Source organism: Copadichromis virginalis, linkage group LG11 (assembly GCF_057382275.1).
Source record: "Copadichromis virginalis isolate Kocher_CV1m ecotype Utaka linkage group LG11, C_Virginalis_male_GT1.1, whole genome shotgun sequence".
NCBI classification, from domain to species: Eukaryota; Metazoa; Chordata; class Actinopteri; order Cichliformes; family Cichlidae; genus Copadichromis; species Copadichromis virginalis.
The window spans coordinates 28,606,069-28,749,545 of record NC_140628.1 but is presented as its reverse complement, the minus strand read 5'-3'; the positions used below and the strand labels follow the sequence as shown (position 1 = coordinate 28,749,545).

The 143,477-nt window shown below is 40.0% G+C and overlaps 8 protein-coding genes across 10 annotated transcripts; 6 read left to right on the top strand and 2 right to left on the bottom strand.

The window, feature by feature from the left end:
* The first annotated feature begins 54,741 nt into the window (after positions 1–54,741).
* Positions 54,742–66,827, top strand: zc3h12aa (zinc finger CCCH-type containing 12Aa). The gene is made up of 6 exons (XM_085471876.1): positions 54,742–55,109; positions 56,071–56,504; positions 56,964–57,103; positions 60,470–60,704; positions 62,140–62,246; positions 63,845–66,827. Exons 2-6 carry the CDS (start codon positions 56,131–56,133, stop codon positions 64,885–64,887), a joined length of 1,899 nt encoding a protein of 632 aa, XP_085328002.1. The 5' UTR covers positions 54,742–55,109; positions 56,071–56,130; the 3' UTR covers positions 64,888–66,827.
* A 2,374-nt stretch (positions 66,828–69,201) lies between these two features.
* Positions 69,202–72,821, bottom strand: LOC146698972 (uncharacterized). Of its 2 annotated transcripts, XM_085472715.1 has the most exons (8): positions 72,694–72,821; positions 72,342–72,442; positions 72,142–72,226; positions 71,762–71,946; positions 71,599–71,689; positions 71,361–71,496; positions 70,794–71,033; positions 69,202–69,719 (listed from the first exon to the last, which is right to left on the bottom strand). In XM_085472715.1, exons 2-8 carry the CDS (start codon positions 72,408–72,410, stop codon positions 69,662–69,664), a joined length of 864 nt encoding a protein of 287 aa, XP_085328841.1. In that variant the 5' UTR covers positions 72,411–72,442; positions 72,694–72,821; the 3' UTR covers positions 69,202–69,661. The 2 variants fall into 2 exon arrangements, with proteins under 2 accessions (XP_085328841.1, XP_085328842.1); XM_085472716.1 differs by lacking the exon at positions 72,694–72,821 and having other exon boundaries at positions 72,342–72,485.
* Positions 72,822–76,979: 4,158 nt separating this feature from the next.
* LOC146698971 (uncharacterized) lies at positions 76,980–81,976 on the top strand. Its single transcript, XM_085472712.1, has 3 exons — positions 76,980–76,997; positions 78,415–78,484; positions 80,595–81,976. Exons 1-3 carry the CDS (start codon positions 76,980–76,982, stop codon positions 81,974–81,976), a joined length of 1,470 nt encoding a protein of 489 aa, XP_085328838.1.
* A 728-nt stretch (positions 81,977–82,704) lies between these two features.
* Positions 82,705–84,612, top strand: LOC146698970 (uncharacterized). The gene is made up of 5 exons (XM_085472713.1): positions 82,705–82,796; positions 83,014–83,173; positions 83,511–83,584; positions 83,933–84,028; positions 84,345–84,612. Exons 1-5 carry the CDS (start codon positions 82,746–82,748, stop codon positions 84,591–84,593), a joined length of 630 nt encoding a protein of 209 aa, XP_085328839.1. The 5' UTR covers positions 82,705–82,745; the 3' UTR covers positions 84,594–84,612.
* Positions 84,613–88,181: 3,569 nt separating this feature from the next.
* On the top strand, positions 88,182–108,337 carry inpp5b (inositol polyphosphate-5-phosphatase B). Of its 2 annotated transcripts, XM_085471874.1 has the most exons (23): positions 88,182–88,561; positions 90,285–90,364; positions 90,649–90,746; positions 90,881–90,910; positions 91,023–91,133; positions 92,126–92,269; positions 95,753–95,843; positions 96,372–96,542; positions 99,603–99,704; positions 99,997–100,111; positions 100,977–101,093; positions 103,003–103,190; positions 103,298–103,409; positions 103,496–103,605; positions 104,959–105,094; positions 105,209–105,319; positions 105,527–105,692; positions 105,953–106,188; positions 106,325–106,432; positions 106,707–106,791; positions 107,228–107,355; positions 107,449–107,560; positions 107,907–108,337. In XM_085471874.1, the coding sequence occupies exons 1-23, from the start codon at positions 88,505–88,507 to the stop codon at positions 108,014–108,016; spliced, it is 2,718 nt and encodes a 905-aa protein (XP_085328000.1). In that variant the 5' UTR covers positions 88,182–88,504; the 3' UTR covers positions 108,017–108,337. The 2 variants fall into 2 exon arrangements, with proteins under 2 accessions (XP_085328000.1, XP_085327999.1); XM_085471873.1 differs by lacking the exons at positions 88,182–88,561; positions 90,285–90,364; positions 90,649–90,746; ... (1 more) ...; positions 91,023–91,133; positions 92,126–92,269 and adding an exon at positions 92,291–93,238.
* Positions 108,338–108,523: 186 nt separating this feature from the next.
* mtf1 (metal-regulatory transcription factor 1) lies at positions 108,524–123,183 on the top strand. The gene is made up of 11 exons (XM_085471872.1): positions 108,524–108,598; positions 109,818–110,345; positions 113,439–113,677; positions 115,040–115,171; positions 115,427–115,500; positions 117,018–117,151; positions 117,638–117,715; positions 117,915–118,017; positions 118,102–118,733; positions 118,980–119,049; positions 119,715–123,183. Exons 2-11 carry the CDS (start codon positions 109,881–109,883, stop codon positions 120,206–120,208), a joined length of 2,421 nt encoding a protein of 806 aa, XP_085327998.1. The 5' UTR covers positions 108,524–108,598; positions 109,818–109,880; the 3' UTR covers positions 120,209–123,183.
* Positions 123,184–124,377: 1,194 nt separating this feature from the next.
* yrdc (yrdC N(6)-threonylcarbamoyltransferase domain containing) lies at positions 124,378–130,800 on the top strand. The gene is made up of 6 exons (XM_085471871.1): positions 124,378–124,648; positions 128,058–128,253; positions 128,918–129,032; positions 129,125–129,244; positions 129,964–130,094; positions 130,721–130,800. The coding sequence occupies exons 1-6, from the start codon at positions 124,477–124,479 to the stop codon at positions 130,788–130,790; spliced, it is 804 nt and encodes a 267-aa protein (XP_085327997.1). The 5' UTR covers positions 124,378–124,476; the 3' UTR covers positions 130,791–130,800.
* Positions 130,801–131,822: 1,022 nt separating this feature from the next.
* On the bottom strand, positions 131,823–142,063 carry LOC146698966 (glycoprotein endo-alpha-1,2-mannosidase-like protein). Its single transcript, XM_085471870.1, has 4 exons — positions 141,175–142,063; positions 139,812–139,921; positions 134,119–134,195; positions 131,823–133,753 (listed from the first exon to the last, which is right to left on the bottom strand). Exons 1-4 carry the CDS (start codon positions 141,683–141,685, stop codon positions 133,117–133,119), a joined length of 1,335 nt encoding a protein of 444 aa, XP_085327996.1. The 5' UTR covers positions 141,686–142,063; the 3' UTR covers positions 131,823–133,116.
* Between the last annotated feature and the right edge of the window lie 1,414 nt (positions 142,064–143,477).

The window sequence follows — 143,477 nt, the reverse complement described above, 5'->3', positions numbered from 1 at the left end:
AATAGAGACGACTCTGGCCCTTCCTGTAAAGTGCTGTGGTGTTTTTAGCCCAGTCCAGTTTATTGTCAATGTGTACTCCAAGGTATTTATAGTCCTCCACAATGTCAACACTGACCCCCTGGATTGAAACAGGGGTCAAGTGTTTCCTGGTCTTCCTGAAGTCCACGATCAGTTCCTTGGTCTTTGCCACGTTGAGCTGCAGATGATTCTGCTCACACCACGTGACAAAGGAGTCGACCACAGCCCGGTACTCTGTCTCATCATCCCTGCTGATGCATCCAACCACCGCAGAGTCATCAGAAAACTTCTGAAGATGGCAGGTCTCTGTGCAGTGGCTGAAGTCTGTGGTGTAGAGGGTGAAGAGGAAGGGGGAGAGGACAGTCCCCTGTGGTGCCCCTGTGTTGCTAATCACCTTGTCAGACACACACTGTGGGAGACGTACATATTGTGGTCTTCCTGTCAGGTAATCAACAATCCAGGACACCAGAGAAGCATCCACCTGCATCGCTGCTAACTTATCACCCAGGAGGGTCGGCCTGATGGTGTTGAAAGCACAATGTACTTGATACCATTTATCATGAATAGATAAACATTGGGAAATACATTCAGATACTTTACTTTATGCTGTTCTGAGTGCAACCTCCTGTTGTTAAAATGATGTGTTGCTCCATGTCAGCGTGTCATTGGTGCTCCTATATATTAAGCAAGTTGCTGTTCACTAGTGGGAGCTTTTACAGGTGCCCAAGTCTACATTATGCTCTACTTTAGTCGCAGCGTGAAAGACAGGAAAATTATCACACTAGAGCCGAAAGTTCAGTGACAAAAGCCATGCAGTCATTCATAAATCCCAAGGGACACAGACAGAGTGAGAAATGCGACAAAGGATCAAAGTCATGAATATTTAAAGTGGGGATAACAGATATAAAATCTAAAGGAATAGGGGGTAAAATCAAAGTTAGATGAGCAAAGTTTGCATTATGCCCGAGACAATCTTCTGTATATCTCATTCAGTTTTGTACAATTCAGTCCTTTTATAATACAAATCAGTGCATCTAGGATGTTAAGCTGTTGCAGTGAGATTTAACATAATATGGTAGATCAAAGTGAAATGACCAGGGGCATTGTCATCTGTCACCTTTATAGCACCTCAGTTTGACTTTAGAATGAGCTGATGGACAAATACACAAACAAAAATTTAGACAGGATCAGGCCCCCAGCTCACTGAACCCACAATAGGTAAAGCTTTAGAGAGGTTTCCTATGAGATTTCAGTTCTTGTTGTCATTTCCTTGTTTGTAGTGGATGTTGAGGAAACATGAAAGATGACAGCTTTTAACCTAATTAACATTACACTCAGTACTGCACCTCCTGGGGTCCCCAACAATTATGGCTTAGTCACACTAGAGTAGAAATAAGATGGCAACCCCCTTGCCCCAAGGAAAAATTTAATAAAAAATTAGTCAACTCTCAAGCTCTGGGCAACCAAACAATTGTTGTCCAACTCGGACTGAATATAAAAATGCAGATAGATTGCCAACACATTCCAAAGAACTGGAGACATCATCTGCGACATGTCTCTTTGCATTAGTGGACTTGACCCAGCTGAATGCCAGCAAGCTATATTCCTATATAAAAGCAATGTTGCCTATGTCACTTAGCAACTTGCAGTTAAATCACCATCCTTGAGCAACTACATAACTATTTGTGGAGGGCTTGGGGTTCTGGCAGTGATGAAGTTCTTTTAAGCTTTAGTGCTCCCGAGAAGGTAGGTAGCAAGCAAAAGGTAAGACGGGGTGGATTTGTGAGGAAAAGGCTTCAGTTCAAATCCCAGGGCTGATGGTGGAAACAAAGTTTGTAACACACTTAGATTTTGAGATAAACTCCCAAGCACTAATGTATTCAGTTAGAAACAGTACAGTATAAATGAAAAGCGGGACCACTCTAAAAAAAACAGCTTATAATGAACTGACATTACCTTTAATTAGAGTTTTTCTATCAATTGAAGTAGGAACTGTTCTCGGGTTTAAATTCGACCCTTTGGGAAACAAATGGCTTGAAAGCAGAATGTCTTATTTGGAAGCTCCACTTATCATGCAAAACTCTCAAACACGATCTAATGAGAATACTTATTAATTTAGGTCTGTGAGTCATTTTGCGATACCCCATCCAAGTACCACGTTTGAGCTTCCTCTCCCTTTTCCTCAATCTCATTCCTTTTGACCAAGTCTTTCCTCCTCTGTGACTGTCATCTACAATGCAACCAAAAGCAGCTGGAGAGAATAAGGATTAAATATTGATAGTGTGGCAGTAATGAAGTCTTAACAAGAGGAATCTAGTCCAAACAATGAAAGAGAGGGTCACACGGGGAGGAGGAAGGTGTGACGTCCATTGTGGCACATCAGAGCCATCCGTCTTGTTATTTTAAAAGGTCAACTCAATTATATGGCTACCACAGGTAATTTATTCAATTGGCAAACTTAATAAACACTGGAAGGCATGCATCTGCCAACTCGGAGTCTAGACTCTGAGTGTGTCACTTAATTACACGTGCACCTTACTGAAAATCAACAAAAGGTAATGATCTATTGGTTAATAGAGGTTGCCAAAGTGAAAGAGAAAGATAGACAAAGTTTTTAGGGGAATTGGGGAAATGGGAGGGGCCTTATTTAGCAACTTCTATTTCCACATTCACGCAAAAAACAAAGGGCAGAACAAAAGAAAAGTACCTCTTGAATTACTGGGGGAGCTGGCACACTTGTTTTCTGTGCTCCGTGTTGGAATAAAAGATTTGTCTGCGAATAATTTATTCCAGTACTCCCTTTGCCATTTCTCGCTCCTTCCCCCAGTGATACACAGAGGCTTTTGTGGTAGAATTCCAAATGATAAATGCTGCACATTTATAAAAAGTTGAGAGGGGGTATTTAGAACACAGGAAGATACTGCACAAGGCCTTCTGCGTTATTCAAGTCCCAGTGGGAGCCACAGTATCTGGGGATACGTTATGTAAAACTGGTCAAAGCCATGCTAATGTGATTTTGAATGCATGACTTCATCATCTGTGTACCACAGGTATTGCATTGTAGGACATGTTGCTTAGGCTCATATGTCACCCAGAGGCAAAGGCCCATGTCTGAAATCAATAAATAATTCCAGAATTACAGCCTACAGTGCAGCACGAACATTAATCACTTTATATAAAAACGTGTCTTTATTTTAAAGACTCGAGCTGGCTGTGTGGGACCGAGATACAAAGAAGGAAAAAGATGGTTTTGTAAATGTAATCAAGTAGATATGATGGTGGGCAATTAAAATTTCTTCTCTTGCATTTTTACATTAGTCTATCCTTCCTCTAACAGCCTTGCGATTATGGAGTGAATTATGGAGTGTAATATTATGTTAGATAATGCTTGTGGGACCGGACTTGTCCCCAAAAAGGGATGCTGTTGAAATGATGCATGTGGGTGTGCATTTGGTGTATTGCTGTCTTTGCCTGAAGCGAGAGATGAGAATATCGGAATAAAGAGTCAACTCTTTATTCAAGTCAACTATTTTGGTTGAACGCTGATACATGCAGCACCAGAAAAAGAAATAACAAAACATCCAAAGACAGAGAAACCTAACTCACATGCAATATATGTGTTGGTGCTCTTGACGGGGGAAATCATAGCTACTCAACATGATCCCATCATTTTTTTCTTTCTTTTTCTTTGATTTTTTTCTTTTTTAAATGTCATTCTTGGATAAACTGTTGCACCTGTGACACGGTTTAAATCAGCCAAAGTCCTTGAAAAGCTCTGATCTGGTGAAGAACCTGGATGGGAAACCTAATTGACTCATTGGAGTTTTATGAAGCGTCCTGCACCCATACAAATGGCAAACCAAGTATCCTGCCTAACCGAGAAGTCACTCAATAAGATAAAGGAGGGCCTGGGCACTGGGAGTCTCAAATGTTAAAAACATAATAGTCTGTAAAGCAGGAGTGAAAATAAATGGATGGAGGACGGCATTAGATTAGATGTCAGACACCGGGAAGAGATTTGTGTAACGTTTCGTGTGACTCCATTGTCCTCTAGTGAAATATGCAACGGAGAAATGAGGATCTATTTATGAATTGGGGTGACAAAATGAAAATACAGTTTTTCACAGCACATCATGTTACAACATTAAATTGAGTGCTTGTAGATGTCATCAATTTTTTGGCACAGTGACTGCCTAGTGGCTATAGAAGGAAGCATTTGACAAGGTCACTGGTAGAATTTTGGCTGTTAAAAAAATTGGTCAGGGAATAATAATAGGAAATGATCTCAGTTTCCTCCTCAGCTCCCTCTTAGCTGTCCTTGATATAGGAAACAGCTTCAGTTGCTTCAGTTAAGTTACTGAAGCATAGAATAGAATAGAAGATTGTAGCAGGAGAGGCTGTTCTCAGGTGGAAGTTTAAATTTGATCAAAACCTACCCGTGGTCTTTCAGTTCTGTAAATCATGCTAATAAATGAAGGAATCTCTGTATGCATCTGTGTCCTTGTTGGTTCTGAACAGCTATTCAGCTAATGCTACAGTTACACTAAAGCAGTAACCAGTAACCAAAACTATTGTGATTGTATGCAATGAAGTTGTCATCTTGTTATCTTGGAAATGTTTTTTTCAAAACTAGGGACCAGGCCTGCGGCCACTAGCAGTCAGTTGCTATCTTCAAAGCGACTTTGAGTCAAGCTAGCGGTAAAAAGGTGGCATCAATTTGTTATCAGTTTGCAATGAATGGGATTAAATTGGCAATGACATGCAATATGATTATGATAACAGGGCAAGTAACTGTACTTGTAAGTAACTACTTAGATTCAGTATGCATCAGAATCCGTCTTGTTATTTGCATTATTATGCGTCTAAATTGAGTATTCTCATTAGATCGTGTTTGAGAGTTTTGCATGATAAGTGGAGCTTCCAAATAAGACATTCTGCTTTCAAGCCATTTGTTTCCCAAAGGGTCGAATTTAAACCCGAGAACAGTTCCTACTTCAATTGATAGAAAAACTCTAATTAAAGGTAATGTCAGTTCATTATAAGCTGTTTTTTTTAGAGTGCCGCTTTTCATTTATACTGTACTGTTTCTAACTGGATACATTAGTGCTTGGGAGTTTATCTCAAAATCTAAGTGTGTTACAAACTTTGTTTCCACCATCAGCCCTGGGATTTGAACTGAAGCCTTTTCCTCACAAATCCACCCCGTCTTACCTTTAGCTTGCTACCTACCTTCTCGGGAGCACTAAAGCTTAAAAGAACTTCATCACTGCATTAGCCAAGGACTGCACTCAGAGCTGCTACTGGATAAAACTCTCCAAGTCTTAGAATAACATTCTGTTGTGTTCACTCTGCCAGCACAGTCTCTTGATCATGTCGAATGTTGCGTTGCAGTTTCTTCAGGAATGTTTCAAGGCCTGCCTTGTTGTTACACCTGGGGTTCAAGTGTGTGCTTGAATTATTGATGCCTACAGGTGCATATAGTACAGTAAATGATGCATAACCCTCATCTATTCCAACCAAGGTCTGTATTTAGAAAGTGATTTTCGCTGCTACAAGATTTGATTCACTCTAAATGATCGCTGAACGTTATACATGACCACATGACCGCTGACATAATATTTAGAAGTGAGATTATCGCCTACCTATGGTGCAAAAAAGGGAGGAATTGCATCATCTGTGCACTTCCACAGCAAAAGTGCCGCAGTGATGCAGATGTTTTGTACAACATCAAAATGTGTTTGCTGAGTATATGTATATGTGTATGTGTGTGCCCCATGTTTTAGTGCTTGTGAGGCGTGCGTATTTGTTGTACTTGCTTGTATGTACTGAATACACATGTGTAATTGTGGGTGTGCATATGTGCGTGTGAGAGAGAGAGAGAGACAGCGAGAGAGAGAGAGAGCGATCTTGAGATACCTGTTTGTTTAGCTCCAGGCTTTCAGACTGTCAGTGCGAGGGCTGTGTAGTGAAACATAACATGCTGTCATCTCCGTAACAAGTCTAGCCGCCGGGACTCAACACACACCTCGGTGAGACAAGATGATATGGCACAGCATCTAACTCTCCACATTCTGGATCAGCAGTTGACACTTAGGACAACAGCTGCTCAGGGGATAATGCAAAGGAATGAAACACAATACTGTTGGTGCATTTCTTTTTTCTGGTTCGTTAAGCTTTATGGAGCTCACTCATTTTTTATAAGTGCATTATATGAGGCAAATTTGACAAGATGTTAATCTACCAGCTTCGGTTTGAGAGATAAGGCATCACACAGGCTTATACCTGAAGATAAATGTGATCATCTAAAAGGAGGTGAAAAAGGCCTTCGCTCTTTGAAGAGTTTTTTTTTTTTACCCTGCAATTCTGAGCCAGCCTTCATGTTGTTTGTCTTTGCCCATCTGTTGTCTAAACACCATGCTCCTAGAGGCACATCAGGCCTGGTCTGTAAGCTGTTACAGACGGGAAGTCAAGCGCCTCTTTCAATTACTCTCTTATTGGCTTAGACCTCCCTCTGGACAGGCCAGGGCCAGTGTCAATCCTGCTCGTAATGAGAGGAGATCTCTCCCCTCGGAGGAAGTGTCTCTTTGGGTTTATGTTACATGTTCTCCTAACCCGGCAAATAGGAAGTGCATGGGTTGAGCATTGTGTATTTGACCATATGTTTGTACAGGACTTGTGAGTATGTGTGTTCGTAGTCCCCCTCTACATTTTACCTCTCTACTTTCACGTTTTCTCTTGTCATAATCACTTCACATAGATGCAATCCTTTCCCAATCTCAGTCATCTGTTCAAACATAATCTACGACCAACTAAGCATCAATTTTGGAGCCACATTTGACATTTTGCTCGACAGAGGACACTGCCCTTTTGCTTGCCAGCTAGTTGTCTGGTGTAGCTGGCCAGTACAAAACACCCAAACCTCTCTCCCAGCTAAATCTAAACTTTTTGTTCTACCCCAGGGATTGACTGCGTGTTGTGTGTATGCGAGTGTGTGTTTGTATTTCCCAGCCAGACAGCTGTATGCCAGCCCAGTGTGAAGGTCAGGGTACAGCCCGACTACCAGCAGGATATGTCACACCAGGACAGGCCATGGCAGCCATGCACAAAATTGCCTCAACAGATCACAGACCTCCACCCATCTGCTGTGACGCCAGATTGGGGGTTGCAGAAGGTTGAATTCAGTGGTCGAGCTAATAGCTCTCAGTGAGATTCACCACAGTAGTGTAGACCAATTTGTAAATTGAGCGTTTGTTCCCTCAGAGATTTGTGAATTAATGAGATACTACTCAAATGCTCCGGGATTGCTATTAAGGTTCCACTACTGGCACATAGGGACCATATGTCGGTGTGCGTTTTAGTAACAACCATGGCCTTCAACTTTTGCTTTATAATTTAATTTACAGCAATAAGAGTTTTGGCATTTCAGTGACAGTCCCTCCTCTTAAATGTTACAAGTAGGTTACATTTGATATCAAGTGACAAGGTGTATTAAACCTGTCTTTGTGGATGTGACAAGACAGCATTTTTAAAGCAGCAGGCATAGTTGGTAGACACACTTTGCTGTCCAGTCAATGTGACAAAAAAAGGTAATGTCTCGATAACTTTGGCAGCACATAAATATAAGTCATACCTCCACCTGTGACTGTGGTAGAACAACATCCCAGCTGTCAAAGCAAACAAACATATTGCCATCTTGTCAATAGGAAAAACACACAGAGGCAAAAAAAGAGAGGATTCTATGTTTCCTAAGCCTGCTGAAGTGCGCAAACATACTTCCACAGCAACTAGTACTGTAGTCACAAAGTGATGCAATAGAAGTGGAATGAAACTATAATTTAGTAGCATACCATCCCCTTTCTAGAAATCTGTCAGTCAGACATGTAAACACCAGCATCATCATGCAAGTGCATCATAAAAACGAATTGGCTCGACCGAAGAGCAGAATAAACTGACAACTTTAGAGTAGCGACCAAGTTTCTGTGTCAAAGTTTAATTACATTCTCCCACTGTGGAAATTATAAAACTGCTGACCTGTGGGAGAATTTGATGGCTTGCAGTCACACTGCATAGAATATGTATTATTATTATATACAGCTTCGAGATTGGTTGCGGGGCTGAACAGAAAGTCTGCGAGAAAGTGCCTTTCTGTCTGCAGTTTCTATTTCTGTTTCCGTTCCTTGTGGCTGATGTGTCCCATCTTGGAGGAGTCAATCTTCCTCACAAAGGAGGAGCCTGCCTTCCCTCGGGACATCGTTTATTCATGTATCAGATTTATTTTTTGCTGCCATGGCCTCCCTGGATTCACACCGCATTTATTACGGGGGTGTGGGGTGTGGTGGTGGGGGTGTAATGAAAATTGAATTCATATGGCAAAGCCCCACATGCATTGTGTGACTTGGGTGCAGTGCGAAGGTCTCCTCCCTCCACTACAGCTGACTGTAATATCAGATTCAAAGCTGAGATAGAAATTTGCAGTTATTAAAAAGTTTTCAAGGAGAGAAATAGTCTCAATTTGAAGTTAATAAAAAAAGAGTATTTAAGGATGGAAAGTTCATTTTTGTTTCTTTTTTTCTTTTGCGGTTGAGTTTTGCCAGGGGAGGAATTGAGCTGCTGGTAGAAACAAAGTCTCAGCAGCTCTTTGGAAAAGCACAGAACAACAACAACATGAAATAACTGATTGCATAGATGCATCCATCAGCTTATATTTATTTTATTTCAAGCAACACAACTCTGAGAACTTCAAGTATCTGTAAAGAGCAAAATGCTCAGAAGCTATAATTGGCTGCAATTCTCCAAACAGAACAATCTTCACACCTTAGCTGTGTCCCAGATCTATACTTCATACTAATTCTTAAAGGCTATTTTTTTTTCTTTTGTCTGCACAGCGCTCACAGTCGGAAATGACAAAATTAAGTGCACTCACAGATGTCAGTTCAAAATGAGCTTGACTTCCAAGTGTGCAATTGATGGACACTATTTTCTCTTAACACAGTGCACAAAGGAAAAAAGAGGAGCTGTTCATAGTTTAAAAAAATAAATAAGTAAATAAAACAATTTGTCGAACTCAGTACGACAGCTCAAGGAACATCTCTGAAAGCCGAGCTAAAATATTACATCTGAGGAAACACAATGTTCTTTGCCTTTGTTCAGTTTAATTGGCAGTCTCCTTTTAGTACCAGATTTATTGATGCCTGTCTCTGTGTGTGTCCTTTTATTTATTTTGGGAGGAAATCATGAACTACATGGATTTCATGTAAAGTGGGTAAAAAATGATAATAATTAAAAAAAACATTCTTAGAACAGTTATTACATAGTATATACTGAGCAGTACTGTTGTCTACTTGTGGCTGGCCTGATGTGTTTTCCTGCTGTCGCTGTTGACCACGTCTGCTCAGGAAAGAAAACATTTCAGTTCAATTCATTAGAACAATAAAAAGAAAAGTGGGCAGGATGCATCTTGAATTACGTCCGTATTTCCTCACTCACTTCTCCCTGTATAGGCTAACTGACTCTTTATTTTATAATTAACATTTAGACACATTTCAGATGCAGTGCCTGCAACGGTCGGACCTTTAATCTATTGATACTTGTTTCTGGGCATTCATTTATATTTTTTATTGTTTCTCAAAAAGAATTTTCCAATATTTTCAACATTTTTTTCTTGTCCCTGAACATGACTTTTCATCAGTCCACTCTCATATGTACTGATTCTTGTCCATGTAAACGAATTCAATATTTTCCACTTTTAGGGGGGAAAAGGTCCACATTTGGAGGAAGCAAGGCGTTTTGACACTCATACCAGGGTTCCAAGTGTACAGATGTGCATACATAATTTTTGTCATTTATGTTATTAATAAAAAATCTGCTGCTTGGCTGAGTAACAATAACTGAGGCAAGATTGGGAAATAAAAACTACTGAGTTGGAAAAAGATCATAGGTTTTGGTTAAAACACAGCAATTAAGCTTTCGTTTTCATGGTTGGCATGGTGACAACTCAGCCAGGATGACACCTGTTCGAAATATTATGAAGCAAAATTCACTTTATACATATTGCTTTAAAATCTATACACATTAACACAAAAAAAAACCCGTAAATAGTTCACATCGATGGAAGCGTGATTGTTTCACTCGTTGTTATGAGATTAGGCTGACAATCCAGACACTTATGCATCATTTGTGATGTATGTATATATGTATACAGTGTTATGGTTTTGTTATAGATCCAAACATTGTGCAAAGGAAAAAGTAGTGTTGTGGCAAATACACAGTTTTTTGTGAACAATCCCCCAGATAGTGTACATTTTATATGTAATAACTAAAGCTGTGGCAATACAAAATGATGTTCATAGTAAGATATGACAGAGTGCTGAATGAGCAAATAAGGGAGAGATTTCATATCCAGTTAGCATAATGTTTTGATTTGTTAGAATTCAAACTGATAACTTTTATTAATAAAATCATCAGATCAAAGCCAGAAGACCACTCACAGGATTAAAATGTCTTTAAACATTCCCTTGGTGACAGATTATACAAAACGGCAGGGGAATGAAATTGCTGCATCCAAAATGCTTGTCATTGACGACTACCTCTACGCATTAATTGGGTAACTCAATAGAGAAGAATGTATTGTAGACATACTATCTTTTTGTGTCATCACTGACGAGTGTTGAGTCACAGAGTTGAATCAATAAAATACAAGGGTATGTTACTGTGTCAGAGTGTGGTGGCTTTGTTGAAGTGCAGAGGACCCAAACTGCTGGATGCAGGAGACACAAATAATCCAACAAACAGTAGGCTTTAATTTCAGCAATCCAAGTCCACAAATTAACAAAGGCCAAAGAAAACCAAAGTCTGAAATCCACAAAGATCAACAACAGAAGAACATACAGAAAACACATCAGACGACACTGGAAAGACACCACTACATATGCATGCAGTGGAGGAAGCTGGAGCAGACTAAGTGCAGACTAATAGGACAGACAGGTGAGATCAATCAGGAAAAAATCAGAAAAGTAAAACAAAGACAGAGACAAGGAAACACTGAAGTTTAATGGCACAGATAAGGAAACAATGAGGGAACTAATCATGCAAGAAATAAAACTCAATATTCAAACTGAAATAAATAGAGACCAACAATCCCCAGCAATGTGGTGCATACAGACCTTCACATCAGGACCTTCAGTTAATGTTTATATGAGACATGTGGCATGGGACTCTGTCCTGTTGTCGGTGCCAGGCGCGTTAGTTTGAGCATTTTCAAACTATTTGCCTTGTGTCAACAGTCCAAGCTAATAGTGGTGTAATGGTGCTGGGACTGATTTCTTGGCACTGTGCGTGCCTCCTAATCCCAGTCAATCATGGCTTGAATATTGCTATTGACCTGTGCATCCCTTTATGGTCATCATTTACACACCTTCCAATCACTATTTCCAGCACCACAAGACACCACAAGACAAAGTTTGTCTCTAACAGTTAGTCTAGTGTGCTTCATTAGAAGAGAGCATCCTGTAGAAACTGGATTATATAAAAGTGAGGTTTGCGGCACAAATGTAAAGCTGAAGCAATCATATTAACATGGACAAGAATTTCAAAGAAATTATTCCAGCAGCTAAAAAATGAAACGAATATATTTAATAAACTGTTCAACTCAAACATTAACAAAAGACTTCAGATTGTGCTTTCTATAATGAAAGGTTGTGTACTGCTTTCTCAGTTACTGAAAACACAGTTTTACATTGCTTTGCCCGACTGTACCTTAGTATTATCATTTTGTATTTTTACCCTACATCCGATTGCATGAATGGTTATTGAGTTTTATGATTTTATATGAGCTTACATTAACATTGAAATGATTATTTACAGGGATATTTAAGAAGCATCAGATTCAGAGAAGACCACTGTGCTCATCTTATCCACTGCTTAAAGTGGACACATGCAGACTCCCTGATAGGTAGTCAGTGAGTCTGCATAGAACAAACTGACGGAAAATACAGAGAGACTTCACACCACGACAGGGAGTCGAGAACTATCAATCTGTTTCCTCCAAAGAGTCTTCATCTCCTCCCCCTTCATCTTCATCCCTTCCCGCTCAACTCACCCTTATCGTTTGTCCCCTTTACCTTGAGTACATTTTTCCTTCATCCGTCTCTGCAATTCCTTCTGCTGTGCCTGACAGGTTGGCCTTTTTAAATGACCGTTTGTCATTGAGGGAGGCGTCAAGTTACTTTGGAGAGCTGTTTGTCCTCAAGTATGAGGCAAAAGGAACACGGGGAGGAAGCGGTGAAGTAGGGGGAGTGGGAGATTGAAAAGTGAGGAGGAGATGACGGGAGGAAGGAAGGGGGTGAGGTTCTGGTTGATTTACAGCCCCACTGCTGTCTCAAAAGACTAGATCTCTTTTCGTCTGAAAACATCCATTTGTAACAGGGAAAAGTGAATTTGTTTTGTTATTTACTCATCTAGTAGAAATAATGCCAAGTGAATTTTCCTTTTGAACCACCTCCAGTCCTGGAGTTGTCACGTGATTGCTTGTTTGAGATAACCTTTAGTTGTTGTTGTTGTAACCTCTTTTTTTATCACTGTCTATCTTGGCCTTCTCTGCTTTTCTTTGTGACAGGGTTTTCTTTTCTTTTTTCTTTTTGCAGGAATAGTTGCCTCCAGATTTTCCACTTTCGACCACATAACCTATAAGGTAAAAGCTATAGCTGCCTGATTCTAGTGGCAGAATCAATCTCTACTTTTCCTGGGAGATGACCCAGTGGCATATAAAGAAAAATAGGCTTTTTTGGAACCTCCCTGACCTATCCAACAAAATCAGCATTTACTTTATCATGATGAGTTAAAGCAAAAACCTATAAAATAAATCCTGCCTCACAACTGACAGTGAGAGGGAATGTTTTAAATGCCTAATGTAAAACTAAAACTACTGGACTGAGATCCTGTAACTTTAAACCAAAAGTAAAGCCAGTTGATCTTTTCAGACATGGCTGATGAGACCTTTTTTCCTGTCTCTCAGTGCGTTCCCTCCTCCATCTTATTCTCTCATTTCTGTCTTACAAGCTCACTCTGCCTACCCTGCTGACATGCTTCACCACAAGCACTAAGCACATCCCCACTGTTGGGTCTAGAGTTCACACTGCTGACAGTGCCAATTCATTAGTGTCCACTGACGCACAGCCAAACTCTAAGTTAAAATGCCACAAGGCGTTACAATTTCCTTTTTTCCCACAAAGATTTTTTTTTTGTTTTTATGGAGGAAGTGATTAAAAACTATGCTCTCCCTTCCTTCATCCTTAAAACCTAAATCAATTAGATGGAGAAAGAATCAGAACGATAGTAAATGCAGCCGAGCATCAGAGGCCACAACCAGGAAGAAAGACACACACACAGCTTTATGTGTGGCTGGCTTCCTCTGAGCCTTTAACACTTTAATTAAATTGGATCTGCTTCGTAATTATTCTAATTGATAAATTATGACTTGATTATGTCACATTACGCCTCAGTAAATTTAAAATGCGCATTTGCTTGACAAATACAAAAATGACTACCACACATTTGAAGTTAACGTGGGATGGCCTTGGCCGTACCAAGGGGAATCCACAGAGCACTGAAGATTCCCATTCATTTTCTGTTGCTGTGCAGGGTTGGGCAGTAATTTGTCTCCTTTAATCACCAGGAGCCCAGTCAATTAGAGGGCTTTTCATTTTATTTCAATAACTAATCTGGGAATTGGGGTTACCGACTTTATAATGCACATGCTGTAATTATATCCACAATATATTACCACACTTTGTCTTTGTGTTTACCTCTGACTGGGAAATGACAGAACCCATGGGCTATATTGCCAGAATGGTTCCCCAATGATCACATTAGCTAAAGCTTGTGTCAGATTTGCTGAATTAAAACAGAGAGGGATTTGCTTGATGTGATGAAAATATCAGTACATGTAAATGGCAGTCTGTAAAGTCAGGAGTTTCACTGCTAACGCACTTTACAAACAGGAGTAAATGGGATGATGAGCAGTTCAGTCATGACTCAATCAGCAAAAGACAGCAGGTACTGGTGTACTGCTGTTCTCTGCTGCAAACATCATTTTAAAATGAGCAATGCATGAACAATAAGCTTTCCCAAGATGCCTGTTCATCTTGCAGCTACCTTTGACCCACAACATGACCCACTCCATGAACTTTGACGCCTCCAGTCATCAGTAGTATACACAGAAAAAAATGTGTGGGTAGTAAGACAATATGTGTGGAAGAGAGAAGTAGAGATGAGCAGTCTGGAGCTTACGAACCCTCTGAGACCTCGTTAACTAGGGAGCTTTCACCACTTGATGTCATCTGATAGGATCTGCTGACTGATGCTCGTAGCACAAGTGGGTGGCCACACTCCAAACTTAGTTGTTTTTAGTTTAGTTCACTGAAAAACATTTGACAGTGGCTGCTGTTTGCAAAGTGACCGTATATTTGGCATTCTGCAAGTCAAAAGGTGTTTGATGACGTAGACACATGCGAGAGATGGATGTGGCTTCCACGGGTGAAGCCTTTTGTGAAGGTACAGTGTAGAAAATCTCACCGCTAGATGTCAATAGATTGCAAGTGTATGTCAAGTCTATAACTCTACAGGACACTATAGGACAAAGAAGTAAAAAAAAACCTCACCTTTTTTTTCCAGACTCCATGTGTCAAATTGTTAGATTATATTACCTGTCAAGTATAAAGCAGGCGTCCTTGGCATCGCTAATCCTTGTCTGTCTGCAACTCCCTCTATCTGGGAAAGGCTGCTATACCAATATTTACTCTCATTTTATCACAAGGCTACTTGTATTGTCTCTTTCCTTCTCATCTTCACTTCTTAGGTAAAGGGGAACCCTTTTTAGATTAGAAAATATAGGAATGATCCTTAATGTCTTAAGTCTGAAGGTGAAGTTCGCCTCTTCGGCATGTGAACACCTGTGAGTACGCCTTTGGTGCCTACATATGTGGTCAGTGTCTAGGCACATATATAAAATGTGATTAATTTAAAGTATATGAGTGCCATATTCTTTTTTTTCTTATTGAATAACTTTCAAAAAATGACTGTCTGGGCCTTATTTAATGGCCAAAAGGAGGGGGTGACTCCTTTTATTGCAGAAAAACCCAAAATGTATGTAAGTTTTATGAAACAACTAAACATCTCCCTTGTTTTATTACCTCTGCAGATATTTTCTTAATTCGTTTATGGATTCAAATCTTCTTTAATATGGAAGGATGTTCGTTTTGTAAACTAGGGTCCTGCTTAGAATGAATGAGATGATAAACTAGGATGTACTACAATGTAGCTGGCAGCAAAATCAGGTTTTTAGTCAGTCACATCTTCTCTGAAATATAAATAAATAAAAGACTACAACAGCCAGTCATCTAACTGAGTGTTTCAAAATGCGAGCGCACACAACAATGGATGATGTCACAGTGGCTACACCAATATTTTATATTCAGCCTATGGTTGTTGATGGCTAGAGGATTGAACTGAATTGGAAGCTTTATTAGCGAGTACCATTTAGTATCAGCACTAACAGATGGTGCAGTACAGGATGCTTTATCTTAGGAATGAGTATGCAATTGGCACATAGTAAGATCAGCTGATGACCATCTTAGACAGATGACACAAATTACTTAATGTTCTTGCCCAGACTGAGCTCCATTAGCACAGGCATTTATAGTCAGATACAGCTGCACTTACAATTGATATGTTGTGAAGAATTCACAAAAAGAGATCCAGGCGCTGGTTTTGATTGTTAGCTTTGTGTGATGAGATGGGATTTCTGCAGTACTAGATAAATGTATTGGCTACAGTCTGGGCCTATCATGCTGTAATTATATTTCTAGTACTAATTATGTTTGTACTAACCACTAATGGTGGTATAGGCTCCACGTTGTCCTGCTCTTTATCTTTGAATTTATTTGTGTATTTATGTTGCCTCTGCTGAGTGTGACAAAGAGTATTGATCATAGTCAGCAGTTTTGTTCAGCAAAGAAAAGGCTGTTTTTGAAAAATAGCAAATTTCAAACCTAAGCTGAGCAGTCACACTTCTGTAACTTCAACTTCTAGATGCATTTTTCAGAATAAACTCTTAGCAGTTATTTGTATTAGTCTGAAGCTATGCCCCTGTCCCCCCACTAAAAGACTAAAAAATACATTTGAAGTCTACCAGAGCAATTGTCTGTTTCAAAAAGCATGTTGTATTTAATCGTTATTACATTTTACAATGAAAATTGTGAAAAAAAATGTTTTAAAAACTATAAATAAGTTAACTATAAATGTACTCAATGTATAATTAACATTAAATATTAATATTAGCATTAAAATGTCAATATGTTGTGTTTCAGTGATAGTGACTGCTAATCACCAAACGCCTGTGTGATTGCTCTGGTGGGTTTGATAAGGACTTTGGTTTTTAAACCAACAATGCAAGAAAAATGTCTCTATGATGTTCAAGAGTTTGAAATTTCTTAAATCAACTTCCCTCTGTTTTGAAATCAGTCGCTTTTCTTCAGAAAAATCAGCATCAAGTCAGGTTTATTTCTAACGTGCTCCTGAATTAAACAAAGAAGCCAAGTTGTCCAGTGCTGAGCGCTCACACGGGGTGAAATGAATGTAGTGTATGCTCTCCTCTTCCGGCACAATGAAAACTCAGAGCAGCTCCTAAGGAAGCAATCAGGGGTGTATGTCCCCCATCAAGGACAATCCCCAATCAAAGGGCGTTTCCACGGAATCTCAAAAATCCAGCCTGTATGAAACAGGGATGTTACTGCATCTAATCAAGACCATTATTCAATATAAATATAATCAATATAAAATATCTGAGCCGTCATTTCTATAAATATACTTCGAAATAATTTGCTGAACACTTACTAAATAAACATGCTTTAAACCAATAACAGCTCCTACTTTATTAGCAATTATACTGTTTATAAAACATAAAAACACACTGTCATTAAATGTGTGAATATGTAGGCATTATAAATGATTTATAAAGAACAACAATTGTATTTGTATTTATAAATTACATACTTATATGTACAAGCAATGCTTTATTTACTAACACTTTACTAATGCTTAATGGGTTGTGTTGTGTTACTGAAGTGCTTCTTGCAGTAACAGACTTTCTGCATTGCATTTATAACATCTGGTTTTGTTGTCATGCTTATTATTGTAGGATTGTTGTCTTACAATATAAAGCACCTTGAGGTGACTGTTGTTGTGCTTTGGTGCTATATAAATAATACTGAATTGAATTGACTTTAACTAGCATTTGAGTGTGAGCACGCTTATGCTATTTAGCTATGTTCATAATAAGTGAGTCACATAACTGATTGCCATTCCTTTCATTTTTATCTTTCTATCTCCTTGTCGCTGTGGATTATCTTCCACAATTCCAGCAATAATGACACTTCTGATTTAATAAAACACAATCCAGCTTAGCGTTATCCTGCAGAGGGTCACTATGGACTAGACCCTATTCCAGCTCTCAGTGGCACCCTGAATAGACTGCCATGGTTTACATTCACATCCATCACCACTGAGAATCAGGTGCTAAGTTAATACATTGGAAGTAAGTCAACACACGCAGAGAAAAACAAAGAGGTCCTAATTTCCAAGTAAATTTTGGTTTGAGGCAACAATGCTTACCACTGCACTGCAATGCAACCTGGAATGTATGAATGAATAAATGTCATTTTAAAAATAAATCTAATATGACTTCAAGCATGAGTGAAAACCAGTCCTGGTGCTAATTTCAGGTGAACTGGAGTGAATGTGAGCACGAATGGTTGTCTGTCTCTGTATGTTAGCCTTGTGACAGACAGGCGACCTGTCCAGGGTCAGTGTTGGGGAGTAACGGAATACATGTACCGCCGTTACGTATTTAAAATACAAAATATGAGTAACTGTATTCCGTTACAGTTACCATTTGAAAAGGTGGTATTTAGAATACAGTTACTTTGTTGAAATAAATGGATTACACTGCGATATTTTCCTGTTTCATATTGTGGCGGGTCAGGATTGTTTGGGTTTTGTTTGACAGCTACGTGCTGTTGTTCCAGGCGGCAGCGTTATGGTTGCCATGGTTACAGGGGACTACGCTCTCTCTCTCTCTGCAACTGTGTGTTTCCTGGGTGAGAGAGCACCTTTTTGTTGTTGTTGTTGGTCTTGTGCTAAGCTAATAGGCAGAATGCTACAGGCATAGCTCTAAAGAATGTAGCATCATTACCGAAAAGCACCACTGAACGACACAGGAAATCATTCCTGCCTGTGGCCATCTCCCTGTACAACGCATCCACTTAACACACTGTTTGCTGCTACAACTACACATGTTTCTTTTCCAACTATTTATTTATGAGTGACTTATGTATGTATGTATGTATGTATATGTATATATTGTACTATTCTTAGTTAGTGTATTGTCTGTCTTGTCTTAATGTTGGTTTAAAATGGAGCACTGTAACAAAAAATAATTTCCCCCAGGGATCAATAAAGTATTCTGATTCTGATTCTGATTCTGATCATGGGCAGTGTAGTCCGTGTTGCAGGGAGAATGGACTGCCATACACGTTATGTGTCTGTGAGCAAGAGGAGGGAGAAAAAGGAAGTGGAAAAGTACAAGCTGTCACCGAGCATAAACGGGAGCTGGAAGCATGTAAATATAATAATAACCACTGCAGCCAAGAAGAGTGCCTGACGAGCCCAGTTGTAAGTACGTTATTAAGACTCGACTGTACACCGTGTTCGTGTTTTCCTCCGAAACAATAAGTTCCGTTGGAGCAGCCTTTCAACGCCTCTCTCTGTCTCTCGCAAGCAAAGTTGACCCAGACAACAAAGTAAAGCTATTTTTCGGCTACAAGCCCGACACGGAACCCGATGTATTAGTCAGAGGTCCCTTTACTACAGTTCGGAGCAGCGGACATTCAGTAATAGTAATAAATCACACAGCAATAGTACATTCACGTAGTTGTAAAAAGCATGATAATATATTAAGTAATCCAAAGTATTCAGAATACGTTACTCTCATTGAGTAACGTAACGGAATACATTACAGAATACATTTTGGGGCATGTATTCTGTATTCTGTAATGGAATACTTTTTTTTTTTTTTTGGCCTGTCCCATTTGGTTCTTTAGCCGTCAGAATTGTTGTCTGAAGACCAACAAGGATACCCAATGGATTTATTTTGCCAAATGGATCATCGTGGCATTGCCGTATTGGTCCATTTGATCGACCTTTGTTTTTATTATTTATTTTTATTTTATTTTCAGTTGTTACAGACGGGACACACATGAGTGAGGGATAGGAAAAGGAGAAAGAAAGAGGAAGGAAAAGAAAAACAGAAGGGGAGAGGGGCAGTGAGAAAGGGGAAAAAAATAATAATAATAAAATCTCCTGGATCACCTGTTGAGAGAGAAAGAATAGAAAACAAGCAAAAAAAACCAAAGCAACATACTAAACACAACACCATCGCATTAATCTAGCTAAGTGTAAACAGCAGTAAATACCAGAGGTGGGACCAAGTCATTGTTTTGCAAGTCTCAAGTAAGTCTCAAGTCTTTATCCTCAAGTCTCAAGTCAAGTCTCAAGTAATGTCAGGCAAGTCAGAGTCGAGTCTCAAGTCACTGGTGTAAAAGTTCGAGTCAAGTCACAAGTCTGAAACTTTGAATTTCAAGTCCTTTCGAGTCTTTAAAAAAAAAAAAATGAAAAAATAATGTTGCAGTTATATGCTAAATGTAAATATTAGACCATGTAATTTTAAAATCTGTGTTTTTCTCAACACATGACAAAATAGTGAATTTAGAAAATATACACAAATTGTGAAATTGCACCTCTTTAAAATGCAGCTCAATTAAACCTAGCTCCAATAATAATTTTCACCGACAGTTCTGAGATAAGCTGCATGTTATTCTTGGATGCGGTTGTAGGACCAGCTTTAAAATCGCATGACAAAAATATCATACACATTAAAAAAAACTGTATCACCAACGTAGCCTGGACAACATTTGCTAGTTGGATGAAGTCAGCTATCTCATCTTAGCATATTTATATGCATATTTATAATTATACGGTTCTTGGAGTGAGTGCATACACTCATGAAGTTTAGTAACTTCAGGTCACTGCAACAAGTCCAGGTACAGTTTACCGACGGATGGGTACAGGACCTTGAAATGCACCGTGTAGAACGAAAGACCATCGTACGTATCATAAGTTTACCAGTCTCACAAATTGTCGTCATAAATACACATTCCTTAACCGTTTATTAATAGGACCTTTGAGCTCAACGGTAATTAATTAGTAGTGGAAATAATTTCTGGTACCCATCACAGAAATGTAGCAGTGACAATAATACTGTATGCTGTAATCGTACTGGACAATTGGTGATACAAAAAACCTGTTTTATCCTGTGAATAAAAGTATATGTTTTTATCAGTGTACCATAATAACAGAAGCGAAACACAATATTGTGTCAGGATAATTTACTATTTATGCACAATAAACAAAGAAGCATAGCGCGACAATTTCTGTTCAGCGCCAGACTTGCTTGTAACCTATATCACCAATTATGTTATGAAAAATGACGTATTAACTACTAAAAAACACTGACCTTCGTGTAAATGCTTGGAGCAGACTAACCTGTGAGCTGGAGGGTTCTGGGACGTTATATTTGATCTTTGAATGGCTGCAATCCAGTCGCGTCTTTGTTACTTCGGAAACATGGCTCGAACAATTTCTCTTCAACGACGTAATCCGATAACAACCGATCTCTTTACCCGTCGGCTTCCCGTGGCTGTCATGCGACCGGCTATTGCAGTTAATAATACAACAGCTTCTTGACATTTTTGTGTTTCTTTTTATCGCTGTATAACTGATTTTAATTGAAAGCCTGCGTGCGCTAGTACCGCTTGCCACGAGTTCCCAGAATCCTTTGCGGTTCTACCCGTGAATGACGTCACATTTTCAATCTCTATATAATATGCATGTTAAATTTTATATTTGGGGTAAAATATCAAGTCTTTTCAAGTAAACCGGTTCAAGTCCAATTCAAGTCCCAAGTCATTGGTGTAAAAGTCCAAGTCAAGTCACAAGTCTTAGAACATTTTTTCAAGTCAAGTCTAAAGTCATAAAATTAATGACTCGAGTCTGACTCGAGTCCAAGTCATGTGACTCGAGTCCACACCTCTGGTAAATACTAAATATTCAATGTTGTTGTGCAGCACGCAGGACAGACAGCGCACAATGTGCTTTGAAGTAGCAGCCAAGAAAGGTGTAATTTAAGTCTACGAACAGTGAACACCTGTGTGCATACCTGTGTGGATCAGCGCGCTTGTATTCAAATGGTTTCCACATGTAATGGTCTGCAAGAGGATGTAGAGAGCCATAGCCCTGTCCCCCAGGGCATGAAGCAGGCATGGAGGAGATCCAGGCCCCAGACATCCAGAGGCCCCAGAGTGCGAGAGCCCAAGGAGGACCACCGGAGGGGCATCCGTGCCACCCTCATGGGAAGGGCTGAGGATCCCCAGATGAGGCGTCACCCAGTAGCCACCGAGCAGAAGCTAGAGGGGGAATACATTTTAAAAGTAACCTTCCCAACACTGTCCAGGGTGTACCCCACCTCTCACCCTATGACAGCTAGGATAGGCTCCTGCACCCCCCGCCACCATGAAAACGATAAGCAGATTACTCAATTAACTGGTCAAAATCTACAGTCCTACCGATTAATTGCTCCCTCCATAATTCCTCTTCTACACCACTGAAATCGGGAAATATAAAATATTTAGGTATTAATGTTTCTCCCAAGCTTGCAGATCTAACTAAATTAAACCATATCCCACTTTTAAAGAAGGTAGAAGATGATCTGGCTAGGTGGAAATGTCTACCCATATCACTCATGGGAAGGGTTGCCGCTATAAAAATGATGGTCTTACCAAAAATAAATAATTTATTCTCAATGATCCCAACTAAACCGCCACAAGATTGGTTCAGATCTCTAGATTCATGTATGTCCAAATTCCTTTGGAAAAATAAACCCCCACGTTTAAGCTTAAAAACACTACAAAAGACCAAGGATAAAGGAGGACTAGAACTGCCTAACTTTCAGCACTACTTCTTAGCCAACAGGCTTCAGTTTATCTCAGGATGGCTAAAACATACCCTCTTAGACAAACCATGGCTAGATGTAGAACAAGCACTTTGCAATAATCTAGAGATCTCAGACCTACCATTTATCAACTCAAACATCCAACGACATGAATGCTTTAAAAGCATTAACATCAGCTCTTCTCTGACAGCATGGTGGGAGTTTCTAAAATTGACGGCGTCTTCATTAATCCCATGCAAACGTACACCTATCTGGAACAACCCTGACACACTTTTAAAGTTCTTTTATTGGTTTTTAAATGTCTTAATGGTCTTGGGCCTTCTTATCTCTCAGATCTGCTTTTACCATACGAACCCTCGCGGACCCTGAGGTCCTCTGGTACTGGCCTTTTGATTGTCCCTAAAGTCAGGACACATACTCACGGAGAGGCAGCGTTTCAGTGGTATGGTCCTCGTCTGTGGAACAGCCTGCCGGAGGAGCTCAGGGCCGCAGAGAACGTACATGTTTTTAAGAACAGGCTCAAGACCCACCTTTTTAATTTAGCTTTTACTTAGCGTTTATTTATTTTATGCTTATTTATTCTATCCTGTTATTCTATTATTAATTTAGGATTTACCTAATATTTGTTTGATTTTATTCTTATTCGTTTTTTAATCTTCTTATTCTATTTATATTTATATTGTATCCTGTTCTTATTTATTTTATCATTTTACCCTATATATATTGTATTGCGTCATATCTCCAGTGTTTCCTCGGAGGGCGCTCTCTGCACCGGGGCTGTTATTGACCGTGGCTGCTGGGTCTCTGGGGTCCTCTCAGCCTGGCTGGGGGGCTCCTTTGCCTCCCTCCTGCTGTGTGCCCAGCCTGGAGGCTGCGGTCTGTGACCGGCTCCCGGTGCAGACGGCTCCCTGTTATAGTGTTTCCTCACTTGGCTCATGCGAGCCCAGCCCAATTTTTACTCTTTAAGTGTGCGCGTGTGTGTATGTGTGTGTGGGTGGGGGGATATATGTGTATTGAGAGTGTGGGGAGTGAGTTGGAGGGTGGGGTGGGCTGCTTTTAACTATGTAAAGCACTTTGTGCTACATTTTCTCTGTATGAAAAGTGCTTTATAAATAAAGATTGATTGATTGATTGATATTACAAAACAATAATATGATAAACTTTTCAGATTGGAGTGGTAAAGGAATCAAATATTTAGAACATATACTAGAAGGAACAGAATTTATTTCATTTGACGGACTAGTTACACAATATGGGATCAACAAGAAAAGATTTTTAGAATATCAACAAATTAAATCCATAGTAAAAAAAGAAATTTAAACCGGGTCAAGTTGAACTACAAACACCACCAAGTGTGGTTCAATTTCTTACTCTTAAAACCCCCAAATTACTATCCAAAATATACAGAATGCTTTCTAAAACAGATGAATCAATATCACTTCCTATTGCAAAATGGGAAGCGGATTTATCAGTTAACTTAGACCTAAACTTCTGGTCTCAGATTTGCTTAAAAACCTTTCATCTAATTAGAAATCCCAGTCTTCAATTAATTCAATACAAAATATTACATAGAGTGCACTATACAGGTCATCAGATGTTCAAGATGGGCTTTACGTCTACCAACAACTGCTCACACTGCCAAACCAATTCACCGGACAATTATATCCACGCTCTTTGGTTCTGTCCACCAGTTCAGAAGTTTTGGCGCAAGATATGTGAAGACTTATCGAAGTGTCTGAAATGTAACATTCCAACTTCCCCCTTAGTGTGTTTGTTGGGCAGCTTAGATAATGTCACTTCAGAAAAGAATATAGCCCATATGGTTTTCACTGCCCTATGCATAACCAAGAAAACTGTCCTCATGAAATGGAAAAATAAAACTAATCTTAATTCTAACCAATATAGAAATTATCTATTAGATTACATTAGTCTTGATACAGCCTCTGCCACCACATCAGATCAATTGCTCTGGGCTCCTTTGATCAGCTCCATCACCTAGTGGGGGTGGGGGGGTCATAGTTTGGTCCCGCCTTCACTGTTGTGATTGGTGTGGGGGTAGGGACAGGCTTAGGGCGTCGGGGGGTTCCCCGGAGGCATCTTCCTTGGGGGGCTCAATCCGGGGTAGCGGTCATGTCCGGTTAGGGGCTCTGTTGGCTCTCAGGTGACTGTTTCCTGCGTGCAGCGGGGCTAGGGGAGGGTCTGTGCTGACGGACGTGGGTTACTGACCTGGTAGCCTGGCTGCCCCTGGGTGGGTCCGGGATGGGCGTGAGGTTCTGGGGGCGCTCCGTCTCTGGGCTGGGGCCCTGGCCGGGCCTCGGGGGCTTGGGTCCTGGTTGGTGTGTTGCCGGGGTTGTGGCGGGTGGGTGCATGGGGGCCCAGTCCTGGCGCAGGCTGCCGCCGGTGCGTCGAGCCACCTGGGGGGCTCTTCAACTGGTGGGGGAGATTGTCACATCTTGCAGGAGTTTTCCGCTCTTCAGGAACTCTCTCTGCAGGAGGGGGAGATACAGGAGAGGTGGAGGAAGATCTCAGCCTGGGTGTTTATTGTCTTATGTAGTCTGGAAGATGAGTGGATGGTGGGGTGGGTGCAGTTTTCTCTGTGGTGGGGTTGGGTGGACTGTCCCGGGCTCTGTGGGGCCGGGAGGCGCTGCTGCACTGGGCCCCGGTCTGGATGGGCCTGGGCTCCCTTTCCCTGGCGGGTCGCGGAGTATGGGGGTGCCTACTGGGGTCAGCAGGGGAGCTGGCCCCAGGGAGGGGTCACTTGCCCCTCCCTTCCTTCCCTCCCCATCTCCTGCTGCCTCCGTCTTCCCGCTCCACCACAACCACCCACACATGCAGGGCCTTGGAGTAGGGGTATGTCACCAGGGTGCAGAGGAGGCTACCCCCCCCCCCGGTCCCCTTCTGGCTGCCTCTGCCTCAATTTTATCCCACAACTTAGACATTCACATTACTCAAAGGAATCCAAATTACCATCAGGGTGTACACCTCACCCCTGGCGTTGCTGCCCACCTCTCAATTTTAAATACACGTAGACATTGAGGGCTAGCAGGAGGGACTATGCGCTTACCTGCTGCTCTCTGGCAGGTAGCTCCATGCCCTCCTGGGTTTTAATTGCACCTTAGAACACACATGCATCAACACTACAATGAGCGGGTGGAGGGAGGTTTGGAGTCTTCTCTCACCCCCATTCTCTGCGACCTGCTGGAGCGGGGGGGCTAGGAGGAGGAGTTGGCCATCCGACTGCGGTCTGGAGTGTGGGGCCTCCCTGCTGCTGCGGAGTCGGGGCGGTCTGCCTCTCCCCACCACAGGGAAAAGGGTAACACCACCTGGGTCTGGGTGCAGTTCCCCCCTCCAGGGGCAAGGGTACCTAGACCCGGTTTGTAGAGTACGCTTGGGGAGTGTGATCGTGTGTACAGCGTCTCTTTATGTCTGTCTCCACGTTGGTTGAGTGTGGAGTAAGTGCATATGAGAGCATGAGGGTGGGAATGGATGTTTGTATCTGTGTGTGCCTGTATGTCTGTGTCTATATGTCAGGTTGGGTATCAGGCGCCACCTCTCTGGGGACATTTCAGGCCCTCCAAGGTTTGGAGGCCTATCTCCCCCCACCACCACTTCCCCTGCCAGTGGCGGACTCCCTCAGACATCGGTGCGTTGGTGGTTCTTTGTGTCTGGGGATGGGCGTCCAGGTACACACCGGCTCACTCCTTGGCGGCCGCTTATCGGGGCCTAGAGCCTGGGGCTCGCTTGGGCCACTTCGGAGGTGGGGTGCCCCCGGCCTCTCGGCCTGGGGCTCGGTCACTCAGGCACAGCTGGCTGCCGGCGGAGCTCACGGGCGCGTCACTGCGACTCCCCCTGGCTTCTGCTCCGTGGCTGCTGAGTGAGCCCTCATCTGGGACTCTCCTCAGCTCTTTCTGGGACAGTGGCGCGGCTGCCCCTCTGTTGGTCTTCCTTGGTCTCTTGTGTTCTGGGGGCCTCTGGATGTCTGGAGTTTTGATCTCCTCCATACCTGCTTCATGCCCTGGAGGACGGGGCTGTGGCCCCCCCACACCCTCTAGCAGATCATTACATGAAGGAACCTTTAAAAAAAAAAAAACAAGTGCGTCCATGCTCACAGGTGTACACACGGGTGATCACACCCACAAACTACACCCTTTTTGGCTCCTACCTCAAAGCACACTGTGTTCTGTTGATCTTATGTGCTGCACAATAATGTTTAATATTTAGTATTTACTGTCATATTCCCATATATCATTGTGATGTTGTTTATTCTATTACTCTTGTTCTCTTCTGCTTGTTTTCTTTTTTCTTTCTCAGCAGGTGATCCAGGTGATTGATATATGCATTTTTTATTTCTTTTTTTTTTCTGCTCATTCTGTTGGTTTTTGTTTTTTGCCCTTCTCCCCCGTCCCTCTTCTCAGCTGTTTCTCTTTCCCTCTTTCTTTCTCCCCTTCTTTCCCCCAGTCAAGTCTGTCCCGTATTCAGTAAGTGAAAATAAAATAAACAATAAAAGGTGAATCAAATGGACCATTACGGCAAGGCTGGGATGGTCAATTTGGTAAAGTAAATCCGTTGGGCATCTTTCTTTGCCTTTAGACAATAATTCTGATGGCAAAAGAGCCAAACGGGACAGGCAAAAAAAAAAAGAAAAAGGAAAAAGAAAAAAAAAGAAAACGATAAGCAGAGACGGATGGATGGATTGATGGATGCAACAGATAACCATGCCCGTGTGCAAGTGTGCAGTTACAAAGTTTTATCGTTACCAAGATATGCACAAAAAGAAAAGCTTCACAGGATTATGGTATTTACTAAAAAAAAAAAAAAAAAGCAGAATTTATTTATGCTACACATTTAAAACTTAACATTTTAGTTTAATATGCATAAGTGTGTCATTTCGGTTGTTTTCTAGCAATATGTAAAGTTGTTCCCATTTGATCTTCTGGCTATTCCTCAAAAAACATTCAATTTTAACTTACCTTTTATACATTTTACTAAATTGTAGTTTTTGAATTACTACCCCAAGCTTCCACAAGTGGGCCAATTTATTTACCACATAGATTATTTCAAACAGCAAGAACTATCAGGCAGTATTTATTCAGCATTCAGGCAGCAATTAATCCCCAGTGATTGTGTCACTGTAGACAAACAGCTTGAACCTACAAACAGGGGTAGGTTCAAATTTCTACAGCACAAGACGGTCAAGTATGGCCTAAACATCTTCTGGGTTTGTGATGCATGCATCCTCTATGCAATATCTGGGATTATTTTCACAGGGAGATAAATGGGGGGGAAATGTTCAGAAGAACCTGGGGGAAAATATTGCCCAGCAGTTGTGCAGTTGTTCAATAGGACAACGTAGACATCCTTCTTCTGATGAAAGCGACGAGTCATGTGAGGTTTACTGCACAGAGTTTGCATTCAATGTGTTATGGATTCAAATAATGGCAGCCTTACCACAGTCAGCTATGCCAGCAAGAAACCAATGGCTGCTGTACTCCTGAGCATGATGTATCACAACAAAATGTTGGATGGAAATAGAAAGAAAGGGGAAAAAACACAATTAATCACATTCTACAACAAGACCAAAGGAGGTGTAGATACTAAGGACCAGATGGTTGGCACCGCCACCTGCAAGTGTAAAACATAAAGGTAGCCCATGGTATTGTGGCATAATTTGACATTGCCACCCTGAATGCCTAAACCTTTTTCACAGCTCAGCACCCTGAACTCAAGAATGGCATCATCAATGCATGAAGGGTCTTTCTCACTGAGCTCTCAAAAGAGCTTGACACACGACATCTGAGAAGTCGACTGGAAGGTTGCCCCCAACAGGAAAAAACAGAAAGGGCCTAAACAGAGATAACACGCTTTCAGACCCATGTAACGAAGATCGGAAAGTCAGCAGTTGGTGTGGGAAATGCAATGTATCTGTGCGCAGGGATTACCTGCACACAGATGGACCAAATTATAGCTTAAAATATAATGCAAATGATTATTCTTTATATATTTATATATATTATTTTTTGGCCTTTTTCAGGGCTTTATGTCAAAGGGTACAGTGAAGTGTGACAGGAAGCAGAGGGAGAGAAAGAGAGGGGGGAAGACATGGGGTTAGCCGGCTCGGATTAGAACCCGGGCCGCTCTCAGCCATGCGGCATATGGTCGCCTGCTCATCCCACTGAGCTGAATGGGGGCCCCAAATGATTATTCTTAATCAAAATGACAAATGTGGGACAAAAAAGCACATTCATTTTAACACCAGTCACACATAATTTATCCCCAAATTCATGTATTTAACATTTGATCAATAAGGACATGTGATTTTTCTTGTTCCCGTAAAGAAAAATTTGTTTAAATTTAAGTTAACCGGGTTATTTATTTCAGCTTTAGCGCACTGCATAGAAGTAATAACAGTCAACAAAGGGATTGTACAGCATTTCCATATTATGGTGTGGTTATTATAATTTGTGTTAGTTTGTACATCAAGCTCTTCCTAACAAAATTGTAAAACAAAAAGACGCCTGGATTCAGTTTCCATCAGTGAAGAGATCATTTCCAAATCAGCAAAATCAAATGCCTCCACACTATTTTGAGCCTGTGATTTGGAGCTTGCAAGCTCAAGTATGACAGCATAAATCTCACTTCGTGAAGTTTGAGGCCAAGGACAATATTGAATAACCAGCCGCGGCACAGTGACAGATTGATATAGCGTGAACATGATACAGATGTAACCACGCTATTCATCTTATTCCTCTGTCAGTGCATTAAGATGCAAGGTGTGTTTGCCATGCCCCTATAAGCTTTTATTGTGTCAAAGCCTCAGGGACTCATCTGAATATTTAAAATCTTTGGAGGAATACACTGGTTTAGTAGATTCGAACATCCGCCTCAGGGTGCCGATGTGAATTTATGAAAGTCAGCCTCAGTTGATCATCATTAATCTTTCAAATGACAGAAGAGAGATGTTGGAGGTGAGGCGAAATGAAAAATGTCCATCTATTCAGAATGAATTACTAATTGATACGTAGAAATGAAAAATTATCATGTGCTAATGGAGAAAAGTGGGTTTAAATTTTAATGGAATCATCCCAAAATCACAGCAGTTTCTAGAAACTGTTCATTTCACATTTATATTTTAAAAGCAAAGTTGATTTTATAAACTCAATGTTCTGCACACTGGCAAAATATCAAAAATAAATTTTCCAGGGATGGTGGGTTCAAAGCAATATCAAAACCTCAATCCATCATCAGTACCTTATATCTCTGAAAAACCCACATGAACTCAGGTGGATATTGATCATGATACCAGCACACAGCAAAAATCTGTGTGAGGTCATGGAAAAAAAGCCTCCAAGGGACCTCCAATTCCCACAATCCCCTGTTAACCCGAACATCAGCACAAAGTGAAGCAGCTCTCAAGGTCAGAGGAGACGTCTATACCTACATAAATCATGAGAGGAGTCATCACAAGAAAAACTCGAATGCCCATAAGCGTCACTCAGCCTCAGTGTGTAAGCATTTTTACTTCTCTCTGCCTCACCGAGGCATCTATCAGATTTTTCTTCTCGGACTTCTCGCTGTGTATTTTTCATGATTCACCTCATGTTTGAATCCACAGGCCAGCTGTTTCTGCTTTCTCTTTACTGTGTATTTGTCTTTCTTCTCTATTAAACCCCTCTGAAAGATTAGTCCCCTTGCTCGGAGGAGCAAGACACTGACATAGGCGCTATCTTTAAAAGAGAAAGCAGGCGAGAAAGTGCCAAAATGCCTGTATTTACTAAAGAAAAGGTTTATTGTGAAGCATATTTTGTGATTTTAAACTCCTAAATGCCAGTTTGTGATATCAGTGTTTACTAGCTATCATTTAGCATTTAATTTAAATGTGACCTTATCAGTACCAGAAGCTACTCTGAAGGAAAGAATCACATCTTTAAAGTTAATATTTACATTGATTAGGAGCATCACTGTGTTGTAGCGGTTGGGACTCTTCCTAGCAGCCAAAAAAGGGAGTCGGTTTGAACCTGCGGACCAGCTGGAGCTTTACGTTGTACGTTTGTTACTGACAAACAACATAAACAGACACTTGTTGGTGGGATCTGTTCATTGTTAGTTTCTTTTTAAGGAATCTGTAAGACAGGAAAAAAAATAAGAATAAATTATTTATTGTACCATGTTCGAGAATACAAAATGAACACATTTACAACATGTGCATTAAACGGGCTCATTCCTTATCTCGAGGCTTGAATAAGGCTGCAGATGACAGCTGACTTTCATAATCCATTCATGGCTTCTGTCTTTGTCCTGCAATTCATCTGCACATTGTAGTCTTCTCACAAAGGCCCATTAGCGTTTCTTTATCATGAGTCTTTGATGCACCTTTTGAGAAAAATGGCTAATTAAATAGTCGATACCTCTTGCAATTCCTGGAAATTTGCTTATTATTGATCCACTCTCCATCTCTCCTGCTGTGAACCAGATGCATTTCTGCATTGATCCCACATCAGACTGTGCAGTGTACCGGCACAGTATTTTTAAATCTCAGGCTATTATGTATTGATCTCGAAAAAAACTTTTTATTTTTGCTTCAAAATACGTACAAGTTTAGTCTGAAGACTTTCAGCTGAAAAGCAATATCGAAACCACTGGGGTATTAATTGCGCTGCTCTTAATGAAAAAAAGAGCATTTGTTTTCATTAATTTATCTGAGGTACTACCAAATGTTCCTGTGCTCCATTAGTACAAAGGACATTTTTGGATAGCTTGACTCCTTTATATAAAAAAAAGGAAAGAAAAATCCTTTCCTCTGTCATTGCCAGCATCATCATTTTTCTGAAGGTGTTTGAAATGTTCCGCCACCTCAGTGTTAATTCATGCCTGATTTACATGATTTCTATATATGGCTCCTACTTCAAGGTACACCCATTGCGGTTTTGATACAGAGGTGCTTTGTTGTGAGGAAAGGGAGAAAAAAAAGAGACCAAAAAACAAAAACAAAAGTCTATTTCTGTCGAACGACAACCCTCCACAGTGTTGCGGATGTCAGAAGTTGAATTTACAAGACAAAGGCGGTGAGTGCACTGCCGACATGCTGCAGCTTTCTCCTGACAGAAGGATGAGAAATAAACGGCAGCAGTTCAAAGGAAAACACGTTCCCTGTGTGCTGAAGTAAGACGTTTGGCAACATGTCCACTGTTTCTAAATGACAGCTGCAGGTCTGTCACTTTATTTGTTCTCTACTACGTATTAGCCATGTGTTGATTGTAGCTTTGGTCCCTCTTTTGCTTTTCCCTTTTTTTTTTAATGCTTAACTCAGACTATCTACATTACACTGGGCAGCATTTGTTTCACACTTCATTTCCAGGCATCATCAGCCAAGCAAACAACAGCAGCACTTGCTAAGCTTGTAGTAATAAGGTGCAATGAGCTACTGCAGGATTTACATGTTAAATCTGAGCATGCTTGTGTCTCACATACATTTAGATGAATTTACTTGGAGTGTTTTAATTGTAATTAGCCATTAATCTTTAAATACGGTGGTTTGAAGATGCAGTGACCCCTAACCAGAACAGAAATCCTTGTTTCTGCATATTGACTTCCTGTAATCCCTGTTAATTCTGTATGCTGCTGAACTTTTAGAGTTTACAAGTACTTTAAGTTGTATATGTGGGAAAAGTCCCAGTGGATGAATATGTAATGAAGTTTTACAGAGCCTCAGCCATGATTATGGTTTATGAATATGCATACTTTAAATGTGGGAGACTTTCACACTGTTTGGGAATTTTTCCAGGCAAAAAAGGGTGTCAAGCATCGCACTGTTGCTGCACCAGAGTAACTGATGGAGAGAAATTCTTGATGTATTCAGAAGAAAACAAGGAAGATGTTGTCCGTAACACAGAGTTCCTGCCTTTAATGCTGTCAGTTTCAGCAGGTGGTTGCACGATGAGGTGAAAACTGCAACTACAACAGTTACGGAGCTGATTACAGATCTGCGGTTTGTTTGATTGCTCATGGTGGTCACTGTAATATTAAGATGTTGTTATAGGTTTGATTTTTGCCCCCATATTGTAGCTGCATGGCTTTGCACTCTGTTTTTCAAGCCTATGTGAATAAACAGAGTGAAGCAAGAAAATCTTAGATGTGGAATGAGAGCATCATTTTGGTAAATATAGCAACCTTGGATTGTGCTGCTGTCTTCACATGTTTTCTTCAGCTTTATAGCCCTCAGTCATTCTGTGTCTGCGATGTGTTGACCTATATCATAATGATTGCAGTCCCAGACGTTTCATATGATTATGATTTAACCAAACTATGAGCTTCACATATATTTTTCCCACTCACAACTTCAGTTTATGCACGAAAGGTTTTGAGAGATGCATATCTAGTATTTCTGTCAGTTTTGATAAAGAGTTTCTTTTTAATGCTCCCATCACATTAAAAAAAATTATAAAAATCAGCATGTTGTTCCAGAAACTAAGGAGAATCCCCAAACTTTACTGCGAACACTTTTCATTGGAACTACTTTCTGTCGCAGAAATAGCACCTGTAAAAGTTGTTCACTGAAATCTCTCCCTCGTTCACTCAGTCACCTATATAACAGATTCTCAATCAATAAAAGTGTCATGAAGGGTTGTGATACTTCCACCAAAACTGCACCAATCATCTGTGACTCGTTAGATTAGCTTGTCCTCACACCACAAAGATACCTGCCTGCATCTGCTTTCTCTCTCTCTCTCTCTCTGCATATGTCAGTGAGGGGCTGAGACTGCGCCCAGGTGATGAATGACCAATGGTGGATAAAGTACACAGCAATAACCTCCAGGCAATCCAGAGCACATTCGGGTACAGGCCAGCAAATTTATCATTCAATTGTCAGAGGATTTTTATCAAGTGTGTTTTCTCTTGTGTCTTTTGATTTATTTTGCAATTTATAAAAGTCACTCTGAGTCAGCATTCGACAAGTGTCACGAGGGCCGTTTCACAATAAGCTTAAACAAGACAGAGAAATATAAAGATTTGAATAATGCCCCCCAAAGAACAAGGATGAAACCAGCCATTTTTTTATTTGGAAAAAAAAACATTTTTGTCGACAACAGAGCAACACGAGTGGTGCTGAGGCCAACAGTACGCTACAACCTAAACAGGCGACCTCGCTCTCTTTCCTCTCTCTGCTCAGACGAGTGGAGTGCGTGGGTTTGGGCAGCATGGTGTAGGAGGCACAAACCCTGCTAAGCCCCGTGGGCTATGAACACTCATCAGCACATGGAGTGCACTTCACTATCTTGCACAAAATATACATGCACCCCCATTACGCAAATGGGTCTACAGCAGTGGAAAAGTTGTCTCAGCAAACCGCTTGTTTATTTCTGTCTAGCAGGCTAATTGTTAATCATTTTCTTTTTAATTGTGGTGGAGGAGCTGGCCTTTCAATCTGCAGTGGCAGGCCTCCCAAAGCTTGCCACAGCGTTAATGTGATGCTCAGGCTCATGCGTTTTGTCTTGCAGCAGCAGCCTGTCCCCCGGCAGCCACTGAGCGCAGCATGAAGGCAGCCCTTGAGGGACATTACCAGGCCAGCCTCTCGGAGGCGTAATATCTAAGCTGTTTCTCTCTGGAGGCAGGGAGCCTGGTTCTCTGTCTTGCCCAGCTCTTGCATCTCTCTCTGGGGGCTTGGCAGTGCCTATGTGGGGGTGGCAGTGATTGATGATGCCCACTCCGTTTAACACACTGTGAAAACCTAGCAGCAGATGGGCATCTACAGATGTGTGCTTCATTGAAAAGCTATACAAGCCGAGATCTTAAGGAAGTTAGCTTTGCCACATCATGTTAGTGTGCCTTTTTACATTTGTTGTATATCATGTTTCTGTTTTTTTGCATTTGGATCACCCCATTGAACATGTATCATTCAATATGGCACTTGTCAGGAGAAGGGTAAGCAATGATTCAATGGGTTGCTTCACTCTGAGAGCATAAAGCCTGTTTAAACATTATAGCACAATGGGAGGGTTTTTTAGACACGTTGGAATGCATTAAGTTGCAAATTTATTGCATGACTACATGCATGAATTTTCTTATTGTGCAGTTTGGAACCATCTGTAGAGAAATAGCATATGTGCTGCAGGTTAGCACTTACTCATTTTGAAGAAAATTGACCCCCTCACCCACTGATTTCCTCCACCAGTCTGATTTGACGTAATAATCTTATCAACTTTACAAGACTGCAGATGTGAATAACTTAAACATTCTAAAGTTATTTCCATGCAAAGGGGAAAAGAGGGTAGGAGGAAGTTATTTGTCGGTCTGGTGAAGTGGGAGGAAGTCCCATTTAATTGGATTTTGACGTGCCCTGTTGTCATGGCACCCAGATCCCAACTCTACACGTGTGTGTGTGTGTGTGTGTGTGTGTGTGTGTGTGTGTGTGTGTGTGTGTGTGTGTGTGTGTAAAAGACAGAATAGGAGCAAGCGAGAGACAAGTTGGAGGAGAAATGAAGACAGAGAGACAGACAGATGGGGAACAAAAGGCCGACGATTTATCTGATACAGGAAATGAGGTTCTGTAAGGACCGTTTAGTGATGAAGGTACAGACAGTAATAGCAATTGAGAGAAATAAACGCGTTTGACCATTTCTCCCAACCGGCCCGGACTACAGCTGGTTAAGTAGCCACGAATCCCTTCACCAGTAGCAAGTGAAATCACAGCCAAGAGGTTTAGTGCATGTGTAATGAAGGGACACAAAGTCCATCTGCATCTCAGTCTGCTTTGATGCTTTGATGTGGCATGTGCTCTATCTCTTTTTATCTCCAAAGGCGACTCTATCAAAACTCAGATTAGCAAAACACACATATCATTTGTCTGTGCTGGATATGAAGTTCAAACAACGATCCTCAACATCTTTTTTAACCCTTGACTAACTAGTAGACAAACAGTATGGGGAAACAGCTACTTATACAGTACTTGCTGCTGTCTAGGGGGTCTTTTATAATTCCAGTGGAAAGCGCTTTAGTTAAAGGTGGGTTACTGACACGCTGAGTTCAATTTAATTGTCTGAATACATTTTTTTTAAAAAGTAAATCAATAAAAGAAATCTGACTTGAAAAATAAATGTTAAGGATATTAAAAGAGCAACATAAGGGCAGATTAGGCTTCTATCCTCAGGAGTAACAAACTGAGTCCCATTTCAGTGTGAATGTAAACACTAATATTGACATGGAGAGCTCCTGTAGCTTAACTGTGAACAAGGAGGCTCTAGCCAATCCACTCTAACACTTAAACACACATAAAGACACTTCTTTTGAAGATGCTTTACGTCACAGACAAAAAGACACTTCTGTGAGTGTGAGGCGTTTGATTTTGAGGAGTTCCCAAAGCGGAGAGCAGATTTTCTTAAAATAATTTTCAGGATGCATAATTTCAAGAAATTCTGAGACATTAGGGAAAATCTCTGTGTGGAGGAGGTACAGTAAAAGTTTTAAAGAGGCACATTGAGCCTCTTCGCATTCAAAGAAATGGACTGAGACAGTGCTTCTGACAGCAGCTTACGATTTTCATAGCATAGCGTTTCATTTTGTCATTTCCTTTGGTTGACAGAAATCCAAATACCTAAGGCAACACCTTACTGGAGCATTCAAATCTGGACAAGCACAATCGAGTGTTAATCACCCAGGATGCACTGCAGACACTCAAATATTAGACAAGGCGCAGCACGAAAATTCATTTTCTCCTCAAATAAATGAGGGAAATTACTTTGATCTCTGAGTGGAGAAGAAATATTAATAATCTTTTTAAAGATGCACAAAGGTGTCCACGTAGCTTGTTTTCATTGCAATTTGTCAAATAGTGGTGAATCTGGAGTTGGTGTTTTTTTGTTGGTGTTTTTCACGTTTGTCTTAGAATCTGTGTTTGGAGACATGGAACATCTTCTAAAACACTATATTTAACTCAAACTAGTATCTTTTCCTTTACCCTACTAAGTGAACGTAAACAGCAGGTGAAGGAATCTGAAGGAAAGAGCAATGATACCAAAGTTTTGTGAGAGTTGAAGTGCAGTCCCTAAACTGAAAGTCATTTGACTTTTATGCTACCTTCAGCCTGTTCCCATCAGAGGGTGAGGTTTGTGCCATTTTGTCAAAGAACAACAGTTTGCTTGCTGACAAACTTTCAAAATATTAAACCGCACTAATCTAACTTTCAATTAAAAAATCAAAAGTAGATCTTTTGATTTTCTAAAACAGAGCTCTCATCCCTCTGATGTATAAATCAGGTAGCATCTGAAAAAAGGGCATTTATTTTACACCATGGCATAATAACTTGTTGCAGCACCATGAGATGGTGTTGGTCCACGAGTGTGCCTCCCTTTAAGCAGCCAAGGGTGGTAACCTATTAGACTGTTCAATTAATCCATTTTTATGAACTGTTAACAGTGACACTATGTCATGGGCAGTATGGTGATCAGCAGTTCCTCTTTTTGAATCCAAAATCTTACCAGAGTTTGCATGTTCTCCCTTTGCTGACCTCCTCTCACGAGGCTATTCTAAATTGCTCATAAATGTGAGTGGCCTGTTTGTCAGCCCTGCCACTTGTCTTATGGCTCCAGCCCCCCGCGACCCAGAATTGGATAAGCGGAAAAAACTGGATGGATGGTTTTTATTAAAAAGCTTAACTCTAATTAACACTGAACAAAATCCAGTTTGAATAGGTAGTCACCTGAGTACACAAAGGTTTGGCAAGGCTAAATTAAGCTAAGCTTTGCAAATGTTGTGGATATTAACCCACATCAAGTGAAGGATTATTTCTGGCCAAGTGAGCATGAATCATTTCTAAAAATCTAAAATATTTGAGCTTCAGATTTTTAAATCTTAGGCACAAAAGACTGTAGTGTTTTGTTTTGTGTATTTTTTTCCCCCTTATAACAAGGCCACAGCTCTGCAGCTAACCTTGCACTAACCTAACCCCAGTAGAAAGCTTTGGTCGGTCTCTAGAGGGCTGAAGGTTTCTATCCTCTAAAGCTTAGACTCCATTTATTCTATTCTAGGATAGCTGGGGTGTATGTATTATTACTATTATTATTTGTTAACAGTTTCCTGAAAGTGCAACTCTCTAATGAGGAGTTTCCCTGACTGTTAAATTGTGAGTACAATCTTTTGGCTGGATGCCTGTTAAGCTCTTGCTAATTGTCGGGGAGGAGGGTTACCTTGAAAACACTCTTCAACTCTCACTTCACATTAAGGATTACCAATATAGGGGAGTGAAAGGAGAATAGAACAGACTTCAATCCACAAAAACTTAAGATGGGATCCTATGGGAAGATCCCTGCCCATTCATCTTTAATGTATCTCAACTTGTGCTCCGAGGCTCAGAGGACTGACAATGGAGAACAGACAGAACGAAAGAAGAATGGGGAAAGAGAGAATTTGGAAGGAGAAAAAGGAGGACGAGGGGGCAGCTTACTGGGGAATAGGAGTATACTGTGAATGATTGATGAGAAGGCAGGGCTGTTGGGTGCATTCGCCAAGCAATAAAAATGGACTAATCCATCCTTTTCACTCCCTGAGGATCATATCACCATAGCTGTCACTGAGGGTCTGATTTTGAGAACTTTTCAGTCTGTTCACTGACCAGTTTTCGAGAAGCAGAACTAGGGGATGGTTTTTTTTGCCAAATGATATCCATCCCAGCGGAGACCCTGCATCACTTCCTTTTTTCAATCACTTTTTTTTTTCATTTCCATCATGCTTTCACTCGCCCCGGCTGTCTGTCTGTCCATCTGTCGTTTGTCTTTCTGTGTACCTGTCCATCTGACTGTTGTTTGGTTAATTTGCTTGGATCAATCTGGTCTCCCCTCAAATGTCCACACTCATCTCCTGTGTCATTTCCCCCTTGACCACCCACTCTCACCAATGTAATTTTCCCTCCACATTCACCTTCATTCACGCTGCATCCCGATTACCCTTTTCTCCCTCTTGTTACTATTTTCCCATCAGCTGTCGGCCGTTTTTGCTAAACACAGAGTGACCCCTATTGGTGGAAAATATGCTTACAGGCAGTAATGGCACATCTTTCTCTTCTCTGGGGGACCTCGACCGTGAAATCAGGCTGGCATTGGCTACACTGTGACAGACCCTCTGTCTTGGGGCCATATTTGCCCCCTGCTCTCTCTCTCCACTTGGGAAGTAGCACCAGTCAGCAGGTGGGTTTAGTTTCCTTGCTTCATAGTGTTTCCTCTTTCTTTAAAAGCAACTCTGCAGCTGGCCCTAATCGTAAGTCATTAAAATGACCAAAATCTTATAGCAAGTATTTAGTTCTCAGTCTAAAATAAACAATAAGACAAAAACAGCGTGCATGTGAAAGCAGCGAAAGGTCCTGTTTATTTTTTTGACATCTAAATAGCACACAGAATGCAATTTAATACTGTGTTTTTCAGTTAAATGTCTTAGATATTTTTAACAATACATCGCATTTTTAGCACTTCCCACTTCTAGTAATAATTCCTCTTTGCATAATACATTTGAAAAAGCAAAAAGATGTCTGTTTGTATGAAGACCCTGACATATACAGTATAGCAAAATATTGGATTATTATTGTTGTTGCTATTATTACACATCATGTGGGCAACATTATTAGCTACTTACATAACAGGGTGTCTAAAATGATCATTTTAATAAATGGCAAGACTAAAAGGTCCTCAAAATTGTGTTTGCGATGTTATTTTCATATTAAGGAAGAAAAGATGTCGGGTTCTCTGCTCTCCCAAGTGCTTCTCCATCCATCTGATTCAATTAGATCAGAAAAAGTAACCAGAAAAGTCAAAATATCTTAAAAAAAAATGAGATGTGACCAAATGAGATGAAATCATGTGTATCATGTTGCATCAGTGCTTAAATTATGACTTAAATATTAAATTAAAAGACTATTATTCTTCTTAAATGCAAAAATGCTGCAAATACAAATGTACATGTTGGTCTTTTATTTGAGGTTTAAACAAAGCCTCCTCCTCATGCTTTCATAGCACCTGAAAATACACATGTTAATATTCATTGCATCTATTCTAGAGACTTGATTAAAATTTGTGTTTAAACCTGAGCAGTGTGTCATGACAAGCTGAAAAGCCATGACAAATAACAGGAGGCGACAGCATTAGTCAAGAAAAAGAACAAAAGCTTTTATTTGAAATTAATGACACTAAATAAACGTATTAGAGTAAATGCCATGAGGCATGTAAGTCAGTAAATCATTAGTGCTGGCATGTTTGCATGGAGCTCAGTATTGATTTTTACTGAGTGCACCTTTATATTGGGGAACCCCGGGCCCAGACCAGACCTGAGCACACCTATGGGGCACCTGCAACACGTAACACACAGACAAAGACTGCCAGCTCTGAGTTATCACAAGATAAATATATATGACAACCCTTTGTATGTGTGTATAAACATTTTACTTTTAGATACATGTCAGTAAATTGTGTTTATTTATTCCATTTGTATTTATATTTATAAGTATATTATATAAATATTACCTTAATTTCATTGTGCTTGCATAATGACAGTAAAGAGTCTTCAATCTCAGGATGTAGTGAGACATTATTTTTCAAAATAAATGCTAGTCTTGCTCTGCAGTTGCTTGATGTGTAACTAATCCAGTGTACAGGGAGTGCAGAATTATTAGGCAAATTGTATTTTTGAGGAATAATTTTATTATTGAACAACAACCATGTTCTCAATGAACCCAAAAAACTCATTAATATCAAAGCTGAATGTTCTTGGAAGTAGTTTTTAGTTTGTTTTTAGTTTTAGCTATTTTAGGGGGATATCTGTGTGTGCAGGTGACTATTACTGTGCATAATTATTAGGCAACTTAACAAAAAACAAATATATACCCATTTCAATTATTTATTTTTACCAGTGAAACCAATATAACATCTCCACATTCACAAATATACATTTCTGACATTCAAAAACAAATCAGCGACCAATATAGCCACCTTTCTTTGCAAGGACACTCAAAAGCCTGCCATCCATGGATTCTGTCAGTGTTTTGATCTGTTCACCATCAACATTGCGTGCAGCAGCAACCACAGCCTCCCAGACACTGTTCAGAGAGGTGTACTGTTTTCCCTCCTTGTAAATCTCACATTTGATGATGGACCACAGGTTCTCAATGGGGTTCAGATCAGGTGAACAAGGAGGCCGTGTCATTAGTTTTTTTTTTCTTTTATACCCTTTCTTGCCAGCCACGCTGTGGAGTACTTGGACGCGTGTGATGGAGCATTGTCCTGCATGAAAATCATGTTTTTCTTGAAGGATGCAGACTTCTTCCTGTACCACTGCTTGAAGAAGGTGTCTTCCAGGAACTGGCAGTAGGACTGGGAGTTGAGCTTGACTCCATCCTCAACCCGAAAAGGCCCCACAAGCTCATCTTTGATGATACCAGCCCAAACCAGTACTCCACCTCCACCTTGCTGGTGTCTGAGTCGGACTGGAGCTCTCTGCCCCTTACCAATCCAGCCACGGGCCCATCCATCTGGCCCATCAAGACTCACTCTCATTTCATCAGTCCATAAAACCTTAGAAAAATCAGTTGTGAGATATTTCTTGGTCCAGTCTTGACGTTTCAGCTTGTGTGTCTTGTTCAGTGGTGGTCGTCTTTCAGCCTTTCTTACCTTGGCCATGTCTCTGAGTATTGCACACCTTGTGCTTTTGGGCACTCCAGTGATGTTGCAGCTCTGAAATATGGCCAAACTGGTGGCAAGTGGCATCTTGGCAGCTGCACGCTTGACTTTTCTCAGTTCATGGGCAGTTATTTTGCACCTTGGTTTTTCCACACGCTTCTTGCGACCCTGTTGACTATTTTGAATGAAACGCTTGATTGTTCGATGATCATGCTTCAGAAGCTTTGCAATTTTGAGACTGCTGCATCCCTCTGCAAGATGTCTCACTATTTTTGACTTTTCTGAGCCTGTCAAGTCCGTCTTTTGACCCATTTTGCCAAAGGAAAGGACGTTGCCTAATAATTATGCACACCTGATATAGGGTGTTGATGTCATTAGACCACACCCCTTCTCATTACAGAGATGCACATGACCTAATATGCTTAATTGGTAGTAGGCTTTCGAGCCTATACAGCTTGGAGTAAGACAACATGCATGAAGAGGATGATGTGGACAAAATACTCATTTGCCTAATAATTCTGCACTCCCTGTATGCTAACAAGCTAACTTGTGTTCACAGCATGTTTCAGTACTTTAGTAATTATAGGAACTGTGCACGCCAGAGCACAATTAAACTTACATCCAGGTTGAAAAAGCACGCATAAACAACAAACCACACTATTTTTAAGAACTGCTGGCTATGATTTTAGTTTACGCACTAAGAAAGCCAATGTTCCTCCACATTCACTTAGTAATTGCATGGCCTGTGTCCAGAACATGGTCTTTCCCTAAATAAATTTAATGCAATTACTCTGATTTTAGTCACGTAAATATTTGAGAATGTTATTATGTATGTATCTTTTTTTTTATTACTTTTGGAAGTCAAAACTGAGAGAAGTGAATCGTCTTAAGCGAAAGCTCTTAAGTTATGACAAAGACAGCCGAGATTTCCTTTGAATGTGGAGTGCAGTGTGCCAGGCTGTCTACAGTAAGTGGAGTGTAATTGGGTTTCAGTGCAGAAAAATGTCCTGAGTTCGACTTCAAGTTTAATTTGTTTAGGAGAGGAAAGAACGAATAAGATATATGCAAATATGACTAGATCACTAGAGGCGTCGTGACAATGTGGATTTTTTTAAAGGATATTCAAGTGGAGAAGAGAAACAAAAAGAGATGACGAGATCCTTCGTTGGAATCATCTTGTGTTTTTAAGAAATCGTCCTCAAAAGACCAATTAGGGAAAGTATCACTGACAAAAGTTACACAGGGAAATTGTGGCCAGTTACACCTGACTTCCCTGCAGCCAATCACATTCTGCTAATACAGCCTACTTGGTCTCTGGATGTGACTGGACCCTCCTTCATACTTTCAATTACCTCACATGATTTACTTCAAATTTCATTTGATGAGGCTGACCCTTTGCCCCAGCCACACAGACAAACCCATAAACGTCATCCGTGAGATTTTCATTTAGAGAGATCCAAGTGATTAAAAGGTAATTGTTGAAATGTGTCAAGGTGGCTTGTTTAATTATAGCGAACGAGGCATTCATTTGGACTCGACTTAAAATAGCTAGAAGGGTAACTAACACTGCGAGGCTTGTCTGTGTGAATGCAGCACTGCCTTATTTACTTTGCAGAAGTCACAGCAATGACCCCTGGGGAACATAATTAAGGTGGAATCAACATTTCATTCTGTACGTGATGAGCATATCAAAACAATTATGCTCTCCAGAAAAGGGATTGGAAGCTTGAAGCAGGAAAAAAAAATGCTGATAAGCACGGCCACGCCATTTTAAATCGTGAGGTTTAACAGACAGTTTTGAGTATTTAGACTGGCTTATCCGCAGGCTGCTGCTTACATGGGATAATTAGGTCCACTGTAGTAACTGGAAGAGGTAGCTGGTGGAGTGGGAGTTCATGGATTCAATCAGGCTGTGTATTTTACTGTACTGTTAAGCACTTGAGCTATTCGCCCAGTCTTGTCACTGGGGAACCTACAGAATGCTTTAACCATCTCTTTTAGATTTGTCAGGCACATTTTCATTGCCACTGATTTACATGTCAGGTCATAGTCCTCCACTGGCGTTAATGTATTCCATCATTTTCACTGTGTGAGAGAAGAAGAGAGGCTATGAAGAGCTTTCTTGCCTCCCGCAAAGTTTGAACTGGGTCACGGTAGAGACCTTGCAGGCCATTTCTCTTTGGATAAGTATTCCTTTCATGTCAGGCCAGTTACACAGCAGACACTTAAGCAAAGTTCATTTTTCATGTAAACTAGATGCCCTTTTCTTTCCATTTCAAGTGAAAGTGTGCATTTGACTATTAACCAACAAGGACATCACACTTAACTATTAATATTTACTTGGAAAGTTGTACGGTGTTCACATAGCACATTTGCAGGGGCCACTATGTCTTTTTTGTTTGTTTTGCATTCAATATTTAGATTTTTCATACAAATTAGAAAGGCTATTAAAAACCACTATTTAAAAATAAAAGTTTCCTATCTTGCAGCAGCTTGATCAAATGCCTTGCTCAAACAAAGCTATTCAAATATATTCAGATAATAAATGTACCAAACAGAAAGAGACGAAACATCTGGTATCCTTAAGAAGCTGGAAGGAGATGAAGATAGTGTGTTTGCACTTTTTTTATCTTGTTGTTGTTGTTGTTTTATGAAATCAATTATTAATGTTTTGTAAAATTCATTAATTGCCTGATAAAGTTCTATAAAATAGCTGAATGTTGCAAAGAGACTATTCCCTTTATCATGTCTACTGTATTTACTGTTCCTGCAGGTCTTTTCACCAACACTGCACATCATAAATCACATAAAAAATAGGATCCAGCATAAACATATTATTTTGCATGTTTCACTGGCATTAAAACACAAACACACACACATATACACACCCAGTATAATTGCAAAACTAAATTATGGCAGCCATGGGGAAATATGAATTATTTTATGTGTGCTGTACTCATTTCACGCCTGATGGACTCTCACCTTTAACCAGGAGGTGCATGTCTTTCAGTGCCGTTTCGGGCACGGGTATTCTAATAGAAGAATAATGGAAGCATTTTTTCTTTTTAATTGGACATTGTTAGAATGACATATCAACCCCGCTGCAGGAATGGCCTTTCCATGTATACTGTAATTGAAACAGTCCCTATTTTCCCCTCATAGTCCTCTATACAGGAGACTGAAACGGGCAATGTTTGGTGAATCTGGACCCCTTGCACAGTTGTGTATTGTTGATGCTGCTTTGCTGAGCATCATTTCATCATATCAGGGGATTTTTTTTTTCCATATTTTCCTATTAAAATCTTGATGTTTATGTAATTTACCATTTATCTTCTGGGTAATACATTTTTTGTGTGCATAAACGCATTATCACACAATTCCCTTTGTATTCTCATTATTGATATTAGCAGTGCTATCACTACTGGTGATTCATCCGCCTTCATAGTATTTGTTTTCAGCAATTTTACATTCCAAAGGCTTTGATTTCCATTAGCATTTTTGCAATTATCCAGAAATTCCATTAAAGTTCTTGGCAATGAAATGACAAGAAATGATCACCCTATTAAACCCCTGAGCTAAAAACATCATAATGCGCATGGTATTGTGTGGTAATCGTTTTTATTCAGGAAAAAACAGTGAATTACTACCTGTGTTTAACCACTCAAAATTCCATTTTAGGTATTCATCGCATGAGGCTGACAAGCAGACTGAAGCCGAGTAAATAAAAACTGGCAGCCGCTGGATGAATGACTGCATGTTTGGGTCATGATAAGGAAGAATTACATTTTTACACATCACTGAGGAGAGGAAAACAAAGACTGGTGTGAGGTTAAAAGCTCTATAAACTGCTGGAGAATAACCAAGTAAAAAAAAAACAATGAAGTATGGTTCTCTCTTAGCAGTTTAAGCCTTTTCCTCAGTGGAAGATGTAAGTGATTTAGAGCTCATCAAAAGCACACAGTATGGCCCCCAAAGCACACATAGTAAAAAAGCATGATAGTTGTCCACAGAGCGGGTAAGGTACTGTCTTAGGCTTCAGGGGGCACTCCTAATGGAGCCATTACGAAGTCAGTTGTCATATCCGAAGGACTTCATTAATCATTACAAGTGGGATAATGCGTCCTCATTTAACAGGACAACTTCCATATTCTCCAAATTCTGTATGAGCAATCCAACACTTAAAGCTCGATTATGGTTCCCATCCATCCAGGTCTGTCTTCATATGCTTAGCACTAAAATAGCTTTGCAGCCATAAAAACATATGCATCTGGGAATCAAATAACAAGAATACTACTTTATTTGTGCAGCACCGTGACAAGCCACGGTGGTTCACCAAAGAGGATGAAAAAGTAAGTTATGATGTTTTGTCTTTTTTTCAATCTAAATAAGATAATAATGTTCATGTTGTGTGTTGTCATTGGATCCTTTGTTTAATTTATTTTATTAAAACAACTGCTGTCATAAGCCAAGGCACACAGCCATGATAACATGGGAGCTGCACACACAAATGGCAATTAAGATATTTATTTAAAATAAAGAAGTATCAGGAAATAATTGTAGAATAACAATGGCAGGTGAAGTCAGTGGTCTCAGCGCTCAGGAGTGAAGAGTTGGGAAATTGAGTTTTGTGTAGTGTAAGGAAAACAAACCAAACATCAACCAAAATCCAGAATGGTGTCTTATGGTGGGCTTTTGTAGAGCACTGGCTCAATGGGCCCAGGTGTTATCGATGCTGACGTCTATGGCCAAGGCAACCCTTCTCTCCAGTACCTGCAGAAAACAGCTGCCACCCACACAGACAGAAAGGGAAGGTGTGGTGAAGAGGGCCATGACACTACTACTACTAATTACCGTGCCCATCTATGTGCATGAGATGCAAAATAAAATTTTGGCTTGTTTTTTTCCTTTTTACACCTAAAAAAGCGAGCATAATTAACTGATTCCATCCATTTGTTTTATTGCCGGCTCCTGGAGCTTATCCCAGCTGTCACATGGTGAAAGGATGGGTAGACACCTGGACAGGTTGCCAGGGGCTGACACAGAAAATCATACACTCTTAGATCCACACCGAAGCCTATTTAAATTTGCCAGTTAACACAGTAGCCATCTCCATGGAGGGTGGAAGGATGCTGGAGAGCACAGAGAGAACCTGTGGAGGCACAGTGAGAACATGCAAACTTCACAAGGCCCCAGACAGCCAGCAGATTCAAACCCAGAATCTTCTGGCTGTGAGGCAACAGTTCTAAACGCTGCACCAGTGAGACATTCAGTTAACTTATTAGTGAAACTTTAATAATAATAAAAAGAATGAATGACAAGCTATTTTAATAGTTAGTTTAAATTGTGGAGATCTGACAGATTTATGCAGATTTGTGTTTGCCTTTTCTGAGTCTGAAGTTTTAGATTTAAATTTCAGTTAAAGGGTAAAATAATATTTTGGTGTAAAAAGGAGAAATCCATATTCAGTTCAATTAGAGAAGACAAAGCAGGGGCACCAGGCCTACTGTACGTTATCCCAGCCAATTGGCAGCTTGGCTCCTGAGAGCCCACTCCCACTGGGTGCGAATCAGAAATCTAACAGCTAATGACAACAGTCACCCCATGGTACCAGTACTGACAGCAAACTAATGCCCACACGTACGGAGTAGAGCACAAGAGCTGTCAACACCCTGGTATGATCCTGTGGGTATATAATGACCAAAAAAAGAAAATAAAGAGGAGGAAAAGAATCACTCCCAGTTTAATCTGATGACTGTTATTTCTTTTTCTCACACCTCTTAAGGATACTTTAGCCATTTGCTATTAAGAGCAGATTTTCCTCTTCAGTGTTTCTCTTGCAATAATAAAATGTTGAATCACATTTAGAATAGGAGACTGTTGAATGGGTTGGAAAAGTAATATGTTCATTGCAAATGTAATTCCAGCTTTCATTTGAAACATTTAAAGCCAGGGCGGTCTTGCAATATGGTTTACAGCATAGACAGATGAAAAACAAACAACAAGAAACTAGAATTGGTGTACTAAAGTCATCACACACAATTTTAATTAATCTGTAAAAATCTAATAAGCCTATGAATTCTATGTATTTTAGCAATGAACAACTCGACTGACTCAAACATTTTCTCTCATTTCTGTTCTTAATAAAATACCTCGAAATCAAGTCAAACACTGACCAAATCTCCAGTAAATACTGAAATTGCTTAACATTTGGTGATTTCAAGGGTCAGAAACATTGATATTATTGTTATACTACCATTAGAGCCTGTTTGTGCTACTGTTTGTTTTTTTTCTCCTGATTAAACTGAATTTGTGTGTATAAGCAGAGCAGACCTGTATTACAAGTTATTCATTTTACAATGGCATTGCTAATTAAAAATGAATTATATATTATTTGGGTTTGTATTGATTCCACTTACATGTTTTAAGAGGACTTCCTCTGAATTTACATATAAATGACAGGCTCTTGGCGCAGTAGTGTGTATTTTTTGTGGCTCTGCTCTGCTGGACAGCAGTGTTTCTAAAACATGACCCATTTGACTAGTGTTAAGAAACCCAATCTTCTGCTTATTTGACTGTAATCTTTATTTTTTTTAATGAGTCGTTTGCCATCCCTGCAGCTGGAGTCCTTTAATTATTATTTATTAATTTGCTTCTGTCGTAAAGCTACAAAAGCCTCTATCAACAAATCCCGCAGGTTGTTATGAGTCAAGCACTGAATATAGTGATGGAATCACTGAAGAGCTGTGCACACTGAGACGAGCACTATCTCCAGCGTTCAGCCCCTCCACCAAGCCAAATCAAGTTTGTGTTATCAGTATACAGCTTATACCACAGTTCTGAGCAACGTCAGCAAGAACAGGAGCCCCGAGGTGAACAGACATCAAAGTAATCAAGCAGTGAATGCAAGAACTGAGAGTAGCTGTCACACCATGAAACTGTGTTACCTCTTTTATGCAGCACAAAGGAATAACTCCCTAATAAAATCCCAACAAACACTATTAGGCTATTTATTTTCCTTCTACTACCATCATACGCAAACACAATCATGCACTGTGACTGTTTTATGCTTAGCTCCTTCTGGCCATAACTTGCTTGATTGATAAACACTTGTTCAAGTTTGAAAAAAAGCAAAGCCGAGACTGAAGAAACAGCAGTACATTCGAGACAATCCTCTGAGTAAACAGGCATCAGCCTAATTCATCTTGAGCAGCACAGCAGCAGAGACGTGGCAGAATGCAGGACCGTTACCATTTTCAATTTTGATGCAGTTATTTTTTTTTTAGGATTGCTCCACAGTGAAGATTTTGTATGACTGAATCACCACAATATGAGCGAAGCGCTTCAGCTGAAACTCGAGGTTCTTTTCCCGAGATCCTGGCAGTGAGTGCATTAATCACCACAGTCTCCCTTCCTAACTGAAGACAGAGAGCAACAGCTGGGGGAGAGGAGTTCGGCTTTAAACAGTACAGACTGCAGGAGGTTCAGCCATCACTTCTTGTTGTGAATTCTGACATCAATAGTAATGAATACCTTGGAGCGTTGCCTGACTGCCTGAGCCTGAATTGCTATAACACATGAGGCCAGGAATTGGAAGTGGTTTTTGTTTGTGTGTCTTTCTGTGTGCTGGTGTCTGTGGGTCTGTGTGTAACCATATGTACTGTATCCACCTCTGTTTACCTGTGCAAGCACATGCGTTCCTGCCAGTGTGTGCCTTTTTTTAGTGTGGATATGAGTAATATGCAGAATAACCGGTAGGGCTAAATGACCCGGGCTGACAGGAACAATTAATCAGAACATTGTTGGAGCTCTTGGATGAGGCTCCATGCCGAGGTTACACCTGCAAGGGCTTGAGCTGCACTGGGATCCAGCACACCTACACACAGTGATCTTTAAATGATCTATGGCTGGCTGGACAACATTTATTTCAAGTACAGAGTATTTGCATGGTTGTTGGACAGTTAAAGGCTCACTCATGAATTATTATACATTTTCATGAGACACCAAAAGCACAAAAATCTCCTTGTTTTATTGCCCCAAATTCTAAATAAATTGGGGAAATGTGTACAAAGCAGGGGCGTAATTTTTCCTTCCCACTGTTACCAAGTGCTTGCTCTGAGCCATATTGTCGGGTCTGTAGGGACTGTTGCTGTAAATTGGTGTTATATAAATAAAATTGAACTGAAGTGAACTGAACCAAATTGAGGGCCAATTTTGATTTTCTGCCTTGTCCCTTGCACATAGATGTATTTCTAGATTCTCTGGTGTTATTTTTGTGATGATGTTATGCACTGTAGATAATGAGGTTTTTCCTTTTTTTAAATTTTGAAATTATTCCACAATTTGTGAACAGCTTTTTTGCAGATTGCTGAAACTCTTCCTCTGTAAGATTCTCTTTTTATAGTCAGTCATGATAGTGACCTGCCGCCAATTAACCACATTAGGTGCAAAATGTTCCTCCAGCTGTTTTTTTAGTACCACTTACTTTTCCATCCTTTTGTTGTGCCTGTCCAAACTTTTTTGAGAAACAGTGCTACCTCCAAATTCAAAACGAGGCAATAATTTTCACGATTAAACGTGGGTTTATGAGATCTGCTAGTTGTTGTATTTGTTTATACTGCCATTTTACACAATATTTAGAAATTATGGTTATAATTTAGAGTATGTGTTCTGCCAACAGAGTAAACATAAGTCCAGTATTCTCCTTCTAGCTCTCTTTTGGTGAAAGATCTCAAGGCATGAATGTTTTAGAGATTGCAATGAATGCATGTTTGTCTGGAATTTTTTGTTTTCAGTGTTGCCCTCATGACGTTTAAAAGTTTTAAAGACTATCTGGAATCCAAGATCTTGGTCTTCGACTTTGGTATGCAACAAATTTTGACGAAGCAGTATCTCAGAGAAGTAAAACCAGTTAGGACTGGACAAACTGGTTTTCAGAGGAAATAAGTTGTGACAATAAAACCAAACTGTCAAGTCGCACGTAGTAAAACAAAAATACTGAAACTCTTAACAGAGCTAAGATGTACTGCTGAGTTCGGTGACCCATATTTCACAGATTAATTGCATCATTAAAACAAAAATTATGATTTAAACATCTCTCATTAAGCTATCTTTTAACATTCTCCAATTTTGTATTAAATACAACACAGGAAGGTTAATATTTTTTTTAATTAAAGAGGCCCTAAATACACTTTAATAACTGCTGGCCTAAAGGTTGACAAATGACCCTAATTAAGAGAAAACAAAACAAATTAGAGTGCATGATATTTAGATAGATACATGTGCTTCCAGTGCACATCTACATGAACAGGTGTGCCTGCGCAGCATGCTCAGGTAGCTGATACATTACGGTTTTCTGCTCACATCTTTCTCTGGGAATTCAGTTGTCACTTATCAAAGTAAATCTAATTAAACACAGGCTTAAAACGTGCACCCTCTCCATTCTGCTGATCTTTTGTCCAATTTTCTATCAATAGTGTTGCTACTGATCCAGTGGTAATGCGTTGCCTCCTCTGCACTCACACACAATGCCAGGAGGTCTTTGCTTGATGTTCTATGTAGGACAAGTCGTAGTGTGTCTGAGGTAATAAATGAACAAGATGAATGTGGGGGATATGTTCATTTGAAAGCTCTTGTCACTGAGGGTTTGTCGTCCGGCTGCACAAAGGGTAGAACCTTCCTGCCTGATTTACTTTAGATTCAAACCATGGCTAAATTGGAAATCGTGAATCACTCTGACACCATTGGCATAAGATGGATTAGTTCAGTTAAAGGCTGCCTTTTCTTTACTTTGGATCTTTTTAAAGAAATCATACAAAAATTAATTTTTCTGACAGACGGCTGACCCGGGCAGCCAGTGAAAGGAATAGCAAAGGGAGGCCGGCACTGAGGCACTACAAAGCTGGTTTTATCAGCACGGCACTATCCCAACCACATCCAAAAGCTCTCAGCAGCACAATGAGCCTGGCTGAATATTTGATCAACTGTCTCAGGTTTAACAAGCCTTGCCAAACTACACCTGCCTGGAGGAAAAAGATATGCCTTTGAGCAGGGCAATGCCTCCCCCAAGATGTTAAGGAAATAAGCGTTTGATGTTCACAACAACCGAGCACTAAGCTCATCCATTCTTGAGCACTTGGATTCTCAGCAAGGTTCAAGATTTGCATTTACTGAACAATAGTTTTCTGAATGCCAACAATGTCTTCCATTGTAGCCTAGCCATAAATTACAAAACAATGCACTCAACGAGGAACTACTGTACCCGTAATGTTGCTTTTACAGCTTGGAGTCAGTAAAACACTGTATAACTTTGCTTCTTGCCAAGTGTCATACAACAGATGTTTCTTGCTTATGCCTCTGGAATCTCTCCCACAAATAAAATCAGAGATAATCCTCTTGTAAGAAAGTGTAAATTTATGTGCTTTTGCTATATCTCTGAATAAGCATGTGTGTGTACTCAGTCACATCGTGGGGACTGTTGGTGACAAAAAGCAGATGCCCAGTGTTAAAGTAGATGTACCTGTAAATAAGGTTATGGTGTGTCTGTGTGAAAAAGAATTAAAGTCAGCGTAATTATCTCTGTGTGTGTGTGTGTGTGTGTGTGTGTGTGTGTGTGTGTGTGTGTGTGTGTGTGTGTGTGTGTTTCTGTACGTGTGTATCCCCAAACTTATAGTTGCTGGTTGCAGCTCATTGCCCTGCAGTAATATCAGGCCTTACAGACACCTGGGACCAGTGGTGTGGTCCCTCAGAAGAGGCTGCCGTCTGGCAACTGGCCCTGATTACTTTCTCCACTCTCTGGAACTCAACTCTGTGTATGCCATTAACAAGCTCCACGTGGTATGATCCCAACTCGACCATGCCATTAAACCTCTACACAAAAGCTAGTTTACAAACAGGCACACACACACACACACAAACTGCACAACTTAACCATCAGTCCACTGAAACCTCTACCACCTGCAGACCAACGTTTTCCATAACCTCTCCTTTGAGAGCAGAGCCTGCACAGCGGAAACTGTGAAGCAACGGTGACATCTAGTGGCCAAATTACTGTGTAAAACAAAAAGTTGTAGATTTGTTTTTGCTGCACTGCCCAAAGACCGAGTAGAATTATTTGACTGTTAGTTGCTTTCCCTTCCTTTCATAAACACGTTATATTTTTATTTCATTGCTTGTGTTATTCATATTTATCATTTGCGTGTACACAACTAGATGCTAAAAGTTTCATAGCTCAGTTAGGGACAAGCTTTTTCAGGATACTTTTTATTATCTTCTTGTGTTCAATTCTGCATGTTTACACTATTCAAATTATATAATTTATACAATCTAGTATTTTATTAATTTGCTTTTTAATAGTGCATTTAATAACCTGTAAATAACTAATGTAAAGTGTAACATTCTACTGTTCAAGTCTACACGTTTACATATGTCAAAAACACAGAAGTATTCATAGACATATGTGTGCATATATGAATAAGCATATGTATGTAGATATGTGTGCGTGCATATAAAGAGTTCTGTGAATAAGTATTTGCCCCCTTCCTGATTTTGTTTCAGTTTCATTGACCACACTGCTAGACCTGCTGAATCAAGAAATCGCTTAAACAGAATCTGTCTGACACAGTGAATTAAACTAAAAGATGTCTGCATGCAACAAGTCATGACATCATATAAAGAAACTCAGAAAGAACAGAGGAATAAAGTCAGTGACATTTATCAGTCTGGAAAGGGTTACAAAGCCATACAAAGGCTTTGGACCCCATAAAACCATGATGAGAGTCGTTATCCACAAATGGAGAAAACTTGGGACAGTAGTGAAGCTCCACGTGCGTATGCTGGTCACTTCCCAGGAGTTACCAGTATACCAAAATTACTCCAAGAGTAATTTAAGACTCATCCAGGAGCTCACAGAGCCAGAACAACATCTAATAAACTTCAGGCCACACTGAGAAGGAGACTGAGCAAAAAATAGTTTCACATTTGCCAAAAAAAACCCCTCCAAAACATCTTGATGATCCCCATGACTTTTGGGAAAATATTTTGTAGATTGATGAGACAAAGGTTGAACTTTTGTCTCATCATGGCCTTCCAATTGGGGTCTGGGATGCGGGGCGTCCCTGCTACTGCGAGGCCGGGGGCAGTCTGCTTGTCTTCAGCCCAGGGAAAAGGGTGGCATCTCCTGGGTCTGGTTTCTCCTCAGGTCCAGGTGGTGCCTGGACCTGGGAGTTAGAGTATGTCCGCGGGCACATCACTGCAGCCCCCTCTGGCTTCTGCTCCGTGGCTGCTGGGTGACCCGTCGTCTGGGGCTCTCCTCAGCTCCTCCCAGGAGGGTGGCCCAGTTGCCCCTCCGATGGTCCTTCTTGGGCTCTCACACTCTGGGGCCTCTGGATGTCTGGGGCCTGGATCTCCTCCATGCCTGTGCCCTGGGGAACGGGGCTATGGCTCCCCACATCCTCTAGCAGATTGTTACATGGAGAAACCTTTTGAATACAAGCGTGCTCATGCTCACAGGTGTACACACGGGTGTTCACAGACACAAACTACACCTTTCTTGGCTGCAAAGGACATTGTGCGCTATCGATCTTGCGTGCTGCGCAATAACATTCAATATTTAGTATCTACTGTTATTTACTGTTAGCTAGATTATTGCGATTGTGTTGTGTTTATTATGTTGCTCTCTTTTTTGCTTCTTTTCTCTTCTGTTTTTTCTTCTCTCAACGGGTGATCCAGGTGATTTTTTAAGTGCCTTTTCTTACTGTCCCTCTTCCCCTCTGTTTTTCTTTCTTACTTTCTTTCTTTCTTTCTTTCTATCTCCCTTTCCTATCCCCCAGTCATGTCTGTCCGATCTGTAACAATTGAAAATAAAATAAAATAAATACATAACAATAATAAAGGTCAATCAAATGGACCAATATGGCAAGGCCATGATGATCCACTTGGTAAAGTAAATCCGTTGGGCATCTTTCGTGGCCTTCAGACAATAATTCTGATGGCTAAAGAACCAAATGGGATAGGCAACAAAAAAAAAGTTGCATTTTTTGGAAGGCTTGAGTCCTGTTACGTCTGGTAACTAACACAGCATTTCATGAACAGAGCATCATGGCAATAGTCAAATATAGTAGTAGTGGTAGGCTGCTTTTCTGCTTCAGGACCTGAATGACTTGCTGTAATTGATGGAACCATGAACTCTGCCTACTAGAAACTGCTGAAGGAAAATGTCCTGGGTTTGGGTTTTGAAGGATAATGAGCCAAAACACACAGAGTCCACCTCTAAATAGCTCAAAACAAAATGTAGGTTTTGGAGTGATCTAGTCAAATTTAGGGGTTATATCTGACTGAGATGCTCTGGCATGACCTTAAACTGAACATTCATTCTGGAAAATCCTCTAGTGTGAAGAAAAAAAATCAGTGATTTGAGCACATTACGTTTAGGGTCGATTGCTTTTTTTCCACATGTTCAACTGTAATTTCGTCATGCTTGCATAATGACAATATAGAGTATTTAATCTTGACTCCCAATACTATTCCGGGTCCACGAGGGGGCGCCGTGTCCTATTTATTTAATTTGTCCTATCAACAATCATCCCATTGCCTACAACCATTAAAAAACGTATATATGGATCATGACAATATATTTCTGTTTTGTAATTAAAAAAAAAAAAACTATGGCGAGACATTGTTTCTGTACAATATTAAACTATTAAAAATACACACGCATATATTGAATAAAGTGAATAACCATATAAACGTAAAATACTCAGAAAAAAAGGAAATTAACTAAAATGTGGAGACAAAATATTTCATAGATCAGTTTTACCTGTAATCACAGTTTCATAACATATAATCGTACTGACTTTGGTTTGGTGTCATTTTCCGATTTTGGCTCTAGACTGACTGGAAAAACAAATAAGCTCTATTTTTAGACGATATACAGTAAGAGTGCTGTGAGGTCGGGCTTATTGCGCATTGCCTAAAGGGGACACAGCAACTAGAAACGTGAGCTATTTGATACTCTTTGTGATATTTCAGACTTTCTTTCTTCTTGCTGCTGACAAATGGAAAAAAGAAAAAAAAACTTGAATACTACAGTGAGTGAGTGACAGCCAGCGGAAACAGGCACACCTTATCGTATCTCTCTTATATTCAAATGTTTTCATGGCTGTGCATGCATGCGCCTGGAGGAAGAGGAGAAGAAATCATTTCCAAGAGGGCGGTGCTACTGTATGAAGTAGGAACAGCGTCAAAGTTAAGAGTGCTTCCAAACATTAACTCGAACTTTAAGTGGCCTCTGCTGTTAAATAGAACAGAAGGAAACCGAGCAGGTAAGACGACGGCTCGCCTCTGCCGTGAGATTTGTTGACTGTAATGTGATCTGTCGATCGGGCTTAGCGGGGGAAATGTCCCGTTAGTAGCACGGCTAACTGAGCTCTTACCTGTGCCAGGTAAAGTCGGCGTATACAGTACAGGTAGAGGTACACTTTTCTGCCTTGTTTGTTTATTTGTGTGTAACATGGGCTATCGAAGAGTAGCCTACGTTACACAGAGCAGGGCAGGACTACTTTCTGATCTGCTGACTTGCGTAAAAAGAAAATGAGTAAGCGATCTAACTTTACAGTAGGATATGTTGCAACAGGCCTCTTACAGCCTGTAAGAACTAACTTGACACGTCTATCAAGAAGATATTAAAAATAAAAGTAATATTACTTGCTTAAAGTGCTTAATCTGGAAGCTGTCACCGTAATTTGCTATATGCAGCTGGAGACTGTCCATTGGGCGTCAGATATGTCTTGTTTCTTTGTTTCTTTTTTTACACTATAGTTCAAAAGACTACGAGAAGAGAGGAAGGAAGCGCATTTTCAATTAAAGCAGCAGGGTGTGCCAAAATATTGGCGTTATCCTTAAGAAATGACAGGTTGAAGAAGATTAATTCAGTTGAACTTGTCTAAATGTTTAATCCATTAATCACCATACTCCACTACTTTAGTAGCCTGTATAAATCTTTAACGATTACTTAATCTCACAAGGCGAAGTTGGTGGAATTGGTTTTGAGGTGTCAGTTCAGGGCTAAAAATCTTGTTGGGACACCAGAGTTTTTACAAACTTCAAATATGTAAGGCTGAATTTTGTTGAAGCATACATAAAACAAATTACAGAATATTGAGGTATGTAATGGCCACTGAAATGTGTATTATCATGTTTTATTTTACTCTTTGTAAAATTTCAGACTATATGAGCTACAACTCCTTTAGTAACTAATGGAATATCATATTTTTTTTAACCCAGGCCAAGTTGATGTAATTCACCTTCTATGCTCCTGAAAAAAAGAGGCTCAGATGCTTCAGGATGGACGAGGCTCTTCCCAGCCTGAGCTCAGTTTCAGACTCTCTGGAAGCAGACAGTGAGGAGTTCCAGCTCAGAGTAGACTTCTTCAGGAAGTTGGGTTACACCCCATCAGAGGTCATGGCTGCTTTGAGGAAACAGGGCTTAAGCACAGACACTAATGCGGTGCTAGGAGAGCTCGTTAGGAACAGAACCAGCAGTGTACCTTGCATTTCCAGCTCTGACAGTGACGAGAGGAGCACACGCCAAAACGACTCCCTGCAGCCTCCCAGTTGGGGCCTTGGGTCCTGCAAAAACACAACGCAGCTGTGGGACCAAAACAAACCGGACGAAGAATTGAGGCCTGTTGTTATTGACGGCAGCAATGTTGCCATGAGGTAATCCTGATGATACTTCCTGCTCTGTAGATTATCAGATTAAATCATAATCCATGAATGTCACAGCTGCTATGAACACTTTCTGAATAAGGACAGTTATTTTTCAAAGTCTTATTTAACTCTCTATTTTCCTACTATGTCGTGTGACTTGACTTTTTAAAGGAGGTGTTGACTGCACTGCCCGTGCATGTTTTAGCATGGACCGCTGAGACATTATGCAAATTCTAGATCCTCTACTCAGAATCCCCACCTTTTACCAGAAATTATGTGCAATATGTGACTTTAGGACTGGGTAATAGCCAGAGGGAAGATTCCTTTTAAGCAGCATTTGAAGACGTGGTGTTTACTCAGATCAGTGTCATTTGTTAAGCCTCCTTTTGACTATGAATTAGATTAGATTATTTTCGGTCAGATTAACTGAACCCATGTTATCTCTTATGCTTCTTTTTTTTTTCACAGTCATGGCAACAAGGAAGTATTCTCATGCCAAGGGATTCAGCTGGCGGTGAACTTCTTCCTTGACAGAGGTCATACTAGCATTACTGTGTTCGTTCCCAGCTGGCGCAAAGAGCTGCCCAGAGCTGATGCTCCCCTGACAGGTGAGGATGGCAGAAATAAAGCAAAGCAGACAGATGTTTCTCATCAAGTAGACGGGACAAATTTCAGCCTAACATCCCTGTGAGGCGAAGTTAAATGAGGTTAATACTGGTGACACAAAAAGCAGTTTTCACACGGGGTGTGAATGACAAATAAGGTTTGATTCAAACAGAAATGAATCTGATATTATTTTCATGCTGGATGTTAGCACGACCATAAAGATGGTATTAGACCCTTAAGACTCACTAATTGCTGGAGGGGAAAAAACAAATGTGATGTGTGCATTGCTGACAAAATATTTTGATGTGCTTGTGTTCTCTTTGGGTCCAGGCCAATAAAGAACAGGTTTTGTATGTGTAAAAAGGCGTCCATTGTAAGCTGTCAATGAAAGAAATTCTTAGAATTGAAAATTCGTTGACTGCTTTTAGCAGTCAGTCTGGTTCTACCATCTGCTAATTTTCTCATTATTGGTTAGTTTAATGTTAGAGAAGACTAAAAGTTTATATTTTAGTCTCCTGGCAGCAGGCAAGACCAGTGAATCCAGGAGACTGAGAACCACACCTTCTGAACTGTCAGATAAGACAAAAGATACAAAAAATTCCCCTCCGGGCTCAGTGTGTGGCACATGCAATGGTTACAACATAAGCTGATCACTTCTGTTAAAGTGCCGACTATGTTAGCCTCTTAAAGTTTCAGTTTCTGTACAATGAGATAATATCTGCAGGGCATATCCTGCCGTAACCACACTGTAATCAGAATGTTTACCCATAGATTTAGAACGAAAAGTAGCTAAAATGGATATAAATCACTAAAGATGTTCTTAAATGGTAGCCTGATTGTTTTACTCAGAAGGTAACAAATTCTTACTGATAAGGAACTGAAACAAATGAAATAAGCCCACACAACTATTGTAACAGAGAGGTTGCCATTTATTCTAGTTTTTGCGTACAAGTCGTGCTAAGATGATATTTTTTTTCTTCCCCCACTCACGCTTTTTTCTTTGTTAATACAGAAACAAATACTGTATTATACAGTGAGTTTTAGAGGTGATTTTTTTTAAGCAAGAAATGAAAAACTTAGAAATTCTATCACATAATTCTGTATTCATGAATAATTCCCACATGAGCCAGGAGATATTACAGAAAAACTAATACATCTATGCAAAAAAAGTTAAGGTTGTGAAACAGGGTATTATTTAGTTGGCCAGCATAAAATATTTCCATACCAGGCCATGGCAAGAAAAAGTGGAAATACACTTAAATGAGTCACTCTGACTGTTTTTGGGTGGTTACAATATTGTAATCACAGACAGTCGTGTATAATAGAGTTCTAAATTTATCCCAACTGATTCACTTATGTCCGTGTATTTATAAAGCCCAGATGAATATAATGTCAGTGTATCTTTGTGTAAATATTACCACCTGCAGCACAACAACTAAATAAAAAGGATGGCACATCCTGGAGCATAAGCCCCTTGTTGCTCTCAAGAATTAATAGCTGTGCAGCCTGGGTGGAGCAATCCAAAGGTTCTTTTTTTCAATCTTTGAACAAGGAAGTAAAAATCACCATGTAGTTACTCGTGGGAAAGTCCCATCGGGAAGTAGAGATGGGGATTTTTTTTGTTTTTTTGTTTTTTTTGTGTGTTGTTTTTTTTTCCACACCTACCGTACTTGATGTTGTAGTTAACTACTGGTATCTATTTACAGTAAGTTGTTAAGTTTTGACAGAAGTTAGAAAAGTGCTTTTCTATCACATAAGGTTTTCTATCTTTTGTTCATCACACAGAGTTCAAGGTTCATTTCACTTACCCTTAACTTGTTTTGAAGCACTATCAATGTGTGTGTGTGTGTGTGTGTGTGCGCGTGTGTCTTTGTCGTGCATTTATTCACTCAGCTTGCACATAGCATGATCTAGAGTAATCTTAAGCTACCCCTCATTTCCTTATGTTCTAATTCGGGCGATCGTGGCTCAAGAGTTGGGCGTTCGCCTTGTAATCGGAAGGTTGCCGGTTCGAGCCCCGGCTTGGACAGTCTTGGTCGTTGTGTCCTTGGGCAAGACACTTCACCCGTTGCCTACTGGTGGTGGTCAGAGGGCCCGGTGGCGCCAGTGTCCGGCAGCCTCGCCTCTGTCAGTGCGCCCCAGGGTGGCTGTGGCTACAATGTAGCTTGCCATCACCAGTGTGTGAATGTGTGTGTGAATGGGTGGATGACTGGATATGTAAAGCGCTTTGGGGTCCTTAGGGACTAGTAAAGCGCTATATAAATACAGGCCATTTACCATTTAATTCCAAAAAATTTGTGGTCTTGAGCAATCATTCTCCAAGGTTTATGAAGGTTTTTCAAAGTTTTACTCTAGAAATTTTCTGCTAAAGCACGCAAAGTATATCTGAAAGTCGTGTCTTTAAGAAATAGGAAAAAATCCAGATCTGACACAGGCCCAGAGAGATGCATCTACTGTTCACTGAAGCCTCGTCAGAAATGGTTTCAATGAAATGGTGGCTGTCAAAAACCATTCGTAAGGAAATGAAACGGGGAGAAAAGGCTGAGGTATGCCAAAATACACAATACCTGGACTGAAAATCAGTGGCAACGGGTCTTATGGAGTGATGAATCTTGTTAGAATTTTTGGTTCTGTTCAGAAGAGATCAGGAGAAAGGTACAACAGTACATGTCTGCAGCCATCTGTAAAACATGGTGCAGGCTCTGTCATGGCTTTGGCCTGCATTTCATCCAGTGCTTTGTGGAAGTATGAACATAGAAAAGTGCTGTCAGAATCTTGATCAACCATGCAATAGCATCCCAGAGGTGTCTGATTGGCAGCAGCTTCATGTTTCAGCACGACAGTGATTCATAACACATTACCAAGTTTGCAAAGAAATACCTGGATAGAAAAGAAAAAAATAGAATGACCTCCCTAGGCCTAGAAATTCAATTAAATTTTAGTTTTATTTATATAGTGCCAAATTACAACAACAATTGTCTCAAGGCACTGAAATCAGCATTATGGAAGGAGTGTGGGATGCTCTTCACAGAGAAGGGAACAAAAGGCTGCCAACATCCAATAAAGAGCTTACTGGATGTTGGCAGCTTTTAAAAAGCCTGGAGAACTATTCCTGAAGACTACATAAAGAAATGACAAGAAAGCTTGCCTGAGAGAGTTGAAGCTCTTTCAAAGAATAAAGGCAAATATTAACTTTCAACCTTGTTAAAATTGTACAAACTTTGTTTTCACCTTGTGGTTTGGCATGCATCTTTCAATAAATCCACATCTTTTTAATGTGTCACAGTACAGTTGAATACACGAAATCATTTAATACAGCGTAAATTGTCAACTCTGGATCTGTAACTGATTACTGGTTGCACTTTCAGATCAACACATTCTGCTGGAGCTTGAAAAAAGGAAAATCGTTGTCTTTACTCCATCACGCCGTGTTGGGGGCAAGCGAGTGGTTTGCTATGATGACCGCTTTATTATCAAATTGGCGTATGAGTCCGATGGAATAATCGTATCCAATGACACCTACCGAGACCTCCAAGCAGAAAGACCTGAGTGGAAGAAATGCATTGAAGAGAGGCTGCTCATGTACTCCTTTGTGAATGACAAGTAAGCCTGTTCTTCTGTATGTGCCTGTGAAATACCACATTTTCCTTCGTGGTGAATTTTCCAGAAAAAGAATTTGCAGCTTACAGCAGAGTTGTGGGGAGACCGGGGATAGTTGTAACGTGGGTCAGTTGTAACACTTCCAATTTCTCCAATCAGGGCTAAGTTTCAAATGATGTGACTCATCCTGTGCACGCCCAATTCAGTTCTGCTATCACATGTGAAAAATCAGCACATTTTGTCAAACACTGACAATTTAACATGAAAAAAAGTAATTTGTATGCCAAAAAGTAAGTTTTTCTACTTTATTTCAATTTCTAATAGCATTATCTGCTTTGCAGTTAAACTCATCAAACTTAAATTATGTTATTTGTATGTCTATGAGGATATATTCTGTGTAGGTCTTTAGTGCTAATGTTTTAGCCGTTGGCTGTAATGTTAGCTAGTTCATGGCTATAGGAGTCTGGGTCAGTTGTAACAGCAACAGTCTGGGTTAGTTGTAACAGCAACAGTCTGGGTCAGTTGTAACAATAATGCAGATGTTAAAACTTACCACACTATTACTTTAACTTATATTAAACAAGTTGGGGCAACGACATCAGCAGAGAGAGGTTCACTGGTCACCTTTGTATATGTGGTTAATGCCATTGGCAACACAATTCCTCCACTGTTTGTGTTCCCACACATACATTATGCAGACCACTGTGTCAGAGATGGACCAGTAGGAAGTACTGGTAGTGGAAATAAGTCAGGATGGGTGCAAGAAACAGATTTCCTCATCTTTCTGAAGCACTTTGCAAACCACACCAAGGTAAGCCATGATAAAAAGTAATTCAATTGCGATGCTGGTGAACAACTACATTTTTTCAGCTTCATTGTTATGTTCAAAATTGGTGCAAGAGTTGTAGGTTATAATGCCCACTGAGCCAATGAGGCCAAACTCAAGGAAGACCAACCAAAATTAATGAAATATTCAGTTGCAGAAAATTCCAGAATTTGTCTTTTTGGGGGGTTGGAATATGTTCAAAAGTTAGATTTCTGCATTCTGTCACACACACACACACAGCTACATAAATGGCTCTAACTGCATTCATGTGTTGAATAAACAAAGATTACATGTTAATATTTTGTTAGTACCCTTATTTCATTGTGTTACATTTCACCCAGGGATATGTTACAACTAACCCAGACTATGGGGTTAATTGTAACATTTCACTCTTTGTGTTTGAGACCATACCATGCAATGGGTAATTGTGCTGCAGAGAAAATAGCTGCACTATTTAATAGCAGAGACATGTAAATACTTTGCATTACATTTTGAATCCACTACCTTAAAAGAACTCCAATTTACAGACAGAAATGTCAAAAATGTTACAACTATCCCCGGTCTCCCCTACAAGTGGATGAAGAACTCTACAATTTTTGTATTTTTCTACAGGTTCATGCCCCCAGATGACCCTTTGGGTCGCCACGGCCCCAGCCTTGACAATTTCCTTCGGAAAAAGCCTCGTCCTACGGAGCAAATGAGACAACTCTGTCCATACGGTAGGTACGATTAGCATATCGATCAGGAAGTGTTACCCTCTTCTGCAGCAGAGAATGTGCTGTCCACATTAGATCTCATCAACAAAAAATCTTTTTGCTTAGGGCTGCTCAATTAATCGAATTTTAATCACGATTACGATCTGGGCTTTCAACGACCATTAAAAACGACTGAGCCGATTATTAGCCCCTCCCTCGTGCTTTACTCTCGCGCTGCTCCGTGTGGCAAATCGAGCGCACCTCTCTGCATTTCGAACACGCATCACAACAATTAAGAGGACCCGAAGGAAGCTCGGAAAGCTAAGCAGAAGTTATTTGGAGAGGACAGTGACTGCCGTTGGTTGAAAAGAGAGGTTAAAAAAAAAAACTTCAGTGGTGTGGAAACATTATGGGTTCGTGGAGTCAGACGTGGATCAAGTAGACATAGTGTGTAAACTTTGCTATGATGTCATAGCTGCACCACAGAGCAACACTACAAAGTTCACTAAACATAGATGTTTACATTTTTCATTTATTTTTTATATTGCAAACATTTGCACTGTTATCAGTATTTGCACACTATTTTATATTATTTTTTTAAAGTCATTATTCAATACATTGTTATTGTTAACCCTTTAAATCCCTGTAGAACTGGAGCCGCATAAGCTAGCGCAATAATTTGTTTTGCATATGAAACCGGAGGAGTTGTACTTACATCTTATGCCATCAGCTTGTCCTCGGTCCCGGTTTCCTTCCACATAAAGCTTTGCAAAAATTGCATAAAAAGCGCTTGCAGGAACAAAAACATAATATTCCAGAAACACTCTTTGCCGATCCGATCAGCTGTTCGTAACACTTCCCACAGTGAAACAGACGTCAGCGCGAACTGTCGCATGTTCGCCATTTCCTGTCCGAAACCGGAAGTGACGTCATTTTCGTGGAAAATGTAGTTTTTTACTTGTAGGCCTTAAAAGCCTATACTGGTGCTTTTATAAGTCATGTTTGACTTTTCTGAATAGTTTCTGGGATGCTTAGAACTCGAATTGCACTGCTGGAAATAGTTTATTTTGATGCACCTGCTGTTTTCTTTGCAAATTTGCATCATAGGATTGTTTTTTGTTTTTCCTGCAGTATATAAAAATTGCTGTATCTCCAAAATAAAACTATGAAGAAACTCAAAATAAATTTCCTGTTGTTGTAAACTATTTTTTTGCAACTTTTTTGTATTTAAAGTTTTGAGGGATAAGCCTCTTAAATTTCCCCAAGTAGAAATATATATGTAAAAAAAACAAAAACGATTTTCAATTTTTTTGTAGTTTATTGCACTTTTTTGCAATTAATGTAATTACTATGGACTTAATGCATACATATTATTAAAATATGGGCTATAACAGTTGTATTGATGTATAGCAACTTGAAATGCTCCCAAAAATGGCACTACAGCATATAAAAAAATAATATAAGCTCTGGCGGACTTGGTTCTATGGTAGGTCTTAAAGGGTTAAATAAATATCGTCAAATAATCGAGATCTCAATTTCAGTGAAAATAATCGTGATTATCATTTTTGCCATAATCGAGCAGCCCTATTTTTGCTTATGTGTCTTATTTTTCTCCATCACAGAAAAAAAGTGCACGTATGGCATAAAGTGTAAGTTCTACCATCCTGAGCGGGTAAACCAACCCTATCTGTCTTTAGCTGATGAACTGAGAGAGAAAGCCCAGATTTCTACTGTAAAAGAAGAGAGAAATGCCAGTTTGTCACCCAGACAGCTTCAGTCTGATCCCGCACTTGCTCAAAATGCCTATTTTCATCCTCGAGACTCCAACAAAGAGCTCAAAAGAGATCAGCAGACTTCCTCACCACCTTATCACGTTAGTGAAAACAAGCTGCTGTACTGGGAGGATCCTAGACACAATCCAAATCACATGCCGTGTTCTGTAACAGGAACCCAGTGTCAGAAAGAGTGGCCTGGGTTGCACTTGATGCCAAATCATTACTATGCCAACATGTCTCAAGAGTACCTGGATTCAGGCCTTGGCTCATTTGAGAGTCAGTACTCTGATATTTCGCATTCCCTCCACAACTCAAAGATGCTCAGGCTGCAGTATCAGAGTGCTCCTCCTGGAGCCACAAATTCTCCCGTACATTTAGAGAAAAATAACATCAATCAGCCTTGCAAGTGCTGTTCTCATGCAATGCCCTCGACAGTTCACCAGCAATTTCATGGAAACATGGACTCTCAGGCACAACCCCAATACAGCGCCTATCACCCAAATGCCCTCACACCCACTGCTTCCCACCAGCGCAGCCTCCCCAGCCATTTCCAGTACAGTGGAGGCACCCATGTTCAGCAACATTACTGGTCAGATCCCTTTCAGGGGTTACCACAAGCCAGCAGACCAAATAGCCTCCCTTCTTCAACTCGTTCTTCACACTACCACAATTCTTGCTGCTCTAGCAACAGTCATCAGTACTATTCAAGGGGACAACAACCATCTTCTGCTGCATTTGACTCACAAAGGTTAGAACTCCGCAACAAGCTCAAAACTATCTTCAACCCACATCTGGTGGATACTGTCATGGAAATGTTTCCAAATCTGATGAATGCTGAGAAACTAGCTGCAGAGATACTGAAGCTGAAAGCCCAAAGAGATCTTTTCTGATTATTCTTCTTTCAGACCTGTCATTACTACTTGCCTTGACCTCAATATAGCATCCTTATCACCTTTTCAGAAGGTCGCATAGTGACTATAGCTGAGTCATTTAAAAACTAATTCTGTGCAATGTGCTATTATACTGTAAAAATGAAACGTTTTATTTATGAATGATTTAGTTAATCTGTTATAGGTTATATTTTTTTTTTTTATGACACTGGAGTCATATGTCTTTGTCATCCATGTTTTGGATAAAAAGTGCCTCTAGATGGAAAACGGTTACATTTATGCATATTTGTTTATGCATATTGCTTCAAAGTTAATTAGTTTTAAGTTCTCATGAAATAACCTGTTGCTGTACTATGTGCTACTTTTAATCTTAGTTTTTCAGAAACAGCCTGCAGACAAGTATTATCCTTTCAAGGGACAGTTGCAGTATACTAAAAAACACTGGCAGTCAGTCCAGAAAAGTACCCAGGCTTCCAAATATTATTGAAAGCAAAGTAGCTGAGATACCACAATAAAAGAAAAATGAAACGCTAATTATGTAGGTGAGCTATAAAAACCTTTATGAACTATGGATACAGCCACCATGACATAACCAACTGGTTTGGGAAGTCCCCTTTTTGAGAGCATTTTTGCTGTTGCTATCTTGTTTTTGTTTTTGTTTTTTAAACAAACATGACAAGTGAGGACGGAGAAAATGAGGACACCAAACGCTCATGCAATGGTAACTTGTCACACAAGTTACACAGAAGGTATTTTCAGCTGCTTTCTTATCACCACAGTAGATAGATCTGCATGTTTGACCTTCCTGATGTAACCAGTACTAGGAGTGCATTTACCCTGTGAGATTGGCTTTATGTCTCCTCTCCATCTCAGGCCAGAGAGCTTTTACATGTAAGGGTAACATGTTACCCTCAGAGCTACATCCTGCTCATCTACTTCACTGTAAAGACAACACCACAAAAAGACAGCTAAATAGAACTCCTGCATGCTGTCTCTGTCATTGCTCATATGTTTAATAAATGTTTGCATCTATCCAACCTTCAGCATTTCGGAAATTACATCTTAAATGTGCAGGCTTAAGGTAGTCTTTGATCTAAAGAGGCATTGAGTCATCCACTTTACACCTCTGTCTGAGGTTTCCAAAATAAAGTTAATTGTTGAATTCGTTATCTGAATTTTTTCTATTGTGACTTTTGAGTTTTTGCATTAGAAAAGGCAACTGATGATGTCCTGCTGCATTTTTAAATTGTTTTTATTGGTCGGGAATTTTGTTTCTCCTTTATTAACCAGCTCAAACTTTAAACTTTCAAGAGTATTTCATCTGATATATCAATAATTTTGAAGTGTTCTTACCTGTCAGCATTTTGTTTCTGTCCTGATAAGATCTGGCATGAGAAAACCTGTAGTAGGTTACGTCACAGAGGGCATGTGTAAAGTCAGTAGTTTGATTTACGGCATACGCCTCTCCAAAGAGCGACTCTGTTGCTTTTAGTTCCCCACTTCTGAAATACCTTTGGTGTCCTTGCTCTGTGAGCTTCATAAGTAAATATAAAAGTCATGTAGTCCACAAAGATAAGCTAACATTGCATGTTTTTGCCATACAGTGTAAATGCTGATCTTGCTAGGAAATTGAAACTGAACTTAAAAAAAGGCTTTGACCCAAGCAAAAGGAACTTGCTGATGTGTCATCATCATTTGTTCTGTAAACCTGAATCAGCTTCATGAATCATTCTCTGAATAACTGTCCCGATTAGTGTGTGTAGGAGAGACTACAGTATAACGTATAAAAATGACAGTTATGGAATTTAGTTCTCATAAATGATTTGTATTCTCTATTCTTATATTGGATCATTAACTTCAAATGTTTAGTGTTAGAACTCATTGTAAGAATATTTAGGAAATGCATTGTCACTACCTATTAAAGTCTATTGTAATAATAATATGTGTGAAGTCTATTACAACACAAATGGACGGGGATTAGCACTGTTGCGTGGAGAGCCAGCCAGTGGTTTAAATCCAGTTTCATGTTTCCCCATACCTGTGTGGGCTCTCTCTGGCTTCCTCCCACAGTCCAAAGACATGCATGTTGGTTTAATTGGTGATTCTAAATTGGCTATTGGTGTGAATGTAAGTGTGATTGGCTGTCTTTGCTGTCCACAGCTACCACTTTACACCCAATGAAAGACAGGATACGCTACAGCTCAACGGCGTTCACGAAATGGATTTGCAAAAGAAAATAAACAGCTGGTATGGGGTTAGTGGATTAATCCCAAACTAGTTCTTCGGGTTTATTTAATTCACTTGTAAATATCCCTCTGATGTTAATCAGAGACCAAACAACAGTGATCCTGATTGCCTCACAGATAGAATTGCTGCCAAACTGTCCTACTCAGTTTCACAAGAAACAGCGCAGCTCGTGTTGCAAGCCTGGACGAGAAACTGTTTTTTTCCCCCCAGTGACTGAGGGAAAGGTAAGGTGTGTGTGTGTGTGTGTGTGTGTGTGTGTGTGTGTGTGTGTGTGTGTGTGTGTGTGTGTGTGTGTGTGTGTGTGTGTGTGTGTGTGTGTGTGTGTGTGTGTGTGTGTGTGAGAGAGAGCATGCTAAATACCTTTTTTGCCACTTGAACGATGCAGACATGATTTAAAACTAACTTATATTTAAAAACAAATGTTAAATGCTATCACACTTGTGTATAATAATAGGAAAGAAAGTAGATAACTAAGATCTTGCACTTCATGCATCACCAGTCCCTGCAGATGTAATTTGTCTCACTGGGAAAAGGCCTCATATCCGTACTGATGGTGGTACAAGGTGAGAGTTGTTTTTATATTAAGAGTCAACTTTTCCATTTGTCTCTATATTGTCCAGGTTGCAGGGACAGATCGTTTAGCTTAACTTCAAAGTCTATATGGAGCTTATTGGTTTCTCCAATGTAGCGCTCACCTTAACTAGTTTTACACGCTAATAAGGTAATTGTGAACTAATTAATTAAACAAAATGCTGCTGTTTTAAAGCAGCATGAACACTAGATTTATGTTAAAATAAAGGGAATCATCATTATGCTAATGCACATTGAAAATTATAACTGTTAACATGCTAATCGCTGTGGTTATTGGTATTATAATCATTGTGTGCAGGGTCAGTAGCTCACATGTAGCCTCACAGAGCTGCTAGCCTTCCAAAACCTCCATATGTAACCGTTTTGTGCAAATACACCAACCTTTCTCACACCCTAACTCTATGACTATATCCCTGAGAAATGTCCTTGTTATTTTTAAAGTTCACAGAGTTGCAGATATTACCCAACATGTCAATTCTTTGTTATCTAATGTCGTTTTGAGACTCGATGGACCACTTCTGTTTCTTGGCTTTTGATTCTTTTCTTTTTTTTGATAATTCAAACATCTAAACTATGCCAACTATCCAGGAGGTGCAACAATAATATTTGTTTAATCAAGAAACACAGTTACCATTACCAGCTAGAGTGGGGTGTTACGGTTGAATGAATGTAAATATTTACTTTATATAACTTTACTTCTATAACTTGTGCAATGTTCGCACACATGTGTCCCATGTTTTACATGATGTGGGGGCATTCGAGGCTCAAGAGTTGGCAGTCTTGTAATCGGAAGGTTGTCGGTTCGAGCCCCGGCTCCGACAGTCTCGGTCCCCGTGTCCTTGGGCAAGACACTTCACCCGTTGCCTACTGGTGGTGGTCAGAGGGCCCGGTGGTGCCAGTGTCCGGCAGCCTCGCCTCTTTCAGTGCACCCCAGGGCAGCTGTGACTACAATGTAGCTTGCCATCACCAGTGTGTGAACATATGGATCACTAAATGTAGTGTAAAGCGCTTTGGGGTCCATAGGGACTAAGTAAAGCGCTATACAAATACAGGCCATTTACCATGATGTGTAAACAGGGAATTCAGTTAGCATACTCAAACAACCTTGGGCTTCAAAGCCTTTGTTTAAACATAGCTGTTCGCTTATCAAGATTTTTTTTTTTTGACAATTTCTCTGCGACATGGAGTCACTTTGTCAGTTAAGACAAGGAACATAAAAGCTTGAGTACAGGTTGTGTTTCACAGGCGTGTAATATGATGGCCTCTTCCTTTGTCATGCTTCAAGTAATAATCTCATACCTGAAGGCTTTTAGACAAACTTGACCGTGCACTTGATATTCAGCATTTCTCTTAGCATTAGAGAAACGAGTACTTTTTAGCAGACTTAAACTAGTTCATCAAACAATCATCAGTTACTTGGTAACACATTAACCTTCATACAGCACTGTTTGTTGAACTGATGTTTTTATTGTGAATAGGAAATTGATATCGATTCACAAGCAAGATGCATGTGTAAATGTACCATTATGCTGCAGTGTCAGATTGATGATGCTGTTCTGTATTCACCTGGTCCTCTAGTCCAACGGTCCCCAACCTTTTTTTGCGCCACGGACCGGTTTATGCCCGACAATATTTTCACGGACCGGCCTTTAAAGTGTCGCGGATAAATACAACAAAATAAAACTACCGTAGTACCGGTACCGAAAAAAAGAAGATTTATTCATAACACACATGAAAAGACCCAGGAAAACAGAATTAACGATAAAAACGATAACAAAATAACGCTAAAAACCGATAAAAACCCTGAAAACCATACATTTCACACCCGAGCCTCAACTCTCGCGGCCCGGTACCAAACGACTCACGGACCGTGGCCCAGGGGTTGGGGACCGCTGCTCTAGTCGATGGCGAGCTTGGTAAGATGTATGTATTTTTGTTACTCCCATGCCATTAGTAGTTTGTGGAAAGGTACAAAAGCCCCGTATCCAGGTTTGCTGGGGGAAAAAAGGAGATTAAGTTACTATTCAAACAGACTATACGTTAGAAAATCACACTTATATTTATAATTTTAATATTTTAGATGTCGTGGAGGTCGTGTGTTTGTTATTGTTGTTTTGTTCTTTTGCAGTCTCGTAAAAAAATACTACATTTAAGTAACATTTCCAAATGCAGTCAGTCAAGTTTGTCATTGTAGGAAAGTGAGTTCACATTACAAGGTTGCACCTCATGCCTTTAAAGACAGCTAAGATGACCTGACAGCTGCATGTGCAGCACAGTGCAGCACAGTCCTAAAAAAATACCCAACAGCCACTTCATTAGGCACACCTTGCAGTTTTATGTTGGACCTTCTTTTGCCTTCGGGAATGCCTTACTTCTTCATGATATGAAGTTAATAAGCTGTAAGAAATATTCTTCAGACATTTTGGTCCATATTCACAGATAGTTGCTGCATATGTGTCAGCTGCACATCCATGATGCAAGTTTTCCATTTCACCACATCCAAAACATGGTCTATTAGATTGAGATCTGGTGACTGTGGAGAACATTTGACTATAGTGAACTCATCTTCAGGTTCGGTAAACCAGTTTGAGATGATCTGAGCTGGAAGCAACCATCAGACGATGGGTACAGCGTGGTCAGTGACATGGTCAGCCACATTTCTCAGGTAAGCTGTGGCACTTGAAAGATGCATATGTAGTCTCTTGGTGTTGCTTCAAGGTTCAACATGTTATGTATTCAGAGATTTTCTTCTGCTTTCATATCATTTAATGTAAACCCTTGAGATGGTGAAATATTGAATTATGGAATATCAAATCCATCAAAGTTAATGTATTAATACATTGTGTAATTGTGTGAAAGAATGGTGCTTAAGGTAAATACACTTCAAAACAAATGTAAAGGTTTAGAAGCATTTGAATTTAAATAGATACTGAGATTATTGTAAAAAGCATTACTTAGTGCACACATCCAAATCGCAGTACATTACTAAATGTCAAGGTGCACAACCTTAGAGCAAAAACATATACATGTTGCTTGAGTACGGCTGGTAGGAAAATGACATTGGTTACCATTCAAAGTAGCTGTGTCCCAGGTGGCTCCCATCACATAGCCCTGAATCAGGAGTTTGCAGCTCAACTCCAAGGTGGAGATCTACCTCCCCCTGCAGGTGACCGAGGAAACGAACTATTCCTGTGCTGATCCTCCCAGATGGCAGCATGATCCTGACCCGATGGCCTAGCTGTAAGTCCATCGGGGAGTGAGGAACAAAAACTCGATGTGGCCCTTGAGATTTCCTCCATGATCTCACACTGCAGAAAGAAAACTTCTCTTAGTGAAAGAAAATTACACACATCGATAAATCAGGAATTATGATCCTAAAATATATTCCATGTAATGAATAAATTTGCTTTTGGAACTATATTTTGAATATACACCCTGTGCATTTCTTAAGAGGGAAGATTATAACTGTTGCCGAACGATTTTTTACATAATACATTTTCAATAGGACACAGGACCTCACATGACTCTGAAATGGTCCCTGCTGTTTCCACTGTTTGCAGTTAAACTTCTGAGCATAGATATAAGAATATTTTTTTATCCAACTCTCTGCCAAACCGTTTCTTTGAAAGCAATACCTCGAGGCTGAAGTTGAGGAGGAGGAAGGTCTTGAACTCTGTGCTGAGGATGAAGATAACTGGCTGCCTGACAAACTGCATTCATAACTATCACTTCTTGATGACATGTCAGACCTTCTGCGCTGATGGAGGCCGCCTGCACGTGAGACATTAGCAGCTGATATCATGGCTAAATACAAAAGGATGCGCATATGAAAATTTGTTCTGTTATTGCCATAATTGTGTTACTGCCATTTACCTGAATACTCTTCAAATGCTTCTCCATTGTCCACTCCTGACTCTCCCTGGTCACTGTAACTGCCCACTTTCACCAACACTCCAGACTCCAGCTGAGGGAAAGGAGGCAAAGGTATAATTACAGAACCTCAGCCACCCACACACAACTTCACACACAAACACACCTGATTATGCAGCTCTTCCTGTTTTCTCTTCAGCTCTGTAAACCTCCTTTCCCATGATGCTCTCTCACAAGCAATCCTGGTCTTCAGTGATAGCACCTCTTTTTCAGTTTTGGTCAGTCTCTTCTGGAGGGCAAATGTACGGTCAGGGCTACCTGGTATGGCGGCAATCCTGTTATTTTCGGCACCTGACAAATAACATCAAATAAGGTAATCATCTAAATCTGCACATTAGCAAAGGGGATGTGAAGTAGGATTACATAAGGAGGAAGAGAGGCTTTAAGAAAATAAACTGTGAAATTGAGTGTTTAACAGTTGACTAAATATTTTTAAGATATTTTAAATGTGCTGGTGATCACTCTTTGATTTTATGAGTTTCTTACCCACAACTTGTTTCAACTCATGGCTTTTGCCCTCTGTAATGGGGTTTTCCCTTGGTAAGAATCTGATAGCATTGTATGGACATATCTGCAATGCAGATCAACACTGATTAAATTTTTTATAATCACCACTTACAAGAGCCTTCATTAAACTGTGATGTAAGCAGATTACCCAGATGTGAATATAATGAGCATACACTCACCCAAAGGAACCTGCAGGTGCAGAGTATCCCTTTGACTGCCCACGTAAACACAGCCCATAGGACTGTCATGTTAAAGCACCGTCCTCTCACATTGTGCTATCCTGAGCAGACAAAGGAATTGTTTTTCTTTAGTACAGTAAGTACTACAGCTGAAAGATTATATCTTTACAAAAGAGTGGATTTGGTTACAGAAAACTCAAGGCTAGTTGTAGGTTTTCTAAGAAAAAAATGGGTTGTACCATCTGTAGGTCAATGCTACCAGGCTATGCCCTCGTAACACATAAACACACTCAAAAACCACATTGAAATTAAAATGTGGTTGAAAGCTTATGACTTCGAGCAGGACACTGACCTTTTGCAGAAGCTTAACTGAAGGCTAGAAGTCATAGGGAAATGGTAGCTTCCATCTCTGCTAAAAGGGCCTCTGTCCCAGTCTATGGTGAAGGCTAATGTGCCACACAGGGCTCACTGACCTGTTGCTATGTGCCAGCTCTGTGTGAGCGCTGCTGACGACCGCCCGGGAGGTAAATCTAGTCTAATCTTCTTAGTCGTGCAGTTACACTATCTGGTTGTATCCAAGCTGCTACATATGGTTTACTGAGTCTGATAAACAATGTGAATAAGCCTCTACATTTAGTGCAACTGTTACATCTGTTGGAGGAAGAAGGATTCAGTATCATCACCCATCTGTTTAGTCTGTCTGTTGTCAAACTGGAGAGGTCATCCTTAATATTGATACAAAAATCTCCTTTCTTACTGTGTTTTCACTCTGCATTTGGCCAAGATCAGTGTCACTGCTGGTAGCATGAGGTGATACCTGGACCCTACAGAGGTGGCACAGGTAGTCCAAATGCTCCAGGATGGCACATCGATACGTGCGATTGCCAGAAGGTTTTCTATGTCTCCCAGCACAGTCTCAAGAACATGCAGGAGATTCCAGGAGACAGGCAGTAACGTAGGAGAAACTAGGAGAAACAAGGCTGTAGAAGAACGTTAACCCATCAGGTGCAAGGATGAACAAGATGAGCACTACGAGAGCCCTACAAAATGACCTCCTGTTAATGTCTCTGACCAAACAATCAGAAACAGACTTAATGAATGTAGCCTGAGCACCCGACCTTCTGTAACATGGTTCAGCATGATGTGTTTTTGGTGGATCAGTAATGTTCTGGGCTGGCATATCCATGGAGGGAGGCACAGACAGGCTGGTCAACAACGCCCTGTCTGACATTAGGTATTGGGACGATATTAATGGATCTATTGTTAGACCATACACTGGTGCAAGGTCCATCTATAGTTCGGTGCATCTATCCGACCACCAGGTTGCACTTCACATTGTTTAGGAGCTCAGTGCAGTCCTGGTCCAGACCTGGGAGGGCATTCCCAGGACACCATCTGTTGTCTTGTTAGGACCATGCCCCAGTGTTGTCAGGCAAACACACACACAAGTATGTGGGGACCATACAAACTATTGAGTACCATTTTGAGTTGCTGTAATCAAATTTCAGCAAAATGGACTTGCCTGCCACATTACTTTTTCTATTATATTTTGGGGGTTTCTTTGAATTCAACCATCTGTAGGCTGTTAATTTAATTTCCATCAAACAATGTGTCATTCTTTCATTTCAAACACATTACCCAGGCCATACCAGAGATCCAGCATATTGGATATGCTGGATCTCTGGTATGCTGGAGATCTGATGTGTTTTCAAAGTGTTCCTCTTTTCTTTTTTTTTAAAGTTTCTATAAAACATAATATTTTTAGTCACATCTATTATAAATGATCAGACTGTGCACAGAGACATGGAAACTGCTAGGGAGTGGCAACGCAAGTGCTTAGTTATTCTCCTAGCAACATCTACAGTGACTCACCAGCTGTGTATCAGACTAATTAGTTTGCCCTGAAACTTGAGGCGGCATTTTGCAAGAGGTAGAGAAAAAAAGAGAAAATTCCCAGGGAAGATTGATTCTGTGTTCATATCTTTTGGGTGTCAGATTTGGACTTGATAAGCTCTGATGTTTGAAAAATACATCCTATGTGACGCACAAGGTTTTTGTTCCTTTACAAGTATCTGTAGGTTCATACCAACATAGAGGTAAATATTCAGCAAATTTATGAAGACAGAACAGAATCCACAGTAATGCGGCCAAGAAACTACAAAAGTAAATTGTATTTTAGGCTCATATTATTAACAGTATGAACCTTAAAGGATTTCCCATTTTACCCAAACCAGCCTTCAGATTATTTTTTCTTTCACAAAAATTAATAAAGGCTGCAGCATAAAACTAGCAAAATATGTGGCCGTCCAATTCAAATAGTTATTAGAAAGGACTGGCAAACACATGTTGCTTATATGCAACCATTTATGTGGTTAATGGTTTTGGTGGGTGCCAGAGGCTATCCCAAAAGCACCTTACAGCATGGTCATCAGTTTATCACAGCACTAACACATACACATGCACATGATAGCGCTGCATGATACGTGACACTTAGTATGACAAGCTGTGACAATTTACTGCAGAATTCAGAGAGTAAAACAATTATCTCACATCTTGGGTTTTATTTCTTATGCATACATATAGACACTTATAGTCACGGACAAAATAAAAAACACACTCAAGTAATGGTTTATAACCTGTTTTGCAAATTGCTGATGACATTATAATTATCTAAGTCCATCATAGCTCCTCATTTGACTGTGTTTGCAAAGTCCCAGTCATCTGCAGTCGATGTTATTATCAATTATATTATGTAAATTATATACCTTTACATAGTTTTGCATCCAGTTTATGGAATTTTTAACCAACCCTGTATTTTCTGGACATGTAAGATACTTAAACACTTATTATTTTCCAAGGAAAATGCAAAATTATATCATGGATTGTTAATAGTCAGATACACTCGGTCTTGAATTCCTAAATAATTTTTTCAAACTAAAATATCACTCAAACATTGTGAGATTATCACACTAATCCCAAAACTGGATAAAGTTAATAATTAAATAACAAAGTATAATTCATTTAATTGGGGTAAGTAAAACATGTCTATATATACTATATGTATACTATACTATATGTCTGTAGTGGGGAAAAAGTATGTAAGCATTTAAATGAAATGACTGTAATGTAACTGTTCAGATTAATAATTAACTGCTTGCTACAGATTCCTCACAACACTTTTTTAGGAGTTTGACATCCAAAATACGCATTTTATTTATTCTACTTTAAACATTCATTCTTAGAAAATAGTCTTATATGGCATTAATTCAATTTATTTCAGCATGCAGACATGATAAAGAAGACCTACCAAAGTTAAAACATCATCGGAATCAGGAAGAAAGGTGATTTAAGTGATTTTAAACGTGGAATAATTGTTCTTAATCATCCAATGGGGCTGGTCTGAGCTTTTTAAAGATCAGTCTACTGAGTTGTTCCCACACCACCAAAAACCTGAGGTTACAATTTTCAAAATGGGCAAAAGAAGATGGTTTCGTAGCCTTTTCCAGAATGTTTAGCACCAATAAATGTCTTTAGTTCACATCATCTCACTCAAAATGAGGGTGTCCACTTACACCCCAATGCAATTAATGAATTAGGCGCATAATTAATTATGATAATAAGTTCTCATTACCTGCTTTTAGGACTTAAATCTTAAATTTAATGGTATTTTAGGTGTCAGTGGGACATCTCTGCTGGAGATGAGGAGATCACTGTCCAAACTTTTAACCTTTAGGTTGTGCTGCGAGTGATTCCTGATAGGTTTGGCCAATAAATTACTTCAAAGATGTGTAATAAGAAAAAACATTCTCTTGTTCTGTTATGTTTTTAAAATAAGATATTCTATACCATTTTATGTCTTTTAATCACTATTATCTCTAAATATGTTTATATAATTAACAGTAAAATAGCTCAAACACTGCCTAATGAGAAATCTCTAACGTTAAATGAAAGTACAAATAAAGTTCAGAGTCAGATTTTCCACCTAATTTAGAAATCCAGAAAACTCCCGTTTTGAGGGTTATTTTCATACAATTATCCATACATAGCTGAAAAAATGTCGTTATTATTATTGGAGCTGCAGTGAAAAAAGGAAGGACTTCTGTCACCTAAATTGTGCAAGACTCTTTGGTGTCATGCCCAAGAATTTTATGTTCTTTGAGCCACAAAGAGCGAATTGTAGCGTGCAGAGGGGGCGTATGGCTGGGAGAGAGAAGGGGGTCTAATTTCACATTGTGTTGAACCGAAACCAAGAGGCCCCCTATACAATCAACACACAGGACACTGAAATCTCACCTGTGCTCTCATAGACAAGTACAGGCTTAATCCACTCAGTTATTTCAGTTAATTGTAAGTTTCGGTATGTACACTTTTATTTGAACTCAGAGTAATCAAAACTGTGTGAGTACTGTAAAGTAATATCGTCTTTTATTACAACATTAATTGTGGGGCATCCAGCAAGTGCAAGCCTTTAGTCTCCTCCTCTCACACTTGAATAAGTGTCCAGCTGAGAATTTGTTCTTATTGCGTTGCTATCAGCAGTGCTATCAGCAGGAAGCAAACAGGGGAGGTGACAGAGAGCAAGAGAGAACTCTGCAGTGGGAGAAAGCTCATTCACTTCAACCACAGCTGAGACAAACCATGCCCAGTGCACCACAGGTGAGTGGATTTTACCGATTTTGAATGATGGACTTTGTTAGTTTTACTTAAATTCCTTAAGCTATATTTACGCATAGCAAGCAGGCGGCTCCATTGAAGCTGGATAATTATACAACAGGCTGATGTTTTCTTCGTTTTCTATTGTACGTTTTTCAGTTACAAAATATTATTTCACATATTACATGTGCAAATATGGTGAATATGTTTTTCTAATGTTTTTTCTAATATTTGAATAAAGGTTTTATATCCCTTAATATTTAAAATGTAATATTCAGTTTCAGTCTCAAAAACATTTAGTGTTATGATGTCTATAAAATGAACCACTTTGAGGATTTTGATTACAAAATCATTTAAAAATTTATACTCAGGTGTTCTGTTTGTAGCATGTGTTGCCTATTCTCCATTGCTCTTTATAGAATAGGCAGTTGCTAATACAACTAATTCCTTCCCTGAAACCTCCTAATATTCCCAAAACATTACATCATTCATGACTGCTTTTGCCAAACACTAACTAGTACATCGACTGAGTCTTGCAGCAGCAGTTTACCAATAAGATGATGTAAACAGGAAGTTTGTGTAAGGAGGACACTACAATAGGTATATTGGCATCATTAAGAGTAAACAGCTTGCACCAAACCAAGAAATTCCTGCCAGTTTTCCTAATTAAACTGCATTTTGACATGGAAGTTAAAATGGCCACTGTTGTCGGTCAGTTTCCAGGGTGGAGAGCCCACAGGAGGCCACCCTGGGATCCAAGGAAGAAGAGGAAAAAACAAGCCATGCTGCTTAGTGGCTCTCCCAGGGGCACTGAGCATGGAACAAACACATTTTAATTGTGTTCACTGCACTGCAAGACACTTAAAAAACAATTATGTGTCACTACACAAAACTAAACTTTACCTCATAGGGGGGATTACCATGCAGTGCTGGTTTAAAAAAAAAAAAGTACCAGAAAATGCTGAAACGAATTCCGTGAGAAACTGCAAAAAAAAAAAAAGCACAACAGGTTTAAATGTCACATATCACATTACTTTTAAATTTCTTATATTGTAACTCAACCAAACAATTATGAGATCAGTTTCACCAGAACAATTGGAGATTTGTGAAAAGAGAAGACCATTGATGACCATCGACGCTGTCACAGATCAAACAAAGTGCCCAGGTGTGTTACAATGAATGAGCATGGCTGTAATTCAGAGACCTATTACCGTGGGTAAACAGTGTGAACTGTGCCCACCGATACAGACCTTGTCAATACAGAAATGCAGTTATTGTTTAGTTTATTTATCTTGGTGAGATTAATCTTCAATTTTGAGTACAACTCAGTGGATATTAAAAAAAGGAAGGACAATGCAAGATGTTCTTTCATGCTGATAATGAGTTTACTGGGAATTTGATGGGTATTATATAATTACAGGCTGGACGAAGAGCTCCCTCCCTTTCAGGCAGTGGCATAATGACCTCCACTACTTTTATAAAAGACACAGGTATGAGTTTGTATTTTATTCTCTATTTAAAAGCACTGTTCTCGGTGACATATATATTCTGTTACACAGGTGAAATGGAGACTCAATCAATATGTTTTAGGATTGTTTATTTTCCACCCATCCTGCCTATCATTTAAGAAAAAACTTGCACAACTTTAATGTTTCAAGCATATTGCGCCCTCTGCAGCACCTTAGACTTGAAGTTAGGAAAGGAATAAAACTAAGGAATGGAAAAAGAAGACATGGAGTATTTGTTGTATGTTCAGAATAGAGAAAATCAGATAAAATTACTGGGATTTGGCTGGTTTAATAGGCAATATGCATGTCTCACGAAGGAACTTGCATCCATTAGGGCTCAGGTCTTGCATGTTTTTGAAGAAACAAATGCACATCTAACCACTGAAACTATGGGAACCCAGTGCTAATGTCCCAAAAGCAAAGATGTCATACTGCTCTCTCATGAATAAAAAGATGACACACGCATGTTGGCATGGTACCTGTGCACCAGAGTGGCATGCCTTTCTGCAGATAAATACAAGCTTCCATGATTACAGTCAGTCTGTGGTTGCTAGAGACACATGTTTATGTGTCTCAGCTTGTAAGAAATGTTATTACCAGTAAAAACTACTTTTGACTGCTCCTTTATTTAAAGGGGGTTGTCTTAGTAGGTAACCCACATTTAATTTGACATACTTTTTATACGAGACGCCCTTCCTGACAAAACCTGAAAAGGTTTTGTGCTTCGTTCTAAGATTGAACAAAGGAAACCTTTGCTTGTTAGGCACATGTGAAAATCAATACACTGTGGAGCCACTAGGATTATCTTTCTGAATATTGAGCATAATGCATCATTGTACTAAATTTTGCTTCATAGGGCTGTTGGTTAAATGGTCCAGCTGTCCGATCATCATAATGATATCATAAAATAATCTCTGTAATGCAAAATTCAGGTACAATCATGCATTATGCTAAATATTAAGAATGACAGTCCTAACAGCTGATGTTAAGGACAGTGTTAAGTATCTGTTTATTATAATGGGGCGTGAGTGTAAATAGATTGGCACTTATATACTTTCCACTCAATCTGAGCACTGAAAACAGTTTTCTCATTTACCCAATTTCATGCACATTCATACAGCACTTTTATCAAAATTTTTATATTCACAAGATGCATTCATGGGAGCACTGGGGAAACTCTGGGTTCAGTATCTTGCCCAAGGATTCACATGTAAACTGGAGAAGCCAGGGATCAATACACTGACAAAGTTATTATAACAGATCATTTATTCTCTTCAGCTCTCCTTCTGTGGTGTATCTCTTCAGCCTAGTGGCCAGGGCGGTGAGCCTTTGTTTGGCACTTTCTAGAGCCTCAGTTATGGACATCTTGTTGTGACTCTTTTTCATTCAGAACCAGTGGAGTATATGACTTCACCAGTCTGTCTGTCTTCATTTGAGGTTATTGCACTGATCTGCCAGGTGCTTTCTACTCAATCAAACTTCAAACATGCTCTGCGACTTTTGTCATTGGATCAGCAGGCGTAGTAGCATTTCATAAATTCCATATGCCAGTTCTTGTGCATGTATGTCCATGTTCAGTATGTCCTGGTTTGTCAACACCTGATGGGGAACTTTTCAGGCGACGTCTGAGCCAGTTATATATCTTTTGCTCATGTTCCAAGGTAAGCTTCAATAGCATTGGTGCCAAACCCGAGGGCACTATATAGATATATAAACATCTTAGGCCCGGTATTTTTTAACAGATTTATAGTTTTATCAGCATAAGTAAAAAACAAAATAGTTTGCTCATATTGTGAATCTGTAATATATGGTTTTTATGTTGATTTGCACCTGGATAAAAAAGGGGTAAGGCATATTCAGAACCAGTTACCTGGTGTTTGTGCCAGTCTTTCAAATAGAAGCTAAGATATTGCATGAAATCCTTGATAAATATCATCACTCATTATGATTTATTCTCTGATCACCATAATATTAGAGAATTTTATAAAAAGTTTCCCAGAAAATGCAGTCCATGCACATTATGCAATGTTGTTAAAAAAAATCCACCCAATCCTGTCTTATTATGTTTCCTCCAAAATGCCCAACTTTACAGGTATTCTGCGAGTCCTCCCTTTAGGACTATTTCTGCTATCCATGTTAGTATCAGGAGTATCAGGAGCAGCCACTACCACCCCACAAAGCTCAACAGCACCCAGTACCAGCCAGCCCTCTTCTACCACCAATGAAGGTATTACAGTGCTCACTACCCATTCTTCCTCAGCCACTAGCCAGTCCACATCGGCAGGCACAACATCAACCACCGGTGAGTCCCCCACATCCACAGGCACAGCATCAACCACCAGCGAGTCCCCCACATCTACATCCACAGGCACAGCATCAACCACCAGCGAGTCCCCCACATCTACATCCACAGGCACAGCATCAACCACCAGCGAGTCCCCCACATCCACAGCCACAGCATCAACAGCCAGCGAGTCCCCCACATCCACAGCCACAGCATCAACAGCCAGCGAGTCCCCCACATCTACATCCACAGGCACAGCATCAACCACCAGTGAGTCCCCCACATCCGCATTAACAGGCACAGCATCAACCACCAGTGAGTCCCCCACATCCACAGGCACAGCATCAACCACCAGCCAGTCCCCTACATCCACAGGCACAGCATCAACCACCAGTGAGTCCCCCACATCCACATCCACAGGCACAGCATCAACCACCAGTGAGTCCCCCACGTCCACAGGCAGAGCATCAACCACCAGTGAGTCCCCCACGTCCACAGGCACAGCATCAACCACCAGTGAGTCCCCCACGTCCACAGGCACAGCATCAACCACCAGTGAGTCCCCTACATCCACAGGCACAGCATTAACCACCAGTGAGTCCCCCACATCCACATTAACAGGCACAGCATCAACCGCCAGTGAGTCCCCTGCATCCACACTAACAGGAATAGATTTGGCCACCAGCCAGTCCCCCACATCCACAGCCACAGCATCAACCACCAGTGAGTCCCCCACATCCACATTAACAGGCACAGCATCAACCGCCAGTGAGTCCCCTGCATCCACACTAACAGGAATAGATTTGGCCACCAGCCAGTCCCCCACATCCACAGCCACAGCATCAACAGCCAGTGAGTCCCCCACATCTACATCCACAGGCACAGCATCAACCACCAGTGAGTCCCCCACATCCACAGGCACAGGCACAGCATTGACCACCAGCCAGTCCCCCACAACTACACCTGCTTCTATAGTTGATTTACCCACCACAATGCAATTCCACACAACCTTACCCACTTACACAGGTATAGCATTTACTGACACGCAATCCCTGACAAATATACACATCTCTGGAAACTCAGTATCTATCACTACTCAATCCTCCCAACTCAGGAGGGTCACCAAGCACTGGTACCAATACAAAAGCCTTTGGCAATGCTGTATCTTTAACTTCTATCCACTCTTTTAATTCAGCCAATTCTACTAATTCAACAACAAACTTAACAAACTGAATCAGTAAAGTTGAAGCAATATTGAAATGTATTAGCTTTGTTTTGTATAACATTTTGTCTCTTCAAGTCTTTGCTAAATGTACTTGTATATTGTTTACATGATCAAAATAAATTAATAATCAACCAATCAATCAATTCCTTGTCTCCAGTTGATTCTACGACCACGACCAAACCCACCACGGCAACTACCACTTCATCTTCCTCCTTGACTTTGGGCACCAGTTCTTTAACCACAAAGATGAACACCAGTCAGTTTTTTATGTATTTATTTCCTTACTTATTTGTTCATTCATTCATTCATTTAGTATGTGTGTGTTTTGCTGTTTGTTTGTTTGTTTGTTTGTTTGTTTCTTTGTTTCTTTGTTTCTTTGTTTCTTTGTTTCTTTGTTTCTTTGTTTCTTTGGGGAGGGGTATTTTTTATTCATTCATTTTTTCTTTTTTTCATTCATTCACATTTTAATTTGTTCTTGCATCAAAATTAAATAGATCTTTTACAATCAATGTTGTGTTGCTTTAAAAAACTCCAGTCATGACATCTGTCTCTCTATCACAGGTGACATGACTGAGAATGGAACCACTAAGGCAAGTCAAATATTCTCCTTCTTCTGTTCACTTATCTATGAGTGTTTTTCATTCCTTCAAGCCTCTTCATCACATGCCTCTTAATTCTCTCAAATACAGATATACTGCCCCTCATTCAACTGTAACTACTCTGACTGCTATTCAATGTACATCAGTCAGAACACCACTCCGTGTGCTGTCGATAATTGTTGTCAGGTAGGGCAGTCAGCTAATGGCACTAAAAACTAAGAAACTATTTGAGCCATAGCAATTACAAATCCCTCTTTTTAAGGAATTGAGCAGTCAAAAGATTGCATGGTATCTATAACTGACTATTAAAGGGAAAATACATTTATTTTTTCTAAATAAATTAACATAGTATAGAAATTAAAGAAATTAGATGCGTCTCTCTAATCTTTCTGTTATATCTCAGTTGTTAAGGCAAACAGACATGTGGTATACTGCCAGCTGCAGCAACTCTTGTGCTGACAGCTGCAAGAATGCCTCCCAGACCAACTGTGCTGTGAACTGCTGTAATTTCACTGGCTGTCTCAATTACACTTTTGCATCCATGATGAGCATAACAACCAATGGTAACTACACCTTTCTTTTAAATCACTTCATTTGAGCACTCATAAATATTTTATGTTTTACCATGCTCATATGTCTGTGAAGGTTCTCAGTCATCCAGGTCATCGTAGTCAAAGGAGCTTGGAGAGAAAAGCATCTGGACTTCTTTAAGTTGCTTTAAGACGTTTCTTAAAGTGGACAAAGGGTGGCCAAGGGTGACGCTAGCAAGTCTTCATGCTTTTCTCTCCAAACTCCTTGAATTACCATGCTCCTGTTGTCTTTGCAAATGATCAATTTTTAAATCTTAAAAAAAAAACATCACTGTATATTGTTTTGTTCTTCTCCTTTATCTACTTTTAGGAACTCAAACCACAAAACCAACAACCACGCAGGCCCCTACTACAACTACTACCAGTCAAACAACAGCAAACAATGTAAGAACTGCTGGCTGCATGAATGAATCTTTTGGCAAGCAAATGTGCATGCGGGAAGAAGGCTGTGTATCACTAAACAAAACTAATTTGGCCTTTAACACCACAGTCCCCTTTTCTTAAATGTCAGCTACAAACTTCCTCTGTTCCTTGCTTCCAACAGAATCACTATGTTTAACAAAAGTATTACCTTTTTTTCTAATAATGATTATCTTTGACTGGTTAATAAACTGCCTGTCAACAATTTAACAAGTTAATGGAGTGTGGACTGAAAAACCACTTTGTCCAGCAGTGTAAATGAGACTTGGTTTGAAATAAGTTTTATGTTTCTTGCGCTGTTGTTTTTGTCAGGGAAACAAGTGCCGTGCTGGTACATGCACCAGCGCAAACTGCTATACAAGTTTCACCATGCTACAAATGTGTTCCTCCTCAGAACCACATTGTCAGGTAAGAACATTCAATAGCATAAATATAACATTCATTAATTTTTCCAGCCTCATTGCAGTTGTTTTTTCTGAGCTTCTACACACTCGTATTTCTGTTTGTTTAGTGCTTTTAAAGCTGACACCGTCTTCATGCTATCCTTGCTTCAGCACAAACTTTGTTATAAATCTATGAATTTACGAATCTGAAAAACAAACATAAGAAGTACCTCTACGATACATTTTATGAGCATAAATAAACAAACTTCATTAGCCTCATATTTACAGTTTTTACCATTCATAGGCCCTACACCGATCTTTATCACTCATTGTCTTTGCAGCTGAAAAATGAGTCTACAAATACTGCCACAAAATGGACAGCGGGTTGCACCAACTGCACTGGCTACACTGCTTGCAAGGCTTCAACCAAACCTCCATGTAATCTGGAGTGCTGCAATGCCACAATGACCTCTTGCCTATGGTTGAATGGCACACTAAATGTTCCCTCTTTTGCCACAAGAGGTCCATATCTTCACACAGAACTGATAGCTTCCTTACTTTGTATTGTTGCTATTGCTTTTCTGCTTTGAGAACATGCTTGCTCAATTGCTGTGTGCGTTATTGGGTAAGTAGCGCTTTGTGTAACTCCTAGTTTCTCCAAAGTTACAAAGAAAATGTAGAAAAGATATTAATATGAATATTTTTATATTCATATGTAATTGTATAGGTATGGAAATATGGAAAACATTAATTGCAATGTTGATTGTGCTTCTTGTTTAAACTTTCCAGTCCCGTTTATGTCTGGTTCCAGACCACTGAAATGGCTTTGAACAGTATTTCTCTATGAAATACTATTTTCAGGAATCCAGAAAAACAAGCCAAAAGCAACATATCAGTTGATCATACAAGTGATCTTTATAAGCAACAGATTGATAAAGTAAAATAAACTTTTAAGTTATTTTAAACCGCTAAGTACCTTGTTGTACGTTCGGAAATGTCCTTATCTATTGCCATTATTGATATAAGATTAAATCTCTTCTTCAAGCTTTTGTTGTAGTAATGCAGATACAACTACATGCACTTTATAAAACACAAATGTTGTGCTGTAACAGGGAGTTGTCTTTTGAAGGTTTGTTGAATAATTCCTGTAGATGTAACATTAATGACACATGCAAGTCAGTGCACTTAGCTACATTTTGTGATTTTGAGGTATTTACTATAGGATTTACAAAGTATATATTGTGGTACATTCATGTTGCATCAATGCTAAATGAAATTAGAATATGTGAATTCTAGTTTTGTGCACTGTACACTATCAAAAATGCCTTAAAATAAAATAAAATAAATCTTATGTAATATGTCTGATAAGTTTTTCCCCAGCTACAGCTTTCGGAGTGTACTTAGTGGATCGCGGTTTAGCAAAGTCTACATTCCCTCAACCTAAGTTCATAAAGTAATCACATAAATTCCCTTGTTTTGTGTTTTTTTTTATCCATAGCTCCAGTTACAGTACCTGTTACTTTTTAGAATAAGCTTTACATTGCAAAAAATACTGACTGTTGCTAGATGGGAAGCCATGTTTTACATGTCTAAGTTATAAGCTGTTCAGTGAATTAGTAATTTGAATTTTATGGCAGCAACACGTCCCAAAACATTTGGGACAGAGGCAACAAAAGGCTGAAAAGGTAAGTGGTCCTAAAAAGAAGCAGCTTGAGGAACCTTTTACAGCTAACTGCAACAGGTCAGTAAGATGCCTGGGTATAAAAAGAGCCTCTTTGAGAGGCAGAGCTTTCCAGAAGTAAAGACAAGAAGAGTTCCACTAAACTGCAAAAAACTGTCTACAAATTGTGGAATAATTTCACAATTGAATGTTTCTCTACTTAAAATTTCAACATCTCATTATCTACAGTACATAATGTCATCAAAAAATCCTAAGAATTCAAAGAACTTACTGTGCGTGAAGCCCAAGGCTGAAGATCACTATTCAATGGCTGTTTTGCACAGGTTAAAGAAGACTTCTAGAAAACATTGTTTGTGAACATATTTCACCATATCGTACACAAATACAGGTTAAAGCTCTATCATGCAAAAAAGAAGCCATATGTGAACATGATCCAGAAATGCTGGCATCACCTTTGGACAGAAGCTCATTGACTGAGGAAAAGCAGAAAATTGTTCTGTGTTCAGATGAATTTTGAAATTCTTTTTGGAAAACGTGTAAGATGATCCAGCCTAAAGAGCACAGAGACCACTGTGTTTGTGATCAGCAGTGAGTTTAAAAACCCGCAATTCTCGGATCATACCAATATCAGGGGGGGTTCACGCACAGTCGTAAATTCCCACAGTGTGCACTATGTGCTTCGAATATTGTGTGTACTTTTTGTTTTATACAGTTGTCAGCCAGGCATCTAGCTATGAAAAAATTACACTCCAAAAGACCCCGGGCTTCTGACAAAACAACCCGGGCTTAAGCCCAGTAAGCCACTCCCATGCTCCGCCCCTGATTCTGACAGTTGGATTGGTCTTATAGGTATATACAGGTCTAAGAGAAACATATCCTCCTATCCAGATGACCTCTTCAGGCAAGTTCTTGTTCTTTTATATTTCAACAAGACTATACTAAACTGCACACTGCAATTAGATGTGTTGTTACCATAAAATTCAAAATGACCTTATGTTTCCCTTAAAATTACACATTTTTATCAGGTCAAACTGTTGATATGTTTTCTATGTTTTATTGTAAATACAATCTGGTCTTGAGCAACAGTTGTCCAGGGTTTCTGAAGGTCTTTTGGGAGGTGTTCTGGGGATTTTGTTTGGACATTAGCTGCTATTTCCCTCATTTTCAGTCCAGTATTTATACCTGCTTTCAGAGGAATGTTTTGGTTTGTTGGTTTGTTTGTTTGTTAAGCCACTTAACTGTGACATATGAATCATTCAAGAATTTTAAAAAAGTCAACAAAAGCAATGGATGAACCAGTATTGTGTCTGCAGCAGCCTGTCAAGAAAAGTTATCTTCTTAAAAAAAAAACTTTTACATTTCCCAATGGACTGTTAGCTAAAACTTTCTATATCTCTTAATGTACACTCTGTACTAAAAATAAATAAATCAGGAAACTGGAAGAGCAGAGGATAAAAGCAGAAGTGGCAGGCCTATAAACAACAACTGTCTGCCACAGATGAACAGTATCTGAAAATGGTTTCCTTGAAAAAGAAGGGAAAATCCAGCAAAGACCTGGCACAGGACCAAAGACATCTGGACCTTGACTTGATCCATCTACTGTTCACTGAAGCTTCAGTAGGTGCATGGTGACTTAACATGCATGCAGCAATATCTGGAAACTGCCTCATTGGCAACAGCTTCATTTGTCAATATCACAATGCCAGTGCATTAAAAACAGGGATAAAAACACACACAATGGAACACTATCAGTCATGGATTTACATCCTCTAGATTACTGAAGCAGTGTGGGATCATATTGAGAGAGAACAGAACAAAATGAAGCCAACATCCAAAGAAGAGCTTTGAATGTCCTTCAATGAGCCTGGGAACTATTCCTGAAGACTGCTTAAAGAAATAACAAGAAAACCTGCACAAGAGAGTTCAGGCTGTGTTGAAGAATAAAGGTAGTAATACCAATTAATGACTTTAGAGCCCATTAGAACTGTACAAACTCTGAGTTTTTGCTTTATTTGCAGTACAGTATGATGATTCAAGAAATCACTGAACCCTTTTCCCTTTGTCCTAGCAAAGTATACATAAATGAGAGGTGATTACACATTATGCGCTCTATGTATTTTGCACACAGAGCACTGTACTTTGCACAAAGGTGTATGTCCTGTGCCAACTGTGCAAAAGCACATACAGTACAGTTATCACAGTATATTATCATGTATTGTGATAGCAGCTTTTAAAAAAATAATTTAAAAAAATCAGCGTTACACACATCCTGAACAGTTTTTCAATTTTAACTCTCCAAGATCAATAGAAATCAAATAATATTAATGACAGTAATACAGTAGTCCATTTTGACAACGTAAGATGTAAATGCAATACAATATTTTTTGAAGAAAAAAAATACGCAATCGACCACTTCCGCTTGATTGACCGGGGTGTCATCAACACTTCCTCAAAAAGCTTTGATGCAACTTCTGAGGAGTGCGAGGTGTTGCAAGACATAACCGTCCTTGAGCTGGCGGCTTCGGGCCTTTGCAAACCAAACAGAGTGACGTCACACTGGGTGTACAACGCGATCCTGAATCAGTGCGTGGCAGACTGGGTCGGGCTGGGCCAGCAGCGAAGGAAGGTGGAAAAAGAAGAAAACTTCTGGGTCGAAAAGGAATGATGTGGGATTCCGCGGAGCTTCTGCGCTCCCTTTCATTGCGCTGCGCTTCCACTTCAGAGAGAAATAACTGAGCTGCTCGAGTTTCCACGGAGTGGGTTTTCGTTTGGAGTGCGTGGTGCCAAAGTTGTCGCCCAGCAAGCTTGAATGTCAACACTATGGATCAGTCCGTCGCAATTCAAGAAACTTTAGAAAGGGAAGAAAACTGCATCATGGTATCCTTCCCGACTCACACGCATTGGTTCTTGGTTGACCAGCGAATCAAACTATAGATTACATGCTTCCAAAAAACCGCGTTTGACTGGCGCAACAGCTTTTCTGTCTGCTGAGCTCGAAATGGGGCCTGTTGGGTTGTGCCACTTGGCTGTCATCTTTCTGACTAAAGAGTAGCTTTACTTAGGCTTCTATCCGGGCATTGCAGTTGAGTGCACATGGAGTTTATTGGTGCTTTTGTTTTTAGATTAAAAACTAGTCTAGTCAGCAGTTCCTTCAAATAGGTAACATGTACTCAATACTGTAGTGAGACACGTTGTCCACAAGGTGGCAGCTGTGTGCTTTGTCTTTGTTGTCAGTGCTGGTGATCCTATAACTTCACTGTCATTGTCTTAAAGTAAGATGTGCATAAAAATATGTTTTCAAAACAAGGTGCAGAGAGTAGTTACTGTTACTGTCATTCCTCTTTTAATAATATGGTAATAACATGAAGTGTTGCATAATACCATAAGGAGTTTGGGTAGAGATACTGAAGCCAAGTTAAGAAGAGGATTTGAGCTAGCAGCAGTATGGCTTCATGCCAAGGAAGTGCCCTGCAGACACGATTTTTGCTTTAAGAGTGCTGATAGAGAAGTACAGAGACGATCAGGAGGAGTTGTGCTGAGTCTTTGTGGGTCTAGAAAAATCATATGATACGGTACTAAGAGAGAAACTTTGGTGCTGTATGAGGAAGTCAGAAGTGGCAGAGAAGTATGTGAGGGTGATACAGGACATGTATGAGGACAGCAAGACAGAGGTGAGGTGTGCGGTAGGAGTAACAGATGGGTTCAAAGCGGGGGTAAGATTGCATCATGGATCGGCTCTCAGCCCCTTCTTGTTTGCAGTGGAAATAGACAAGTTAACAGTTACTGCAGACGTTGTGATCTGCAGTAAGAGTAAGGAGCAGGTGGAGGTATGCTTTTGGGAAAAGAGGAATAAAAGTTAGTAGAAGTGAGACCAAATACATTTGTGAGAATGAGAGAGGGCCAGGTCTAAGATGCAAGGTGTGAGGGAGTGAGGTAGTTTAAATACATAGGATAAACCATCCAAAGTGACATATGGTTTTGAGACAGTGGCACTGATAAAAATTTTTTAAAAAAAAGTCAGGAGACAGAGCTGAGAGCTGGAAAGATTTTTGTTGCGAACGACCAGGACAGGATTAGAAATGAGTATATCAGAGGCACAGCTCAGTTTGACTGGTTTGGAGCAAAAGGGGAAAGGGTCTTGAAGATGGCGCTGCGAGGCTCCCTCCAGGTGAAGACCACAAGATTCATGGATGTTGTGAAGGAGGACATGCAGAGGGTTGGTGTGACAAAACAGGATGCTAGGAATAAGATGATATGGAGGCAGATGATCTGCTGTGGCAACCCCTAAAGGAGAAGGAGGAGGAGAAGAATGTGAATTGTTGCATGTAAACGGGGAGAGGAAATTTGATCTATAAATATGTTTATTAGCCTTATTTATATGCTGACATATAGATGTACTGGTTTATACTTTTGATATTACTCTGTGAAATTAAGAAATACTGTAAAAAGTGCAATAGTTACTTGTAAGGAATAGAAATCCAGTTTCACGTTCCCACTGTAGTAGACTTTGCTGAAAGGTATTTTTTTTTTCTGGCAGATAAATATGATATTAAACATCAAGTGTAAACAACATCTTTCTCCTTAACTAAAACGTAATCATGCTGTCCAATGTGATGTCCTCTTTGATGACACTACAGAGAGCAGACTGCTGGGGCTCGTGGAGTCTGCAAACGAGCATGCGTAAGTTTTAGTGGCTTGGTGGGGAAAAAATATCTCTGACATGAGTTCTTTGCAGTTTGTTTGAATTCAGTCTAAAAAGTGTTTTCTAAGAAGAGTGGGTGGCAGCAGTACCACCCACTGCTTAACACTGTACACTACAGAGTTACACTAACCTGCCTGACAAAGGTACCACAGTCATGGGATATTTTTTAGTGTGCATGTGTTAGCTCTAGTTAGGCAGAGAACTAACTGAAATACAGACTTCATTAAACAAATCTTAAAATTACAATGTAATGTTTTTACAGAATCTTCATTTATACCCATCGAAGAATGGCAATTACTGCTGACGATGTATTGCTGGAGGCCATAATACCCATCTCTGTCGACTTTGCAGTTGTCACAGGTGAATAGTGTTTAAATATTTTTTAGCTCATCTCAAATAAATATTCCCTTATGCTATTTCAACAGTGTACCTAATCAAAAATAATGTGACGGTAATTTCTCTGAAACATATTTCTCATACTACAATCTTTTTAGTTTCCTCACCAGAGGAACTTGTGGTTGTGGGTGAGTGTGCTAGTTTCCATTACAGCCCAATTAGAAATAAGCTGCATAACTGGTGCACCACACGATAATGAACATCTTGTTTTCGCCCCCTGCATTCTTCTTCTGATTTTAGGCGCTGATACCAGAGTTAGAATAAGCTACAAAGGTGAAGAATTAGACCTCAAACTTCCTTTTGGCTCCAACTCGCGTCTCTTCCTCAGCGAAGTCAACAAGGCGTGGAGTGGTAGGTTAGCCCCTATATGATGTGTTTACATGACATCCAGCAAGAAACAAGAATAACCTTTGAAAGCTGTCGGTTCACTGGAATCAAGTATTAATTCGCAGTAGCACCAGCATCTTATTTGTTTAAGACAGGTCATTTGAATCTTAAGTGAAGAAGAGTGTGAAAAAGCACAAATATTTTGCTGTAGTAACCTATGTGAAACAATACATATTGAGTTAATAACCTAGAGGTTATATTATTCTGGAAAACCACATAATATATCTATTTGGAAAAAGACTCCTGGTTATTGCTGTTTTGGTGGTGACACTTCCCTGTGCGAGAATTGCTAGCAGGCAGAGAGGGAAAGAGGGAAGGGTGGAGTTTGGACAGTATACGCTGTTCTTACTTAATCTTTGTGCACATAGCTTTTAGCAATGGGACATGAAAATTAGACATGACAACAGTTAACAGGATAAGTTACTTCCTTTTTATTAGTTAATATGCACCACAATTTTACAGCCTGCTTTCTGTTCATCTGAAAGTATCAGGCCGTTAAAGGTCAAAGATGGTGTGCTTTGTTATGGATGTGCCGCTTTTCCCACCAGTTCGCCGTTTTCATGGTGGAAGTCCCAAATGAACACAAGCAAAGACTGATGTGGGTTTTTTGCGGTATTCCCAGTAGAGCCCCAAAGGCTTTTAATTTGCTGTGGGACACCAGTGATGGTAAGAACAAATGGCATGCCGGCTGTTGTTAAAAAGAAAAATTCTCACGGTGAGCCCATAGAGGTGAATTTAACCATGGAGGTTGACTTACAGGGTAATTTACTTTGAAAACAAGACAAGGAATTTTAGGTGGTAGCTTTAAAATAAAGTTGCAAAATGCAACTTTTCTCATTCTTAACACTTTTCGTGTTGCCTTAAAGTGCACACCAGGCTCTTGTCGAATTTCTCATTAAGGCAAGAATCGTTTACAGTTCTTTTATCATTCTTTTCCTCCCTGCTTTTTTTCACAGATGTTTGCAGGACTCCCACACAGATACCCAAGTTTGACTGGATTACCAAGTACCAAAAAGACACTAGAGGACAGGAAGTTGTCAAACAAGCCCTCGCACCCATCGGCACAACTCTCACTAAACTCAACCAGCATGGAAAAACAGGTTTTTCACCTTATTTTAATTTGTATGTGCCGTCTGCCAACGTCTCCCTATGCAATAAAATGAACTGCACTAGAATTGGTCCACCAGCATCTGTGCAGTGGATGTTGGGACGTGTTCTCCATTTTGTCTCTTCGTGTGTGCAGTTTTTGCGTGTCAGTATTGCACCATAAATTACATCCAATTTTGCAAATGCCACTTCCTCTGAATTCAACTGACTCCATCTGAACGTGAGTTGAAAGGAGTCGAAAGGACATCTTGACGTGACAAAGCATGAAAACCACAGGAATAACCTGTATTTTTAATTTGTCCTTTTTTCATTCAATGCACCACAGTAAACTAGAGAGCGAGAGCTCACAGGGCCAACAGGCCTAACAGAAAATGTAGTGCAGTTATTGTTAACTGCTATTAACAATGAAAGAAAAAACATAACAAATTGAGAAGCCATGTGAGATATCGGAGTGTTTTTGTGCATTGCTTTTAAACAGAAAAGCTTCCCAACTTGTGTACGTTCCTCATGCTGTGTGATTTTAAGCAGATTTTAATCAATCATTATGCTTGTGCATTCTGTTTTACTGGCATGCTACTGCTGACAAGTATGCAAAACATGGAATGACCTTATACAAATCACACAGCATGTGATACCGTGTAAAACTCTGCGTGCAACATCTTTTGTCAGTCAAGTGCCACACAAACACACTTACCTCCATAACAAATAAACAAAAATCATTTTTAAATATGTATCTCTCGTTATATGTTTAATTTTCCTAATCTGATGCAATGTTGTTGAGTCTTCCGATTTCAATCTGCATAGTCGATTAGGTTTGTTTCGGTGTCTTATCTCTGCAGCGGTGGGAGTGTAAACTCCTCCCACTACTATAGCGTTTGGATTGAGACTGAGTGGACATTGGTCTTCTGCACAGAATGCGTGGGAGCAATAAATGGAGATGTCTATGGAGATGAGAGACTTTGGTATGGAAAAAAAAAACTATTCCTGGTTTAATTTGTTGATTTTGAGGAGGTGAAAGAAACGCTGGGGTCCCTGCCATCCGGCCGGGATAAGCTTGCTTCCTAGTTAATGCTAGCGTGCAGTTCTAGTTCTTCTGTCAAGAAATGCTAACTTTAGCCTCATTAGCTTAAGTGCTTATCGATGAAACTGGGTAATTTCACATCCATGTAGCAATGTGTTCGATACATTGTTTTTTCGCCGCGAATCATAGAATCATAGGCGCTCGGTTAAAGAGAACAGCAGCTAGCACTAGCACAGACTTCAGCACCGCGATATCATCGTCATTGTGTGGTTTTAAAAGAAGTGGAACACCTGTTAGGAAAAATGTTGCAACAACACGTTTTAGTGACACATTGTGTCGTTCACCGAGAGGCTCTTTTTTTTTTTTTGTCTTGAATTTTGAGCCATTTGCACTTGTTGTCAGGGTATTTCCACGTTCACCCATTCACTCCCGACTTATCCTCTTAGCCGATTTAGCTTGTTAGCTTCAATCAGTTGCCTGTAAACTTTGTTCCCACCGGCTCTCTCTGTTATTATAGGTCTCCGTTTACTGTCTGCTTCGCCTTCAAAAAGAAAAGTCTGCATGTCATCCAATTAAAATATATGACGCTCCAACCGTTTATTAAGCAGATGTAAATTTACAGTTAAGTATTAAAAGAAAAAAAATAATTCATATGAGCAATCTGACGTGTTTCTGCTTGTGAAGCAGTGTAATGATGAACTTTGGCCGGTTGTATTTTGTAGAGATATTCCTGCGTTAATACGGAAGAGAGCCCTCATAGAAGAGTTTGCCACTTATGCTACGTGTAGCTGCACACTTATAGAGGCATCCTGTGACAAATGGAGTGAGCAAGAGGTCATACAGCTGGATTTCCGCTGTATGGATAAAGATACTAAAGCCTGTGCAGGATGTACCATATAATGTTTTAAACGCATAGCCTCATACTGGTTGTACTGTTTTTAACTGTAAATTGTTTTTTTTTTTTCATCTAACAGATAAGCAGCTGTACTTTAAGCGAGAGAGAGAAAAACTTGTATGTCTTTAATAACGTGCATGCAACAGTATAACACCACAAGGTTTTGCAGTCATTTCCTTGCTGATTTGAGAATGCAGAAATATGATAAGATCTCCAGTCAGTAGCATGTGTGCATTTAATGCCACGAGATTTGTTTCAAAAGTTGTCTGCACGGCAGCAGGTATTCAAAAGTGAAGTAGAATGGACATACACATCCACTGACTTTTATTTATTGATGCATTTTGTGTGACACTGGGTAAGTGCTGTTTGACAGCTGCGTGTGGGTTGTGTGTGCAATAAGAGCATCTTTTGTAGTGTTTTCAAGAGCAATTTCACAGTTTGCTGGAAGTTCTGTCAGTCAAATAAAGGGATTTTCTTGTTGACTGAAACAACAGAGTTGCTGTTTTTTAATTAAAATGTCAGAGTGTTAGTGTCAGGATTTTTAAATAGGGCTTAAAATGGCTTGAACTCTTAGCACCTTTTTTTTATGTTGACCTTTTCTTGGGGTTTGGTGCACATGTCACAACCTGTCTTATTGGTAATTAGAGTGACATTTCCTAAAACAACGATGCAGAAAAAGTGACATCAACTGCCTGCTGAGGTGAAAGTAACAGCAGACTTTGATGCTGCAGCTGTTCTGCCAAAAGACATGTCTAATAAAAAGAAAATAATCTATAAAACCAGTTTTATTAGCACGTGTTTTTGCTTTACTTTATTAAAATTACTATCTTATTATTGTTTGTGTTTCACTGGTTTATGCCTTGTCTGCTTTGTTGTCTTACTTCTTTAACCTTGTGTTTTACATAAATATGATTTCCTTTTTCTTTTTTTTCATGTCTCAAATGCTGCACATAGAAAAGAGTTACACACATATTGTAAAAACAGTAAGAGACCAGTTGGTTTTAAGTTTGTCATTTTAAAACAAATTTTGAGAAAAGAAATTCACTGTTGTGTTGGTTTTTTTTTTAATGTAGATTGTATCTACTCTTTTGGGTCATTGCTTTGTACTGTCTAATGTAGCTTATTATAACTTTGTAGAATTTAATTTCCTGCTCAGAGAACCTGGCTTTCCCTTTCACTGGAGCCAGCTGTCTTGCCTGCCAAGCTTCAGGAGACAGGGGCATGCTGTCTAATACTTCGCACTCAGCCATTAAATCCAGCTACTTGGAATGCAGAAACCGTATCCATCTGCAGGAGGAGGCCTCAGTCGATTGCCCCCAACAACTAAGCTCTGACTTGGCATTTTTATGACTTATATTTATTCACATTTAGCTTAATTTTATTCTTACATTTTGGTTGTTTAAAGGCTGAAATATGAGTTTATTAATATATTAATAAAATATCTTAACCGGCTAAATGAAAATAGTACTTTGTTTGTGGTTCACTGTGCAGGCAGTTATGATTGCATAGCTGTCCTGCAATCATGTAATTAACCATTCTGTTTTATCTTTTCCTAAACAGAGAAATCATCAGACAAAAAAGTAACTTCAGAAAAAGAGAAAGGTTCCAACGGTGGCACACAGAGGTCCAGAGCGTCTGCCAACCAAGATAGGTGAGGAGGCCTTGAGAATCTTTTCATAATTTTTCAAGGGTGGGGAAGTCTTGCATTATACCCACACTAATACAGTTATATTTTAATACAAAGACAAAGACGGTGTCTGTTTTCGGTCCTGCTTTGCTTTGAGTTAATGTCTATTCCCTGTGCTGGAGTTAAGTTTCAGGATGTTCCTGGAAGACTGTATGATATGGGCATATTACATTTTCTCCTCTCAACTTAGCTCATCCCATATTGACCACCTGGAAATAGAGATTGTTGTCTTTGTTGTGTTGAACTGCTGTACATTAAGACTGTAGCTCTCCAGTAAGTATGGCTTAATGCATTTAGGCTAAAGACTATGCTGACTGTTAATACACAGCTGGAGATGAGCATTTCTAGCATCTCCCTAATTGTTAAAACATTCCCCCCCACCACCACCCTCCACCGCAAAAAAAAAAAAAAAAAAGAAAGAAAGAAAACAACCCTCTGTGACTCAGTTTTTCCATCTCAAATCACGCACGTTATTTCTTCTCTGGTGTGCAGCCTGGGCATCTCCACTCGAGAGGACCGGGATGACCTGGTGCGATCCTCCAGCCACACCCCATCAAACAAAGCTCACATACTAGCCATGCCGCAGTTTGGCCTGCGCGACAACCTTATCAAGTGTGAGCTGATGAAAAAAGAGGAACTGTACACTTTCTTGGAAAATCACAGGTATGTTGCTGTTTATTGTTTTTTGTGCCAGTGTGGCCCTGATTAAAAGTGTGTTTGGCTCATTGATAGAGGCACATAGATGTTGGTGATCTTAAAACTCCTGAATATTGCATAAGCATCATCAATATTTAAAAAAAAAAAGGTAGCAAAAAATGCTTCCTTGATGATGATGGTAAGGCCTTGGTATTCTGGGTGGGGAAGTCTAATCTAAAGAGAAGTGATGTGATCTTTTCCTGTTTGTTCTTCTTGGTCTAAAGCAGTAAAAAAAAAGTCACTTTAAGCCGGACAACGTGTACATTATAGTAATTTGTTTTTAAGATCTACACTGTAAGCTTTAAAAGTTGGGGGAAAAAAACCACTCCCAAGTTTCCGACTTAGGTGAGTGCAGATATTTTTAAACTAGTTGTATTTCGATGTACTCTGGTGTTCAGTTTGAAAATCGAAAACAGGTTGTAAAATCTGTGGAAAAGATGGTTTATGCATGAAGACTCTGTGCCCGCAGTGTAACTGTTAACACAGTTTGGATGATAGAAGTGTTATGTAAAAAGCATGAGTCAACATCTGTGGGTTTGTCTTGCTGCGTGCTAAATTAAGCCGCACTGTCTCAGACGTTCTGAACACTCTGAAAATAGCTGTAACCATAATGGAAGGAATCTTGAATATGATAAACATGAGTGAGTTAGATCCAAAAGGGAAATATTTGTTTCCCATACATACATGTAAAAGGGTATGCTAAATATGTAATGTTGGACATATTTAAAAAGCCGTATATGATTAACAAGAAGTAAGCTAGTGTTGTGCCTTTAGTCAAAAACGGCCGACATTTAGTATTGTGCTTGCACACATGCATTTGTCTGCTTTTGTCTCGTTTTATACTGTATAGTTGGGACACGCTGGGGGGAAAAATCCATGCTGATATGAATATTATGAATAAAAGCTTTAGAAAAGCAGCAGTCCCAAGCTCCCTTTGTGTAAATATAGTTTCAGCTTTTCTCTGGTTAGCTGAGGCTCGGGCTGTGAAAGCAGAAAGTGTTTTAAGGTTCAGTGGCAGTCAGCACAAAATAAAAAGCCCCATGCTGCTCCTGTGAAAGAGCATTTGGAAAACAGCAGCCGCCTGAAGGTCAGAGACGCGGCACATTGAATGGAAGGAAGTTGCCTTTTTTTGAGCTGGACCTGTAGAATAAACCTCAGTGGGGATGTAAATGGCAAGGGCTCGACCCTCTCACGATTTCTCACGGCATGTTGCCTTCAGTATTCCGTTTAAATTGCAGTGAGGCTGCTCAGTGATCACAAGACATTTATGTGTTTGTCTTTGTACATTTTATGCAATAATATTGATTATTTAAATACAGGAAATGAGGATTTCTCTTTTGCATTTTTTTTTTATTCTTTCTGTTTCAACACTGTGTTTTGATTTCAGTACATTTTCTTTGTTTTCAATTTCGTTTTTCCCTACAGCTCTGCCCTCCACATTGGCTGATAGCTTAGCAAGTGATGGCCAAGAGTCAGAAAGTGGTGCAGCTCTATTTATGTTAATGGTTTTGTTTATGTGCATATTCTTTATAAAGTATTTACAGTTGTTTTTTTAAGATTAAAAACTAGGTCATTGATTAGTTTGTGTTCTTTTTTTAAGATGGTGTTACTATCTGCTAATACATTTGACGAAGACCGACTGATAAATCTGCAGTTACCAGCCTGTAGCTATAAAATAAAGCAAAACCATGACACTAAGTCCCCTTTTCCATGACTACATTAGTACTTACTCTGATTGATTCGCGACGTTTTTCAGGGTTTTCCATTAGGTCATAGTACCAAGTACTAAAATGGGACCTGCTCGGCCAGGGCTCCAAGCAATCCGAGCAGGTACTAAAATGGGACTTCGTCAGACTGCTTGCCACTGATTAGCTGATCAGTGTCATCATTTGATGAGTTATGAGAGCATCTCGTTCACAAACATTCAAACCGCCATTTAAAGAAGAAGAAAAAGAAAGAAATTGCTACAAAAACAACACGTTGGTTCCCGAGTCTGAGGAAAAGCCACAGACTGAGCAGCAGGTATATTCTTGCCGTTTGTGTCACATACCAATTACATCAAGGGACGCTCGGACGCGTTGTTGTAACAACAGCCGAGCACATTAGGTTGGACTCCATTGTAATGGAAAACCAGTTGATTCGAGTCTAGTCTTGGCAAGTTGCGCCGAGTAGGTCCTAATGGAAAAGGAGCTTAATTGGAGATATCTGTACATGTTGTGATGAAAACAAACAAAGAAAGTTGTTTGTTGTTGTTGTTGTTTTTTTTGTTTTTTTTGACAATTTCTTTGTCCACATGATTGCAGTCTTCTTGCATCAATGATGCAGTCAAACAGAAACATACTATTATTTAGCCGCACTTATCTAGTTAACTGGCTAATACGGCATCGCAGCTCCACAGCTGCACCCACTAGTCATCTGTATATGTTGTGTTACAAATTGTTGTAACACACTATTTTAACAGTGTTGATTATTTCACAACCTCTAATGTCTGATACAAGTAGAAACTTGACACTACTTTCTGCCTGTTTGCCGTCATTCAGAAAGTTGCTGACCATTGGTTATCCAAGCTCATGACACCTGCCCACCCAGGATACTGTGTGTCCAGACAGAAACTAAAGAAGTCAAAAGCAACCTAGAAAACTTGACAAAGGAGTTTGAGAGAAATCCTGATCAGTGACAAAAAGGTTGAGGATTGGTGGAGGATTACATGTAGGACTCTTCCAGTATTTGTTGGTTTACCTTTGAAAGCAATTGCTTTCGTTTCAGGTTTTTTTTCTCCTATTCATTTTAATAAATGTTACTTCTGCAAAAGTGCAGTTGTGCTCTTAAACATACAAAAAAAAGAATTAAAATATCTAGAAATGAGTCACTGCTACAATAAAGCAGCAGGGCATAAGCTTGATATAGACTGACATTATTGTTTCACCATTTAACCACTGAGGGGGGGAGGGGCAAAGGAGGAGCCCGTCAAAGCTATAATTTTATTCCTTTGTTTTGTGCTCACTTTTCATCATTCTTTTGTTTCAGCTTTTTTCTTGGCACATACAATGTGAACGGACAGGCACCAAAGGAAAGCCTCCGTCCTTGGCTGAGTTGCACTCCCGAGCCCCCTGACATGTACTGCGTGGGGTAAGTCATATTCTCCTGCTGAACAATAGCTGTGCACTGCTCCGCTTAATCCTATTACAAAGACAGACATTTACTCCTCAAACCTCTGACAGATGCATGCAGCCGTTGAGCCAGTTTTAAGTGCTGAAGACGCCTGCCCACTGATTTTTGCACTGTGTATCCACTAATCCGGCCTGTTTCAGTTTACCGCTTTGGTGTTAAGGAGCCAAAAAGTTTAGTCAGTACCATAGCACTTGTGGATGAAGTGGAAATCAAACCCTTAAAGTTTCACCATTTGCCCTTTTTTTTCCAGTTTTCAGGAGCTTGACCTCAGTAAAGAGGCTTTCTTCTTCAATGACACCCCCAAGGAACAGGAGTGGACAAAAGCTGTGTCTGAGGCATTGCATCCAGATGCCAAGTATGCCTTAGTAAGGATTTTTTTTTTCTCCCTCACATCTTGCAGTTCATTGCTATTAGTTGATATTTGAGAAGACTTGCGAATGTCACGATTCACACCACTGATCTTCATTTTAGAGGGCATGTTTGGTTTTCTTCTACATGGGCAACAGTCAGACTTTAAAATAGTTTCCTGAAACTGATACAATGCATGCGTTACAGTTTCAAGAACTTCTAGCACCACCTTTCTGTGGTAATAATAATTATCATACAATCTTATTACATCGGTTATTACTGTTTATTTCTAATAGGAGTTATTATATCCCTGTTGCTTTCATAAGCTTAGTCAGACCTTAGGTTTTAGGTTACTTTTTTGATCTGCCTCTTTTTCTTGTCTTTTGTCTTCACTTTTGTGTTCTTCCTCATTCTTAGAGTACCGACCAGCACATTAGCTTCCTCTTTTTATAGCTCTGGTTGTTTTTTTGTTTTGTTTTTTTATTCAAATCGCCTTAAACGCCACATGATATATGCCAGGTCACCATCCTGTCAGTTTGTTGGATTTTTTTTTTCTGCATCCACTGCGAGTTCTCTGACTAAAGCACACTTGGCTGCTCTGTTTCTGACACTTTAACTCTTACATAAGTTAAAGCTATTATGAAGTACTTTGCGCTCCTCATACCCAACTGTGTCTTATTCTGAGATGTGATTCTCCGCTTCCGTTTTACTGTTCCTAGTAGTTGACGCTGACAAAGTGCTGATATAAGCAACAGAAACTGCACTAAAGCATCTCTGATCATGTCTTGTGGCTACACAATCTCTTGAGTTCCAGTGCAACATCAAAAATGTTTTCATTTAACCACAAGAAATCATTTGTATACTGTTGGTCTGTTTCTGCAGGTGAAGTTGGCGCGCCTGGTGGGCATTATGTTGATCTTCTTTGTGAAGAAGGAGCATGCAGAATTCATCTCAGACGTGGAGGCTGAGACTGTAGGCACTGGCATCATGGGGAGGATGGTAAGGACAGTATTTCAAACTCTCTTTGTGCACAAGTCATCATATAGGTTTCTGGTATTGTGCAAAGTCATTAAGTTGATGTCTGTGGTGTCTGACCACGGGATTTGGTTGCGTGACGGTTAACACTGTTGCCTCAGAGTAAGAAGTTGCTTTGTTCAAATCCAGCATCTGGCCAAGACCTTTCTGTGTGGTGTATGCATGTGCTCCCCATGCATGTGTGGGTTCTCTCCAGGGTACTCACACAGTCAAAAGCAATGCATTTAGTCAGGGTTAGGTTAATTGATGATTCCATATTGCCTATGGGTTTATAATCAGGGGTGCACATAAGTGGTCCGTAGGTGCGCATTCGCTGTCAAAATAAAAGACGCACACCAGATAAGAAGTTGCAACGCGCGTTTGCGTACATATAAAAGGCACTGTTTTTGTCCGCTAGAGTGGCATTTTCAGGGCATATTCTGCACCACATCTCTGTGTGTTCATCATTTGTTTGAAGCCAGCTCACCTCCTGCAACCACTTTTCCGAGAATACGCGCTTCTTTTGAGGTTCGGACTCCTTCTGACATTTCTTTGGAGGTGGAGGAACACCAAAGTAATTGCTGAAAGGAGCTTGCTTCTTCGACATCTTTAAGAGTTCTAAACAAATGTCCTCCTCCAGAAAATCTTATGTACGCAAATGCAAGTTGCAACTTATTATCTGGCCACTGACCACTTATGTGCACCCCTGTTTATAATGGACCTGTCCAGGGTGTACCCCACCTCTTACCTTATGGTAGCAGTAATAGGCTCCAGCCCCACCATGACCCTGAATCTGAGAAATGATTGGATGGAATTGGAAATAATTTTTTAGAAATAAACCATACAGAGTCAGGAGCTTTAGGTCAGGGGTTCTCAACATTTTGTGGGCTAAGGACCTGGCACAGGGAAAACATTCTTTAAGGATCCCAAAAAATCCTATATTTTGTTGGGTTGAGCTTACTGTCAGGTGACCATGTAGGCTTATCAGCCAAGGTATGCAAGCAGCAGGAAAAATTAATTTTACCCTAATATTATTGAGGGATTTCCCCCACCCAGATCAGTTGACATATTCCACAATTATATTAGCATTTATATTCAGCTAGAAATGATGTAGGAACTAGTACAGGCTGGTTTTACTGCATAAATTGGCAAATATTCTGCAGTGCTTGGGTGTGGGTCCTTGTACACATTCTGCCTTTCTGTTTTAGATTATGTCAATAGCATTGTTTTAGTTCCACATTGAAATGATTTTCCTCATATACATATAAACAGGAAGTGTTGAGTATTAGCATTTACATGAAAATTGAAATGATGAAAGAAAACAAAAATTGGGCTTATGCTATGATGTCTGTCAACTGCCATACAATTTTTATTTTTATTTTTTTATAACTGCCTCATGTATTGCCATTTACCAAGATGGCAATGCATGAGGCAGTTTTTAAGCACAAACAATCTCCTGTGATGATGAAAAGGCATCTCTACTTCCTGTGAACTATTCACTTCAGTGCTTATTCATCCATGAAGCTCTTCCTACAGTAGCTTCAATTTTATTTCTCATACACTGGTGCAGGAAAGGTTATTCTTAACTCATGCGACCGTGCTTACTTAGCAGTCCCTGCAGAGTAGAGCAGATGGCTGGCTAGGGACCAGTGGGAGGGGGGTAGAGCTATGTAAGGTCACTCCATCCTTTCCTGCAGTAATGGGACACTAGTTTATGAATTGCAGCAAGAAATATCCAAAACATGCCAAGCATGAAATTGTTTGCATAATATTGACTTATTGTTTAGCAGATGAGTAAAATCGTAGTAAATAAAAACATTTAGTTATTTTATTTTAGTGTTTGCGGAGGCGTTTCAGTGTTTTCTGTCCATTCTAATCAATTACTGATTCACAGGGAAACAAGGGAGCTGTGGCAATCCGTTTTCGCTTCCACAACTCTGATATCTGCGTGGTCAATTCCCACCTTGCTGCTCATGTTGAGGAATATGAGAGACGTAATCAGGACTATAAGGATATTTGCAGTCGTCTTCAGTTTCGCCAACCTGACCTCACCCAGGCGCCACTCACTATCATGAAGCACGAGTAAGTAGCTGTCATTTTAAAATTTACATTGTGAATGAAATAAATAAATACAAGTTTCTCATATTTATGACTATTTCATTAGAATTTGTGTTCTGTTTCTGAATTAGTGTTATTTTATGGATCGGGGACCTCAACTACAGAATTAGTGAGCTTGACGTTGACAACGTGAAGGGTCTCATCAGCAAGAAGGACTTTGAAACTCTGCACAGTTTCGATCAGGTAATATTAATTATGGTTTCCTGATGTGTTTTGTATTCAAACGTGTTTGTGAGCAGTGATATTTACCTATTGCGTGTGGTCATCAGCTCAAGAGGCAGATCGACGAGGAGGCTGTGTTTGTGGGATTTGAGGAGGGGGAGATTGATTTCCAGCCCACCTACAAATATGACACTGGCTCTGACAGTTGGGATACAAGGTAATCTTCTCACATGGAGGCATTGTAAGTCATTCCATGTCAGTGTTCGTAGCAAAAGGTAAACTGATAACAGAAAGAAGTAGCAGACATACTATCATTGTAGTTCGAACACTATAGCTGCTTGTGTTATCATCACATTTTTTGTGACACACCAGTGATTCAGATCAGCCCACATTTCTTTTCCTTCTCTGTTGAGACATTTCTGTCTCATCAATTGTTAAATGGTTGGAGCTTCCTGCTCTGCAAACAATTATCCCTCTATTCAGAGCTGCTTAACTCTGGTTTTTGTCTATAGTATTTACTGAAGGATAGCCTCAAGAGAATACCATAGTAGCATTATAATAGAAATGTCAGGCTTGAGGTTGATGACTGCAGCATTGCAAAGACAATGCAGAGTGATTTTTGACCGTTAAGACTGTTTAGAAAGCTCTGCTGTGTTTAAAGTTTTTTTCCATTTTGTTTTTTGATAAAATGTTTGTTGAATACACTCACAGCTACTTTATTAGGTACACATTAGTAGTGTCATCCATTAATTGTTTCAACAAGGTGATGGAAAAATTCCTCACAGATTTTTATGCATTGACATGATAGCTTCACATAACTGCTGCAGATTTGTAGGCTGCAAATCAGTGATGCAAATTAGTTCCACCACATCGCAAGGGTGCTTTATTGGATTGAGATCTGGTGACTGTAAGAGGCCATTTGAATGCAGTGACATGCTGTTATTCCTTGTTACACACACTATTCTGCTGGAAGCAGCCATAGGAGGATAGGTAGACTGTGGTCATAAAGGGATGGACAGTGTTAGTAATTATACTCAGGTAGGTTGTGAGGTTTAAACTATGCTCCCAATTCTGGAATATTCCAAATAAACCTTCTGGCACCAGTGACCATGCTGTTCTGACCTTTTTTCTCCCATACTCTGATGCTTGTTATAAGCTTGTAAATGCCTAAATGTATTGAGCTGCTGTCACATAATTGGCTGAATGGATATTTTCATTAACAAGCAGTTGAATATGTATACCTAATAAAGTGGCCAGCGAGTGTGTGTACAAGAGCTACATTGCCTAAGAATTGACTTGAGCAATGTAAGGAAAAAAACTACATCTCATTTGCATCAGTGTCCTTTATAAATTGGTTTAGCCATCCGATGTGGCCCTGAACTGTGAGCTTTGTTGTGTAATATTCAGTACTCTTGCAACACCTCACAAGAGAATCTCCCTGCAGGGATTGTGTCATTAATTTTGATAATGGATAAATGGAGTCAGAGATAATTCCTGCCTTCATTGTTTTATTGCTTTGTAATAAAATAGACACTTGGGAACTAATGTTTGCCATTTATTTTGAACTTAGTGAAAAATGTCGTGTCCCTGCGTGGTGCGATCGTATCCTGTGGAAAGGAAAGAACATAAAGCAACAGCATTACCAGAGTCACATGACTCTGAAGACCAGTGACCACAAACCTGTCAGCTCCCTGCTCATCATTGAGGTAAATGATTTAGCTGAAGAGCTTTTTTTTTATTTATTTATTTATTCTGTGGCTTTTTTTAAGTACACATTATTTCTTTGCTTTTACTTAATCCTGTTTTTCTTCATCCTGCAGATCAAGAGGATAAATAGTGAGGATTATAAGAAGACCTTTGAAGAAATTGTTCGTGATATTGACAAAATGGAGAATGAATGCATTCCATCTGTAACCTTGTCCAAGCGAGAGGTAAAGCTTCACCTTACGATTCTCCCTGGCATTAAATTAAAATACATAATAATAAAAAAATAATGAAAGAGTGCATTATGCAGACATTCAAAGGATACAATAGCTTCACATGATCTGAAGGAAAAAACTTTTTTTTTTTTTAATCTTTGCTCATAAATCTGCTTCCCCCCCCCCCCCCCCCTTTTTTTTTCTGTTTTTTTTTCTCAGTTCCACTTCAAGGACGTGAAGTTCATGCAGCACCAGGCAGAGACGTTGAGCCTCTTGAATGACGGGCAGGTCCCATGTCAGTTTGAGTTTATTCCAAAGCCGAATGAGTTCACATACAGCAAGCCCTGGCTCACAGCCAACCCCCCCAAAGGCTTTATTGCTCAGGGTGAGTAACACGTCATCGTTGTGTAAAGACCAACAAATTTAATTTTAATAAAACATTAATCCATTAGCCTGGTCATATAGAAAGAGACTGACTTGGATTTAAGTGGCAGACTCCTTTGAACTGACAGATTATTCTTATTATAGTGTCTTTGAAATCCTCAAAGAGTACTACGTCATAATTGCTTGTTATGACCACAGTATAACATAACAACTGACTGGAGCAGCCTTCTCTTTAATTTGCGCTTCTCTCTAAATATCTAGGTGGTTCTGTGGATATTGACCTTGAGGTTTTCGTAAATCGCACAACAGCACCTGAGCTTAACTCTGGCAAGCAGGAGATTGAAGACATCCTGGTGCTCCATCTAGAGCGGGGCAAGGACTATTTTATCTCTGTGACAGGAAACTACCTGCCAAGCTGTTATGGCACTTCTATCCATGCACTATGTCAGCTGAGGGAGCCCATTCAAGACATTCCACAAGAGACCCTCCTTCAACTGGTTAGTGCTCACTTGAAATACCTCTATTGTATTCATTGTTGCCTCAGGGGCTTCATTATAGTAGTTTTGAGGATTGGAGACTAATTAAGCTGTAACTAAACTGCCTTTCATTCTGTTTTTTCCTTCCCAATATCAGGCAGAGTTGCCTATAAAGGAGAACGCAGCAAACACTGAAAAGCCTCTTGACATTCCTAAAGAACTTTGGATGATGGTGGATCACTTATTCCGCAATGCAGTCAAACAGGTCAGAAAATTGATGGTGATGTAACAGTGTTGTAATAAAATCAAACAATACTATGCTCCTACTTTGTTTTATAGTGTCCACTTCATGTGAATTGCACTACACTTGGCTTCCTGCCAGCTTTTTGTGATTAAGGATAAATAGACTGAATGAAGATCCTTGCAATGAATTTATTCTGCTGCATTAGCCACTGCGCTTCAAATAATTTCTTTAGCTGAAGGGAATCTGTGGTGTATAATGAGAGAACGAGTCTGAATGTATTGTCCTCTATTTGCAGGAAGACATATTTCAGCAACCTGGACTCCGGATTGAATTTGCTGAAATAAGGGATTGCCTTGACACGGGGATGCCAGAGTCCCTCCGTATCCTTTCAAAACTATAATAAAATTAGCAGAAAAATATTGTTTGTCCTTGTAGAATATTTGAAGAAGTCACAGAGCACAGTCAGTACATATGTTTTATTTTATCTTAAGAGCATTAAATCTATATTGGATGGGTTTTAGCAGCCCTGTAATAATCAACATTCAGGATTTAAATGCAAATAAATTGGCTCTGAAAGTTGGGACCTTAGATGACCATAGCTAATTACAGAAAGTAATAAGCTTGATTTTTCGAATACTCTGTATTGCTGTTTAATCCATGTAATTGCAAACGTGTTGTTTTGAATGTTGCTTAGAATGTAATACTGTTTGTTTTGGGAGGGGGGGGTTAAGTATAATTTATGTTGTACTTTTATGTGATATGTAATTTTTTTTTCTTAAAATTTGCTACCTTGACCCTGCTACTCTTGACCTGCAGCGGGTAGTAATCACTCAGTAGCAGAGGCCTTGCTTCTGTTCCTAGATGCCCTCCCAGAGCCTGTGGTTCCCTACTCATTTTACCAACGCTGCCTTGAATGCTGCACCAGTGCCAGCCAGTGTGAGCAAGTAAGGAAAAAAAAAAAGAACAGAGTTAGTCACCCATTTCTACTAATCCTACATTAAATTGTAAAAGTTAAAAGTATTGTATTTTTTGTCTAGGTTATTTCCATGCTACCTCAGTGCCATAAAAACGTGTTCAACTATTTAGCTGCCTTTCTCCGTGAGCTTTTGAAGAATTCAGCTATCAATCGATTAGATGTCAGCATCCTGGGTAAGAACATGAAGCAAGCAGTTCCTTTGATTTATAAATGTGTTATTACTACTTTGTGCTTTAGGCAACATTTTACTTTGTGACTTTTTTATTGCTCAGTGTAAAGCTGGGGACTTGTGTAAAGATGTCCTTTGTGCTAATCTGTTCCACCAAATAAAGGTTGATTGTGAACTAAAGTATAGCAGGAAAATGAACTTCAGTTAAAAGAAATGTATCTATTTAAAACATTTTGTGTCATTTTCTGTGTTACATTCCTTGAAATGTCAAAATTATTACAGACACTATGTTTTTATGAATGATTTCTCTATACTGTGTAATATGAACAATATATTTTCTTTATGTGTAGCCACCATTTTTGCCTCCTTGCTTCTGAAGTCACCTGCAAAGCAGGATCTTGCTGAGAAGAGGAAGACTCAGGAGTTCTTTCAGCACTTCCTGACCCAAAGCTCCTCCTAGATGGAGGGCTTGTCCCCCTTGCTGAAGCTGAACACTAAAAACTGTAAACGTCCAGTATTTGAAATAACTGTAATGATTTGATATCCTCTTTGTATAACTATGTAGAGTTATTACTGTCAGTGATGTTTCTTATTTCTAATCACTTTATTTCAAAACCAAGTTTGTGATCAGTTGATGCAGAATTTATTGTATATCATTGAGCATATGTAGAAGCCTAACAAATTTTAATGTATGTATATTTTATTTAAAAAGAACAATTTGTATTTTCATGTCTCTGATCTAAAAAGTGTATTGTTTTTATATATAAAATGTCTGCAAACACGTTGTGTGTTGGTAGTAATTTTTTTCTAATGAAAATTGTATTATTTGCTAAAATAAATCAACTCTAAATATAAAAGCGAAACCCCTTCCCTACAATCATCTTATGGAATTTTTTAACATTGTTATTTAGCGTTAGTTATACATTATTTCCCATAATTCATCACGAATGGCTGCGAGCCTGTGACGTATGGCTTTCTAGGGAGGGGATAGGAAGAAAGTGGTCAACATCCAAAGCATCGGAATAAGGATTAAAATTCAGAGGTAAATTTATTTTAATGTCATTTCCTTCTAGTCGATCCACTTAAACCTCAGTTTGCCACTTTATCACCGGGTAAAATGAAACTGACCATCTTTGCAGGAACGATAAGTAATCTCCACAATAAACGTTTATCGTTAGCCCCTTAGCTTAGCGATGAGCTAAAGTGTTGCTATCCAGCGAAGCTATGAATGTGTAGAGAAATAAGTGGCAGCTGACTTGCCTAGCCTAGCCTCTGGCTAACTAGTTCCCATTTAGCTTTCTGTGGCTTACGAGCTGAAGAGAAAAACACTCTAAAGATATGTAACGGCAGATGCTAAATAAGCAGCCTAAGATTAATTTACAGCAGCTAACCAGCGACGTATCAGGCTGGAGACGATGTAATCATGATATGAGATCAGATATCCACCAGAATGCTAGCATCGTAAAGCTAACAACCTCAGTACTGTGACATTAAGTTGTGAGAACGATATTGTTCAGTCAGCTAAAGGTTAACCTTGCAGCCACTGAGTGCCTATAAGGTCACGCTTATGTTTGGAAACTGCGCGGCATTGTGTGCGCAGCCATGTAAAAGTTAACTGTCACCGTCGGTTTGAAGTGACAGCTTTCATACGCAGCATTTAACGTTTTCCTTTAGAGGTAACCTGATGAATTTTGATTGATTAGAAGTCACCGAGTAGCTAGGGCTAAGCACCAGCTATCTCATGACATCTGTCACTGGAGTAAGAAAGTTCCAGATCGCGATGTGTAGCTTTAGTTTCTGTGAACAGTGTTTATGTCTCTTACTAAGTAACTACTTGCGGTGATTTCAGTCTGACATGTTGAAGAAAAAAATTCGCTGCTTTTGACTGACACCCGCAGGTCCGCTACATTAGGGGGTGAACATGTTTAAAACGGGCATTTAATGTAGTCAAAAAAAACCTTATTCTGCCAAAAGCACACATAGCTGTGGCTCTGTCTAGTTATTTGTTGCCAAATGTTCCTGTCTGTCAGCGTGGGGCTACATAGTGACAGCTGATATAGTTTAACTGGGCAGCCCTAGTCAGATCTGCTGCTGAATCACTAAACGCTGATAAATATATTCAGTCTTTATATTGGGCTCAGCTATGAGAAACTATGAGTTTCTGCTCAACAGTGTTTGCTTTTTTCCAATTACAATTTGTAATAATTCAGCTGAGCTATACAACCTAAGAGCGTAACTGAAGTAGCTTCTTTCTTTTTCAGGGTGAAACATTAACGTGTGAGAGTGCAGTCCTTCTTGCCAAGGAAGGAGAGGCATCAGAGACCATGAGTGAGAATGGCCCTCATACAGAGGCGCCTATGTACTTTGAGGTGGAGGTGGATCAGCTGGAGCGGGATGACGAAGAAGATGACAAGATCCACTTTGGCAAAGACGGTGACCTAATTGCTGAACCTTCGTCATCCTCTGGTCGGGTCTATGACCGCACCACGGTCCTCATTGAGCGGGACCCAATACGACTGGATGAGGAGGGAGAAGAGGAGGGTCACTGTGGAGGGGATGAAGATGGAGTCACCTTCCTAACAGAGGGAGAAGGTGATGGAGATGAGGAGGAGGGATCGCTGGCCTTTATGACAGACCCAGATGGGATGTCGCAGGGTTATGTGCACCACACAATTTCTCCTGACCAGATCCAGTTCACAATAAATCCAGGGTCCACCCCAATGCCACGCAACATCGAGGGGGCTACGCTCACCTTGCACTCTGAGTGCCCAGAGACCAAGCAGAGAGAGGTGAGCAAAAATAAGTGCATCTTGTCCAGCTGTTACAAGACATATGCTTGTTTGGTCATCAGAGGCTCCTCTGATTGGCTCTAAGGTAGTGCACATGTATGACAGATTGCAGTGATTGCTTGTCTAAGCTGTTTCAGTTATTACAACAAATTGCAGAAGAGCAGATGGTTTAAAGATTTTATGATTTTATCCTCTAATAATATAGTGATCATTTTTTTTAAATCTAGTTTGTCCTGGTGAAAAATGGTGTGCAGTTGAAAATATGTCACTGTGCTTCAAGTTCTTTTAAAGGATCTTCTCAGCAACTATGCAGAAGTTGCCATTCTGTTGCCTTCAGCAGTAACCTATCTTAATTAGCAGAGATGAGCAGCATAGTAAAACCATCTGATAGGAAGTTTGCACTTGTTAACCAGTAGGTACCTAACATAAAAGGTAGGGAGGCACATTGGGGAAAAACATGGTTCTCTTTCCTGTGTTTAATCAGTTGATTTAGATGATATATAGCCTACAGAGCCATCTTTACCACTATTATGATCCTTTCTTTTAACAGTAGTCTATAAACATCTGAGGAGCACAGTTGTGGGACATTTGTGAGAGAAATGTTGCCAGATTCTTGTCTGATACAGGATTGTAGCTCACAACAGCTGTATATTTTTAATTGATGAAAGGTCTGGACTCCGGGCAGGTCAGTTCACCACTAGGACTCTTCCACTTCAAAGCCATGCAACAGATGCAGTAGCATTGTCTTACTGAAATATTTAAGGACTTTCACAAAAAAGACATCATCTGGGTAAAGCATATGTTGCTCTAAAGCCTGTATAGACCTTTCAGCATTGTCTTTGCAGATGTGCAAGCTGTTAATTTCATAGGCTCTAATGTATGACCCACACAATCAGAGATGCAGGCTTTTGAACCGAGTGCTGATAACAAGCACGTTGGTCCCTTTCCTCTTTAGAGGTTGCAGGAAAAATGAGGATGCAACACGACCTGAACAGTTAACTGTGTTCACAGACACAGATTTCTAAAAGTGTTCCTGAGCCCATCCAATGATTTTTGGCCTTATCCCTTGCACACAGAGATTTCTGCAGATTCTCAGAATCTTTTGAGGAACAATATTCTGAAATTGTTCCACAAGTTGTAAATGTAGATTCTTTTGTAAATTGGTGAGCCCCTTCCGTAAAAGAGAGGCAGCTTACTTCTAACACTGCCTCTCTACGATCCTCTTCTTATATCCAATCATGGTATTGGCCTTTTTTTTAACAGTTCATCTGATTCACTGCAAAGTGTTGAAAGCGGTTTTGTTGCCCCCATCCTAATGTTTTTATGAAATGGTAAAATGTCTGCTTAAACATTTAGTAAGTTTATTGTGTTCAATAGAAGTTACACAAAAGTTTTTGTTCATTTTACACAGCACCAAGACTTTATTGGGTTTAAAAGTTTTATAGAACAATAGAATTACACTTAAAATTGACTGCAAACTTTTCAGAGTAAAGCATTATGACTATATTGTCTTGATCATGGTATTTTCATATTTTAAAATCATATTATGTATTGAAGATTAATATACTAGTAAATTTAGATTTTGTTATCATTAGATGGGTGTGGTGCTGGAGCAAATGCCTTATTATTTCTGAATATTATTGGCAGAAACTTTGCTGCTTTTGTAGCCAGTTTTGGTTTGAAAGGTGAAGTTAAGTCAAGGTTTGATTTTATTTGTTAGCAGTGTCCGCTCAGTTTTTAACCCCTTTACCAACTGCAATAATAACAAATATCTAAAGAAAAAGATTTTGAGCAACCCTCTGAATTAAAAGACAACTATATATTTCTTGCAGCAGTATAGAAGCATACCGGGATCTTTTATTGTGTGTGTCTGTATGTGTATGACTTCAAGCCACTTCTGAGAAATGAATTTAAATTTATATTGCACAACAGTACAATATAAAGTGGTGCCACACTCTTCTGCAGGCCTGGAATCATAAATAGTCATGTGCATGCAGGTCTTTGTAATATGTTAAACAAAGCAAATATGAAATATGAATCCCCGCGGAACGCGTGCACTGGGGTGTGGATGGTTTGTCCAATATTTGTTGGCCACGCTAAGCACTCCTCTTTCATAAACCAATTTGTAATGGAGTGGTCTCTTCCACTATGCGTGTGGGAAGCTGGAGCATAAAGTGCTCCCTCGCAATGATCATATTCACAGTGTGGTAGAATCACAATGGTGTGGGAGATAAATGCAGATCTGAGCTGCCAGCTTTAGCAGGGTTCTGCTGTGGGTTTGCGTAGATATTTGCTTAACAAATGATCCCTGCCACACACTAATAACCAGACTGAATGGTTTCAGACTACCATCGCTCAGATTAGCGCTTGTCAGAAGCACCGAAAGCTAAGTCAGCTGTGTGTAACTTTCACTGTATCACAGTTGTGATACTGGGTGTCGTGGAGTTCTGCAAACACTGCAAGGTTCATGCTGAGTTTTCTCTGATGCATCTAATATTCTCACTTGCCTTGCTTTGATTTAAATTGGGCTACAATTCGTTTTTACAAGAATACTAAGAGGATTTAATTTAGTAAATGAGGTAATAGCAGCAGAGGAAGGAGAGTCTCTTGTTGAGGAGGCCAGCCACAAGTTTTCTCCTCCTGGTTTTGTGTTCAATACACTATAGAATAGAGACTGGGCTGCTTTTATTCACAGTGCCCCCAGGATATTTGTGTGAGAGCAGAGCAGGAGACTGCCCCACTGCAATGGACATCGGTGCTGTGAAAGAGAATTGAGGGTTAGTCATCACTGATGTCCTTAATGCTCACCCGCTTTGTGTACTGATGGGAGGTTGAGTCATTAAGTTCAAATCCTATCCAAAAGGCCACCCTGAGTCAGACTGTCACCTCATTCAATGGCAGGGCAGGTTATTATTATTTCTGAGCTGGATTTACTAATTTCTCCCTGTCTTGTTGAAATGGTGTTGTTAAATAAAGTTAAAACGCAGATTAACAGATTTTTTTTAAAGAGATTTGATGCAATCCTTTTCTTAGCACCAGCATTATTTCACTATGTTTTAATTCCACTTACCATGTTTATTCTCTCACTTCCAGGTAAAGCGGTACCAGTGCATGTTCGAAGGCTGCACAAGGACGTACAGCACAGCAGGAAACTTGCGGACACACCAGAAAACGCATCGGGGCGAGTACACATTTGTGTGTAATCAGCAAGGCTGTGGAAAGGCCTTTCTCACCTCTTACAGCCTTAAGATCCACGTCCGTGTTCACACCAAGGAGAAGCCATTCGAGTGTGACGTACAGGGCTGTGAAAAGGCGTTCAACACGTTGTACAGGTGAGCCTTTTTTGTTGTCTTTCATGTCGCTGTCTTTACATTGCTGTGGAAACTTGAAGTTTATATGAAGTCACCTTTATCATCACTGTAGGTTCCATTTCAGTTTTGTTAGACTTGATCAAAAGTAGGTTAAGATAATTAGACCTAAGTGTTGGGGGCAGTACACAAAGCGTGATGCAGTAGATGTTTTGACACCAAAAAATGACTCAAGCGACTCGGGACTTGATTAAAAGAGGAACATATTTCAGTCATTCCGTCAGGTCTCTTGTTTGACCACAAGATATATCAGATGTACAAATCAAAGGGCATCCAAGTATCCAGTTTGCACTGTTTCAGTAGCAATGTCATGTGTCTGTGGCTTGATGCTGCTGTGCCATCATCGTAAGCTACACAGGGCTTAGAGCTGTTGAGATTCCTGATCTAACTTTACATTGTAGATCACATTAGTGGTTCGTCATGGTTTGCTTCGCATAATCAATCTTTGCAGCAAAATAAAACTGGTCTTCCTCATTCACTGAAACGCCATGCGTTTCTTGGAAAAGATAAGAAGTATGATTAAAAAAAAAATGCACCAAAACTTAACAGAAAATAGAATTAACAGAGCACTGCTTTCCTTTTTACGTTGTGCTACATTCTTGGTTATTAAGACATGTTTGCAGACAAGTAAGCGTTTATTCACCATTTACCTGATCTTAGTGCATCTCCTCGAACAAAAAAATCTTTCGTTCCATTTATTGTATCAGCACGATGGATGCCAAAAACACTCAAAGTATTCTCTCTCTTTCCCTCCAACGTTTACCCAAAAATATGTGTTTATTAGACACTTAATTTTCGTATATGATTTGTTCTTGGATAAAATCTCTTGCACTGAATCCAAAGTATTTCCAAACAACTGATGATGATCCACTTTAAGGGACAAGCTCTTCATGTTCTCCTGTGCCAGACATTTTTTGATTTTTGCTGTATATCTGGTCTTTTGATGTGGTGTTACTCGTCCAGATCAGTCCAGCACTGCACGCTGTGTTGTCCAGGGCACAGCTGTGATTGACTGATGCAGGCACGTGGTCAGGTGCTGTTTTTTTTAGGAAGGGCTTGGTTTGCTTTTGCTTTCCATTCAGTTTGCAGAGCATGCATTTTTAGTATCACTAGACCATGTTCATTTAAATGTGAGAAGCCAAAAATCGTGATTGAGTTTAAAATTCTATTAATAGCCCCATTTCCCGTCTGACTCATCTCTTTCTTTTTTTTTGAAAGATTTTTTTTAAATGAAATGATAGCACATGCTGCTGAATGCCACTGCGTTTACTTTGTCCCGCTCATATTTTCCCATTGTGGTTTAATGAAACACTATTTTCTCTGCAGGCTAAAAGCACACCAGAGACTTCACACAGGCAAGACTTTCAACTGTGAATCAGAGGGATGCACAAAGTACTTTACCACCCTCAGTGACCTGAGGAAGCACATTCGCACACACACTGGGGAGAAGCCATTCCGGTGAGCATTTCCTTTTTCACAGCAGGTTTAATTTTCTCCCAGTTAAGGTGAAGGAACTGCTGTACAAAACTTTAAGGGTATTTAAATTTTACTTATCCATGTCAACTATCCATTTTTCTTCATATAACGACACAGGGGGGCAATGGGTCATGACTTTAATCTAGAAGGATGATGAAATCCAGCCTTGAATGTTTTTCACTTTGTTTACATTTGATCTCACACTGTTTTTTTGTTTTTTTATGTTTTTGCTTTCAGGTGTGATCATGATGGTTGTGGAAAAGCCTTTGCTGCAAGTCATCACCTAAAAACACATGTACGGACTCACACAGGTATACAGTGTTCTGGTTCACCTCAATTATCTAGGGAAGCTTCAACAAAGATGTATTTATTTAGCTCTTTGCTCTAATGATTGCATGCTTGTTTAGGGCAGGTGAACACCTTTCCTACATGCCAGCTGTCAAACACACAGACAAATACTAGCTTCCCATGTATTTGGTGGGGTTTTTTCCCCTTATATATCAATATAGTAGATCATGTTCAGCTGAACAAGGAATGACTTGAACTGGCTTATGCTTTGTGTTGTTGAAAAAGAAACAATTACATGTACAAGAACAAGCTGTATCAGGATATTAAAATCCAGCTACAGGATTCATTGTACTGTGTCCATTTGGCTGGATTTTGCATATTCAGACTGAGGAAAAAACAAAAGCATGTAGCTTAACAGTGATGACACTGCATAGGTAGAATACTGATTGGGTAATTTACCATTACCCAATCAGTAGCCCCATAAAGTGCTATTTAAGTACCAATGTAACACTTTGTAAAGGGTGTGGAGAGGAAGTACTTCTACTGTTTGCTAATTGGCTGAAAAGGGGACTTTACTGGAAACAAGAGAACCACAAAAAAAAAAAAATATCGAAGATCAAAAATACACCATGAAAAGCACAGACATTTCTTCTGTACTTGGTTTCACTTCAGCTATTCGTATGTTATAACTTCATGCCTGGCTGATGCACCAACAGCAGCACAAGCAAGAATAGCCCACAGATTTTTATCACAGACTTTGTACACTGCGTCCATCTAAAAACAGAGCTCTCTGCAGAGAGACGGGCCACCCCGACTACGAAGGTGCTCGCCCTGCTGGCCCATCAATTCTGCTTAACTGACCACTCAAAGCACTTTTAACTATAAGCTTCCTTCACCCAGTCACATACAAGAGCTTTATTCTATACCTAACCTACACCTTTTCTAATCATCACACACACCATATCTTACCCAAGGACACTTTAGAATGAAGCTAGGGAGCAAACCACTAACCTTCCCCTTGAAAGACGCCCCCTACTACCTCCTGAGCCACAGTTGCCTCAAGGTTGAAAACAGGACAGTTTTCATTATTTTTAACGTTTGGTTTTGCTTTACTACAAACAGTTTTGTATGTTTTGACTTCTGTTGTCTCTGCAGCGACTTAGCTTAAGAACCAAGAATTCTGCGAACACAAAGAAGACTAGCTCATATTAAGAGTTGTTTCACATATTTCTAACACTGCCCCCTGGTGACAGTACATAGCTATAGCGTGTGTAAGTCTGCAACGCTAGAGTAAGAGCAGGAAACAGCCATGCTGGTCCCTTGAAAATTTTATATTATTGTGACAAGAGTAAAGCTGACTTTTTAAAACCCATACGGCTGCATTTTTTTGTCACTGAAAAGTCATCATTTTATTAATAAAGCTGCAACTTTGAATTAGGTTACTTTTTCCTGCCAGGAAAGATATAAATAGTAAAGAATAATAAATAAACGAATCAGTCTCAGTCTGTATTTTCTGCCTTTGTCTCTGCTCATTCTGTAGGGGAGAAGCCATTCAACTGTCCTAGTGATGGCTGTGAGAAGACTTTTAGCAGCCAGTACAGCTTGAAGAGTCACATTCGGGGCCACGACAAAGGACAGTCCTTCAGCGTCTCTCTCACCCATCCACTCTCTGAAGTGAGTCACAGCACAGCGTCTTGTCAGAGTGTGGGCACACTTGGCACAGTCATCGTGTTCTCCATGGACAGCCTCAGGGCTACATAACACTGTGCTCCTCGTGCCATTTACTGTATGCTGTGTTCTGAAGTAAAGTGCTCTTTTGTTGCTTTTCACATAATAAACAGTTGTGTTATAACATCTCATATCACAGGTATTACTACATGGTACATTGACTTTCTACAGAGCATGTCACCATAAAAGTAAAGTATTTAACTTTTCCACTTGTGCAGTGGCCTGTGTTTTTAATGGCAAATGTTTATAGACCAAATAGATTACATTGTTCTTTCTTTAAAGGAATAGTTGTTAATTATGTCATTATGTAATGGACTACCTTGTATGGTAAAGCCTAGATTTTTACCTATTTTTTACAGTAGCTTTCATTTCCACGACTCAGCACTTGGGGTGGCTACTTTAATCAGGGACCTTTCGATCTCTTAATTACAGGATGCAAATCACTCGCTGTGCCTCAGTGACTTGAGCCTCATCTCTACAGACTCAGAACTACGAGAGAACATCCATAATGTGAGTTTGAACTTTATTTCACCTTTGTCAAACAGACTGTATTGACACAGTAGAGGAGCTGTCAGGATGATCAGTGAGATGTCAGTTAAAAGATATTTTCAGTCTTCAGTTTTTATATTCACTGTATTAAAATGTCAAGGTTAAAAGTGCACTGAGTGCACTTTTTTAAAGGCTTTTGTTCATTTAAATTTTATTGCAGGCTCAAAATTTGGACCTCAACAATGCCACCCCTGTGAAAATCTTTGAGCTTATGTTCCAGAGTCCTGAAAATAGCATCAGCCAAGATGATGCTCATCCCAGCGGTAAGAATATTTCATTTAAAAATCGACCTGTTTGGGTTTTCTTAAAGTTCTTGTTCTGAGAAGTTTTTTTTCCCCCTTGACCAGAGAACCTTGCTGAGCCCTTCGGCTTGGACACTCCCACCCAACCGGGAGTGACAGAAGCCTCCTCTCTCATCTCTTTCTCTGTCAATCCTACCTCCTCATCTTCTTGTTCACAAAACGCTGCAGTCATGGAGGCTTCTTCCCAGCTCAATCAGAGCTCTTCCTCCCAGACCTCCACCCCTGCCTCCATCACTGCAAATGTTAGCACAACACAGCCTCCTGCTTTCATGCAGCAGATCTCAGACGTGCCACAGGCTTCTGTCCAGCCACAAAACCACGTCACCCCCCAGCAATATGTGGCACTGCCACCAACATTTCTACAGCAAGATAGTACTACCCAGACCACTCCACTACCACCACCCATTGCTACGCCTGCTCCTGCACTGACTGCCACAGCACCAGGTCCTGCTGTTGTTGCAGCTACCACAACAGATGCTCCAGCACCTGTGGCTCAACCTGTGCCTTTGGCCAATAATCCTGGTCCAAACTCTGGCCCTGGTCTGGCAACCACCCCTGCCACTATCACCATAGCACCCACACAGAACCTGCTGCAGCCCAGCTTGGTCATGTCTGACCAGAATCTCCAATGGATCCTTAGCAGTGCCACCAACAGCCAGCAGAACCCAGAGCAAGCAGTGAGTAATGATCCCACACAGAATCTGTTCTCCTCTTCATCTTGTTCACAAGAAAACAAGGTAGCACAAACAAACTATGAAACATTAGGGAAAGTATGGCTTTTAATTCATACACAGTCCATCCCTTTTTGATACAGTCTAAAAAAAAAAAAACCCCCCAAAAAAAAGAACATGGTGTAATCATCTTGAGGATACTGATATTTATTGTTAACCCTTTTGAACTTTGGTGTTTTTGTTTATTCACAGCCACATCAAGGAGCTCCAAAAGTGGAAAAGGTTTTCTTCACTACAGCCATACCAGTGGGAGGTAATGCTGGTAAGCCACCGTGAAACCAATCTTGTGCTGTTGACATTGGCCAAAGACTAAGGAAATCATACATTTGTTTTGCCACTAAAATACTTGGGTTAATGATGATTAGTTAAATAGTATGCAATAGTTACTAGGAAAAGTATTTGGTAATACAAACGCGAAGTTTGAGGAAGGAAATGGAAATCTCAGGCTGAGGCTTGATAGTAACCATCTTTCATTTTTGCTAAATCTTTTTTCCACCTAATTAAATGTAGCATTAATGAAATGGGGAGGAAAAAAGTAAGATTCCCTGAACTCTTTTTTTTTTTTTTTTTTTATTAAGAATTCCCCAAATATATTAATATAAATTGACAAAACAGAAAATGGGGGGGGGGGGGGCTCTAATTAGCAAGTTGAAGTCAAAGATTTTTGATTTGTTAGTGATTGCTGGTGAATTTACAGCTCTTATGGTCCTTAAAAGAACCACTGCCAGGTCTACCGGATGATGGTGTTTTCATCAACGTTTACAGTTCATGTTGCTGATAGGAACATGTGGTCACCTAATCTATTGTAATGTTTCCATCTGTAAATATTGACAGGGTACAATCAGACAGCCTACTTTTGCAGACACCACTGTGGTTTTGACTAATTTCTTTGCATTGGCCTAATCAAACGTAATGTTTCTGTTGTAGGTAACTCAGTCCAGCAGATCGGCCTCAGCCTGCCAGTCATCATCATCAAACAGGAGGAATCCTGCCAGTGTCAGTGTGCCTGCAGGGACTCTGCTAAAGACAAGAGTGCAAAGAGTGCCTCCTCCATCGTTTCAGCCCCATCACAGCAGCAGCCACCAGAGCCCCCTCCCCCGCCACTATCAGAGCCTCAGCACCATTCAGCAACTTCATCTTCCTCATGCTGCCCCCCCAAGTCTTCCTCCAAGGTGGGTGAGGTGACACTGGAGGCCCCCTCTTCTTCTTCTTCTTCTTCTTCTTCTTCTTCCTCCTCCACAGCTCAGACTTTCTCCACAATAGTGAGCGGCACTGCCGCCAACCCACCCTCATCTGACGGGTTAGCCAGTATGGACGTCTCAGACTTCCTGTCCCTGCAGAGCCCTGAGACAGCCGCCAACATTGAGGCTCTGCTGCTGGTCGCAGATGACTTCAGCATGGCTACTGATGGCAATCCTTAAAAGAGCTGCCTTTGGAGTCTGGCACCACATGTTTGTCTGTTGCACCCACTCGCCCACAAGCGTCGATTCCACCCACACCTCGAGTCACTCTCCGAAGTTATGCCTCTTCTTTCACCCTATATAGCGTGTGCATTGAAACCCCCCCAGTACCTGCAGTGCATTCTGCTTTGTATGGCACTGGGACAGGTATGGTATATATACAAAGTATGTGTAACTTTTCTGTTGAGTCTCATTGCAGTAGTTGAGTTTTAGCAACTTAAACGCTAATTAATGCAGGGAAAAGGCAGTAGATCCTTTGTTGAAAAGATAAACTCTTTATAATAATCCTCACTCTGAATTGATTGAAATGACCAAGTGTTGTCCGAGCACTGATAATTTAGAGTTTCATTGTCCTGGCTTGAAGGTCACACACCTTAGCAGGAAAACAAAACTCGTCTGTCCTTGTACTGTATCCTCGTACTGTACTACAGGTCCTAACAAATTCTTTAGGCTGGTATGCAAATAACCATAATGCACTGTATATGAGAGGATTTTGCTACAATTTTAATCAAGCATTGCTCCCAGCAAAAATTTAAAGAGCTTGGTCACACAGCTTCCCACGTGGCTGTCTTGTAATATGAAGTGATTTCCTCAGTATTTTGTTTGTTTTCTATGAAGACTAGTGCGGTCCAGATAATGTGATGATTCTTTTTTACTTTTTTTGAGAACCTGTGATCAGATCTGCCTGTCTCTTTAAGCGACATAACGTCAATAAGTTGCCTATAACTTAAACTAACTTAAAATTGTATATGTTAATTTATTTAAATGCCTGATTCTTTCAATATAATGATACTATCATCTTTGAGATAGCAGAAATAATCTATTAATTTATTCCAATCACATGTTTTTTTTAAGTTGAGCTGCTTTTTTGTTACTGAATTGTTTTACCTTCATAAGAACGTAAGTATTGTAAAAACGAGGCACGTGTAGTAGACTGCACAGTCAAGCAAAATATCCTCTAGGATCTGCTTGTTTGCAAAAACTTGCCCACAACTAAACTATAAGGAACTACTGTCAACATCCCATCTTCTTTAGGGTTGTGACCCTCTCAGGGATGCATCAAGTCATAACTGTTCCTGGTTCCCACAATTTTCTCAGACATGCATTTTCCTTGCCGGACGGCCCACACTCGCAGTAGCCCTACGTTTTTGCTGCACTCTTCCCTGTTTATTGCACACTAACTTGTAAAGTTGGTTCTGCATATCGGTTAGGCTGATTTGCGGCACCACTACAGAGTTTTTGTATAAACCTGCTGTAAAGTAGCATTTAAAAGATGGTGTCCTGGTGACAATGTAAATATGGTACATTTTAGTGTAAACATCTTTGAAAAACTTGTAGATTATTCTAGAATTTGTATTTTTGTATAGACTTTTGAATTGCTAACTCTGAGTTTGAACCTAATGTATACTCTGTTCATTCTTCTCCCCGTCACGTTTATGCAGAAGATGTTTTTGCTGTGTTTTAGTTGAATAGTTATACAAGCCGCTGGGTTTCTGTATAGTCCACATTGTAAGAAAATATATGTAATGCATAGCCTCTGGCTCAGAGTATAATTTAACAGTATTGTTTCGCATGGGACACAATGCAATGATGATAGAGTAAAGGCATTATGCCCTGTAAATGACAGTAGAGCTTCTTGGCCTTACAACATTAATTGTTCTGTAAGCCTCCTTGCCTTGATAGCCTCTGCTTTAGTAATCGGCTTGTTGACACTCTGTTTTCACATTCACCGACTCTCAGGCAGCCATTCCAGCAGCAGATCACACCAAGGCAAAAGCATGGAGATTTTCCAGTTGTGATATTGGGAAAGTCGAATGGGCTTTACCAATATAATACTATAATATTTCAGCATTGACTTAAAAAAAGAAATTAAACTCAGCTATATAACAGATGCAGACATTATGATTCTGCTTTTAATTTCCAATTTGCAGAATCAATCTTTAAAAAAATAAAAATAAAAAAAAAAGTAAAGTTTTAATCTGGCTCCTCTGGTGTGATTTAGGAAATTTATAGGAGCCACAAGGCAAATTTCCTCCCATAATACAATATTAATTAGATGTCTGGAGCATCCAAATCTGACATTGACTCCAGTGGATATTAAAATAATTCCCACAAAGAAAAGAAAAAATACCACCGGGAGTCGTACCTATTCACCATTATACATTTTCATACAGATCATTGGTGAACCCAACTATGCAATTTTAAGTGTGGTATTTACAAGTTCAGTTACCGACTCAAAGATTAAATGGTTACTTATGCCTCCCATTAAGTAATATTTGCTGCAATATAGCTTTGAGCTACAGTGCTCCTGTATATTTTGCATTGAATGGTGTGAATCTGGACTGTAGTGAATCCATGAAGTACTGTTTCACAGCCACCCTATGGCCTCTGTAATTGGTTTAATATCAGCTGGATTTGCATGTTTAAGTATTTGGCAGTTTTGTTATTTTAATCAGATATTTTCCATTTTAAGCTTAAATATGTTTAGAATTCCATCCAGTTTCATCATTTCGCACGCTTCAGTTTAACATGTGAATTATTGGTTTCTTTCATTAAACAGAGAAATTTTGCCTTTGTCGGCCAAGTTCACGTGGCTAATATTTACATCAGTCTGTAGTGTCAGCAAATCAATTGTGGCGACATTTGTTTGGAAGCAGATTGTTCACAAGTGTAGATTCTTTGGAATTTCTGCCATCAACATTTTCCACCAAACAGGCTATATTTTCCAGGAAGAGCTGGGGCAGGGAGAAAGAGGAAAACGACATGCTTCCAAAGGAATGTCTTGACACCCAAAGAGTGAGGAAATGTTAAGAATTTGTATTTTTTAAAGAATGTATAATGTGAAACTGTTTGCTTATGCATTTCATATAAATATGAGTAACTTTCTGAATTGAGAGCAATATAATACTAATAAAACCTTATCCTTGTCACTGAAATGTTTGCTTGGTGAAGCATTTTGTGTTACTTTAATAGAATTCATTCATTTAGTTAGATAGCAATCAGCAGGTGGGAGGGGTCTTCCTCTTCTCTTCATTTCTGGAGTGGTGTGGACACATCCTGGGGGGATTTCCTCTGTAACATTTAACCAGTATCATTTAAAAAAAACAAAAAAAAAAAAACAATAACCATTTGTAGTAGAATTCAGAGACCAGAAGAAAACTCACTTCTAGGGCATGACGCAAGTCCTTCAAGTCATTCTCGATCTTTTTGCACAGAGCTATTTTTTCAGACAGGTCCAACAGTCTGTCCTCGATGTCCTGTAGAGCCTGCGGAGGACGTGTTGGTTAAAATGCCTAGCACCATCAGGCTAAAATGTCATGCTGTGACTCACCTGTCTAGTCTCGGAGCCTGCCTCATCAACGCGCCCAGACGGCAAATCCTCTGCGCAACCTGCAAGTGTTCAAAACATACCTGGACAAACCCGCTGATAACATGAAAGCTGGAGGGCAGCAGGCGACCTTACCAGTTTCCGAGGCCATGATCAAATACACATTTGTCTTGCAAGCTCAGCGTGTTTCATAGAGGAAGGGCATTCGGTGTTTTTAAGCAGGTGTGCTCAGGTGATTTATATTTTACTAATTAGTGAATGACGAGGGAAAGAACTGCCCAGGCCACTCTGGACATATGTTTCTACCACTGGGGGAGGACAAAAAAGGCACCAATAAGTGAAAGGGTATATTTCGGGGTATAGTTTCCCATTTTTGACTTAACTACTCAAAGTTCTGAGAAATTCACTTGAAGTTAATAATCTGTTTGGGGTTTTTGTTGTTTTTTTTCCCCTATAAATAGCAAAAAAAAAAAAAGACAGGTTTGTTTTTTCCCAATGAAAGTGTCTCGTATTAAAACATTTTTATTCACTGCTGTTTTTCCTCTTTTTCCGTAAACGTGATGCATTTTATTTTAAATTTTTATTTTTGATATAACCAGGCTCATAATTTTTATTTGCAAAAGGTAAAAAAAATGAGCTAAAGAATGCAGTTGGCATTCGGTTTAGAAAGATAGAGAGAGCGATATCTCTTTAGAAATGCTATAAGTATATGTCAAGTGTGAAATTATACTCGTTTTTATGGCGGTCATTGGTATTAGTCTGCATTTTTCCGTGCCGCTGGCTCTTTAATTGTTGTCGTCATAGATTGGGGGCGTAACCCGGAAAAATTCTATCATCTGGTCCCACCACAACACGTTGCTCGTGTGAGACAGGGTAGTCCTCCGGATGAACGCTTGATTTTATGAAGCTGGTATGTAGTATTGCTGCTGTATTAGTAAATACATCTAAAGGAGTTCACGGTTCAGTCGCAGCTCGTCGGATCAGTGCAGAGATGTTTAAAGAGCTCAAGACAAAAGTGTTGCGTCTGTTACCGCCGACCTCCAACGGACCGACGGTCCATCGGGACGAGACAGGTACATGTGTCTAACATTCAAAGTGGACGTAGGTCTCGCTTAGTGAAGCAGAGTGTGTTTGTAAACAACCGGCTCTGATTGGCGCTAAGCAACGTAAACACTGCACCATGTTGCATCAGATTCTTGGTTTTCCTGTTATGTGTGACTCACAGCTAACCCGATGTGATTCTAACATCCAAAACTAAGCTCCAGTTAAGTCACAGTAGAGTGAGCACTGCCAGTTAGGATGAACTGCTTACTTTGTAGCTGTTTGCCCAAACTAGAAATTAGTAGCAGAAATTCAAAGTTGTACACCTAATTCTTGTTGTTGTAGTCATTATGTATGCTGTATTCCACTGTAGAAAAAGGAAAACAAAAGTTAAAGAAATTATTAAAAGCCCCAAACTACCATAACGTTCATGCCTCTGTACTGTGTGAAAACCTCAGGTCTTCATCTGGCCCTATCCAAATGGAGTTAAATTACGTATTTTGCCTCTTCGGATAATTGGGTTGAACTTAAGCAGATCCTTTTGACAATCACTGCTTTAACAAGTTTAACATTTAAACAGGTGTAGAATGAAATGTACTAAGACGATGAGTATGCTGACAGGTGTTCTTAATGTTTTGAAACTGCTTCTACAAAAATTTGAGAAAGCATGGGTCTCTGAGCAGCTCAGTGAGTGAGTAGGAAGCCACCTGTGCAATAAGACAAGTTGTCACATTACCTTGCTACTAAATATTCCACAGTCAGCTGTGAGTGGTATTATACCCACTCAGCCATGAAGTGTGATTTTTATCACTTCATGGCTGATGAAGTGTGATCACAGTGCAGACTCGGCGGATGCTGAGATGTATAGTGTGCCGAGCTTGCCAACTTTCTGCAGAGTCAGTTTCTATGCACCTCCAAAACTTCACATGGCATTCAGATTAGCTCAAAAGCAGTTCATAGAGAGCTTCATGGAATAGGTTTCCATGGCTGAGTGGCTTACATCACCAAGTGCAATGCAAAGCAATACACTGGTGTAAAGCACGCTGCTACTTGACCCTAGAGCAGTGGAGACGTGTTCTCGGGAGTAATGAATCACATTTCTACATCTGGCAATCAGTTGCCAGGAGAACAGAACTTGTGTGCAATGTGCCAAGTGTAGCGTTTGATGAAGAGGGGAATTATGATGTCTGGTTGGAACTCCTAATGCTTCAGCACACCAAAACAATTTGGACAATTTCATGCTCCTGACTTTGTGGGAATAGTTTGGGGATGGCCTAGAGCTGGGCGATAGAACGATAACGATATGTATCGCGATATAACTTTTACGCGATAGAGAAATTAAGCTATCGCGATAGACCTCGCCGCTCTTGTCCTCTTAAAAAAAAAAAAAAAAAAAAAGATCAGCCAATCCAAATTAAGCAGCGCAGAGCCGAACCAATCACAGCCGCAGCGTCACGTCGCGTGACTTGTTACGTACAGCACAAGTGCCAAGCCGCACGTGTGTTTGTTTGGGAAGCAGCCAGCGGGTAATGGAGCCAGCGCGTAATGGAGGAAATGAGTGTGCCGACTAGAAAAATCAACCGAGCGTGACCGAAGAGAAAACAGATGATGGTTCCAATGCCGGAGAGATTGTCGAACGGAAGAGCCATAGAAGTTCCGTAGTGGGAAGGTATTTCGGCTATTTCAAGTCTGACAAAAACAGAGTAGCGTGCACTGTAAATGTGCCGAAAGCAAGTCTGGAAATACAATAAACTGGTGCATGCGTCACACTGTGCGCCACGTTATTGTTTCGGTGAAATGAATTTCTACAATACTGTTACTGTTAATTCTACTCTCTGCAGTGTTTAAATGCTTACATATACACACAGTTACTGTCCGTCCACACATACGACTCGGTTCTGCTTCTATGCCCCAGCTTTGTTTACTTTTTCCCACCGAGGCTTCTAGACTTCTGATTGGCCAACATTTCTGCACGGTTAGGAATCTAGCGCCACCTGCTGCTTTGGCATGTTCATAGCAGCGTTTTCCTTCATTTCTGCCTTTATGTGTGGACGGGATTATTTTTTTAAAACGAAAACGGAAAATCTCCGTTTTCAAAAATACCCGTGTACGTGTGGACGTAGCCTCAGTCTCTGACTGGAAGCGCTAATTCGTCATTCGGCTTTTGTCAGACTAAAGTAACTGTTAAAACTGTTTGAAAAGCTAAGCTATACAACAAGGGGAGATTGAGAATTTCCTTTTAGTTCTCAGTTTATTTGATATTGACAAAAGTTAGTCAGTTTTGTCTGTTCTTCTGTAAAACAAACTAAGATTTATTTTTAGAATTAATATTTTGTTTCTAAGTGGAATTGACAATTTAGTCTGTTTCGTTTGTTCTATTTTGAAACTTAAACGCTTTAGCGGCTGCCTTTTGTGTAGTTTGCAATATTTGCCTTTATTTATCTGAAAAAGTCTCATGTTCCTTAAGTACATCTACCCTGTTGAACTTATTATGGGAAATAAATATTTAAATAAAAACAAGCTGCTGATTATTTCACATTTTACTTGTGAGCAACAGCACATTTAAATCTTACAAATATAGTTATTTGGCTTATATCGTGATAGATATCGTTATCGCCTGAAATGAAAAGAACATATCGTGATATGAAAAAATCTCATATCGCCCAGCTCTAGGATGGCCCCTTACTGTTCCAACAGGACTGCACACCAGTGCACAAAGCAAGGTCCATAAAGACATGGATGAGCGAGTTTGGTGTGCAAGAACTTGACTGGCCTGCACAGAGTCCTGACATCAACCCGACAGACACCTTTGGGTTGAATTAGAGCAGAGACTGTGAGTCCAACATCAGTGTTTGACCTCATGCATGCACTTCTGGATGGTTAAAATTCCCATAAACACAATTCCCAGCTGAGCTGAGGCTTCTATGGCTGCAAAGGCTGGGCTGACATATTAAATCCTCTGGACTGAGAATGGGATGTGTGTGTGAAGGCAAGCAACAAATCTTTTAGCATTATAGTATATAGTGTGATTAGAAGGTGAGATTGCATCTGGAAAGGTGTTACATCACCTGTTCAATTGTGTGAGTAGGATTTCATTAGGTTGCTTATCTATTCACACTTCAGTTGTGTACTTTTGGTTTTGGTTTTTTTTTTTAGCTACTTCAGGCGTGTACTTTTTTGGTAGTCAACAAACATATTACACTATACATATTTCTTCCTGTTTTATCGCTCCCCCTAATGTATTTACATTGCATTCACGATAGCTGATGAGCCTAAATTTGTACCTTATACATAAAGGAAAATGAAAGTAATAAAGCTGGGGGAACATGTTTAGAGTAAACATTTAATTTAGATGCCCTAACCTCCTCATACCATCCATTCATACTGTTGTGTCCTTCTGTGGATGACGTCTCATTAACACCCCTTGTTTTTGAACTGCAGATGGTGCTGAAATCCTGAGTTGCACAGTAAAGGCCCTGAAAGAGGGTGACATTGTTGCGGTGCCCACAGATACCATCTACGGCCTGGCATGTCTGGCCCAAAACTCCGACGCCGTCAGAAAAACGTATGACACTAAAGGACGAAACGGACAGAAGCCGCTGGCCATCTGTGTAGGGGAAATTCAGGATATCTATAAGTAAGTGTGCTTTTATTTCACTTTGATCAGGGCACATGTTGTGTAATTGCTTCATTCTAAGTGCAGTCCTCCTCTAAGCCATCTATTTTGCACAAACATATTACTCATTTCCTGAAGAGTCACACATGCATGAGGCACAGATACCATCTCCACTCAAATAACACATTTTACATTTTGAGTGACAGGCACACCTGCTGTCAAAGGACACCTCGGTAATTATTATTCGCAACTTTATTCTGTGACTGTATTTTCTATCGCTGTGCAGGCATGTCGCATTTCTTTGAGATTTGTTAAAGCTTTGTGGGATTTAAAGTGAAACAAATTAAATCAGAGAATAGTGGATATTCCCAAAAACTATTCTGGCCTGAAAAACAATTATTTTATTATCAGATAGTTATTTTGGCTATCAGTCATTTGCTTCATTAAAATTCAGAACATGATGAAATGGCCCAAAGCAATTTTTCCACAATGCAAATTGGTGTCGTGACATCATGAGTTCAAAACTTCATTGCAAAAGACAAAACAGGATCAGAGCAGAGAATCAAATAAAACACAGCTGCTTTTTTTTGCAGTGATGCAGTCATTAATGGTCATTTATGTTGTTTTCCTTATAGTTTTGGGAGCTAGATTACACACAAGTATGGTAATGTGATGTCATGTGCAGGTACTGCAAGGTGAAGGTGAAAAAAGAGCTGTTAGGTGACCTGCTCCCTGGTCCTGTCACCCTGGTGTTTGAAAGGTCTGAAGAACTGAACACAGACCTGAACCCCTTTACCTCAGTGAGTTTGCTTCTTTTTCATTGAATAGTGCTGACAATAAATTGTTTGATCATAAGTGTGAATTGTTGTTTACACATCCATGTCTTCCTCAGCTTGTAGGTGTACGTATCCCAGATCATCCCTTTATGAGGCAACTTTGTCAGATGTGTGGGGAACCACTGGCACTCACAAGTGCCAACATCAGCTCACATACCAGCACAGTGGAAGTACATGTAAGTACTAAAGTAAATGATGTTTTTGTTTCTTTCAGTTTCAAGTACGTTAACCTCCTAAGACCCGAACTCTTTCATGGCATGCATTTTTAATGTCTCTTTGCTATTTGAGCTGATTAGGATCTGATGAGTGTAAAAACAAAGAATTATGTTTTGTTTTTGTTTGTTTTTGTTTCTGAGAAAAATGAGATCCACATATGAGGACATTCGCTTTAAATTTCGATAGAGCAGTGGCAGTATAATGTCCTCGTAAGTGGATATCAGGCCCTTGTAGAGCAAAATTTTGTATTTTACATATTTCTTAAATGTGATGTCAGCGTATGTGGACGCCAGGTCCTAGGAGGTTAAATTTCAAGTACACCTACCAGACAGACACAGTTGCCCCAGATTTGCCACCTGCACATCCACGATCCCAATCTCTTTTTCCACCACATTATTAAGGTGCTCTATTGCATTGAAATCTGGTAACTGTGGGCTCCATTTGAGTGAAGTGAATTCACTGTGATGAAAAAATCACTTCACTTCATTCATCTTTCTTCCCCATTATGATACTCTGTTTGAACTTCAGCAGGTTGTCTTTACATGTGTAAATCATTGACTTGGTGCCATGTGATTGGCTGATTAATTATTTGTATTTTTGAGCAGTTGAACAGGCGCACTTAACATAGCGGTCAGTGAGTGTATGTAGCTCTGAATATTGCTGGGTTTATCCTCTTAAGGAGTTCCAGGAGCTCTGGCCCAAACTAGCTGTGGTTGTTGATGGTGGACCGATAGGAGACCAGAGCCGCCTCGGATCAACAGTAGTCGACCTGTCAGTACTCGGCAAATACAGCATCATCAGACCAGGGTGGTAAGTTCATCCAGACGCTTTTTCCAATAGTTTCTCTCCAAGTGAGATAAAACTATCTGATGTAACTGAATGTTTAAGCATATCATTTAAACTCCTTCAGAGAACTTCAGGCACATTTTACAACTGACAAAAAAATTGACTGGAAAAAAAACATTTTCAAACCAGAACTGAGCAAAAGTAAACTGACTGAGTCTGATGTATTAAAATATCCAAAGTAAGCAGTCATACGTTGCTCAAGTCACCTGAATTAGAACTGGAAGTTATTCATATAGCACCAGTTTATTCCATGACTTGAAGAAGGGGAATGCATCCGCACTGACTCACTGTTGCTTTGAAATACCCAGGTGTTTCCAGCCTCTCCCAGTGTTACAGCACCAGCTATAGTATGAATCTCCTAAAACAAAACTTAAATATTGAAATACCCACCACAAAAAATAAGGAGGCATTTTGCAAGAACAAGTCTTAGTTTCATTAAAAAACCATATTTGGAGTCAGTCTGTCGCATCGTGTTAACACTCTTCTTTCTCACTCTGACCCTTACACCCCCTCTGCCCCCAAACCACCCATGTTTCCTCTGAAGTAGACTTGGTACATTAAACAAGAAATGACTTTAATTTTGATTTCAGTGCCCTTTCTTCTACGGTTGATGTGCTCGAGCGCAAATATGGACTGTCAGAGCTCTCTGGGGAAGAATGACCTTTGAACTCTCCACACTCAAAAAATCACGCACAACCAGCTCTGACCCGGGGCTACTTGGGAGAAGATGAATCCATGAATCAGCCTTTGCCGGGGAAGACTGTATCTCAGGAGGACTGAAACTGCTGATGGACGATTTTGTTCCAGTGGCAGCTTCAAAGTCTTGGGTATCTTTCCTTATGTCTTAGATTAGCATATTTTGTATATGTTTCTGTCATTACATTATTTGGGAGTTTAAGCTTTAAACTATCATTTATACAGAAATAGGTCAGCTGTATAGTACTTTAAGTAATGTGGTCATGGGAGAAAGAATGGTTTGAGCCAGCCTTTTCGCAACACGATCAGAACTGTAGTGAACACATTTTAATGGTCTGATTGAATCTGTGTGATATAATAAATCAACTTTATTTAAGGGGGCTGTAAACTGTTTTCTGTTTGTTTGTTTGTTTGTTTGTTTGTTGGTTTGTTTTTTAATCATTTTTTTTCTGGCAGCGTGAAGATTGCACTTCAATTGTTAGCATCAACACTTGCAGTAAATCCTGTTTTACAGTGTAGACTACTAATACTGGCACATTTGGGTTGTTTCGGTTGGCACATGGATATAATTTGTAGAATTCCTCTCATTTGAATGTTAATAATTGGAGTACATGATTAAATCTTCAGTGTCTGATTGGACCTTGATTAACAGATGGTACAACATTGGCAAATCCACAATAAAATTACATATTTTTTTCCCAGTCTCACAGTTTTCTCCATGCACAAGAAGCTATCTGAGATTTATTTCTGTCTTTATCCACTGGTGTCTGGATTTTCACTCAAAACAGCTTCTTAATGGAGGGTGAAATCAATAGAGCAATGTTAAGTGTTTAAAAAGGAGCAGAAACCACTTACTGGCAACCTGGACAGGGAAATCAACTTCGGATCATTCAGAGAACGCACTTTTATTCTCAAAAACGCCTGTCTCTGCGAAACCTTTCATTTTAAAAGCTATCAGAATCTTAATCAAGTCTATACAGAGTGTACCCCAGGGTGCCCCAGTCAGTGGGCAGGTTTATATTCATTAATGCGTTCAATCACTTTGAGCCATAGACTTTCATGTCCTGACTTCTTGCTTCAGTGGAGAAAAAAAAGCAGAGTCCCATATGCTTACAGTGAAGTCTTTTCATATAGGAATTACTCAATCTCCAATTGTATTTGGGTAGATATCGGGTCTGTGGTGTAGTACTTGACACGTTATATGGGAAAGATCCCCAGCTTGAGACAAAGAGGAGACACAATCCCAGCCTCGGGGACTCACAAGCTTGTGCTGATGAATGGGAGGGTTGTGTCAATAGTACCTAGAGTAAAATCTGTGTCAGAGGCCTCAGGAAATAAAGGAGCGGTTGAAATTACCCAATTTTATTTGGGTAGATCAGAAATGAGTATTCTTGGTAAGTTAGTTTGTTGGTGAAGGATGGCAAGAGTAAAAGAGTTTATGAGATGGTAGTGAGACCTGTTGTGATATATGGTTTAGAGACAGCGGCAATAACGAAAGGGCAAGTTGTCATGCTGGAGGTGGAGTAAAAGATGTTAAGATTTTACTGGCAGAATGGACAGGATTGGAAATGAGGATATCAGGGTGACTCTCAGTTTGGAGGCAAGGTTAGAGAGGCGATGGTGGATGTGCTGGACGAAGGATGCTGAAGATTGATGCTTTCAGGCAGGAGGACGTGCAGATGGTTGGCGTGACAGAGGAAGATGTTAGAGATCGAGTGAAATGGATGCAGGGGATCTGCTGTGAGAAACTGTCATGTTCTGTGTTTTTACAAGTTGAGCTAACATGCTATAATGTTCCAAATTTACCTTTACAAATTATGATGTTGTGTGACAGTGACAAGTTGTAAAACACCACATCATCCCCATTTTAAAAAGCTCTCTGAACCTGGGTAAAGGGTCAAATTGTATGTTATGGATAAATGAAAACTACAGTGTCTTCAGTTCTATTATTTCACCATATAAAGGGGCATGAGATGGTGGCTTACTGTATTTAGAAATACAATAAATTATCAGGCAGACATTTCAACGTACCAATTGTGTGGGGGAGATTAGAGATTAGAGACAGACCCACAGAGCATTTTACAAGTCTGGGTTTTTGATACGCTTTGTATCCTATCTTTGAATTTGCACACACATCTATAGGACCTCTCGCATCCAGCATGTTTAAAAAAGGTAACAGCATGTCCTTCTGCACTCAAAACTATATCAATCAATCGCTCTCTTGCCTCCTCTTTCATGTGTGCACACACTTCCACTACAGCGTGCCGTTTCAAGTCAGTTTGATGAAAGCTCACATGAGCCACTGCTCCTTTTCTTTATTGAACTGCTCGGCCCAGCGGCGGGTCAGCTCCAGGTAGTGATCAGGCCCATGTGGCTGATAGTCCAAGTAAACCCGTGTCACAGTTTTTTTAGGCACAGCCCTTTCTATCTGCGTCCCCTCGTGCCATTCATTAAAAGATGTTATGGTGACAATCTCTGGGCGCACGTTGAGTGCCGCCTGCAGGGCTGTCTCGTAGTAACGTCCGTTCACCCTGTTGCGTGTGTTGTGGTTGTTCCACGGCCGAATGCTGGTGTCAATGTAACCAGGCCCCACGCTGGGGATAAAAAGGAGGTTGTTCCCATCGCAGAAAGCTTTGATGGCTTTCCAGTTCTGGTGAGAAGAGCCAAAGGAGAAGCCGTTGGAGGCAAAGTAAGTGTACATGCCATCGAAGCCGCCTGCCAGGATGTCGTGCTTATGACGCTCCTCCACAATCAGGGCTATAAAGACGGAGTCGTAAGCTGACCCACGCACGCTGTGGGAGCCAGTCGGTGTCAAAAACTCAGACCAGGACTCGGGTGGAGTTAGGTAGGAGTCATAAATGTAAAACAGAGGAAGACTCTTCCCTGTGCTGGTAGTGAACTTGTAGAACGCTCCGTGGTCGCCATACCTTAAAAAGAATATAATACAGAACATTTAACAACACAACAATAAACCCTACCACTGAGACAAAGAATAAAATATTGTATACCATTTCTTACTTAAACTGAATATCTTTTCAAGGTTTGGGACTTCTGAGTAAATCTCTGAAAGGTCCTCTTTTTCAGAGCAACCCCACATGTTAAAGTTAAAAGTTAAAATGGCTTTTGCTTGAAGAACTCATCCATAAGTCATGAAACTGGCTTTATATAAGCTGAAATGCACCCTAAAAGTATTTCAGTGTCGTAACTGCTGTTTTTCTTGCTATGCATGCAATCTTAATAGCTTTCTATTTGAGTTGACTCAGCGATGAAGCACAGCCAGACATGCACCCACCTGTCAATGATGTACTTGATGTTGTCATGCACACTCTGATCGTTTCGTCCTCTGTATGGTTGGATGTGGAATGCAACCTGGGAGATGATAAAGCAATATGCATGTTCATTTTCATTCATTATATAACTACATTATTAATTTATGTATCATTCAAGGTCAGCATTTACAGATGACCTCGAGAAGTATTGACTAAAAGTCAGGCGTTCCCAGGGGGAGATTCCTCATAGAAAGTTGACAAGAGTGACAGTAACTTCTCCTGGCTTGTAATCAATCAAAGTCTGACATGTTTCTAAGACAAAAATAATTCAATAAGGCCTCAGTCACACAAGAGGAAAAATAGGACCACAACCTCCATGCAACCAGGGAAAGGTGGTTGGCGAATGATTGGATTGATTTTTTTTTTTTTTTTTTTTTGCTATCTAGTTCAAAGTAGTTGGAGAGACGAACCATTAAGTGTTTTCAGAGAGAAACATGCATAAAACCTGAACTTACACTGTATTATTGTGTTACTTGCTTCTTATTTTTCCATCCATCCATCCATGAATCCATTCATTCTCTTATCTTCATCAGGGTATGATAATCTGATGATCTTGGTAAAATGCTTGTTGTTATTGAAAAGAACTAGCGGTGCCAGTTTGCTTATAACTGTATAAGCAATACATTTTCCACATTTCAGTCTGACCCAGTCTGTGGCTGACAGTGTTGCATTTAATGCATGGATTCCATGTCTGGTTCCAGTACACCACTACAGGTCAAGTGTGGATAGCAACATATTTGCAGCAGACAAAAGATTTGAGCTTTATCATCATTAATCACATTATTATCTCAATGAGATTGTTGCTGTTTTATCCCCGTTTTATCACTGTTTTGATGCACCAACATGGGTTTGAAGATGGTGACTGAGCGGTCTCAGACCTGGTCCCTATCTTTGAAGTAACCATATTAAAAACAAAGAGATCACAATTTGATTGGGCACGGATGCAACAATGTTGGTCACACCGCAATTACCAACCCCTGTTTTTGTAGTCAGATGGTATCACAGCTCATCAGACCTCTGAGCCCCTTTTCAGGAAAATGAGTCTCACGGTTATAATTCAGCAAAACATGTTAGTCATGCACCATTTTGACCTTGTGCAGCCCCAAAGCAATGCGTGGCATCAGGAGTCTGGTGCCTTTACCCTTGTACCTTATTACAGACTCACTGCAGTTTTCTAAAAACCCTTTAATAAGGCTATAACACTAAGAAGGCTCACCAACACAAATGTTACCCACTTACACGGACATCAAAGCACCATGTTTCCTCACTGCTCCGTGTTCACGACAAAATGTGCTACACTATAATTGTTTTTCAGCCTGAGTGGTCTGCCTCTGGAGACTATTGTAACACTCACAGTTAATGCGTCTGTTAGAAATGGCCGTTTACAGTTCATGAACAAACGCAGCAGAGGAACAAGGGATATGAAGTGACATGTACACAAAAAGTGCTTAAGTTGAATATTTTAAGGTGCACCTGGAGAATTCAGTGACTTTGAATAATGCATGATCAAAGAGAAACACCACTTTTCCAGCACTGGACACTTGAGAGGAACAATGTGAAAGGAAAATGTCCTTTTTGAGATGATGGAAGCATCTAAAGGGATGTAGGCTGCCATTGAGTAAGCTAAACAAAGATGCCTTAGCCCACTTTACATGATCCAAGTCTTATCTTTGTTAAAAATCCAATGCTTGCAAAGCTCCACTAAAATATAGAATGGCATTTCACCTACTTGTTATTGGAAATAGATGTATTTTGTAGTTTTTCTGTAAGATCCATATTGTCGTTATGGAGTTAAGTGTAGAGTATTAACGAATTAATGGAGATGTGTTCTGGACGGTCAGGATGGATCCAAATAACTGGATCACTTCTGCTACTAATAATGATACTAAGTGCTTTTATGTACAAAAAAATGTCAATTTTAACAGTGTAAGAGGCACTTTGTTTTGCAAAAGAGTAATTTGAAAAGAGATTGAGGAAGGAAGGTCTTGGGCATATGAGTAAATCATATTCTAAAATCAATATTTATGAAGCTAACTCTCTGGCAGTAACAGTGAGAGAAAATGACGGAGACAATAAGATAGTACAGTAAGATAAAGCCACAAAAAAATCTATGAGATATTACAGCTCGTGAAGCTGCATGATTATAACATGATTATAACAGAGGAAAATAGATACTACATCAGAGTGCAGGCTACTAGAAAACTCATTTTCCCCAACGCGCTGGCTGATTACATTTTTGGTAATTTAGAAGTAAATGAGACATAGTCAACGCATTTTAATACCTCATAAACATTGACAGTGCAGTCTGGAACAGCCCCGGTGTGATTTGTGCTGAGCAGAGTGAATTTAGTGGCATGTCATGCAGAAAGCGCAAAGGGAAGGATATGCACCAACACAAAAATATAGATTCAGACCTTTTCTGACAGTTAGATCAATTTAATATCACTTTCATTCTACAGTGAATGAAGTCGGTGGATATACACCGAGGTTGTACAGGTTTCATGTACGAAAAAATGTAGCTACTGAGTGCATCGGGAAATAAGGAAGTGTGGCTGATGCCATCATAGGGCACCCATGGGCCATATTCCCCTGTGTAGCTTCATGGCCTACTTAGGAGATAGAACTTTTGCACCCCCTCAGGGTGCAGATTGTTCACAGGCTCAAACTGAGTCATGGGACCCATGATGCACATATCCCCTCTGCTCTTTTTCTCCTACCTCCAGTTTCCAATAACCCCCCTACCCTGTCCCCACCAAGCCGCCCCCACCCTGCCCTGGGCAAAAGGACTATTTCAGCTCCACTTCGAGCTGAGGTCAAGCAGCAGCACTGCTGTGGAGGCTCATGTGATGTGCTCTCCAACATGAGCCATGTGTGGGTGTTACTGAGATGCTATTCAACTTATATAATAAAAAGTACATTGCTTTCTTTTGCAGCATTACCCGAAGAGGGGTCAGTGTGTTTTTAGCAATGTGGCGTAGGATCGCTACCAGGATGGAAGCTGGATTTGTTTTTAGTGAGCTTGCTCGTCTCGTCTCCAGTTTCCAGTAAGATACTCCAATATGCAGTTTGAAGAAAACGTGTCACAATCTGTTTTTCCTCACGTGCTTTTATGAAAATGCCATGCTTGCTGGGTGGATGATGACAATAAAGCGTGGCATTAAATTCTGTCTATTAGCTTCTCTACTGACAGCATTATGTGTAAAACCTCATCAACTCAGCCATGCATGTCTAATCCCTGCATTCTTGTCTTGCCCTTGTAGAGATGCATTATTTCGTTGCCTTCAACCAAACAGAAAAAACTCCCCAGTATGATATTAAATCTGACAGGCTAGCCCGACAACTCTTCTGCCTCTCATCGGAGTTGTTTATAGTGAGAATGAGGCCAGTTTGTGGCCGCATCTCTGCTGAAATCAAATTATGTTATCTGCACAACAGAATACAAACACCAGCATGATAATGACTTGTGTTGCAATACTGATTTGTAATTAACCTCGGTGATAACTTTTGCAAATTGTAAATACAACTTGTGAATAATGATTTTTGGTCTTGTGCATTAAAAGGTAAATATACTTCAAGAGGCTCACGGAAATATTATTACGTGTGTACATATTTGTCATTTTTAAACTATAAAATTTTTCAATTATAAAAATATTCGATTATAAATTACATATATTAAAAAAGAGCAACAAAATGTCATATTTAGAAGCTGATATTAGAAAATGTTCGGTAATTATTAAGATGATTAAATTAATGAATTAGATGTACAAATGCAGTGGTGTATTATTAATGGCACCTGCTTTAACATGGGAAAAGTCCTCAGATCTTGGCCCTTAAGTCATTTTTATTCTTCACATTAGAGCATACAGACCTGAGAACTTTCTTAATTTATTTCTAGTTCCTTGTTCCGATCCACAGTGCTGCTGAAAATCCCGTACTGCTAGCACCTCACTCTTGTTCCCCTTCATTGTCTTTCTTCGCCCAATCCCTCCATTCGTATTTGGTAAGCATCTGACACGAATCATATCTGATTACAAGCAAACACTGGCTTTAATAAGCCTTCAATACAGTGCAGCAGGGGCACCAACACAGACTCAGCTATGTCCGCTGTCATTTTCCAACCTAATTGGCAATTGGTCATGTGGTTTTACCCACATTCTGCACCGCCTCCCACGGCTCTCCACCCCACTAATGTGTTCAAGAGTTCATTCAACAACTAATCCAGCGGCAACAGCAGCAGCTCTTTGACACATTTTATGCTTTAATGCTAGAGACGAAGTCACTGCAGCCGCAAGTATTCCGAGTCAAATCCTGAGTAGCAGTGAGCAGCTTTACAGGATGCAGCACAGCAAGTTGAGAAGGCCTTAGCACCCACAAATTCCACATATAACACTGGTTCGAGATTACTATCCTATGCAGTGTTAAGCTCTTCATATGCCTCCGTGAAAGACCAGTAATCCTTCTTTTGGTCCCGTGTCACTGAGGTTTTAGAAAGGGTAGTGGACAGAAATTCCAATTTTTTTCACATTTGAGCCTCAACTTTGGCTCTTGCAACAGTTCAAAATAAAAATAGCAAAATAAACAATAGCTGAGTTACTTTAGGTCTGTTTTGCTCATAGAAATCATCAATTGTAAAGACTTCTCTTTTGAACCCACAAAAGCCAACACAATGAGCCACTATGAAAGACTGTAAGCAAGCCTGCACATATTAACGACTGTCTACGTAGCACTTAATGTCATGTAGATAATTTTGGGTGTTTAATCCATACTGCAGAGTGAAACTCCACAGACACAATTCAATATGGCTCATTGTTCTCAGTGGAGTACTTCAGGGATCTGAGTTTGGTCCTCTTATGCAAATAATTCAAGTGTAGCGCATTCAGAACTAATACAAATGTGATAAAGTGTTGTGTAATTCTGCCATATACACTTTGCAACCATCAGCTCAACTATTTCTAAGTGTAAATGACAGATATGAGGAATTCTTAAGATACTTTGGACACTGTTACAGCTGTTAGGAATTAGGAGAAGCCTAGCTGCTGCCATCTGGCCTAGATTCTATATCGTGGTGATTTGCTGTACATTAATCCATCAGCACAGTATCCATGCGTGTTGGGCAGTAGCTACTGTTGTGTAGTAGTACTAAATTGACACTATGCTTTCCTTTTGAGAGGCAGTATAGCCATATATATATTTTCTTTTTGTTATAGTCTTTATCTAAACACAAATCTCTAGAGATGCATCTCCTGTATTTCTTAAAGGACATGCAGAATAGCTGCTGAGTGACAGAAATGACAAAGTCACTGGTTTGTTTTCCAGGAAGTTATAGTCCTAAAGTTAAAATGAATTTCACAAAATCTAATTTCTCTAACAGAGTTCAAAGCTACTGTAAACTCTGTTGTATTTCTATATGATCTGAGCTTACTTTAGTTATACTTTGGCAGTATTGTTATATAGTGTGCTATCTGATTTCCTTTTTATTGGTCTGTCTTTTAGAGTTTCAATGAAGGTCAATGAAGAGGAAAGAGAAAAAAAGTTAATGTTTAAAATAGATGATTCATCTAAGAAACATCTCTCTCTCACACACACACGCACACACACGCACACATGCACACACACACACACACACACACACGTAAAATGTGCTGACACTGCTTACCTTGAGGTTGTGTCTATATGCTGCATCCAGTACAGCTGGTACCAAATCCTCAGCAGGTTCCCCGTTGTCATCAGCTACTCCAGGAGGATACCAGGACAGGACCAGAACACCTGGAGGGAGATAAGCACTTGATCAAAGATACGAATTAACACCTCAGAGCACCATCACCTTCTGATGGGAACATACAAACAAAATGTATATGAAGCTCTAACAATATTATTGTATGGATTGCTGAAATGATGCATCGATTTCAAGCTAACTGTTTATGTGCAGTTATTGTTGTCTTGGAGTAATGTTGCTTTCTCTGCGATCATCCTTTAGTGTCTCTTTGTGGTTCACAGCAATACAGTACATCTGCTGATCTATGGAGGACAGTCAATTTTTTAAATGAATATGTACTTGTCATCTTAGGACTATTTATTATGCCTTGTTTTAGTGGCAACAGTTTGAGTGTGTGACAGCTCATAAATTCATAAACTCACGCTGGCTGAAAAATGGTTTTCTATCAGCCACAGCGGTGCCTGGCAAGAGGTAGGAACTGGCACACTGTATATGCACTCACAACTAATTTATTAAACTCATGTCCACTTGCTGTGGAGCTGTGGAGACTATTAGATTACAATAGCCAAACATGTCTTTGTGTATCAAGAAGACGGCTACTGCTATTCATTTCAGTGGCAGGAAATCAGTCACCAAGTCAAGAAGATCTATTTACAGTTGAGTATGAGGTCTCTCATTAAATGGAAGGTTTTAATTAAGCAACTTTGAGCTGGACCTCCCATGATTCCCAGGTTTCAGGGTTAGATGACCTTCTCATCACTCAAGCCGGTGTACAGTAACCTACTGCACCGCAGGACAGACACATCAGGGCCTATCATGTGTTGGCTGCTGATGGCTGACACACTGCGCTGTTACTTGACACCAGGGAACAAACTTGTACTGAATTTAAGGGAGCCATACAAGTCTTTGATGAGACTGCAACACAACTATTATCAGTTCATGACATTTAAAAGAGATAAAGGTACTTGCAGAGATACTTTGGGGCTTGGTGATGCTTTAATACTAAAGTAGTATAAGGTTCAGTTTTAATATAGATAGCTAAACATCTTTAAAAACATTAGTTTGCTTCTGATGTACACCTCAATGAAGGATGAAAGCGCAGCAGCAGATATATGGGAACCAAGCATGTGGGGAGCTGTCCAGTATATGTGTGGTGCTGAAAAATGTGTCGAGCCCCTTCAGCTAAAGGGAGGCAGCTTTGTGCTTACAGAAGCCACATTTCTGTAAAGCTGCTGTGCACTCAGCTCTTTTTTGTGCGTCTCTCTAAGAATTTCAGGGTGCCGGTTTGCATTTTTTACAGTACCTGCTGCGGATGCTCCGATCTGCTCCATGTGGGACTCCAACACATCCGGATCCCGCGAGCTGTACGAATTGAGTTCGGGGTAGAAACTGGAGCCGATATCCTCGGGCGGCATGTGTTTCCCTCTCGGGTAGCTGGATGCGATCTTAGGGTCCCAGTGCGGGACTAGGATGTGATCCCAGTGAATGTATTTACCGTCCATATGTGGGTTGCCGTACCACATATAGTAGAAAATATGAACATCATAAAATATGGTCCCCTCGGGGCCGGTGTTAGACAACACGGCTTTGGCGTTGCTGCCAGGCGGACGGGCTTGACCCGGGGAAGCGGTCCCATCACGGGACACTGAGCGCCGGTCCATCTTTCCTCCGATCATCGGCAGGAGCTCCAAGCCCGGAGCCAAGTCCGAGAAACCGTCACTGGGCTTCAGGGTCCTCAGTCCCATCATGGTCCCAAAGATGAACAGCGTGAAAAGAAACAGAGCTATGCACGCTTTCCTCCTCAGTCGTGCCATGGTTGGCTAGAGTGGCAGGAGCTGCATACGGCACGGACGGAACCAAGAGCGCAAATTAAACCTGCGTCCTGCTTCTGCGGCCAGATGGAGTTCACCACAAACTACGAGCTACTCTCCGAAGTGTTTCTCGTCGCATCGGCTAAAGGACGAGTCTACATGATTGCACTCAAACCAGAGAGGACTACCCTACGTAGTTGATTAAGGAATTTTTAACTTTCTTCTGTTCCGCATTTCGATGAGCTGCGGATTTTTTTTTTTTATCACTGCAACGCGGATCTATACCTCTAAGATAAGCCCGAGCTACAATTTTTTTGTTTTAAATGCCACAGGCCAGTTATTCCTAACTTAAGACTCTCCTCTCATATTTCTTTTCCACGCTGTCACCGCCCCCGCTCATCAGCTGCTCCATCCACCTGACTTCCGACAAAAAACGGTGTCTAAACGCAGGGGTGATGCTCTCTGTTGGTCATGCCCGGAGAGGCTTTAAAGCCTCCGTGCTTGGTTGGCTGGTGTTTCCTTATGGATGCCAAAGAGGCGGGACCCTTCTCGTGCACCGTTTCTAAAGTTTACTCAAAAAGAAAAGACTAAAAAGCAACATGGTTATACCCGTTATGTAGCCTACTGTTCTTATCAACAGGTCTGAGGCCACAAGACTATGACTCATCTCTTAAAGGTGACATTAACTACTATTTTCTCATAAAGTTGTTTTCACAGTTAAACCTAAGGTAGGTTATTAGATTTTTATTTATTTTAGTCGGCACTTTGTACTGAGACTTATACTGACATCTAGCGGTCATTTTATAGAACACTTTGTGTTGTGCTAAAAAGTGATTTCTTATGTTTGTTTGTTGTTGTTGTTATATCGAATACCTTTATTTATATTGACAAATAGACTGTCGTAAATAGGATTTATGAAGGACTGATCTCTCAAGAAAAAGACATCTGTAATTCCAGTGAGATTAGTCTTTCACTCTTTCTTTATTTTCTTTTTACAGGATAAATAAAGGATAAAACAGTCAAAAAGATTCATGGCTTTTACCTTGTGATAGGAATGTTCTTCCTACCTCAAAAAGACTTGCTATCATTCACGAGAGATATGTTGGACTTTCTTTTTTTTGGACAAATTATAGACTAACACGTTGTTAATAACAGTTTGAATTCCCGCAGTCATTTTCTGGCAAATACCGGAAATCCGTTTTTGGCAGACGAGAAATAGCAAAAAAGCATGTTTTGATGTGCTTGTAAAAGACGGATAGGGAACTCATTACATAAATGTGGCTTGTTTTCCATTTTTTAAATTAATAATGTAAGTAGTATAACAGTATTAGCTGTTGTTGTTGTTGTGTAGAGCTTCTTTTTTTTGGGGGGGGGGGGGGGGGGGGGATTGTAAATAAACCTTGTCGCAAATATAATAAAGCGCCTCCTGTCGTCAGAACAAGGTATCTTTGCGCTCTGTTAGGCTTTTGGCATTCAGCTATATTGTCCAAAAGCAGTGTCTTTCGGTCATGCTATTAGGTAGCACTTACGGCTCTCTCACCCCACTATTGGAAGTTCTGACGTCCTGACACTTTATTAGATTGTTTTCTTTGCACAAGAACTCCAACATGAAGTGGCAATAAAAATATTCACGGCCTCTGTGATCATTAGCCAAACCTCTGTAAAGATAAATGTAGTCAGTTAGTGAACTAGTTAGTAAATTATGCAAAAACATACAACTCGTGCCTTCGACTTATACCACTAAAAACACATTTTTCAAACGAAATTACAAAACTAAAAGTAAAAACTAAAATAA

Excerpts from the sequence above, each read along its gene's own strand:
- mtf1 (XM_085471872.1), top strand. The coding sequence starts at position 109,881 with ATGAGTGAGAATGGCCCTCATACAGAGGCGCCTATGTACTTTGAGGTG. Across the intron at positions 117,716-117,914 it reads TACGAGAGAACATCCATAAT|GCTCAAAATTTGGACCTCAA; the intron begins GTGAGTTTGAAC and ends ATTTTATTGCAG. Across the intron at positions 118,018-118,101 it reads AGATGATGCTCATCCCAGCG|AGAACCTTGCTGAGCCCTTC; the intron begins GTAAGAATATTT and ends CCCCTTGACCAG.
- LOC146698966 (XM_085471870.1), bottom strand. The coding sequence starts at position 141,685 with ATGGCACGACTGAGGAGGAAAGCGTGCATAGCTCTGTTTCTTTTCACG. Across the intron at positions 134,196-139,811 it reads CATATAGACACAACCTCAAG|GTTGCATTCCACATCCAACC; the intron begins GTAAGCAGTGTC and ends ATCATCTCCCAG. Across the intron at positions 133,754-134,118 it reads ATCAAGTACATCATTGACAG|GTATGGCGACCACGGAGCGT; the intron begins GTGGGTGCATGT and ends ATTCTTTTTAAG.
- yrdc (XM_085471871.1), top strand. The coding sequence starts at position 124,477 with ATGAAGCTGGTATGTAGTATTGCTGCTGTATTAGTAAATACATCTAAA. Across the intron at positions 128,254-128,917 it reads GAAATTCAGGATATCTATAA|GTACTGCAAGGTGAAGGTGA; the intron begins GTAAGTGTGCTT and ends TGTCATGTGCAG. Across the intron at positions 129,245-129,963 it reads CCAGCACAGTGGAAGTACAT|GAGTTCCAGGAGCTCTGGCC; the intron begins GTAAGTACTAAA and ends TATCCTCTTAAG.
- LOC146698970 (XM_085472713.1), top strand. The coding sequence starts at position 82,746 with ATGTACATCAGTCAGAACACCACTCCGTGTGCTGTCGATAATTGTTGT. Across the intron at positions 82,797-83,013 it reads CTGTCGATAATTGTTGTCAG|TTGTTAAGGCAAACAGACAT; the intron begins GTAGGGCAGTCA and ends GTTATATCTCAG. Across the intron at positions 84,029-84,344 it reads CCTCAGAACCACATTGTCAG|CTGAAAAATGAGTCTACAAA; the intron begins GTAAGAACATTC and ends TTGTCTTTGCAG.
- inpp5b (XM_085471874.1), top strand. The coding sequence starts at position 88,505 with ATGGATCAGTCCGTCGCAATTCAAGAAACTTTAGAAAGGGAAGAAAAC. Across the intron at positions 106,792-107,227 it reads GGGGATGCCAGAGTCCCTCC|CGGGTAGTAATCACTCAGTA; the intron begins GTATCCTTTCAA and ends CTTGACCTGCAG. Across the intron at positions 107,561-107,906 it reads ATTAGATGTCAGCATCCTGG|CCACCATTTTTGCCTCCTTG; the intron begins GTAAGAACATGA and ends CTTTATGTGTAG.
- LOC146698971 (XM_085472712.1), top strand. Across the intron at positions 78,485-80,594 it reads TACTTTTATAAAAGACACAG|GTATTCTGCGAGTCCTCCCT; the intron begins GTATGAGTTTGT and ends CCAACTTTACAG.
- zc3h12aa (XM_085471876.1), top strand. The coding sequence starts at position 56,131 with ATGGACGAGGCTCTTCCCAGCCTGAGCTCAGTTTCAGACTCTCTGGAA. Across the intron at positions 56,505-56,963 it reads GGCAGCAATGTTGCCATGAG|TCATGGCAACAAGGAAGTAT; the intron begins GTAATCCTGATG and ends TTTTTTTCACAG. Across the intron at positions 57,104-60,469 it reads AGCTGATGCTCCCCTGACAG|ATCAACACATTCTGCTGGAG; the intron begins GTGAGGATGGCA and ends TTGCACTTTCAG.
- LOC146698972 (XM_085472715.1), bottom strand. The coding sequence starts at position 72,410 with ATGACAGTCCTATGGGCTGTGTTTACGTGGGCAGTCAAAGGGATACTC. Across the intron at positions 71,497-71,598 it reads AGCATTTGAAGAGTATTCAG|GCGGCCTCCATCAGCGCAGA; the intron begins GTAAATGGCAGT and ends TCTCACGTGCAG. Across the intron at positions 69,720-70,793 it reads GGACACAGCTACTTTGAATG|CAAACCTGGATACGGGGCTT; the intron begins GTAACCAATGTC and ends TTTTTCCCCCAG.